The 144179-nt window shown below is 37.1% G+C and overlaps 8 protein-coding genes and 1 long non-coding RNA gene across 18 annotated transcripts; 2 read left to right on the top strand and 7 right to left on the bottom strand.

Moving 5' to 3' along the window:
* The first annotated feature begins 4332 nt into the window (after positions 1-4332).
* LOC127423443 (cytohesin-3-like) lies at positions 4333-36765 on the top strand. 2 transcript variants are annotated; one of them, XM_051667742.1, is made up of 13 exons: positions 4333-4596; positions 24024-24106; positions 24332-24396; positions 25302-25368; positions 25537-25655; positions 26653-26733; positions 27946-28058; positions 28975-29123; positions 29232-29343; positions 29807-29883; positions 30471-30542; positions 30753-30907; positions 35702-36765. In XM_051667742.1, the coding sequence occupies exons 1-13, from the start codon at positions 4572-4574 to the stop codon at positions 35772-35774; spliced, it is 1191 nt and encodes a 396-aa protein (XP_051523702.1). In that variant the 5' UTR covers positions 4333-4571; the 3' UTR covers positions 35775-36765. The 2 variants fall into 2 exon arrangements, with proteins under 2 accessions (XP_051523702.1, XP_051523701.1); XM_051667741.1 differs by lacking the exon at positions 35702-36765 and adding an exon at positions 33668-35684.
* Positions 36766-38421: 1656 nt separating this feature from the next.
* Positions 38422-67899, bottom strand: LOC127423436 (ubiquitin carboxyl-terminal hydrolase 42-like). 2 transcript variants are annotated; one of them, XM_051667732.1, is made up of 19 exons: positions 66176-67899; positions 59480-59724; positions 59145-59354; positions 58878-58988; positions 57790-57889; positions 57496-57563; positions 57219-57289; positions 56998-57080; positions 56677-56788; positions 52885-53025; positions 52698-52798; positions 52437-52590; positions 51679-52317; positions 51420-51514; positions 50379-51332; positions 46914-47155; positions 41445-41620; positions 40430-40477; positions 38422-40330 (listed from the first exon to the last, which is right to left on the bottom strand). In XM_051667732.1, the coding sequence occupies exons 2-19, from the start codon at positions 59712-59714 to the stop codon at positions 40301-40303; spliced, it is 3570 nt and encodes a 1189-aa protein (XP_051523692.1). In that variant the 5' UTR covers positions 59715-59724; positions 66176-67899; the 3' UTR covers positions 38422-40300. The 2 variants fall into 2 exon arrangements, with proteins under 2 accessions (XP_051523692.1, XP_051523690.1); XM_051667730.1 differs by having other exon boundaries at positions 50379-51335.
* A 237-nt stretch (positions 67900-68136) lies between these two features.
* Positions 68137-77220, bottom strand: LOC127423438 (eukaryotic translation initiation factor 2-alpha kinase 1-like). Of its 3 annotated transcripts, none has more exons than XM_051667734.1 (15): positions 76904-77220; positions 76047-76214; positions 73648-73784; positions 73493-73530; positions 73315-73414; positions 73148-73228; positions 72782-72878; positions 72576-72636; positions 72132-72498; positions 70557-70668; positions 70151-70257; positions 69696-69813; positions 69352-69431; positions 68945-69178; positions 68137-68383 (listed from the first exon to the last, which is right to left on the bottom strand). In XM_051667734.1, the coding sequence occupies exons 1-15, from the start codon at positions 77043-77045 to the stop codon at positions 68264-68266; spliced, it is 1962 nt and encodes a 653-aa protein (XP_051523694.1). In that variant the 5' UTR covers positions 77046-77220; the 3' UTR covers positions 68137-68263. The 3 variants fall into 3 exon arrangements, with proteins under 3 accessions (XP_051523694.1, XP_051523695.1, XP_051523696.1); XM_051667735.1 differs by having other exon boundaries at positions 72132-72486; positions 76904-77219; XM_051667736.1 differs by lacking the exon at positions 76904-77220 and adding an exon at positions 76401-76782.
* On the top strand, positions 72429-84939 carry LOC127423451 (uncharacterized). Of its 3 annotated transcripts, XR_007894317.1 has the most exons (8): positions 72434-72492; positions 81898-82039; positions 82119-82226; positions 82348-82467; positions 82556-82624; positions 82709-82787; positions 84518-84697; positions 84801-84939. It is a non-coding gene; the product is annotated as an uncharacterized LOC127423451 (long non-coding RNA). The 3 variants fall into 3 exon arrangements; XR_007894319.1 differs by lacking the exon at positions 81898-82039 and having other exon boundaries at positions 72429-72492; XR_007894318.1 differs by lacking the exons at positions 72434-72492; positions 81898-82039 and adding an exon at positions 77404-77561.
* LOC127423437 (disks large-associated protein 5-like) lies at positions 84755-101332 on the bottom strand. Its single transcript, XM_051667733.1, has 20 exons — positions 101183-101332; positions 99575-99795; positions 99301-99482; positions 99139-99195; positions 98933-98966; positions 98640-98720; positions 96408-96485; positions 96162-96239; positions 95682-95710; positions 95404-95582; positions 93566-93847; positions 91532-91620; positions 90645-90805; positions 90457-90558; positions 90081-90330; positions 87154-87868; positions 87015-87063; positions 85834-86008; positions 85702-85739; positions 84755-85321 (listed from the first exon to the last, which is right to left on the bottom strand). Exons 2-20 carry the CDS (start codon positions 99792-99794, stop codon positions 85220-85222), a joined length of 2901 nt encoding a protein of 966 aa, XP_051523693.1. The 5' UTR covers position 99795; positions 101183-101332; the 3' UTR covers positions 84755-85219.
* Positions 101333-103504: 2172 nt separating this feature from the next.
* Positions 103505-117772, bottom strand: LOC127423440 (vacuolar fusion protein CCZ1 homolog). Its single transcript, XM_051667738.1, has 17 exons — positions 117638-117772; positions 116672-116747; positions 116460-116556; positions 115210-115307; positions 114987-115080; positions 112887-112967; positions 112751-112798; positions 112539-112622; positions 111465-111640; positions 109881-109962; positions 108136-108197; positions 106528-106639; positions 105994-106027; positions 105750-105867; positions 104685-104843; positions 104185-104312; positions 103505-104028 (listed from the first exon to the last, which is right to left on the bottom strand). The coding sequence occupies exons 2-17, from the start codon at positions 116683-116685 to the stop codon at positions 103973-103975; spliced, it is 1443 nt and encodes a 480-aa protein (XP_051523698.1). The 5' UTR covers positions 116686-116747; positions 117638-117772; the 3' UTR covers positions 103505-103972.
* A 9059-nt stretch (positions 117773-126831) lies between these two features.
* LOC127423448 (parvalbumin, thymic CPV3-like) lies at positions 126832-129576 on the bottom strand. 4 transcript variants are annotated; one of them, XM_051667748.1, is made up of 5 exons: positions 129349-129576; positions 128839-128929; positions 128499-128665; positions 127710-127819; positions 126832-127070 (listed from the first exon to the last, which is right to left on the bottom strand). In XM_051667748.1, exons 1-5 carry the CDS (start codon positions 129411-129413, stop codon positions 127045-127047), a joined length of 459 nt encoding a protein of 152 aa, XP_051523708.1. In that variant the 5' UTR covers positions 129414-129576; the 3' UTR covers positions 126832-127044. The 4 variants fall into 4 exon arrangements, with proteins under 4 accessions (XP_051523708.1, XP_051523709.1, XP_051523711.1 ...); XM_051667749.1 differs by having other exon boundaries at positions 128839-128926; positions 129349-129575; XM_051667751.1 differs by having other exon boundaries at positions 128499-128631; positions 128859-128926; positions 129349-129570.
* A 2444-nt stretch (positions 129577-132020) lies between these two features.
* Positions 132021-133775, bottom strand: LOC127423450 (parvalbumin alpha-like). Its single transcript, XM_051667754.1, has 5 exons — positions 133676-133775; positions 133058-133125; positions 132662-132794; positions 132375-132484; positions 132021-132288 (listed from the first exon to the last, which is right to left on the bottom strand). The coding sequence occupies exons 2-5, from the start codon at positions 133116-133118 to the stop codon at positions 132263-132265; spliced, it is 330 nt and encodes a 109-aa protein (XP_051523714.1). The 5' UTR covers positions 133119-133125; positions 133676-133775; the 3' UTR covers positions 132021-132262.
* Positions 133776-138713: 4938 nt separating this feature from the next.
* LOC127423449 (parvalbumin-2-like) lies at positions 138714-140778 on the bottom strand. Its single transcript, XM_051667753.1, has 5 exons — positions 140683-140778; positions 140053-140123; positions 139782-139914; positions 139573-139682; positions 138714-138975 (listed from the first exon to the last, which is right to left on the bottom strand). Exons 2-5 carry the CDS (start codon positions 140111-140113, stop codon positions 138950-138952), a joined length of 330 nt encoding a protein of 109 aa, XP_051523713.1. The 5' UTR covers positions 140114-140123; positions 140683-140778; the 3' UTR covers positions 138714-138949.
* Positions 140779-144179: the final 3401 nt, after the last annotated feature.

The following is a 144179-nucleotide window of genomic DNA, read 5'->3' on the forward strand; positions in this document are numbered from 1 at the left end:
ATAATCACCTTCTTGAGTTAGTCCTGAAACATTTTATGCACTGAACTACACTAAAAAAGTGGTAACCTGCAATTGTTTCTATTTCTACTTGATCTAACCCATAAATATAAGGGTACAATGGAGCTAAAGACACACTTTAAGGACAATTTTCTTTTTCTGGTAACAAAGTGTATCAAGATTGAAAAAATACATTTATTTTTATTGATTGAGCAACATCATTTGTGTGAAAAGAAATAATAACTAGAGTTTTTATTATTATTATTATTATTAAAGTTGCGAAGGAGACTTTTACCTCACATTTGGGTAAAGCCTCACTCATTTGGGGTAAAAGGCCCCAGGGGGGTTATAGTGATATCGTGTAGATATAGGGGCAAAAGTTATAGTGCAAAATTTGTCAATTAATGCAAATAATTTTGAGACAGCAAGATTTTAATAACAAATTAAGACAAAACAACTACTTCAGAAAAAGGTTAAAGGGATTAGTTCACCCAAAAATGAAAATTCAGTCATTGTTTACTCCCCCTTGTGTTGTTATAATCCTATATGACTTTCTTTCTTTTCTTATCACAAAGGGAGAAATTGTGAAAAATGTTGTGCTCAGTGATGTCATACAATGGCAGTTTAATGTGTCCACCTCTTCAAGCTTCAAAAGAATGCAGAACTATAATTCAGAAGTCTAATAAATTATTCCATGAGACTCATGACTGTTATGAGAGCATACGATAAGGTTTTGTGTGAAACAAACCGAAATCGAATGTATTATTTAGTGAAACTGTTGACCGATCATTAATCCTGTGCATGTTCATGATAGGGCACGAGAGCAACAGTTCACACAGCGGCCTCACAACATTGGGGCGTTCAGCAAAAACTCATTTGTTTATCTAAAAACAGGTCCGTGATAGCAATAACAGAACATAACATAGCTGCACACAAAACAGAGAACAGAACTTACTAAATATGTCAGAAGAGTTCGTAGTCAAATAATTGATGCATTTCTATGCCCAGCCTTATTTATTTATTTATTTAAATTTTTTGATTGGTGCCAGTTCACAGTGGATGGAGTTACCCGTGCAATGCAGAAAATAGAAAACAAGTTATCAATAGAATGTACCGTCGCTCATCACTGCTGGTTAGGACAAAAACTCTGAATACCATAGAAAATATACCTTTTATTACATGTCGTTTGCAGTCAGTTTAGGACAAGGTATGACTGTGGCTGCCTGTAGCCTCCTCTATGTTTGATTTCTGAGTATTCCATTCAAACAAATATGGCTGGACATAGAAATGTATCAATTCTTCGACTTCAAACTCCTTAGACATGTTTATTAAGTTCTGTTCTCTGTTTTGTGTGCAGCTGTATTGTGTTCTATTGTTGCTCTTGCTGTGGAGGACCTGTTTTAGATAAACAAACAAGTTTTTGCTTGAACGCCCCAATGTCGCTAGGGGGCTGAGTGAACTGTTACTGTCGTGTCCTATCATGAACGCGCACAGGATCAACGGTCGGACAACAGTTTCACTAAATAATACATTAGATTTCGGTTTGTTTCTCACAAAACCTTATCGTATGCTCTCATAACAGTCATGAGTCTCATGGAATAATTTATTAGACTTCTGAATTATAGTTCTGCATTCTTTTGAAGCTTGAAGAGGTGGACACATTAAACTGCCATTATATGACATCACTGAGCACATTTTTTTTTTTTCACAATTTCTCCCTTTGTGTCAGGAAAAAGAAAGAAAGTCATATAGGGTTATAAAAACACAGGGGTGAGTAATCAATGACTGAATTTTTATTTTTGGGTGAACTAATCCCTTTAACCTTTTTCTGTTAATTTCAGTCACATTTGGCATTTCATTACATCTCAAGTATTTTATAAACAAATTAATCTCCATTGTTGGATCAGTCAATGTGAGCCCACTTAGTACATTTTTCAGAACAAATCTATTTGCCCCACTTAAAAAACTATGTGTTTTATTGGGGTCTTTAGCCCATGCAACAGGGGGGCTTTATACCCCAAATATTATCATTTCACTTATTGGACAATTCAAAAAAAATAAAAACATCTTGAACAAAACTGAATATGACAAATAAGTATTTTTTTCTCAAAATAAATATGATAATTTCAATAAATCTCATTAGCTACATACACTACCGGTCTAAAGATTTGAAACACTTGACTGAAATGTTTCTCATGATCTTAAAAATCTTTTGATCTGAAGGCGTATGCTTAAATATTTGAAATTAGTTTTGTCGACAAAAATATAATTGTGCCACCATATTAATTTATTTCATTATAAAACTAAAATGTAATAATAAAAAAAAAACATTTTTGAAATTGATGACTTGGACCAAATAATAAAGAAAAGCAGCCAATAAGTGCCCAACATAGATGGGAACTCCTTCAATACTGTTTAAAAAGCATCCCAGTGTGATACCTCAAGAAGTTGGTTGAGAAAATGTCAAGAGTACATGTCTGCAAATTCTAGGCAAAGGGTAACTACTTTGAAGATGCTAAAATAAAACACAGTTTTGATTTATTTTGGGTTTTGTTTAGTCACAACATAATTCCCATATTTCAATTTATGTTATTCCATAGTTTTGATGACTTTACTATTATTCTAAAATGTGAAAAAAAATTATAATAAAGAATGAGTAAGTGTTTCAAAACTTTTGACCGGTAGTGTATATTTGCAACATTTAAATTTTTTTTAAATTAAATATTAGATAAAATTACTTAAAAATCAAACTTTAGACATTGCATGCAAAGATTTCATGGATCAGGAATATTTTGCAGTGTTTAGTGACAAACAGGTGTTAAGGAAAGCACTGTGTTGCCATTTAGTGTTTTGGTAGAAAATAAAATCAAAAGTTCCTTTTACCCCGGGGGACCTTTAGCCCCATTGTACCCTACTTTTGTTAAAGCAACCGAATTTATCAGGTACATTTGGTCAGATTAAATAACATTGTTTGAATTTAATAAAACCAGCTAATATAGACCACATGAAGCACATTTTTAGGTTACCTGACCAAAATAGGTGTGGTTGCGGGGGCATGATTGTTTGAACAGCTTCACTTGGAACTTAAAGGAATATTACGCTTTCAATACAAGTTAAGCTCAATCGACAGCGTTTGTGGCCTAATGTTGATTACCACAAAAATAATTTTTTTATTAAAAAAAAAAAAAAAAAGAAAAAAAAAATCTGGGTTACAGTGAGGGACTTACAATGGAAGTGAATGGCCAATCTGTAAACATTAAAATACTCCCTGTTTCAAAAGTATAGTCACAAGACGTAAACAATATACGTGTTAACATGATTTTAGTGTGATAAAATAACTTACTAACTCTTCTGCGTAAAGTTATAGCCAATTTTACATCTTCATTGCCATGTAATGTCAACAAACCCTAAAACAACTATAAATATTACAATTTAAACAACTTTACAGCTCAAATAATAAATGAGTTTTAACACAAGAATTAAAGTGCTTTTATAAAATTATAAGCTTCACATTTCTGCCTTACAACTCTCCAAAAATTGTCCCCATTCACTTCCATTGTAAGTGCCTCATTGCAACATTGATTTTTTATTAAAGAAAAGGAGGGACGAGTCGAAATTATTTTTTGTGGTAATCAACATTATGCCACAAATGCTGTCGATTGAGCTTAACTTGTGTTGATCCCGGAATATTCATGACTCAAAATGTCAGACAGAAATTTGGGAAAGATCACAATTTTAGCTTACCTGGGAAGTTGTGTGACTCATTTAGGCTGACATGTGATGTCCGGAAAACAGGCAGGTTCCTGTACACTGTGAGAATATAGGACTCTCCACCTCATCCTGACATCTCTCTCGCATATAAAGTTCAGGATATTGCATATTTTCAGCAATACTTCGAATTCAGACTTCAAATTGCTATTACACTTGGGTCAAGGGACATTGTTCACTGAAAAAAAAAAAAGGTGTGTTACCTCAGCGAGCTATTTCTACCTGATCTAACCCTTAAAATTAGTTTATTTGGTGTAACCTAATGTATCCAGATTGATTCATTGACTTGAATAAAAACAGTTAATTTAGATGTTACCACAAGAAGCACATTTTTAGGTTACTATATTTTTAAGTGTAGGCTACTAACCACGTGGTTTAAAAATGTCTTTTACCTACTCTACTTTGAAACATTTTACACGATGGAGCTTAAGAAGGGTATGAGTACAGAACCAATGTACATACAAATCATCAGTACTTTGATTACTCATTGGATTATGGTGATGGGCGGAGCCTCTGCTCGTTTCTAAATGAAGCGGGTTCTGCACTGTCCTCTTATGGACGAAGGCTAATGAGAGCAGGCGTAGTGCTGTCTGCACATTCATTGTTTTCACAGGGACTTATGTCCACCTATGGAGCTATTTATGTGTTAAACCAATGACATGTACAACAGCCCACACACTGGGTTACAAATGAGCTCAGTCTGTATCGTAGCGCGATTTAATTTTGTGTTACATACCAACGTTATATTTTTATTTGTAAACAACCTTTTACTATAGGAGTTCATTTACACCACGTCGCTTCAAAGCATGAACATGGATGAAGATAATCGAGGTAAGGTTTCTGTTATATTCGCAAGCATCTGTCAGTCTCTGTCTGTGGCTCGAAACCTAGTGTGCTGCCTACCTAGAGACCGTTTGTGAGCATGAATGCAGACTAGGCAGGGAGCGCACTATGTTTCTAAACACAGTGCTGTGAAGGATATTTAATCATACATCACAACTGAGAAAGAGAAAATAAGTGATTTTCAATTATGGATGGATCAGAATTTAGACATTGTTATAGGATAACAGTTGTTTATTTTTATGGTTTCGTTTTATTACATGGAGATTTGAGAAATGCCAAGAAGTAACCCTTTTTCTCTCTCGATATGACAGTGTTGTTGTTGTGTTTTAGTAAGAATTTGTACGAACATCACTTCAGTGTCATCGTATGGCAATGTAGGTCGTCAGTTTGTTTGATGTGGAGGAAGGAGCTGGCAAGATGTTTATGAGTACAGTGGTGGTGCCAAGAGGGATCATGAGGCATTTAATTACTCAAGTGCTCCTGTCTTTATAGAGCAAACTATAATTTACCAATTTATTAATTAGAAAATTAAAGGGTACAACAGGGATAAAGGCACACCTTAAGAAAATGTGAATAAAGATGTAAAAAATACATTTCTTCTTACTGAATATTGATGGAGCAACATAATTTGTGTGAAAATAAATAATAAAAGAAGGTTGCTTTGATTAAACGTCATTCAAATAAATAATTTGGGGTAAATTTAAAGTGATATAGTGCAAATTAAGGGACAATAGTTAAAACGGCAAAATTTGTTAACATATACAAATACTTTTAAGACAGTAAGATTTTTATTTATTTTTTTGTTTTAAAATAACCACTTCAGAAAAGGGTTAACTGTTTCCTATCAATTTCAGTCACATTTGGCATTTCATAACATCTCAAGTATTAAACAAATTGCCTGCTGAGTGACTCCAGTCAGGAGTCAAGCAACCAAATTGGTCCGGTTGCTAGGGTGGGTAGAGTCACATGGGTTATCCTCCTCGTGGTCGCTATAATGTGGTTCTCACTCTCGGTGGGGCACGTGGCGAGTTGTGCGTGGATGCCGCTGAGAATAGCGTGAAGCCTCCACACGCGCTATATCTCCACGGTAACATGCTCAACAAGCCACGTGATAAGATGCGCGGATTGACGGTCTCAGACGTGGAGGCAACTGAGATTCGTCCTCCGCCAGCCGGATTGAGGCGAGTCACTGTACCACCACGAGGACTTAGAGCGCATTGGGCATTCCAAATTGGGGAGAAAAAAAAAGTATTAAACAAATGAATCTCCTTTGTGATTGGATCAGTCAATGTGAGCCCACTTTTGATTTTTTTTTTTTTATAGCAAATCTATTTGCCCCACATAAGAAAAACAATGTGTTTTATGGTGGGCCATTAGCCCCTGCAACAGGGAGGCTTTTTACCCCAAATTAAATATTAGATAAAAAAAACCTTGAAATCAAACTTTGGACACTGCACGCAATGATCTCATGGATCCGAAATATTTTGCAGAGTTTAGTGACAAACATGTTAAAGAAAGTACTGTGTTAGTCTCTACTGCTGTTTAGTGTTTTGGGAGAAAATAAAATCAAAAGTACCTTTTACCCCAAGCGGCTGTATTTACACCAGAAAAGGGTCAGTAAGCTCCATAAAGTAAACTCATAAACTCTATGTCTCCATTGAATACCTTAACTATAGTGTTTGTTTGCTATTTCAATGCAACTAACTATGGTGTTAGCCACTACAGTCATAAAAAAGAAATTAAACAAAACAGAAAGATTAAGAAAGCTTCTTAAACCCCTGCTGGGGAAAAACAGCTAAAACCAGCCATAGCTGGTTGGCTGGTCATAGCTGGTTTCCCAGTCTGGTTTGGCTGGTCAGGGCACTTTTTAGGTGATGAGGCTGGTAGACCAACCTAAACCAAATATACCAGCTAACTAAACTAGCTGTTGAAGAAGATTCTGATTGAAGAATAGTTTAAATAACTCTAATATCTATGGCATTTTGGCGCATGCCATGGTTACCATTGTACAGTTTTATAAGGAACTCAGAGTGATCTGAACATGACACCTTTAAAGATGCACTTTCATGTGTTACAGTAGGCCCACATGCACACATTTATGATGTACCCAGACTTGGTGGTCAAATGAAAATGATTTTGTGGCCATAAAAGCCATCTGGTTCATGAAATAGTGTTGATGACCATAGTGGAAAATAGGGGTAGGTAAAAATATAGATTTTCCGATGCATCGCAGTCTTCATTTGAACAACTCGATATCAATTCTTAAATCCCAAGATCTATCTTTTAATCTATGCACAACCCTCCACTACAACGAGAGGAAATCACTCACATTAGCAACCAAATTTCACACTATGTGACTATTTGGCAAATAGCTGGTAAACGTTTACATTTCACTCAACAGTAATTGTGTAGTATAGTGGTGGAGTATTCAGCAGCGAGATCCTTTCACTGTGTATTGAGAGTAAATGCTGTGTCCGAAACCATGTACTGTCACAGTATGTACTGTATTTGTTGAAGGACGCACTTATCTGCTGGCCAAACAGTACGTTCTTTTAGGTATGCATGCGAGTAGTATGAATAGATTTTGGACATACTTCATCTGGGGACGTGGGCATTGTCTCGTGACCCGAATATATGATGTAAGGACAACAACCGTGAAAACTATCTGCTCAGGTTTTGTTAAACAAGCACCATTTAAGCACAGGGAACAATTATCTTGGTATATATAGCACTTACAGTTGAGAAGAGCCGTCCGACTCGCGATTCACGGTGCTCTTTTAAATCCAATGTTTTGAACATGACGTCGCCTCAGCTCCTGAGGGATTATGGGATCGTAAAGTGTCCAGTCGATCCGCACTTCTGAATCTCACCGGAAATAGTAGATCATCCGGGTACTTCTCGCTTACTGCTTCATGAATACTGTGGATTCAGGCATATTGCACCATTGGCATACTGTTTTTGGCATACTATATAGTAGGGATGTATGGCTATTCACAGCACAAAAGTTGTTCCAAAGACAAGATCCACGCGACCCATTTGTCCTTGAATAATGTCTCTTTTAAAACCCTTTCTGTTCTTTATAGTCAGTCAAAAACAAACACAAAAGTAAACATTTATTTCTAGTCATGCAAAGGACAGATGAGATAAAGCCATTCGAGTTTCTCTCATTAATATGCGCTCATCTTCAGACGCTCTTTACAGAAATACCGTGTTTTTTAAAGAGACAGTACTGGTTTTAGCATGTGTAAATAAAAAGTAAATACTTGTAAATAGTACAAAAATTATACAATTAAACAATAAACATGTAACAAAAAATAATATATGAAATATAATACTGTATCTTATTTACTGATTGAATACATGGATTTGTTCATTGTTTGTTCATTTGGCCAAAGTGTGACCAAATGATGAAAAACTAATATAATATAATTAGTAAAATTAATATTTTTATAATGTACCTAGTTAGAAGTTTCTCTGTATAATTAACATCATTAGTTTGGAGAGAATTCCTTTCATATGTAAGCAAAAGGGACATTATATATGAATCGATATCGAATTGAAATCAGAATCGAATCAAGGGCTTGGGAATCGGAATCAAATTGAATCGGGAAATCTGTATCATTACCCAGTCCTAGTGAAAAGTTCTCAAAACTTGGTGTAACACATTTTGTACAGGGCAGATTTGTCAAGTAGACAAACACCAATAGGCTTGACTCAGATAGTTCTGCATCTGGTTGCTATGTATTAGATCATCTAAATATACAGTGGAGATAGTTATATATAGCAGAAACAGAAACCAGACCTAAAAGCCAGGTGACTCAGACACCTTTAAGTAGCTGAATTCATTGCTTTGCTGCTTCACAACACTAGTCACTTTATCTGACCTAGACCAATTGTAAATATCTACAAGGACAAGCGAGCAAAGAGATGTAGAGGTACCATTAAGCTCAAAAGGTCTTTCCAGTTCCTCTGGTATCTTGATCCTGTCAACTTCAAAGCTTTGGACTCAGCTGCTAGTTTGCCTTATCTTACCGTGGGAAGAGCCAAATGGAAAACCATTTTCCCTCCTTTTTCTGTGACTGATTGAGTAAAAAGATAGAGTGCTAGGATGTCAAGGACAGTCCTCTTATCAGACTTTGTATCTTTATCAGTACCTCAAATTTTACCATTGCTACATTTACCATTGCTTTGTCCTGAGCTACAGACTTACAAAGAGCAGGGATTTTCTCAGCGATAGTGAGGCCTGGCACTCATTAACACTGTCTATGTCTGATGCCACCGGTGTCTGGTGCAGCCTCTCCTGAGGTGCCGTCTGGCACCAGGAATGACACAGGCAGTGGTCAACTCAAAACCTCATCAATGGTGTGACTGCCCCAGCAGAAATCTGAAGGATACTATGCCTGAAAAGCTGCCTAATGTCAAGACAATGTCAGGCTTGTTATTATGGCAAAAAACAGTGTTTTTTTTATTTTTTTAACTGCTGTATAAATATCCTTTCTGATTAGTGATAGAGCTGATTGAGACATCATGTTGCACGAGTACATAAGTGAATCTCACAAAGAGGAATCCAGGTCACATTTTACGCACCCCCTATGAGGACCCTCAAGATTTTTTGCATTGTGAAATTATTTTCAGGGAAATTAAGCCCCCTTATTCTCATTACTGTTACATGAAAACAAGATCAATACAATCATTTTTGTATTTATACATGGTTGTCTCGCCTTTAATAATACAATTATTATTATTATTATTATTTTTTTTTTTTATTTAAAAAAAAAAAAAGAAAAAAAACACCAGACACACAACAATAATGAAATTCGGGTGTAAAATGTGTTTAATTTTCCTAAAAATGTAAAAAAAATAAAATAAATAAATCTCAATGCAAATTGTTACAATGCCAAAAATCCTAAAGTTCTAATAGTAGACAACATTTTCTTGATGCAAAATATGATTTTCTTAAAAAAACATTCTTGACTGTTTGGGGTGAAATGTGACCTGTCCTGGACATTTCTAGACAAAAGCTTTATGTTTGGCAGTGAATAGGATTTAATCAACAGAATATTTTGGTATGATTGTGACTAGTTTATCTTGCCTTAGTAACCTTATTGTCAAAGGATGTAGCTCCAGAGAGAACTGACAATGTTCATAGTGTCTGTTGTGCTGTTAGTACCACATATGGAATTGATTTTAAGAGAGTCTGGAGGGGCTTCCAAGATTTTTTTATTAGCTATTACATCAGTTGAACCCGTGTTGGAATTTGGAATGAGTGGATGGTGAATTACTGTCATGGAACACAAATATTTTCATTTTTGAAACAAAAAGGAGAGAGGGGAAAGTGAAAAACCAAAATAGCTATTTGATGGGGGTTGTCGAAAACCTTTTGTCTCAGCAGGAAGTTTAAAAACAAACATCCACTAGTACAAGGGATCCTTGTCCACTTTTTCACCCACTGAGTCAGGACTGTCCCTGAGAACCGTCTCTTTTATGCCAGGAATGCAGGCTTGCATTCTTAGGCATTACTGCTTTATCCTTTGCAGGTTTTCTAAATGCAAGAAGGGTAATTGAAAAAGATTTGGATACCATTTTTACAAAAGACATCATGGGCCCTATTTTAAGAATGTGAGCACTAAGCGCTATTCCATAAGTCATACACGCAGTTAATTGGCATGGCCATGAAGTTTTGGTATTTTTGTACAAGCATACACTAGGTCTAGGCACAAGTGGGTTTGGTGAAATTGCGAGCGCAAAGCGCTGCTGGGCTGGGTACAATTTAATTTGGAGGTTCTTCTTCTGCACCGTCTGCGTCCTATTATATATATGGCGAGCAGGGCTCTCTCCCTGTCTGCTGCTGTCTCCTCTCCTCAAATACTCCCACCCCTCACTGGAATGCAAGACTGGTGTGGCACACAGGTGTAACTCATTCGCCACTTATCTTCCCTGCCTCGATGCCCCACCCTGCTCGCCACATTAGTCCATTCCTTGTCAAGCACCGATGTTATAAATAAAGACAGCACATTTATAAGAAGTTGGTAGTATAAATGGACTATATGCAATGAATTAGAAGAATAAAAATATGGATTTACATTCTTTTGTGAATTTACTGTGTCATTGTTGAATGTCAGTCATATTTCTATGACAGTGACACACTCCTTGGAAAATGTGGTTCTCGTCAGGATTTGGATTTACGCTCTGTTAAATGAAATAGAATGTAAGTATTATTTATCATTTTCATCTACTGGCACACAAATCATGGCTAGAATTAACAGTGATTGTATTACACATCAAACGAAACGAAAATATAATCAAAATAACGAATTGGTCAAAAAAATCATACCAAATCTAAACATTTTACTCTCTCCAACTTCTTCCACTGGCCCCTTTTGCAGTGACTTAAACATCACTCTATATAAAATACCAATATAAATTAGATCAAAAGTACAATTGTAAATATATTATTATTTTTTTATATATTTATCCCCATTTCTTCCAATTTGGAATGCCCAATTCCAACTACTTACTAGGTCCTCGTGGTGGTGCGGTTACTCACCTCAATACTGGTGATGGAGGACAAGTCTCAGTTGCCTCTGCTTCTGAGACCGTCAGTCTGCATCTTATCACGTGGCTCGTTGTGCATGACACCACGGAGACTCCGCATGTGGAGGCTCATGCTACTCTTCACGATCCACGCACAACTTACCACGCTCTCCATTGAGAGCGAGAACCACTAATGCGACCACGAGGAGGTTACCCCATGTGACTCTACCCTCCCTAGCAACCGGGCCAATTTGCTTAGGAGACCTGGCTGGAGTCACTCAGCACACCCTGGATTCGAACTGGCGACTCCAGGGGTGGTAGTCAGTGTCAGTACTCTCTGAGCTACCCAGGCCCCCAAAGTTGTAAATATAAACATAATAATAATAATAATAATAATAATTGAAAAATAAACCAAGACCTAAAGATATTTAACGCAAATCTCATAAATATTTGTTTCATAAAACGGCTACAGTAGTGATCGTCATGAACAATATTTAATGTTCCACTATATTTTCAGAGTTTTGACATGAACTTAATTAACACCTGCTGGTGAAATCTTCAAACTGCAAATACAGGAACTGAATTTGGACTTTGCACTGAAAACAGACCTGCTTTTGAAATGTCTTGGAGCAATGACCTTTTCCTAGGAAAATAGCAAATTGCACTTTTAACCCACTTCATTTACAAACAATACACCCACAGTTTTCACGCATACACCCACAGATAGCGCAAATACTCCCATCCACAACCACTTGCGCTTTGCGCTGGCACGACAATTGCATTTAGAATTAGCGCTCTCATGGAAATTTGATAAGATGTTGCGAACTGTTGTAGTGTGTAGCGCTGCACTTTGCACACTCACGAAAATAGAACCTGTGCAGTAGTCTGATAGATTGTGTCATTGGTGTATACTGCCCTACAAAGGCTAGTAATTATACTAACACTGAAACAGAAAAATAGCTTCAAATTTAAGTTTGGTTTAAGTGTAGGTCTTGAAGGTACTGCAATTTTCACACTTTATTTTCTCTAAATTTGAGCATAGTTAAGTCAAATCTGTATGTCACAGGACAGGTCATGTCAATATCTAAATGAACTAGTTTTATTGAAGTCAAAAACTTGACTAAATTAATTTACACCAAGAATCAACGGTCAAGGAGAAAAATACCTTAAGATAACAAATGCAGGTTGACTGTTTCAGTATTTCAGTGTAGGACAAAATCATTATTCAGAATATAGAATATTCATCTATTTTTATTGTTACCTCCCATGTTTAAGTTCTAATGGAAAATTAAACAATTGCATTAGCATAATGTGGCAGGGAGGAGGGCGGGTAGCCTAATCAGGCTAATCAAGCCCTCGAGAGGGATAAAGGAACCTCATTATATTGGTGCCGCAACCCGGGAAGGAGGAGGCATGCACTGTCGTGGAGTCCTCGCTACTGCCATCCACCCAATGGAACAGCCGCGGCCATCCACCGGGGGACGGAGAAGTTGCTGGCGACCGCTTGGACGCGGAGGAACGGCTGCCATCCGTGAGGGGAGGAGAGGCTTGATGCCGGCTGCTTGGAGTGGTGGAGCCGCTGCCAGGGGCGGAGGAGTTCCCTATCGGCCGCCGAAACGCGGCAGGGCGTTCCATCCACCAGGGGTCGGAGGACTCGCTCCGGTCTGCCCGGGGAGGTGCGGCTGCCGTCCGCCAGAGGGTGGAGTGGTCGAGGACCGGACAACGGCATGTCAGAGAACCGGCGAATAATTTTTTTTTTTTCTCTCTCTCTCCTCTCTCTCTCCTGCTGTTGCTCTGTGTTGGCCTTTCCCTCTGTTTTTTTTTTTTTTTTTTTTCTCCCCTTGTCACCCTCCCAGGTCCGAAGAGGCGGGGATGACCTGCTGGCAGGTGGGGCCCGGAAGGCTCCTCGGCCTGAAGGAAAGGTGGGAGGAGTGTGGCAGGGAGGAGGGCGGGGCCAGGTCGTGATGCTGCACACCCGGCACCTAATCAGGCAATCAAGCCCTCGAGAGGGATAAAGGTGACCGGAGGCGGCAGTTCCAGAGAGAGAGAAAGAGTTACGGGCAGCTGCCCGGCATGCGTTTGTGTTTCTCTTTTTAAGTTTATTATTAAATTTGTATTTATATTGTCAAGTCGGTTCTCGCCTCCTCCTTTCCATTGAACTTCGTTACAGATAACTTTTAGTCTTTTTATAGATATTAAAAATGCATGAAAATATGCTACATTTGTACTAGTGTAAGATAGAGGTCCAGATTTGTTGGTTATATATTAGTAAATGGTTGCCTTTGTCTGATCAAGCCTCACTCCAAAACTAGGAATTTAGAGCAATCTGTGCAAAAAACAAAAACAAAATAATAATAGTAGTAATAATAATAATTGAGCAGATGTTGTAGTCAGTGTGTTGGTGTATATCCCCAGTATTCTTTGCTGATACTGTTGTTTGATAAATAAACACATTCAGTTGGAATCTATAAAGAGAATCACACACTGATCAGGAAGCAGGAACCTTTTTTCCTTTTGGACAGAGATAAGCTCTCTGACCATTCCATCTTTTTCTCTGGTTTATGAGATATGGTGGTGTATGTCCCTATTCTGTAAAATGTAGTGTATGCACCCTTGAAAAGAAGAGTTGAGCCACATAAATAAACTCCAGTATGACCTTCACCAATAAAATATATATCATCTCTTTAGTTTATGTATAATCTCTTTAGCATAACATATTTGCCCCGAAATTATCCTTGCATGGATCATTATGATTGACAGATGCATTAGCTCAGCATTGAAAATGCACGACGAAACAATATTTAACCTCCACAGATGTCTTATGCCATTTTATTTTGTTTTAAATGGTTATGTGGGCAGCACAATTCCTGTGCTGTGGTCCTTGGGTTGTGTATGGTTAATATCAGCGGGAAAGCCTGAGGAATTAAAGTAGCTGGCAGCTTGTGCTGCTATTGAGAATAGGGATGAGATAAAGTTAGAGGGATTGAGGCCAGAGCGTAGATTAAAGAGGGTGTTAAGGAGCAGGATGCACAGCTTTTTGCGAGCCCATAATATGCACGTTCACATCCCACATCATCAACATCCTTTTCCACAATCACATTTATACTGTGTGTCTGATTTAGGCCATCCTGAATTTAGAATCAGCAGTGTTTTCTCTTTCATAAGCAGATATAATTGTTTCCAAGCAAAGTGTCACTCATGCTGATGGAATGAAGCTTTCAAGTTGACAGTTTGCATACCGTGTCTCCACATTCCTGCTTTTCCCAATAGGCAAGGTGCAAAGTGGTGAAGTCATCACTAGTCATGGATGTTTTAGTCTGTCTCATTTTTTAATTTTTCTTAAATGGGAGATTTCAGTCCTAGTATTAGGCCTATTGCTCCAACATTAGATTTGAGCTAAACCTTGGTAAATAATTGTTTCCTGTATTGAATATATCTCTGCTAATGATTTCTATGTTTTTTAATGAAGACAAACTGATTCTCCAGGGTGATTTCATTCTTATTCGTAGGCATTTGTATGAAGAGAGTAAACATACATTTCTGTAGGTTTAGATAGAAACTGCATTATAAACAAATTGACAGCATTTAAAATGTTTCATTTAAGTACAATAAAATCCACCTAATGACCTATTACTTCAAAAGGTAATTTCAATCAACATGATCACACAGGAAATCTACATGCTGATTCCAAATGTTCATGTATCCTGATATCGAACCCATTCTGATGAATTACTAGGGATGTGTGCTACGACTAATTTGACTGTCGTTTAAACGGAAGTTTTGTAACCGACTAGTCGACTAGTCTAAAGAGAAACAACCTTCAGAAAACAGTAAAAAAAATAATAATTATGCGACCCATTTAAAATACTTAATCTATTCCAAATCCAATGCTAAATTCTACTGAAAAGGGGCATTTATCTGCGACATGCTCGCCTGGAATTATGATCATTGTACATTAAATATAGAACATGACACGCATTCAATGAATCAACATTAGCGAATATTTAATAGACATATTTATTGAAAACAATTGAATGAATAGTGCAGGATCAATGGAACAAACCTAAAAGCCTGTTCTAAATGGAAATTACCAAGTAAAAGTTACTTAACATATTAAAACAGTCAGGACATTGTTGAAAATAATTAACAGGTAGACTAAGCCAAATCTATGAGAGAGAAAAAAAATGCGCTGAAAAGCATATTTCACGCATATTTCATGACGTGCAGTCGTGCGTTAACCATTGATCTAATATGACAGCTGTTCGGTAAAGAACGTCAACCAATAGCAGTTACGATGTAAAAAATAAATAAATAAAAAAAGTAGCTATAGGATAGAAAAATAGGCCTGTGATGTAGCCTGCAATAAACCTAATGTATTCTAAACACGACGTGCACACAGAATCAAAGATAGTTTAACCCGTTAAGCAGTCGGCACCTCGTTGAAAATAGCCTTCTTAATCAGCAGATTAAAAAAATTGCATACCTAGTCTAAAACAGTTATTTTCTAGGATACTTACTCAAAAGCATAAATGTTTTGATGAGTAAAATTAACCCGTCGACATGGTCTGGTGAAAGACAGGACTTGACTCACCTGAGGTGACTATCCTGCACTTGAAAAAACCTGCTCAGTGGAAAAATAACATCAAGCATGCACAGATGTAAAGAAGACTCAAATGTGAAAACATCCATAGGGACTTTCAAACATTTGGAAAGCCGATTCCCGCACCACCACCGAAGTGATTTCCTAACTACTTCGCTGAGTTTGCTTCTCTAGCAAGAGGACATTTTCCTGCGTATGCCACGAGTGAGAGAGGGAAGAAGCACGCACAGCCTGAGGTGAAATTAAACTCTGTATGTGCTCCAGATATCCTCTTTTTTTAAATAATATTTGTATTATTAATTCTATTTAAAATATATAACATTAATATGACAGTAATTTAAGTGCAGCCTCTGTAAAAAATATAAAGCCAAACGTAAATGTGTAAAAATTATTATCAGTTTAATGGGGGGAAATATTAACCGACTAGTAATTCCAGTGTCGACTAGCAGCATCAGAACCGTTTAGTCAACTAGTCTCGCACATCCCTACGAATTACTGACAAGTGCCATCCCCAACAGAAATGTTTGCATTAATTCAAATTAGCGTTGTCAATCGACACATTTTTTGAATCACGATTAATTGCAGATTTTGAAAGTGCTGTAATTTGACACTATATAATTATTTTCTTGTGAAAATGCATTTCCATCTTAGAAAAGAAAACAGTATGCAACAATATAATGCTTTATTAACATTTTCCAAACAAAGCCTTCCACAGTATAAAGATAGAAATGCACTAATATGTCACCAATTCAAATAACATTAAACATTTCCCAAAGTCTAAGTGGGTGTTTGACTAATTTAAAGAACTAGTCTTCCCATAGTTCACATATTCATTGCAATGGGCATTAAATCTCTTGAAATCTCATCCTCCACAATAGTAATCAGCCAGTAGACTGTGGATATTTGCTTTCCAGGCAGTCATGAAGCTGTGTTCATGATTTGTGTCAGAGTGTCAACTTGCATTCTCTCCAAGACATGGGTTCAGGTCCTGTGGAAACCAGGAAGTAATCACGTTCACATAAACAATGATGAGAGTGATTCGGAGGTTGAATTTTTGCTCTAAAATTAAAGTCGGCATGAAACGGAAGTTGCGACTGACTTTACTTCTGTATTGTGTTGTATATCTGAGTGAAAAGGCTTATCGAACAAGAAAAAAATGTTGGGTGGAGACTTGATTTTATCCATCGGTTGTTGATTGGATTGTGAAAAGTGAGCGTTGAATACCTAAATGGTGGCAGATCTGAATGCGAGTTTGCAGTCGACACAAACACACACCCTTTTCCACCGTGCTGCTCCAGCCAGAGCTGGTTACTGGGAAAATTGAGCAGCTATCTTAAGACACACATAATCTAACTGACAACAAAAACACACAAGCACATTGCGGTCTTTGCTTACGACGAGGCTATAACCATTGAGAAACTATATTTCAACATTTTGAATCACAGTACACTAAATATAAAGGGGAAAAACACTAACTTGTGCTATACATCCCAAGATATCTACTTTCAAAAATATGAATAAACTCCAGAGGCATCCGAGTCATGTTGTATTCAGAAGTGATCACCTCAGGAATTCAGGCATGAAATGTTTCAAACACATTTGCGAATTCGCCTTTATTCCTCCTTCTTCGAAATGTACTTTCAAGCCAGCTGGCCCATAACCAAGGAAGTTTATATATATAAACTCAGCAAAAAAAGAAACGTCCCTTTTTCAGGACACTGTATTTTAAAGATAATTTTGTAAAAATCAAAATAACTTTACAGATCTTTATTGTAAAGGATTTAAACAAAGTTTTCCATGCTTGTTCAATGAACTATAAACAATTAATGATCATGCACCTGTGGAACGGTCGTTAAGACACTACCAGCTTACAGAGAGTAGGCAATTAAGGTCACAGTTATAAAAACCTAGGACACTAAAGAGACCTTTCTACTGACTCTGAAAAACATCAAAAGAAAGATGCCCAGGGTCCCTGCTCATCTGCGTGAACGTGCCTTAGGCATGCTGCATTGAGGCATGAGGACTGCAGATGTGGCCAGGGCAATACATTGCAATGTCCACACTGGGAGACGCCTAAGACAGCGCTACAGGGAGACAGGAAGGACAGCTGATCGTCCTCGCAGTGGCAGACCACCTGTAACAACACCTGCACAGGATCGGTACATCCGAATATCACACCTGCGGGACAGGTACAGGATGGCAACAACAATTGCCTGAGTTACACCAGGAATGCACAATCCCTCCATCAGTGCTCAGACTGTCCGTAATAGGCTGAGAGAGGCTGGACTGAGGGCTTGTAGGCCTGTTGTAAGGCAGGTCCTTACCAGACACCACAGGCAACAACGTCGCCTATGGGCACAAACCCAACTTCGCTGGACCAGACAGGACTGGCAAAAAGTGCTCTTTACTGACAAGTCGCGGTTTCGTCTCACCAGGGGTGATGGTTGGACTCGCGTTTATCGTCGAAGGAATGGATGCCATACTGCTCGTTCTGTGCGTGATTTCCTGCAAGACAGGAATGTCAGTGTTCTGCCATGGCCAGCGAAAAGCCCGGATCTCAATCCCATTGAGCACGTCTGGGACCTGTTGGATCGGAGGGTGAGGGCTAGGGCCATTCCCCCCAGAAATGTCCGGGAACTTGCAAGTGCCTTGGTGGAAGAGTGGGGTAACATCTCACCGCAAGAAATGGTAAATCTGGTGCAGTCCATGAGGAGGAGATGCACTGCAATACTTAATGCAGCTGGTGGCCACACCAGATACTTGTAACGTTGGTGTCTAGGAGTGGAATAGGAGGAGAGGAGATGCAGGAGTGGAATCTTTAAGTCCTTTAATTGCAATCGTTGGAGTAGAACAAACGCTGGAGTGGAAACAAACATAAAGCTCATCAATAGTAATCGCTGGAGTGGAACAAACGGTGGAGTGGAACTAACAATAAATCTTAACATAACACTTCACTAACTCAGCGTAACATTTCAAGGACTGACAAAGGAGTGGGTAAAACTAGAGGATATTTAAACAAAAGGAACTAATGAAAGAATGGAATACAGGTGAGGATAATAAGAAACAGATGGAAGTGATGAGGGCAGTGCACTATGGGAAAAGAAGTCCGGGGGAAAACTTCAAAATAAGGGTCCTTGAAGAAGATGATGGAGACAGACTGTGACAACACTGACTGTTACTTTTGATTTTGACCCCCCCCCCCCCCTTTGTTCAGGGGACACATTATTCCATTTCTGTTAGTCACATGTCTGTGAATCTTGTTCAGTTTATGTCTTAGTTGTTGAATCTTTTTATGTTCATACAAATATTTACACGTTACGTTTGCTGAAAATAAAAGCAGTTGAAAATGAGAGGACGTTTCTTTTTTTGTTGAGTTTATATACACACAAACACACATACATATATATACAGTTGTGCTCAAAAGTTTGCATACCCTGGCAGAAATTGTAAAATTTTGACATTGATTTTGAAAATATGACTGATCATGCAAAAAAACTGTCTTTTATTTAAGGATGGTGATCATATGAAGCCATTTATCATCACATAGTTATTTGGCTCCTTTTTAAATCATAATGGTAACAGAAATCACCCAAATGGCCTTGATCAAAAGTTTACATACCCTTGAATGTTTGCCCTTGTTACAGACACACAAGGTGACACACACAGGTTTAAATGGCAATTAAAGGTTAATTTCCCACACCTGTGGCTTTTTAAATTGCAATTAGTGTCTGTGTATATATAGTCAATGAGTTTGTTAGCTCTTACATGGATGCACTGAGCAGGCTAGATACTGAGCCATGGGGAGCAGAAAAGAACTGTCAAAAGACTTGTGTAACAAGGTAATGGAACTTTATAAAGAAGGAAAAGGATATAAAAAGATATCCAAAGCCTTGAAAATGCCAGTCAGTACTGTTCAATCACTTATTAAGAAGTGGAAAATTTGGGGATCTCTTGATACCAAGCCAAGGTCAGGTAGACCAAGAAAGATTTCAGCCACAACTGCCAGAAGAATTGTTTGGGATACAAAGAAAAACCCACAGGTAACCTCAAGAGAAATACAGGCTGCTCTGTAAAAAGACGGTGTGGTTGTTTCAAGGAGCACAATACGATGATACTGGAACAAAAATGAGCTGCATGGTCGAGTTGCCAGAAAGAAGCCAATGCCACAAAAAAGCCTGGTTACAATATGCCCGACAACAGCCTTGACACGCCTCGCAGCTTCTGGCACACTGTAATTTGGAGTGACGAGACCAAAATAGAGCTTTATGGTCACAAGCATAAGCGATATGTTTGGAGAGGGGTCAACAAGGCCTATAGTGAAAAGAATACCATCCCCAATGTGAAGCATGTTGGTGGCTCACTGATGTTTTGGGGGTGTGTGAGCTCTAAAGGCACGGGGAATCTTGTGAAAATTGATGGCAAGATGAATGCACCATGTTATCAGAAAATACTGGCAGACAAATTGCATTCTTCTGCACGAAAGCTGCGCATGGGACGCTCTTGGACTTTCCAGCATGACAGTGACCCTAAACACAAGGCCAAGTTGACCCTCCAGTGGTTACAGCAGAAAAAGGTGAAGGTTCTGGAGTGGCCATCACAGTCTCCTGACCTTAATATCATCGAGCCACTCTGGAGAGATCTCAAACTTGCGGTCCATGCAAGACGACCAAAGACTTTGCATGACCTGGAGGCATTTTGCCAAACGAATGGGCAGCTATACCACCTGCAAGAATTTGGGGGCTCATAGACAACTATTACAAAAGACTTCACGCTGTCATTGATGCTAAAGTGGGCAATACACAGTATTAAGAACTAAGGGTATGCAGACTTTTGAACAGGGGTCATTTAGTTTTTTTCTTTGTTGCCATGTTTTGTTTTATGATTGTGCCATTCTGTTATAACCTACAGCTGAATATGAATCCCATAAGAAATAAAAGAAATGTGTTTTGCCTGCTCAATTGTTTTCTTTAAAAATGGTACATATATTACCAATTCTCCAAGGGTATGCAAACTTTTGAGCACAACTGTATATGAGATCAAGCTTTTGACACTTAGGACAATTGAGGGACTTGTTCACAACTATTACACAAGGTGAAAACATTCATTGATGCTCAAGAAGACAACAAACTGGGGGCCTGGGTAGCTCAGCGAGTAAAGACGCTGACTACCATCTCTGGAGAAAAAAAAAGATGACAACAAACTACTATGCATACTATACTTTATGTAATTATCTGTAATGTAGATGTGAAGAGCAGTATTAAATAAAAAAAATATTTTATCTCTTATATTTGTATAAATTATGAAAGGGGTGTGAACATTTATGAGACAAAAGGGAATGCAATCTTCTCAACTATATACTGTATACTGTTTATTAAACCTCAGATTAATGGGTTATCAGCTGTCTTCCTTTTCTTCTGCTTTCTATTTTTTTCTGAACAGAAATCTAAATTGAGCAATTCTGTGATTTGGTGACTAAAAACAGCCATTTGGCTCCTTAATGTTTCAGTTTAGGAGCCAATGGCTCCTTAGTAATTTTTTTAGTCTGGAGCCCAGTATCTGGACTCTAGACGTAATATTACATTTTTACGCCAAGTCATTTTCTTTTATAATAGTCACAGTTGACTTTATCCAGACCCTGTTATGTAATAAACAAATGGTTCCTTATTAAGATATAGTGTGGCCTTTATAAAAGAATAAAATAATGAAAAATGCACTGAATTTCAAAGCTCTGGGTGACTGCCAACCCTATAATGTTATTGTTAAGGTTGAACCCTGATTCATGCACTCATTCTCAACTTCCCCTCCATTGTCACAAGGCAGAACCAGACAACCACAGGAAATTACCCCCTGTCCCTCTTATTAACCCGTCTCTTGTCTAATCCTGCTACGCCTGAGGTATTATTACATAATGTGCTCTTTTTTTTCCAAATTGACAGGGATTGAGCCACAAGTCCCCATCCAAAAGTCTCTCCTATTTGTGACAGTTTATTAAAACCGTTGCAGTCGGATGCAGTCAGTCAAAGAGTGTAGGGCCTAATAAAGAATGTCCTTTGTGGCTTAATAAAGCATTTGAAGCAATCTAAAACCTTCACAAATTAATTATGTAACACACAGAAAGAAGGATATGATGCGCGATATAAAGGGTACATGTTTTATAGTGTTGCTTTCTTGAATGTAGCCTTCTGTTTCAGTAGGAACTGTTAATCTTTTTTTTCTTAATTTACTCTTGCATTTAAATGTTGGATGACTTTCATCATGTATGTCTAGAATAGAAAGTTGGGTATAGAACATTTAGAGTGGTACTATGGGAGTCCGGAAGAAGAGAAATGCTCTTTTATTTTTAAGTGAAATACTTCAATATCAGTTTTCCCAACACAAAAGTCTTTTTCATTGTTAATATAATATGTTTTGGGTTTCCAAGGCTAGGTTAATTAACATTATTTGTACTCTCTATATATACAGTGCATTCAGAAAGTATTCAGACCCCTTCATTCTTTTCACATTTTGTTATGGTGCAGCCTTATGCTAAAATGCTTTAAATTATTATTTTTTTCCACATCAATCTACACTCCATACCCCATAATGACAAAACAAAAACCAGATTTTTGATAACTTTTCAAATTTATTAAAAATAAAAAATAAAAATATCACATTGACATAAGTATTCAGACTCTTTGCTATGACACTTGAAATTTAGCTCAGGTGCATCCCATTTCTCTGGATCATCTTTAAGATGATTCTACACTTTGATTGGAGTCCACCTGTGGCAAATTCAGTTGACTGGACATGATTTGGAAAGGTACACACCTGTCTATATAAAGTCTCACAGCTGAAAACGCATATCAGAGGAAAACCAAGCCATGAGGTCAAAGGAACTGCCTGCAGAGCTCAGAGATAGGATTGTGTCGAGGCACAGATCTGGGGAAGGCTACAAAAAAAAAAACAAAAAAAAAGAAATTGGCTGCATTCAAGGTTCTCAAGAGCACAGTGGCCTTCATAATTCTTAAATGGAAGAAATTTGGAACAACCAGGACTCTTCCTAGAGCTGGCAGCCCAGTCAAACTGAGCAATCGGGGAAGAAGGACCTTGGTAAGAGAGGTGAACAAGAACCCAGTGGTCACTCTGGTTGAGCTCCAGAGATCATGTGGAGATGGGAGAAACTTGCAGAAGGACAACCATCACTGCAACACTCCACCAATCTGGGCTTTATGGCACCAGTGGCCAGACGGAAGTCTCTCCTCAGTGCAAGACACATAAAAAAGCACCTAAAGGACTCTCAGACTGTGAGAAACAAGATTCTCTGGTCTGATGAAACGAAGATGGAACTGTTTGGCCTCAATTCCAAGAATCATGTCTGGGGGAAATCAGGCACCGCTCATCACCTGCACAATACCATCTCAGCGGTGAAGCATGGTGGTGGTAGCATCATGCTGTGTGGGTGTTTTTCAGCGGCAGGGACTGGGGGACTGGTGAGGGTTGAAGGAAAGCTGAACGCAGCAAAATACAGAGATATCCTTAATGAAAACCTGGTCCAGAGCGCTCAGCACCTCAGACTGGGCCGAAGGTTCACCTTCCAACAGGACAATGACCCTAAGCACACAGCCAAGACAACACAAGAGTGACTTAGGGACAACTCTGTGAATGTCCATAAGTGGCCCAGCCAGAGCCCGGATTTGAACCCAATCGAACATCTCTGGAGAGACTTGAAATTAGCTGTCCACCAACGGTCCCCATCCAACCTGACAGAGCTTGAGAGGATCTGCAGAGAAGAATGGCATAAAATTCCCAAATCCAGGTGTGCAAAGCTTGTCATATCATACCCAAAAAGACTTGAGGCTATAATCGCTCCCAAAGGTGCTTCAACTAAGTACTGAGTTAAGGGTCTGAATACTTAAGTCAATGTGATATTTCAGTTTTTTAAAAGTTATCAAAAATCTGTTTTTTGCTTTGTCATTATGGGGTATGGAGTGTAGATTGATGTGAATTTTTTTTTTTTATTTAAAGCATTTTAGAATAAGGCTGCAATATAGCAAAATGTGAAGAAATGAAGGGGTCTGAATACATTCTGGATGCACTGTTTATGTGCACTCTGGATTTTCATGTCTGACTCAGAACTTTAAGGTCAATTATATAGCTGTTTAAAGATTATGGTTATGTATAGAGATTCTTTGGCTCTCACTTAAAATAACTTTTTGGGGGTTAATTACCTGCCACCTGATGATATTAATAATTATTTTATCCAATGAGTCATTTTAGCATAATCTCAATTTGCTCTCCACAGTGCCTGAAGATCTTTCACTTGAAGAGAGAGATGAACTGTCAAACATCAGACAGAGGAAAAAGGAACTTCTAGATGACATTGAGGTATATAGTGATAGTGAAATCTTCATATTTTTGTTTAGTCATAAAAATATCTCAGTGATTGACAATTAAACATATCAGCCTCATGTAGTGTAGAATGCATCTTATTTATGAGATTAATAAGAAACATTTGTATAAATTTTATAAACTTTAGAACCAGTGTTATAACCATTATAACCATTTGTTTGCTGCATACCTAAAGTTTACATTTTTTTTTTTTTTTTGCAGCGGTTAAAGTTTGAGATCTCTGAAGTAATGACAGAGATTGAGCATTTAATGTGTGTCAGAGAGACGTAAGTATTCCTACATTTATTTTTTGCCCCAGTGGTCGCAGCTTCTCGTTTTTAGAGGTTACATTTTTAGTTTTAAAGAAAAGAGTTGTTTTCATCTTAAGACTAGTATAATATTAATGTACTTTTAAAGGTATAGTTTTGCCAAAAACATTAATTCTCTTATAATTTACCCTCATGTTGTTCCAAACCCATATGACTTTCTTTCTTCTATGGAACACAAAAGGAAATGTTAGGCAGAATTACAGCCTCAGGCACCATTCACATTCATTGTATGAGGAAAAAATGCAATGAAAGTGAATGGTGACTGAGGTTAACATTTTGCCTAACATTTGCTTTTGTGTTCAAAGGAAGAAACAAAGGTCATACAGCTATAGAACAAACATGATAGTTCACCCAAAAATGCTAATTCTCTCATCATTTACTCACCCTTATGCCAACCCAGATGTGCATGACTTTCTTTCTTCTGCTGAATTCAAACAAAGATTTTTTGAAAAATATCCTAGCTCTGTAGGTTCATACTATGCAAGGTCCAACGCAGATAAATACAGCATGTCTTCAGAAGTGATATGATAGGTTTGGGTGAGAAACAGATGTGAAAGTGAAAGTGGAAATTTATAGTAAAAAAGGTCTTAAATATTGATCTGTTTCACACCCACACCTATCATATCACTTCAGAAGACATGGATTTAACCACTGGAGCTTTTTGGACCCAATTCACATGCATTGTATGGATCTACAAAGCTGAAATATTTTTCTAAAAACCTCCATCTGTGTTCTGCAGAAGAAAAAAAAGTCACATCTGGGATGGCATGAGGGTGAGTAAATGATAAGAGAATTTTTATTTTTGGATGAACTACCTTTTTTTTTCAGTTCCATTTGACTGTTTTTATATTGTTACATTACAGTAAAAGCATTCAGAGAAACAAGCAGATTGCTGTTGGAAGAAAGAAATTCAATATGGATCCTAAAAAGGTGAATTCTATGTATCACTCTTCTATGATGTCCTTACCAGTTGCCAGTCACTGACAAACACTGTATCACATAGGCTGTGATTAAATGTTGTTCAGAGTCATCTATTAGTTTGAGCTTGAGCAAACATCATGAAGTGGCAACTGGTTAACCTCTCAAACACGCTTGCAGGGAATTCAGTTTCTTTTGGAGAATAATCTTCTGCAATACACACCTGAGGACATCGCTCAGTTCCTCTATAAAGGCGAAGGCTTAAACAAAACTGTCATAGGAGATTATTTAGGGGAAAGGTAAGTCACGTCTTTTACACATAGCAAGATCAGTCTTTGTGAAAGATATGTGTATTGTTAGATAAGATCTTTCCATAAAAGAAGACCCTGTTCTCTCAGGAAATTACTTCCCTATTTGTAACAGATGGAAATGACCGTAGGTTATTTGTCTAAAACAATATTAAGCACATCACCCAGACAGCATGTACAGTTCTGTGAAGAAATCAGGATGGGGGCAAATACTTTTCCACAGCACTGTAGGTGTCTTATCTCACCCTTACCAACACATCTCCCAACACGTGATTAGCTATGAAACATTGCTCTAAAACAGCCACCCAGTACTACAACTGTTCATGTAAATTCTGAGGCTGAGGAAAATGTTTCTTGCATCTAGGCAGCTGGACCAATCATTCAGGATGAAACAACATTTGTGATTGTTGCAAAAAAGGAGAGCGTAAGCTTAATATACAGTGAAATAGTTGTTAGATATAAAAATAGCCTTGTCTACGTAGGCATCCTGTCCAATTTGATAATAGTTGAATTGCTGTCTTGACTATACACTAGCCTGCAGCTCAGTTGTACAAGAGTCCTCCTTTTCCTTTGGTACTAGAAAGTGTGGTGCAAGAACTATATATAGCAATTACTGCTAATTGTATTAAGAGTGGAGCTGGAACCAGTAATTATTGTGGTTCTGATTAGAGGAGTGTGGAGACTTGGCCCAATGAAGCAACTTGTGTAATCAAGCATATACTGTGGTAAATTGGTTTATAATTCTTTATGTTTCAATTGCTGCCTATTTAAGACCCTTGCATGTGTCTAAATAAACAAACATAAACCTATATGAACGCTCTGGTTTAGGTGTGTTTTTAACTGGTCTGAAACCCGAGCAAACTGAGTTTAACAGAGTTATATACAGTACAATCCATTGTTTTTTTTACATCAGTGGAGAAGCTAAGCCAATGTATTTTTTATTGACCCCAATTATAAAATTATTACATGCATCTCTCATCATTTCCAGGGACGACTTCAACATTAAGGTTTTGCAGGCTTTTGTGGAGCTTCATGAGTTTGCTGACCTAAACCTGGTGCAAGCTTTGAGGTGAGACAGTTGTTTCCTCCACCATGATACACAGTCATAGTTGTATTTGTAAATCAATTACTTAAGCAAGCCACTCTATTGTCCTTATTTTATTCAAACTTAAGAAGCATTCATACTGTGGAGTCCATATTGAAATTCTGGAATTCAAAATGTAATCTGAACCTGTAAATAAACATTTTAAACAAAGAAACATTATGACAAAATTATTCAGATATATTTGAAATATGCTACACTATTTCTAGGTCACTAATCAAATAAGCACAATTGTCAGTTGTGACATTAATCCATTTAATTGACATATCATTGATTTGTACAAAAGATTGATATGTCAGATTTTCTTGCTTCCATTAGAGCACAAAAGATGCTCTTTGGAACATTTTCAAATCATGCTGGATAACATGGATCATCAGGTTTTGCACAAAATGCTGTCATTAAAGGGATAGTTCACCCAAAAATGAAAATTCTTTCATGATTTACTCAATTTTTTCTTCTGCGTGACACAATGTCACAGCTTTGTAGGTCCATGCAATGCAAGTGAATGGTGCCCAGAACTTTGAAGGTCCAAAAAGCACATAAAGGCAGCATAAAAGTAATCCATAAGACTCCAGAGGTTAAATGTATATCTTCAGAAGCGATATGATAGGTGTGGATGACAAACAGATCAGTATTATATAGAAATCTTCACTTTCACTTTCACATGCTTCCTTTGATTTTGGTGATTCGCATTAGTGCGTGTCACCACCTCTTGGGCAGGGAGAATTTATAAAAAAAAAATGTCTTAAATATTGATCTGTTTGATTGATCTGAGTCATATGGATTACTTTTGTGCTGCGTTTATGTGCTTTTTGGAGCTTCACAGTTTTGGCCACCATTCACTTGCATTGTATGGACATACAGAGCTGAGATATTTTTCTAAAAATCTCCATTTGTGTACAGCAGAAGAAAGAAGGTCATTCACATCTGGAATGGCACGAGGGTGAGTAAATGATGAAAGAATTTTCATTTTTGGGTGAACTATCCCTTCAAAGCAAATTGTCAAATTTAGAGTTTAATTTGTAATAAATGAAAAAAAAAAATATGCAAATAAGAAGCATTTTCATAAGTGGTCTCTGAATTTTTGGATTCCACTGTACTTTCATTTAATTTCCTGAGACAGAGGACAATCAGATGTCCATTGTAATTTGAAGTGTCATTGCCATTTCTCCCTGGCAGGCAGTTTTTGTGGAGTTTCAGACTTCCGGGTGAAGCACAGAAGATTGATCGTATGATGGAGGCCTTTGCTGCTCGATATTGCCAATGTAACCCAGGTGTCTTTCAGTCCACAGGTAAGACTTCTATCAGTAGTGAATCTAAATTCAACCTGAAACCTATTAAAACATTGCTCCATTTGTTTGAGCATCCCGAACAGCTCAACACAGCAACTTTGGCTCAACCGATGGTGTTAGTTTAGGGCAGGTCTATCTGTTTGTTCAGCCAATACAAGACATGGGGAGAGTTAGAATAAACCGGTTTGAAAAAATACATTATTTTTGCAATTTCATTTAAAAATGATCACTTTTAAAGTCCTCATTTCCTAAATACTTTGCCATCTCAAACATGAAATTAAAATTGTATAGTCTGCATACTAGGTCCACTCCTTTCTCTGTGAAATGAGCTTGAATTACAGATTAGTAAAGATTCTGAATCTCTGTAGAGAATGTGGTCTGCAGGAATAAATAGTGCAGATATTGACATATAAACTGTTGAGATGGTATAAAATGCAGTGCCCAAAAATGGGCTAAAGACACTGTGCTAAAATGAGGCGTAGGGAAGTGATTATTTATTCATAAAATTTTAGAATATTAAAATGAGAAAAAGGGTTGCATGTTCTTCATATGCATGCTCTATTTAATTTACTACTACATTTTAACTTTGCCATTTAAAGGTATAGTTAAATTCTGTTATCATTTACTTACCCTTCCAAACCCGAATAACAAAGGAAGATGTTGTGTCAGTCACCATTTACTTTCACTGCATCTTTATTTACATACAGTGAAAGTGAATGGTAACTGAGGCTGCCATTATGCCTAACATCTCCTTTTGTGTTCCACGGAAGAAAAAAGTAATTCAGGTTTGGAACAACATAAGGGTGAGTAAAAAAATGACAGAATTTTCATTTTTGGGTGTACTACCCCTTTACTCTCTGTGCAACCTCTGGACCTACAGAGCTGACCAACTGATGTGTGTTTCCTCTCTTGACAGACACATGCTACATTCTCTCGTTCTCTGTCATCATGCTCAACACCAGCCTACACAACCCTAATGTCAGAGACAAGCCCACAATGGAAAGGTTTATCATAATGAACCAGGGAATCAATGAGGGAGGTGACCTGCCTGTGGAGCTGCTCAGAGTGAGTCTTACTGTCTACTGTGGTGGAGCAAGTTTCATAAAATATATTCCGCACCGAATTATGTAACGATAGATCACTCGTTTACATAATCTTTTTTTCCTCCCACAGAATTTATATGAGAGCATTAAGAATGAGCCTTTCAAAATTCCTGAAGACGATGGGAATGATCTTACTCATACATTCTTTAATCCAGACAGAGAGGGATGGCTGCTAAAGCTAGGTCTATCTATCTATCTGTCTATCTATCTATCTGTCTGTCTGTCTGTCTGTCTGTCTGTCTTTTTAGATAGATATAATAGCACTGGTATTAAGAATTATCTCACTCAGTACCTATATTACATGATGACTCATGCAGCAGATTTGTTTCACTCTGACATCATTCAGAGTAATTAATGAGCTTTAAGGACCTTTTCAAAGAGTTAATCAAGATTGCATAGATAATGCTGTTGTTGTTGTAAGGCCATTAAAGCTTTTATTGTACATCAGCTGTATTTATGAGTTCAGTGATCCTTTTAATGTCCAGTTAATCTCTTGGCAAATGTTAGATATTGTGAGACAGAAACTACACTAATTCAGTGTGCAATAATTTATTTATAAAGGCAAATATGTAACCATGTATTGCAGCACTTTTCAATTATTTATTTATTAAGTTATTACACAGCTATTTGTATTTAAACTTGTAGGAGGAAGAGTGAAGACCTGGAAGAGGAGGTGGTTCATTTTGACGGATAATTGTCTTTATTACTTTGAATACACAACAGTAAGTAGAACTGCTCAAATGTGTCCTGTATTGAAAATTATTCGACTCGATCATATGATGTATGAATGTGAAAGACAGTATGATAAATGTTAAACCACCAGGTGAGGACAAGAGAAAGGATGACAAATATAGAAAGTCAGAGAGAGAAGTGGTTTGCTCAGAGTTTTTTTTTTTGAAGACACCAGCGCTCCTTACAACTTTATTTTCACAATTAAGACAAAAAAAGCACAACATCTGGGGTTTAGAACTGATCATGTGGCCAGTCTAAAGCCAGACCAGTTCACAGAACAGAAAGGCAATCACCTCCCCTCTCTGTCAGCATCACATCAGCAAAGTGGAAGGAAATAGTGCATTTTTTCCCTTGGTGGTGTGCCAGATTTAGACCAAGAGACAGACAGAAGTTGCTTAATGTGCATGCAGTCAGTTCCCTCTCTTTTCTAATTGTGCTTTTCCATAAGTCCCCATCCTCCTCATCATATTTGTGGAAACATATTGCAGATTAAGACCTTGAACTAATTGTTTTAATAACAATACAAATAAACTAACTTTAAATGAGGATTAAGGGAACATCCTTCTTGTGTTCACAGGACAAGGAGCCACGGGGGATCATTCCACTGGAGAATCTTAGCATACGAGAGGTAGAGGAACCAAGGAAACCAGTGAGTTCCTCTTACAACTTAAAATACGATATTGAAGTTCCCTTCTTAACTATCATATTTGATCTTTTTTAACTATCATATATATCATATTTTATTTACTTTTTCTACAATAAACCATTTTGGTACTGTGTTGGGTCGCCACTGAATCTGGGTCATGAAGCAACACCAGTTGAGAATTAAGAGTGACCATTTCATGCTTTAACCTTTCAGAACTGCTTTGAGCTGTACAACCCTAGTCACAAGGGGCAGGTAATAAAAGCATGCAAGACAGAGGCAGACGGAAAGGTGGTGGAGGGGAATCACGTGGTGTACAGAATATCAGCACCCACGCCAGAGGAGAAGGAAGAGTGGATCAAATCCATCAAGTAAGGCTTCATCGTGTCAGCCTTTGTTATTTTCCTCTCAGCTAACCGATGTGTGTCGGCTGTAAGTCATTTTAAACACACACACACCAGCATTGAGTTAACTTATCATAGAAGATCGCCATTGCGATGATAAGATGTGTTCAAGTGTTTCAGACCTTGACTGTAGTGCATACACAAAGCGACTAAGAATCACTCACTCACACTGAAGAGCTGACAAGACTAAAGCCCTGTACACACATGCAGTGACTTTATCGCTTGATGTCGCTAGTCTCTGTACTGTGAAGTCACTAGTGGGCGTTCCTACTGCTGTCGCTCTAACGTTATTGGTGGACTGCACGTCTGGCCATATCTTTTTAAAATATGATCATAGATGAGGCAGTTTGCTAGTAAAACTACGATTTCATTCTAATTGAACAAGGAATCCATTTTCGTGTCCCTAAAACGGCACATGCAGGGGAGAGTGTTTTTATATGAACTGCAGCAGTGCTCACAGCATCATAACATTAATAAGATAAATTAACTATTAGTGTACAAATCAAACTCACTCAGACTGACGACAATTTCTTTTCCACGCATCATTTTTTATTATATCCGTGTGTGGTTACAGACGAATAATATAGAACAGTGAAATCGCTCACAGAAACTTCTCTGTCTTCCCTGCACTCGACTCCATTATCTCAAAGGAGACGGATGACGTGAACGCCACTGACAGAGTCTTCACTCCTATTAGTTGTCGCTTCCGAAAGTCGCTCTTCGTTTGCATCGAGTTAAACTTTTCTCAACTTTGTTGTGTCGCTCGCCACGGCCACATCTAGATGCCAAAAGCTGCGTTCACACCGCCAGCGACTTTGCCGCTGCATGTCGCCAGTGGCTGGTGGTTAAGTCGCTAGTGGTGTGTATGGAGAGTCCTTTCCTCCATCTTTCTGTCACTGCAGGAGCTGAGAGAGAGAAGGATCACGTGAGCTCTACCGTCTTCTCTCGTATTGGCTGTCGCTCCTGAAAGTCGCTCTTGATTTGCATAAAGGTAAACATTTCTCAACTTTGTCGCATCGCTGGCACGCCCACATCCGGTCGCCAACAGTCGGCGGAAGTCACCAGCTCTCATTGAAAATGAATGAGATGAGATCGTTTTGTCGCTGCATGTCGCTGGCAGTGTGAACGCAGCTAAAGGTCGCTGTTGCTGGAAGTCGCGAGAAGGGTATAGCTCAGCGTTACTCAACACTCAACATCGAGCGATCTTTTGCAGCCCGCGTTGTGATATCATCATCAGAAATACATTTATCAGCAACCTATCAAATCTGAATGAATTGTGAGGTTTCCATTTTCATGAGGATTTACGCTAGTTCTCTACATTGCTAAATCACGTTCGAAAGGGAATTCAATGGCAATAGGACGTTACAAATAAAAAAAACAACAACATATATTATAATATCTGAGCATTGCTGATGTTATGAGAGTGGCGGTCAGTCTGTGTGCACATTCATACACAGTACATGTGCGCTCACGCGCGCTCTGTCAATCAAACATGCGTGCTCGCACTCTCACTTCACGGCTCTAATCTGTCCAATCTCTTGAATAGCTCATCAGAGATATGTACTCGTCATGACAACAGTAATTACAGGAAAAAAAAATATGTTTTTCCTGCAGTTTTTTTCGCGCAAATGCTATTTAGTGACCTATTTCGGCGCAAAAAGCTGAGGGGGGTGAACAAATCTTTATTGTCACTGAAGGACTTTTGCTGCAAATCATGGACATATTGCTCATTTTCAAACATATCTTTGGTGAAGGCTATGTGATGACAAACACTCTTAAACAACAGAACTGATCTATCTACATATATCACAAAATCGAACTGTTACACCCCCTATGTTTAAAATAATTACTAAAAGGGGTAGTTGACCCCAAAAATGAAAATTCTCTCATTTTCTCACCCTCATGCCATCCCAGATGTGTACGACTTTCTTTCTTTTGCTGAACACAAATGAAGATTTTTAGAAGAATATTTCAGCTCTGTAGGTCCATACAATGCAAGTGAATGGTGGCCAGAACTTTGAAGCTCCAAAAAGCACATAAAGGCAGCATAAAATGTATCCATATGACTCCAGTGGTTAAATCTATGTCTTTAAAGTGATATGATAGGTGTGGGTGTGAAACAGATCAATATTTAAGTCCTTTTTTACTGTAAATCTCCACTTTCACTTTGTCATCTGTAAGTCACACGTGGCACCTGTTTAGTTTAACTTTCACATCTATAAGTGAAAGTGGAGATTTATAGTAAAAAAGCCAAGGACTTTCTGTCTCTCATCCATAGAGCTGAGATATTTTTTCTGTCTTCAGTAGAAAAAAAGAAAGTTATACACATCTGGGATGGCATGAGGGTGAGTAAATGATGAGAGAATTTTAATTTTTAGGTGAACTATCCTGTTAACTAACATTCCAACATTCTTACTATGAAAATGTTAACTTATATATACTGTGTATATACAGTGTATACACACATATATATAAACATAAAAATTAAGAGTGCTGCCCTCAAGGTTTCAGGGATCCATCTTTGCGGCCCCTGACCTTTCCAAAGTTGAGTAGCCCTATAGCTGCAGGCATTTCTCCAAAAAGGGCCAGTATACTCCAAATCGCCATTACAGATATAGGAAGCCCCTAACCTAACCCTTTCCGTAACCTTAACTGTGAGTGGAAGTGGGCCCCTTCTTTTGGAGTTGGTGCAACCCCATTTTGGAGTAACTTTGCCCTCTTTTGAAGGTTCTGCCCCCATTTGGAGGTCTCCGGCCTGCAGCTATACCTACTTGGAAGTCGCCAGCTCTCATTGAAAATGAATGAGATGAGGTCACCTTGTTGCTGGAAGTTGCTGCATGTGTGAACGGGGCTTAATGAATATGGAATGATCCAAGTGCACTCAAGGTTAAATGGGCTTTCATTAAGATAAATCAGCATTTATCACTGGATAAAGGGTAACATAAACCACTTATTCTTTCACTGTTTGGCCATGGCTTTGTTTCTTGCTCTGTTTTCTTGCATGGCCTAAAACAGACTTTTTTTGGTTCATAAATACAGTATTTCTCATCATGTTATTGAAATGACATAAGAACTCCCAAATCTTCCATAGTATAGTACCATAGAGGTAAGCGTCTAGTTAACACATGTCCTCTGACTCAACTGGAATAGTGTCAGTCTGTTCTGTGGTCAGTGAAGACCGGTGTTTTTGTAGCAAAAGCTGCCTCAGCATGTCCCATGCAACTGCCGGGAACTCTGGGCCACCCCCACACTTAATAGTAAAACCATGTAACTCTTTATTTACAGGTTTTTAGAATCCTAAAATTCCTTAATGCTCATTAATTAAAAACAATACTGTTACTGTTTTTGGAAATAAGGGTCATTCTATGAAAACTGATTTTTAAAGAACATTTTTTGTAATATTTTAAACATTTTATGAGGTATACAATGTGTTTAAGGGTTAATAAATTGCATTGTGCCATCTGAAACTAAATTAAGGTGCTTCTTAAAAAGACAATTTAATACTAATATTTCTACAAATATCCACTTTGAAATGATCTATTGCTGACTGTACAAAATCATAATAACAGAGTTGGCATTTGAAGATCCTATTTTCCTATTAACAAAGATAATAAAATATGAGATAAAGTGATAAAGATAAAATAGAAAATACTTTATAGCTTGTACTTGAAAAATACACTTCTTGAAAGGATGATGATGTCATTATGACAAGTTTTTATGTATGAAATAGTTGATCTTTTTTAAAATGGGAAAGATATTATGGTAAGACGGTTGACTCATAATGTTTTTTGAATTAGTCATTAGTCTTTTTAGTAATACATTAGGTCAAATAAAATCTATATAAATATATAGAGAGAGAATAAAATCAAAATGCTAGCTTTTATTTCCATGTTGGCCTATTTTGTATTCACAGCAATTTGCATATTTGTTAATATAGTCGGAAAGACATGCCAAAAATATATCCTCATCATGAAAAAAAAAAAAAAAAGAAACAACATGGATATAAAAGCTAGCATTTTAGATGTAATAAAGATGGATTTTTGTTGATTCATTTAGAAAAAATTTGTTTATTAAAGGAATATTCCGGGATCAACACAAGTTAAGCTCAATTGACAGCATTTGTGGCATAATATTGATTACCATAAAAAATTATTTTGACTTGCCCCTCCTTTTCTTTATAAAACAAAAAAACTAAAATTATAACCACAAGACAATGTGTGTTAACATGATTTCAGTGTGATAAAATCGCTTATTAACCTTTTCTGTGTAAAGTTATAGCCAATTTTACAACTTCGTTGCCAGGACAGTGTAGTGTCAACAAACCCTAAAACGACTGTAAAAATGACTTTACAGCTTAAATAACACATGAGTTTTAACAGAAGAATTAACGTAAGAGCTTTTGTAAAATTATAAGCTTCACATTTCTGCCTTTCAACTCTCCAAAAATGGTCCCCATTCACTTCCATTGTAAGTGTCTCACTGTAACCTCAATTTTTCCTTTTTTTTTTTTTTTAAAGAAAAGGAGGAACAAATTGAAATAATTTCTTGTGGTAATCAACATTATGCCAGAAATGCTGTCGAATGAGCTTAACTTGTATTGCTGTAAATCTGGCATCAGATATCCAAGTTATTTTTACACATACTGTATATGAAGGGCTCAAATGGCACCCGTTTTATAGAAAGATCATAACATTCTTCTAGATACGTATTGTTTTTTTCAGTGGGAATTTACAGTTCATTTTCACTTTTGCTGCCCTACAGGGCAAGCATCAGCAGGGACCCTTTCTACGACATGCTGGCTACAAGGAAGCGACGAATGGCCACTAAAAAATGAGATCTGTCTGGACCTGCAAGTCCTGTAACTTGGGTTCTGCAGATCACTCTTCGAATGAAAACTCCCACAGAATCTCTGCAGCCTGCAGGAGATGTCTGCAAAGACCAGATCTCTCAGAGTAAAGGGTAAAGGACAAGATTTTCAAAATCAAAGGGATATTATGGTCTTTGAAAATATTTCACTCTCCATTAAAAAAAAACTGTGGACTGTGTGGAGAGTACAGTGACGTTGATGGTGCAATTATATTTGGATTTTGTCTTTCTCAAAAAAGAACTTTGCTTTGCCGAATTTCATGTGTGGATCCAATATATAGTGATTAGCGCCCCCCACTGTCTACAGTAGGAACTTTGAGACATTTGTTTCAACAGTCACTAAAGTTCAGGGTTAGTCATATGGAGATGTTCTCAAATCCTTTTGGTTTAGTTTAAGTCTAGATATAAGCTCTGACAATGATTACATGAGACTCAAGGTTGAAATGTATATAAAATATTATGTAAAATATACCAGACTGCTGGTGATGTTATTTGCATTCACATGTTGTTTATTTATTTTAATTCAGATGTGGCAAAAGGCAATCTCAGTGCTATTAAAATACTGTTGAATGTAATAATTACATCGGTAGTTTTATTTTCAGTTATGTCATGTCATAGTCATCTAAATCAGCCAGACAGGTTGCATTACAGTAATTGGAAGACAGAAAATAATTACAAAGTAAAAAAACAAAACAAAACAAAACAAAAAAAATTATATTTTCTTTGTTTTTAAGGTCCTTAATAAAAAATTTACAAATATACATTTCTTATGTTCCCTCACTATGCTATTATTATGTAATGCCTTTTAAATATAATACAAACTCTGCATCCTTTTGTATAATTTTTTTAAATTGTTGTTGGTATAATGTATTTTGTTGTATTTATGTAGTATTGCAATTCTGTTCAGTGAACCCATTGTTTGTTTGTTTTTACTGAATAACAAAAAATATCACTAAAGCCATTGCTTTTATATATATATATTCTTTTGAAACTCCATAGACAGAAAATACACTCACTGAGCACTTTATTAGTTACACCTGTACACCTACTTATCTAATCAGCCAGTCATGTGGCAGCAATGTAGTGCATAAAATCATGAAGATACGGGTCAGGAGCTTCAGTTAATGTTCACATCAACCATCAGAATGGGGAAAAAATTTCGACCGTGATTTTCGACATGATTGTTGGTGCCAGATGGGCTGGTTTGAGTATTTCTGTAACTGAAGATCTCCTGGGATTTTCACACACAACAGTCTCTAGAGTTTACTCAGAATGGTGCCAAAAACAAAAAACATCCAGTGAGCGGCAGTTCTACTGAAGAAAATACCTTGTTGACGAGAGAGGTCAACAGAGAATGGCCAGATTGGTTTGAGCTGACAAACTACGGTAACTCAGATAACCGCTCTGTACAATTGTAGTGAGAAGAATAGCATCTAAAAATGCACAACACGTCGAACTTTGAGGCGGCTGGACTACAACAGCAGAAGACCACGTCGGGCACTTTATTAGGACCATAGTGTTTCTAATAAAGTGCCCAGTGACTGTAGAAGTACACTGTACAGTATGTTTCCTTTCGTAAGGAGCTGATCAGCTGAGAGCTTTTCAGTAGATTTTATGGCAATGTAAAAATGAAACATTTATCATGGTTAAATGCAGATAGTAAAAGAAAGTACTCATTATGATATCAAACCTTTTTTTACTGTTAAAAATAAATTGATCAATAAAATTCAAATTCAGTTAACCATAAGTTTTTAGAAATAAGTTCTCTATAACTTCAGCTAGTTTAAGGGGACCACAGCCTCTGATCATGTAATTCTGACTGTGGTGATAATTAAATTGATCACATGGAAATATTGAGAATATAATAACTTCATAAACTGGGTTAACTAAATCTAACTAAATTCTACAAACAATGTAGCCCTTTTCTTATTTTACAAACGACGAAAGTCCTGTGTTTACATTAATTATATAAAGAGATATACAACAAAACCAACCTGAATACAAGTTTATTATTTTGTGGAAATAAAATCTCTACTTATATTCTTCAATAGAGAAAAAAACAAAAAAAACATTTATGGGTGAAAATGCTATTCAAGCAACATTTTAGAGAGGAATCTGTATCTGGTAGTGAGAACTATCATCGCTGTCTGATGAAAAACACGAATCTCCAAAAAAAAACAATAAAACATTCAAGAGCATGGAAAAACTTTTTTTCTCATAAACAATCTTACAAGATACTTTTAAACAGACAACCTGATTAAACATCTTTTCATTGGTCATTTCGATGCACAATTCAAACAAGTAGGAAGAGGTCATTTAGCACATTTCATCTTTGGTAAAAAAATCTAAAATGCCAAAAGTCAAGATACGTGTTTTTCACCAGACAGCGATGATATGGTGCTTTAATTCTGTCAGTCAACTTATGACCTCAAGCACTGACCTATTAAAATTCTTAAAACGTGTACCTTGAATGCAATGCAAGTCATTTTGGATAATGTATGCCAAATGCATAAATGTAAGTACTTGAGTGCTATCGGCTTCCTGTGCTGCACGCACCAGCTGAGCAACTGACACTGAGATGAATGGGAATACTAACAGAAATTTCTCTCCAGGTATATCAGAACTCCTTAATTTTGTTTATTATTATATTTTATAAAAGAACAATGCTGGTAAAAAAAAAAAAATGAAAAAGTGAAATCTTCCATGGTGAAGCATCTTGATCTGCGTACATGGAGGACTGTTTTGAGGGGACCTTAGAGCAGGAGACATGGTCTCATAATTAGCTCTGTGATTTAACGGGTAGCCAGTGTAAACTTCCCAGGTCCAGAGTGATGTACTGGGGCAGAACTGTATTGAAGTACATGAAGCTTGCTCAAGTTTCTCCCAATCAGGCCACTCGGGAGAGCGTTTGAGGTCTTTGATCAGGCCTCCTGAGTTTGACCAGACCCAATTGTCTAACTATGAACCTAATTCAAACCGACCTTCCTTTTGTCTCCAAGGCCCTTGAGATACATATGGTCAAATACTTGCATCATTTATCAACCCCTTTCAACCTATGTCACTTTTAAATCTGGTGACTCGAATAAAAGTGCTCTCGTTGCTGTAACTGAAGTGCTCAAGTCAAGCAGAGCATCCTCCCATAAATCAGTACTATCATTCTGGTTCTTGCAACATTGTCCACTGTTAACCACTGACTTCTTACCGTCAGGTTGGACATTGACATGGGCGGTTATAATCGAGCTATTGCAGGTTTCTTCATAGTCGAGCTACAGTGTTCATTACACTGCGTTTTGACTCTCCATTTTCGATCAAGGGTTTTAACGTCTTTCATGGATATAAAAATAGATGGCTAATCATCACCAAAATCTAAAACAGTTGGCTGTTTCAGCAACATAACCTTCCATGATTTTTTCGTACCTTAATCTCAAATAACTGGATAACATTTTTCACACAAAACAGAAATCTCACAAGTCATTCTATAGATGTAAAAAGGAAACCCCACCCTTTACAAAACCAAACACTTCCCATTATCACATACATGTTCATTCATTCCAACAAATGTTGTAAACAAAGTGAGAGAAAACAGTACAATTTCAGACATTAAGGCCGTTTCCTCTCACTCAACATATTATATACACTGTATACATTGACATGCTACACTAAAATGAATAAGTTGAATATAACCATTTATAACCATGTATTTTAGTTTTTTTACTGGGGTAAAAAAAAAGTTAACGCATGTCCAGAAAACATGGTCTATGGGTGGCTTTACAGAAAGTGTCTATTGAACTCCTGATACAGGACCAAAAAACAACCAACTGATAGTACAGTTCAACTTAAATTCACAGTATTATCTTGACTAAAATCAAAGTGGATTCAAGAAAACATAACAGAAGATGCAATGAACTTGCATTCTAAAAAGGTTGGATTGAGGAATTTCAGAAAGAGAATAATACAGTGAGATGCTAAAAAGGGGTACAAGAGACAGCAAAGCAAATATCTTATGTCCTCAAGTGTGTCCAGGTTAACTGTGATGTAAGTGCACAAGTAGCAATAACAAAGTCTGCTCCTTTTGAGACAGTACTCTCAACCGATATGTGAAAATGGTGACATCATAACTTGAAGCCAAGAGACAAGCAGTCTTTCTCCGCCAATGCAGCATATAAATGTTCTTCTCATTCCAAAGTTTGTATCCTTAAAGGGAGAACTTGTCTCATCTTCGCAAGTGAGAAAATCCTGAGTCTATGTATGAGCAGCAATTCTGATGTTAAGCTCCAGGCTTTTTTTTAAGTCGCATATATTAATTTTATATACAATTTCTTTAAATGATCAAAGTTCATTTCTGTACAGTGTACTAAAAAATTCCATTGCTTTAAAAAAAAAAATGCAATTTTAAAATGTATTTTGTGGTAAAAACACAGTATGTTCTAAATGTTAAGCACCATGTCAGGTCTCTGTATCTGTAGATTTTTTTTTTGTTTTTTTTGTTATCTTTCACATGCTTGCATGGGTGGTTTTCAGAGTCTTGAAAGAAAGGGAGAGGACACAAGGGAATTAGAGGTGAGCTTGCTTTGTAGAGTGTACACCAATAAATTCTTGCATATTTTGTACAAGCTTTCTTACCTTGGGAAGGGAAAAATCACTTTCCCTTTTGTGAGGATTTGTGACTGCCTGTAAAAAAATAAATAAATAAATAAATAAAAAACAAAAAATCACAATTTTACAACTATTACAACTTTTCTGAATTATATGAGACTATTTTACATTTTGCTTTACACACAGGAAACAACCTTGGTGCAGTTTCCTTCCTGTGGTGTTATACAGACTTAAAAACACATTTAATTTAATAATTTAAAAAAAAACTTAAAAGGGATAGTTCATCCAAAAATAAAACATTCTCAGCTCTGTAGGTCCATACAATGCAAGTGAATGGTGACCAGAAATTTGAAGCTCCAAAAAGCACAAAGTCAGCATAAAAGTAATCCATATGACTCCAGTGGGTAAATCTACGTTTTCAGAAGCGATTTAAGTGTGGGTGAGAAACAGATCAATATTTAAGTTCTTTTTTACTGTAAATCTCCACTATCACATTCTGAAAGTGAAAGTGGAGTAAAAACTGATTTAGTAAAAATAAGTAAAAACCGATTTAAATATTGATCTGTTTCTCACCCAAAGTGATTGCATCGCTTCAGAAGACATATTAAAACGCTGGAGTTGCATGGATTACTTTTTATACTACCTTTATGAGATTGTTGGAGCTTGAAAAGGTCTGGTCACCATTCACTTGCATTGTATGGACCTACAGAGCTGAAATATTCTTCTAAACATCTTCATTTGTGTTCAGCAGAAAGAAAGAAAGAAAGACCCATCTGGGATGGCATGAAAGTGAGTTAATGAGATAATTTTCATTTTTTGCATGTATGTTACATGTATGCAATATAGCTACATTCATTTATTGGCATTTTTTAGTATATTTCTCTTGTTTTCTAGCCTTTATATACTCAGAGCCCCTTTGAACGATTAACTGATACATTAAGATTGGCAAAAATTTGAATACTTGTAATACTGCATTTTTGTCAAACTTAGCTGTACAGATTCATCACATTACATTTCTTAAAATGTAGAGGAGTCCACTCACTTCAGCATCTGAAAGGATCCTGTGGTTGACATTGTCCATGTCTCTATCTCTATTTGAGAGTGCTTTTGTGCTGTTGATTCTGGTAGCGTGTTCGCAGCCTTTGTATTTCACATCTTTCTCCACCCCAGTATGACAGAGGTCAAGTTCACTTCCACTGTAACTTCTCAGGCCATTAGCTGAAAAGTAGAGCAAATTTCACCCACATTAGTTAAATTTATTTTCAAATGACATCTATGTCTGGGTGTGAATGTAGTAAAGCCCACTTTTGGATGTCTGGGGAGGGTTTTGAAGCAACTTCCAAGCAATTTGTGGTCAACCACTCCCACTGTCTAAAATCTCATTTCTAAATGGAAACTTTTCCAGTCACTAACAATCTATCCATACCAGGTTTTTGCACCAGCACAACCAAAGAGATATTGCAAGTTTTTTTTAAATGATGGAAAATGTCTCGGTTACGTACGTAACCTCGGTTCCCTGAGACGAAGGGAACAAGACACAGCATTGATTAATGCATATGGGGATTGCCTTCTTACAAAACCTAGCTGAAACCTCTTTACAATAACGTCATTTACGTCCTTAAAGGAGGAGCATAAGTATATATTTCGCCAACAAAATAAAGCGTTCTAAACAGAGAGGACTTGTGAAGAGAGAGACATTACGTCTAGGTTGTAAAACTTTGCGAATGTGTTTTGAGAAGACCATCCTGCTGCAAAACATATGTCTTATAAGGACACACCATTTGTCCATGCCCATGAGGAGGCCATGCCTCTAGTTGAGTGTGCTTTAACACCAATTGGGCAAGTCTTACCTAGCGACTCATAAGCCATGGCAATTGCATTGACAATCCAGTGAGAAAGTCTTTGCTTGGAGACGAACATTCCTTTTGTGCATCCTCCATAGCATACAAAGAGCTGATCAGACAGTCTGAACTGGCGGGTATGCTAAACGTATGCGTGTAGCGCCCGCACTGGGCATAACAAATGCAATGATTATACCTCATCTGAATTAAATGGAGGAGGGAAGGCCTGAAGGTGAAGCACCTGCGCTCTGAAGGGCGTGGTTAGGACCTTAGGTACACAGCCTTTTCTGGGTTTGACAGTGGCTTTTGAAAGACCAGGGCCAAACTCCAGACAAGAATTTTCGATTGATAGTGTATGCAGGTCACCGACCCTTTTTGCTGAGGCCAGAGCCAGCAGTAGTGTGGTCTTAAGGGAGAGCATGCGCAAATCAACAGAGTCCAAAGGTTCGAAGGGGGGCCCTGCGTGAGCTTTTAGGACTAAAATTAAGTCCCAAGTCGGGACTGTAGCCAGCCAAGGTGGGTTTAATCATCTTGCTCCTTTAAGGAACTTTGAGTAATAAATCATGCTTGCCTATGGTGGCGCCGGCTGCATGTGCGTGATACGCAGATATAGTCGCCACATGCAGTTTGAGCATTGACGGAGTGAGTCCTGTGTCTAATCGCTCTTGAAGAAATATGAGAATTTCATGTATGGGGCAGCTTATTGGGTCTTTGCCATGTGAGAGACACCAATCAGTGAACACATTCCATTTTAGCGCGTAGAGGCATCTCATGGACATTGCTCTGGCCTGTAAAATGGTGTTCATGACTGAATGCATCAGTTCTTGTGTGTTTAGCATGCTCCATTCAGGTGCCACACATGCAGGTTCCACAACTTGGGTTGGGGATGCCAGATTGTGCATTGCGCCTGAGAGACAAGATCCCACCTCAGCGGTATTTCCCATGGCGAGCTGTACAGCATCTATATCATTTCCGGAAACCATGGCTGGTTGGGCCATTTTGGCACAACCAATAGAATTATTTCCTTGTCCTCTCTGACTTTGCATATGACAGAGTGAATCAGGCACACCAGGGGAAAACGCATATGTGTGTTTCGCCGGCCATTTGTGGGCCATTGCGTCCGCAATGTCTCCCGGGACAGTGGGAGTTCCCCACTGAGGCAAACAGATCTCTGCTTTGCCAAATATTTCACAAATCCTCAATACAGTTTGAGGATGAAGTCTCCATTCGCCCGGTATCACCCCTTGGTGTGACAATAGGTCCGCACCACAATTCAGGCAGCCTGGGACATATGTTGCTCTCAGGGAGAGCAGATGACGCTCGCTAAATAGGAGGAGGTGAAGCATCAGCCTCAACAGTGGTGGTAAATGAATTCCGCCTTGGCGGTTTATATATGCCACAACTGTCATGTTGTCTGAGCGAACCAGGACATGACAGTTCGCTATTTCTGACTGAAAAACCTTTAAGGCTAGGAATACAGCTGATAGCTCTAGGTGGTTGATGTGCCACCCTTTCTTCGCACCTGTTCAGGTGCCAAAAGTCAGATGTCCATCGCACACCGCCCCCCAACCTGTGTTGGACGCATCCGTAGTCACCACTTTCCACCTGACAATCTGCCCCAGTGCGACACCTCACTGGTAAAAGGCAGGACCTGTCCAAGGTGCTAAAGCAGCTATACTGCGGCAGGATATAGTGATGCGCATGCGCCTATGGTGCCAAGCATGTCGTGGTACACGGCGCTTGAGCCATCACTGAAGAGGTCTCATGTGTAAGAGATGCCACTGCCATAAACCCCAATGCTTTTTGAAACAGCTTTGGTGGAAGTGTTCACCCCAGTTTGAACTGAGACAGACAGAGGGGCAAGAATCGCATCAATGCACTTTGTGAATGTGTGAGGAGCCAGAGACAGTCCGAAGGGTAGGACTTTGAACTGATACACTATTCCCTCGAACGGGAATCTCAAAAACATCCTGTGATGTTGTACAATTTGGATATGAAAGTAAGCATCCTTCAGATCTATCGATGCAAACCAATCATGTGGGCATACATACGATAAGATCCACTTCTGGTAATCATTTTGAACGGGCACTTTGTGAGTGCGTGATTCAAATGTCTCAGATACAGGATTGGCCGAAGCCCGCTGTCTTTCTTTAGGACAAGAAAATAACAGCTGTAAAACCCTTTTTGCCTTGACAATTTGGCACAATAATAAGGCTGCTTCCATCTGGGCCATGGCTTGCGTGGCCTCACTGGTTGCTCGGTGGCAGCAGGTGCCAGTGCTGAGGCAGCAGGTATGGGGTTTTTAGTCGGGCGCTGGCTTGAAACAGAGCGAGGGTTAACCGGCTGTGATGTACTCCGTTTTGGCATAAAGTGTTTCATAGCCTATGATTGCTGTTGAGTTGCAACGTAACGCTCAGCAAATTTATTCACAGAGCTGCCAAAGAGGCCGGCTGGAGACACTGGAGCATTCAAACAGAGTGGCTTTTTCCTCATCACTCATTTCTGTGAGGGTCAGCCATACATGTCGATCCAGAACTACCAGGTTGCCCATGGACTTGCCGATGGCCAGTGCAGTGACTTTCGTGGCACGCAGTGCTAAGTCTGTAGCGGTGCGGAGCTCTTTGAATGTCTCTGGATCTAAACCTTGTCCATTTGCTTGAGGAGCCTGGCTTGAAATACCTAGAGCACCGCCATTGCGTGGAGTGCTGATCCAGCTTGTCCTGCCGCTGAGTATGCTTTTCCAGCCAGTGCGGACGTTTGTCAATATGGCTTGGAAGGATGTATGGGGTGTGATTACCACGCCCTGTTACTCTCTGTGCAGAGGTGTGCCGCTACCGCTCCTCCACAGAGGGTAGTTGGGCATAACCGTTTTCTTCCACGTGATCCACAATAGAGAGGATGGCGTCATTGCACGAGTGTGCCGAGAAGGGCACTTGCCAGGACTTAGACAGTTCATTATGAATGGGGCAGATTTGCGGAACGCAGCCGCTTGACAGCGTCCAGACTGCAGGAACCATTCATCGAGGCGAGACTGTTCAGGTTTTTTGGGGGAGACCACTCGAGGTTGAGCTCTTCGACCGCCCTTGTAAGGATGCGGAGCATCTTCCTGTCAGTGGCACGTGCACGCTCCTCACCCTCGCTGGGGTAAGGGGCGGCAGCATCATCCACTGACCACTCGTCTGATGCAGCAAGAGACATGGCATCGTCATTAGCATCTCCATCATCCCCAGTAGAGGGCCAGAGCTCGTCTCGCACAAAACGTATCGGCAAAGATGCGTCACATGGAGATTGAGGGGCTCGCAGGGCGTGTGCCGGCACGCGGTCCACCTCCAATTCATCCTGCTCGACCTCGTAGCCCCGTCGTGCCTCCTCGTGTGAATCCTCGGGTATCACAGAAGAGGTGGGTGGGAGGGCGCGTGAGGCTGAATCATCCCACAGAACGAGGGCGAAGAGCGAGCGAAGAGTCTTGAGACTCATGTCCTCACATTGAGGACAGTCTGTCTCCATGAGAGCTGTCTCTGCGTAGGCGCGGCCCAGACCGTGAATGCAGCTCTCATGCTGGTCTGATGGCAGAATGTGCCTCTCGCACAAGGAACACTTACGGAACAAAATCTTTAAAAAGATACGAAAACGTAAGCAACTCTTTCAGATATATATATATATATATATATATATATTCACCAAAGTGGTGAAGAGCATAAGAGCAAAATCTGTACATTATTCCAAACTTTTGGCCGCCAGTGTATATGAATATATATATATATATATATATATATATATATATATATATATATATATATATATATATATATATATATATATATATATTTTGCAACACAATATATAATTGCTTATAAGGATACACAAGTCTTGGTGAAGCGCTGCGGGGAATCAGGATGCTGAGGCCCCTTCACCAGCGAAGCATCAAGTGGCGAGGCGGAGTGATGTTCGCCGGAGCACTGAAGGGGAGCGGAGAGTCTTCTTGTTGCCGTGAAGATTCCACCCACTGACTAATGTAGTCGACAGCGAAGGTTAGAGGGCTTCTAGACAAGAGATGAATCGCTGTCTTGAAGGTAGAAATTCTGAGGACCTGCGCACCTGCTTTTATAGCAGACAGCTTCACGCCAAAACAGGCGGTGCTCAAACACCATAGCAATATAAGAATATCGGTGTTATTGTAGAGAGATTTCAACTAGGTTGTGTATGAAGGCACTCCCCATATACGTTAATCAACGCAATGGCAAGTGTACTGAGTCATAAGGGAACAACAACAGCATGTGCCATTTTTAATATTACTCTTGATTATTATGCTTGGTTTTTCAGAATTTTAACTATTTTGTAGGTTTAAAACTGTATTGACTGAACTTGGAAGTGCATGATTCACATAATGTGTGACTGTTTGTTGATGTCAGGCAAACTGAAGACATCCTGTGAAGTCTTGTGCATGTATCAGTTTTTTCAAAATTTTCTGTGAGACATTTACTTTTAAACCATTTAACCAACGATTTAAATGCTTGTTCTGACACAATGCCTCTGTTACACGAGTAGGCGTTCGTTCACTGTTGTGTGTTAAGACAACAAATACTTTGTGGTTACATGAATCTCTGGATGTGGTTTGAAGTATTGGATCACATTTATGTTAATACCAGATGTAAACTGGGTCTATGTACCTTTATGTCCATTGAATTGCTGGTCCTCCATATGATCTCGGTTGACACTCTGAAGAGACTCATAGCTGTGGTGGTGACTTCCTCTCTCTGTACCATTCCTAGCTCTAGAATCATGCTCTTCACGCCTCTGAGTGAAGTCTCTCTCAGACCTCTCCTCGTCCCACCTCTTCTTTTTCTTCTTCTTCTTATGTTTTTTCGAAATGCTTTCATAGCTCCACTCTAATGGGTCCTTCTCAGAGTGTCTACAGGTGGAAAGTCACAATGTTCAATTAGGCCACTGGTAACATCTTGCCACAGACACACTTCAAAGATATGTGCATATTTAAAGCTAGGGCTGGGTAAAAACATAGTTTTTCAAATAATAATCCCAAGACAGATCTTTAACTTGATGCACAACCCTATACAATACAGGTAAATTACTCACATATCTGACCAAATTTTACACTATTCAACTAAAATTGTCTGACTAGCAAATGGCAGGTAAATGTTCAGATTTCACCAGTGACTGAGCATTATAGTGGTGAAGAAGTTCAGCACCAAGATTTTTCACTGAATGTTGAGAGTAAAAGTTTAGTTTGACTTGTCCATGTAATGTGTGTTCATAGACAAAATCGATGAGATACATGTAACTCCTTTTTCACTCTAAATCTTGACATCTGCAGTCTCCTTGGCGATCATGATTTCAAGGTTGATAACACTTCTTAGAGACTGTAAATGTCAAAAGTTAGAAAGAAGTTATATTTTGGTCTGTTCTCACCCAAAAATTATCAGATCTCTTCAGAAGGAATGGATTAAACCACTGGAGCCTTACGGATTACCATGATGCTGCCTTTATGTCCTTTTAGGAGTTTGAAAGTTTGGACCCCATTGACTTGCATTGTATGATTAATTCACATCATATCTACATCAAAATATCTTCTTTTGTGTTCCGCAGAAGAAATAAAGTCATACAAATTTGAGACAACATGAGGGCGAGTAAATGATGTGTATTTTCATTTTTGGGTGAACCATTCCTTTAATTCCATACCTTAAATATACACACCGATCAGCCACAACATTAAAACCACCTGCATAATATTGTGTAGGTCCCCCTCGTGCCACCTAAAGAGCACCAACCCGCATCTCAGAATAGCATTCTGAGATGATATTCTTCTCACCACAATTGTACAGAGCGGTTATCTGAGTCACCGTAGACTTTGTCAGTTCTAACCAGTCTTGCCATTCTTTGTTGACCTCTCTCATCAACAAGGAGTTTTCATCCACAGAACTGCTGCTCACTGGATGTTTTTTGTTTTTGGCAACATTCTGAATAAATTCTAGAGACCCAAGGAGTCCCAGGAGATCAGCAATTACAGAAATACTCAAACCAGCCCATCTGGCACCAACAATCATGCCACAGTCCAAATCATTGAGATCATATTTTCCCCATTCTGATGATTGATGTGAACATTAACTGAAGCTCCTGTCCCGTATCTGCATGATTTTATGCACTGCAGCTACATGATTGGCTGATTAGATAATCGCATGGATGATTGTTGGTGCCAAATGGGCTGGTTTGAGTATTTCTGTAATTGCTGATCTCCTGGGATTTTCACATACAACAGTCTCTAGAATTTACTCTGAATGGTGCCAAAAACAAAAAACATCCAGTGAGCGGCTGTTCTGTGGACGGAAATGTCTTGTTGATGAGAGAGGTCAACAGAGAATGGCCAGACTGGTTCGAACTGACAAAGTCTACGGTAACTCAGATAACCGCTCTGCACAATTGTGGTGAGAAGAATATCACCCCAGAATGCTATTCTGAGATGCGGGTTGGCGCTGTTTTGGCGGCACGTGGGGGACCTACACAATATTAGGCAGGTGGTTTTAATGTTGTGGCTGATCAGTGTAACATGCAATTTCAAGAAGTAAATTCAATCATATTTATTGATGGAATACATGGGATTTGTGGATTTTTAAAAAGCTAAATTAACCAAATTGATGAAAAACTGAAAATACAATTTGTAAAATTCATATACCATGAAAATTTACCATGTTAGAAGGTCCCCTGTATAAACAATAGCATTAGCGGAGAGAGTTTCTTTAATATGCAATCAGAATGTACATTATACACTCAAATATAACCAAATGAATTAGAATCAAAATCTGAATTCATTTGAGAGCTTGTAAATTGGAATCGAATCAGGAATTCGTAATCAATATGCAGCCCTATTTAAATTAATCAACACCAATGATCCAAACATACAGTCCAAAAGTACATACCACACCACTCAAAAGAGTCAATTTATATAATACAAAGGCAACCGATCTACAGTGTTCGGCTTACTGTAAATTAAAGAACTACAAAGCATAATACTTTACATTACAATGTCCATGTTACATTTATAACTGTTAATATAACAATATTATTGCAGCTCATTACAAGTTGATTATGTTGGCTTGAAAAAGTTAACATCCTGTTATTTTATAGACATGGTTTAGGATTTTTCCCAAAATCCCTAAACCAAGAGCTTCCTAGAGCTTTCAAACTACATCCACCACACTTGGCATAGACCTTAAGACTGTTGTGACTCTGGCTTCTATGACTTTTCTAACTTATCGTAATTCCATATACTTACATTGATGGAATGTTCAAATGGGCCAAGATTATTCAAAGTTTCAAAACCACACACACAAGGCCTTTAACATGCTTTATACCGTGGTCTGTTCGAATACTCGATTCTGATTGGCTGGAATGCATGCGGTTCAAACCGTTGAATGCACAGGTAGTTCTGGTCAGTTTTAATCACCGTTCGATATTAATGCGCTGTTTGTAACCCTAGTCACATAACATTACAGAGCAAGCAGAGTGAGCTATAGTAACTGAAAACATTCCCTAAACACTTTCATCAGCATAGCTAATATAATGGAATTCAGCTTGTTTTACACGGAGGTTCTTCGCCTCCACGTCGGCATTTAAAATAATTTAAAGCACACCTAGCCGTGGATTAACCCTTAAAGCCCAGAAATCCTTTCAAACGGATGCTGAGTTGGCTAATTTGCATGTCAACATTCTGGCAACCCGCATGAGCTTCAAGTCTGGGGCGGGGCAGACAACTCTCCAATATTTTGAATTTGGACTGCAGTACCCATTTCAAACGCTTGTTGTGAATCTTTAATATAGCACCTTTAAGTAAATGCACAGAAAGTGTTTCATACATAATTCTGCTTTTTTATCTTTCATTAAAAGAACTGGCTCCTAAGCATCATTTGTTTTATGAAAAGACAATGCAATATAAAGACATAATGCAATCGAAAAATCATTGTGAAATCTCTGCAAATGCTAGTACATACAGACTGAAGATGTATCTCTCACAAGTTATAAAAATTAACCTTTTTTTCAACAAAGCCTTTCATGTGGGCAAGCTTCCATCAAAGATCCTATGGTTTTTGTCTATAAACCTCAAATAAAACATATTTACTCACCTGTGTTTTTCTTTGTTTTTCTTTTTCTTCTTGGGTTTCTTGGCCCGGCACTCATCTGAGCTTTCTTTCGAGCCAACCGACAGGCTGCGTTTCCTCTTGTAACGTTCAGGCAACATTGGAAATGAGGATTTACCTCTCGAGCTTTTCTCATGAACAGTATGAAGTTCTCTTCCACGCCCATTTTCCACCCCACGATGGCAGTGGTTGGAGAAGCCATTCCTGTTATGGTGTCCAGAGGGACGATGAGTGTCATATCCACTTGCAAATCTCCTATCCCACTCTCTACTCCAATCACGTTCCTCTTTGGACCTTCTTTGGGAGTGGTGGTGCTCTCGACGGTGATGCGTGAATCGGTCCCAGTGTCGCTCACCATCACGATCTCGGTGATAACGATCTCTACTAGTGGAGCACTCCCTGGCGGGACGACACCCTCCTTCCAGTCGATGGCTGTGTCCACTGTTACCATAGCGGTGCCTGTTTCTTTCACCATTTTCCCTTTGGTGTCTGTACCGGTCCCTGTCCTTCAGGGTAGAAGAAAAGTGTGGTCGTTCTAAAGGCCTATTCCGGTCCTCAGCTTGTCTCCTTCCATCCCCAGAGTCAAACTTGCATGTGTGTGATGGTTTTGAGTCTTTGCCTTCCCCTTCATTGCACCAGAGTGTCTCCTTTAACCTATGTGGACTTGTGTGACCATCACCTACATAGAGGCTCAGACTATGGTTGGCTTGAAAGTCTGACTTGCCAACCTCTGCATGGGAGGCATGGCACTGAGTCGTCTCAACCTTTGAGGCTGCAAGGACATGAAGGTCACTGTCGGTAGTCTTAGCGACCAAAGAGGCATTAGATGAAGGTGCAGACTGTACATGTGTAGCAGACTTGGCTAAAGAGTCCGCAAGATGGTTTGTCTTTTTGCTTGGGGGTGAAGAACGTTGGCCATCTGTACTTGGTGGTTTGGAGCTGCTAGATGAATGAACATAATCAGAGAAATTTTATTTTATCTGAAACCTGAAAAAGTTGCAAGAATATGGTTATTGAGCATCTAACCTTGATTCACTGAATCCAGGCTTGAGGCTGAACTCCACGTCCAAACTATTAGACAGATTAGTAGTTTGAGATGAAAAATGTGGTGCACCTGTAACCTGATGAAAAGCAGAACAAATCTAAATTTACTTGACAAAACAATTACCAGTACAAACAATCTAACTGATTCAGTCTCGAATCAGTCTAACAAAATTAAACATCTTTATACATGACAAGAAGATACCACCAACTAAATGAAAGGTCTGTCTTTAAAATTATGCACCTTATCAGTGTGATTAAAACCATTGGCTTTGGTATGGCCATTCTGAGATTTTTGGGGAGATCCTGATCCATTTTCACGCACATGCAGCTCTGGAAAGCCATTTGATCCGTTTGTTTTAGAGGTAGGAGGAGGCAGTGAAGTGGAAATGTGGGATTGCATCTTGGGAGCAAGATAAAGTTTAGCAGTTCCATTTTCCAAGGTTCCAGCCTCTTGGTCAGATTCCTCAGAAGATTCCTGACCATAAGGAACCAGGAAAGCAGCTGCAGTATGATTGATGGGAGTTCCATTGAGCTGCTTGGCCTGTGGGAAACCTGAGGTATTTGTTGAGGTGCTGGAGGAGGTGGGTTGAGAGTGAAAGGCTGAAGATGAAGAACAATTAGGGCTTGACTGGTTCTGAGTAGATCTCACAGGCTTGCCCTGACCAATGAGAAATGTCAACTTCGGCCTCTTGGATGAGTCAGGAATGCCCATGGGTCGAACAAGCTGGTTGGACAGAGATGTGGAAGAGGATGAGGATGCAGAAGAGGATGGATGGGACAGGGCAGAGCCTGCTTTGGTCACACCACAAAAGCTTCTGTTGGGCTTTGAGCCACTATGGTATTCTTTTGAAGAACCATTCCCGTTGATGTATGACGAGTTCTGCAAAGTAGAGTGAACATATGAAGAAAATCCCTTACCCAAATAGTTGTAACACATACAGAGAAGAAATTAACTTATTCTACAGTGATATGTGAAAATGTGTTGTTCTTTTGCAGTACCTTCATCATATGAGGTGGTAGTTGTGGGCCAATGAAGGATGTCGAGGTGTACTGAGGCCCATTCATCTTGAGTGGAATGGATGGTCGTGGAGATGACTGGCCAGGAGTATGGTTCATCTGGTAAAAGTCACTTCCATTTTTCAAATCAGGTGAACTATATAAAAATGGGCAAATTATGATGAGACTTTTCAGAAACATTTAGGTTTAGTGCCAGCAATACAGTCTTCATTCATGTCTTGAGAATTGAATTTAGACCTTTACCTGATGTAGAACAGCAAGTATGCTTGCTGATTAAGCACTGTTCTTATATCGCTGAGAGATACAGATGAATCGTTCATCTGATACCACTGCCCGTTGCTTGCCTAAAATACAGGATTGTGGCATTCACACATAATCAGGTTGCAACCTTATGATAAAACAGGCTGCAGGTCTGTACAAGATGACTTACCTTTACATAGCAGTAGTAGTGCCCAGCATGGCAACTGAAGCCAGAATGAACCAGCACAGCATACAGAGTATAGATTTTCGGCTCCCCATGAGACTGGGACATGAACGGGCGCAAATCTAAATACTCGGTATATCTTACATCCTGTGAAAAAGAAAAGCCAAAGCTGAAAATTTCTATTTCAAATACTTGCAATAAAGAGTCATGAACCCCCCCCCCCAACCACCAGAAAAAAGTCTCATGAAATGAGCGTGAAAACATGTAGAAAGGTGATAGGGTTGTGGGGGGGGGGGGGGGGGTCAAGCACAACAACTCACTTTCTAAGCTCACAATACACTCTCGACAGAGATGGCTGAACATCAACATGTGAATGGAAACAAAAGCAAAACAAATTTGGGTGTGAACAAAACTAAGAACAAAAGTGTGATCGTGTTAAGAGTAAAGACGATAGAACAGTTTGCAAATCAAATATTTGGATATGTTAAAACTTTTATGAATGAAATGAGAACAGAACTCAGAGCAGATTGCCACCAAAACAAGGACTGCTTTGAGGTTTAACAAATTAATTGATATTTATTTTTACAAGGAATGTTTAGTCTTTAATACAAGTTAAACTCTATAGACAGCATTTGTGGCATAATGTTGATTACCACAGAAAATACTTACGACTGCGTTCAGTAAGGCACATATAATCAAAGTAAATGGGTCAAATACACAAAATGTTTAATTACACAGTTTCAAAGGCATAGTCACAATACTTAAAGGGAAGGTTCACACAAAGATGACAATTCTCTCATCATTTACTCATTTCATCCCAGAAGTGAAATACTTTTTTTATTCTGCAGAACACAAATAAAGATGTTTAGAAGAATAACTTAGCTCTGTAAGTCCATACAATGCAAGTGAATGGTGACCAGAACTTTGAATATCCAAATCACATAAAGGCAGCATAAAAGTAATCCATATGACTCCTGTGGTTAAATCCATATCTTCAGAAGCAATATGAAAAGTGTGAGTGGGAAACAGATAAATATTTAAGTCCTTTTTTTACTATCAATCTCAACTTTCACTTTCTTCTTCTTTTGTTTTTTTGGCAATTCGCATTCTGAGTGCATATCGCCACTTACTGGTCGGGCTGGTCAAAGGTGGAGATTTATAGAAAAAAAAAAAAAAGAACTTAAATATTGATCTGTTTCTCACTCACAACTATCATATTGCTTAAGAAGACATGGATTAAACCACTGGAGTTTTATAGATTACTTTTATGCTACCTTTATGTGCTTTTTGAAGATTCAAAGTTCTGGTCACCATTCACCTGCATTGTATTGACCTACAGAGCTGAGATATTCTTCTAAAAATCTTCATTTGTGTTCTGCAGAATAGAAAGTCATACACATCTGGGATGGCATGGATGAGTAAATGAGAGAATTTTCATTTTGGGGTGAACAATCCCTTTAAACATACTATGTGTTTACATGACTCTTGTGTGACTAAATCACTTGCTAACCTTGTCTGTGTAAAGTTATCCAGTATTTTAACTTTATTGTCTTGACAACAGAATGCCGGTAAACCCTGTAGGCCTAAATCACAGTAACCTTCGCACAATACCCAAAAAGAATGACAAGACTTTGAGTTTTCGGTTTTCATCACTGACATCTGTTTTTGAACAAGCTGTCGTGTTATCCTGTCCATGATCAGACATATGTAGAAGAGGCGATGAAATATGTGCATCTTAACAAACAGCTGCTTCATTGTTTGGAGCACTAGAGTAGCAGAACTGCAGCCAAGAAACATACTGGCTCTGTTCCGGTTATGGCCTGCAGTCCCTTCTGACAAGTGATTTCGATCTTACCACGGTGTTTAGTGTAAAAGCCCCTCTCATATCTGTTCCGCAAGTGCTGTTGAACTTTCACCGGCCGGAAACGCTGTCTTGTCCGTGAGTGAATTCTCCACTGTAATGCAATGTCATGCATAAGGCAGAAAAGTGATTGGATGGAAGCATTCCTTCCCATGAATAATGTGGAGAAACGCCCAGAATCTAATGACGTAAATGCGTACTCTAACCAATCACATCTCAGATTTTACAAATATACCTCACATTTTGAGACATTGCTTCATCTTTCGTTTTATAAACCGGAAGAACGAAATGGCTTAAGAAAATGAAAAATTAACCCCTTGGTATTACCTAAGTGATATAATTGTTTTCAGTGATGTGCAATGTGTACATAACTCTTAACATCTCAAAACATACACTGGCGGCCAAAAGTTTGGAATAATGTACAGATTTTGCTCTTATGGAAAGAAATTGGTACTTTTATTCACCAAAGTGGCATTCAGCTGATCACAATGTATAGTCAGGACATTAATAACGTGAAAATTACAATTACAATTTGAAAAACAATGTTCATAACTTCTTAAACTACTTCAAAGAGTTCTCATCAAAAAATCCTCCACGTGCAGCAATGACAGCTTTGCAGATTCTTGGCATTCTAGCTGTCAGTTTGTCCAGATACTCAGGTGACATTTCACCCCACACTTCCTGTATCAGTTGCCATAGATGTTGCTGTCTTGTCGGGCACTTCTCACGCACCTTACAGTCTATCTGATCCCACAAAAGCTCAATGGGGTTAAGATCCATAACACTCTTTTCCAATTATCTGTTGTCTAATGTCTGTGTTTCTTTGTCCACTCTAACCTTTTCTTTTTGTTTTCTGTTTCAAAAGTGGCTTTTTCTTTGCAATTCTTCCCATAAGTCCTGCACCCCTGAGTCTTCTCTTTACTGTTGTACATGAAACTGGTGTTGAGCGGGTAGAATTCAATGAAGCTGTCAGCTGAGGACATGCGAGGCGTCTATTTCTCAAACTAGAGACTCTGATGTACTTATCCTCTTGATTAGTTGTACATCTGGCCTTCCACATCTCTTTCTGTCCTTGTTAGAGCCAGTTGTCCTTTGTCTTTGAGGACTGTAGTGTACACCTTTGTATCAAATCTTTCAGTTTCAATCATTGTATAGCCTTCATTCCTCAAAACAATGATTGACTGTCGAGTTTCTAGAGAAAGCGTTTCTTTTTTGCCATTTTTGATCTAATATTGACCTTAAGACATGCCGGTCTATTGCATACTGTGGCAACTCAAAAACAAACACAATGTTAAGCTTCATTTAATGAACCAAATAGCTTTCAACTGTGTTTGATATAATGGCAAGTGATTTTCTAGTACCAAATTAGCAATTTATCATGATTACTCAAGGATAAAGTGTTAGAGTGATGGCTGCTGGAAATGGGGCCTATCTAGATTTGATCAAAAATGACTTTTTTCAAATAGTGATGGTGGTTTTTTTTTTTTTTTTACATCAGTAATGTCCTGACTATACTTTATGATCAGCTGAATGCCACTTTGTATTAAAGTACCAATTTCCTTCCAAAACAGCAAAATCTGTACATTATTCCAAACTTTTGGCCACCAGTGTATGTTTTGGGGTTTCTTGACCTTTTAAAACTGAATGCTCTGCATTTTGAAAAGAAACATCTGAGGAAATTATACATTTATAAATTATTTTAAAAATTATATATATATATATATATATATATATATATATATATATATATATATATATATATATATATAAATGAAATTATTCAATTATTTTAACCTGTTACAAGCCTTAGTTTTAATAAATATCCTGCATTAAGGTAACATCTCATTGTGATGGATTATGGATGTGGTTACACAAGTTTGTCCAGGTTCAAAGCAAGCGATTACAGAATTAACTGCTAAACATTTATGACACACTACCTTTGTAATTTTTCCTCCGTTGAAGTTGGCGAACCGCTTTAGTGAGACAGTGAGAACATTAGAACTGCGATGTATGGTGAATCTCTTTGAGGCGGTAACCATTTTCTTACATCTGCCAAGACAAAAGGATAACTATAAGTTTAAAGGAAAGTGAAAGTGTAATAGAGGGTACAAAACCTGTCATCCCACAAAGTCAAATTCTTTGGTGCATTATTCCACTGATTAAAAAAAGTTTTAAGACAGGTTACAACTGTAAAAAGGCCCTCTTTTCAAGAGTGGGCAATGCAGGAGAATGGTGTTAATATGCAGAGAAAAACTTACTTAGAGCATTTGTAAGCATTATCGCCATCAAGTTGCTCAGGCTTAACAAATTGCTCAAACGCCTTTGTAAGTGTCTGAGCGGTCTGCAAATATACATACAAATACAACAATGGTTAAATTTAATGATAAAAACAGTCTAAACCATTCTATGATCTCTGAACTTGTTTATTGCTTCATCCTTTAAGGCAATTTATTTATGTCAAGAGAGAAGTTTCCATTACCTTAATCTCCAGTGAAATGTCCAGATAAGGGTCAAATGTGTCAGAGACTGCTTTGCAATTCAAACATTTGACTGTAAAAAAAGACATGTACATTAACAACTGTACCAACAGCAGAAATCTGACACACAGATTTAGCATTTAATCACATTCAAACAAATTCTACAAAAACATACATGTAATAGTATAGCAGAGCTTTAGACACCAAAATTAACATATAAGTGTCTATTGTTAGAATATGCAGAATTCAGAAAGAACAGATGAGAAAATTATGACCAACCTCTGGATCTCAGATAACCTCCAAATATCTGATGTACAAAAGTGGTTGCTTGCGTTTGCCTGTCCAGTCTAACAAAATAAAAATATTAAAGTATTAACCTGGATACAATTATGCAGACAACAGAGTGTTTGATTTTAACTGCCTCTGTCATGCATATTAGTCGTGTTCTTAAAAGAATGAGTAAACATTTTTAAAACACTGAATATTTCAAAAGTCAATGCACAGATGAATCAGGGAATCTTTTGCCTTATTTTGCTTATAAACTGGCAAACATTTATGAACTGTTAGACTCACTTGTTTCCAGGCAGGCAGGACTTTTGCATAGCATCCACTGTGTACCTCAAAAATTCATGGGCATCTTCTTGACTTCCAAATCTGAAATGCTTTCCAATGCCTGGGGAAAAGAACAAAAAATAAATAAAAACCATCAGTGGACCATGTAATAAATTACTGTCACCCCATACCATTCCTTATCACTTAAAGGGGTCATGACATGAGGAATCAAATTTTCCTTGATCTTTTGACATATAAGATGTCATTGTACTATAAAAACATACTGTAAGTTTCAGAACTGAAAACTTCCTCCATAAAAGAAAAAGCATTTATTTAAACCAAGCTACAAAAACAGCTCATCTGGAATTTGTGGGACTTGTGACATCACAAGGACCAAATACATCTGTATATGACTGCCTCTTGAGCAAGACATCAATGCCTGTTTTTCGTCATTGCACCCTTGGCCCCGTCCACTGGTGCTCAGTCAGTCCCACAGGTGAAGAGGAGAGAGATGGGGCCTTTCATGGGGATTCATCCAAAGTCGACTTACACAGGACAACTTCATGTGCTTATCTGGATTTAAATGTTTTTCTACATACAAATTTCAGCTGTATTGGAAGGGCTGCACAATGTTAGCCAATCACAACAGTGGGTGTTTACATTGAAGTCTTAAAGGGCCAGACAGCTTAAAACCAAGCATTTCAGACAGAGGGCCAGAGACTGGGTGGAAAATTATTATATATGACTAAATTATAACTGTTCTGGTGCAAAAAAAAAAAAAAAAAAAAAAACTTTTTAAGTGGACCTTAGGGAAGATAATAAATATTTAAAAAAAAAAAGAAGAAAGAGAGTATGTCATGACCCCTTTAACTCCAGTGGCTTTATCAGAACCTCAAGGTTTAACCTTAATAATATCTCGTCTTAACCCTCAACTCATATCTAGCACTGATAGGTACCATGTTTTGAATTGTACCAGCATTCTTACAAACCCTTGAGGCTTACCTTATTACTCAAGCACATATTTTGCACTCTTTTAAGTCAGTCTGGCTGGGAAGCATCTGTCAACTACATAAAATGTAGAGAAAAATGGCCTTAAATTTCACACTCACGTTTCAGTTCATTAAGCACACCAATGGGCTTGATGGCGTTTCCAGAGTTGGCGAACACCTGAGTGATGTGATTCTGCATGGTACACATCATGCAAAATCCAGGCTCATGACCTTCATGGGAAAAGGAAACACACACAAAATGCATACAACATCAGAACCAAATTATGCCAAACACTGGGCTGATACACAAGAACAAATGTTTCATGAATAAGGCCCATAATATATAACCATGTGTAAGCACACAACACATATGTACAGCACACTTACATGTTTTGGAATGCTCTCTAGTAAGCATGTAGCTGGCAAGGGGAGCAGTATATGTCAGACACTGGAGGGTAGAATTTAGAAAACATGTATTGCCCAGGTTCTGGAGGCCTGCTCCAATGCGGTGACCCTGGTTCCATTTCAAGCAGAGTCGCTCTGGGGGAAAGAGGACCTTTTGAGGAAGAGCGATGCCATCTCCACTGGTCATAACCACTATATGGTAGAAAAGACGAATGACACACAAACAATATAAGCATAATGTACTTACATTGAGTGCAGCACATTAAATATGGTGCTATGGCAACCTTTTAACATTGACAATAATGAAAAGCACTTGCCTTGCTCCCGGGGCCTGTCGAGAGCTGTAGCATTACTACCGTTCACAGTCACTCCAATGGTTGGAGCCATGCAGGCAGTCTTGGCCCTTGAAAGCTCAGGGGCAGAAGGGCTAACACTCCAGTCTGAATTGCTACTCTCCATGTCTCTGGTGAAAAAAGGTGTCAGGGAGCTGGAGTGCTTGCACCGCACTGACTCTGGGTCAGGTTTTTCCGGAGGCTTGTCAACTATGGTCATTATTCATTTTCTGTGGAAAAACAGGTATGTATGTCAATGCAAGTCAATCACCCTTGGCACAAATGCAGCTTTTTTTATTTGTCTATGTGGGGTCGATTCATCAGGTGTTGCGTTTTAAATAGCGGTTGATCAATATATCGGTTTTACGGATTAACTGGTGCCAAAACTGATATTTCCAGAAAGCAAGTAATCTACACAAATCTATGCCGATAGTTTTTTGTATTATTATAATAATTCCTACATGTTCCTCAGTAGCTCACGCTGATGGGTTTCTACAATTGGCTCTACAGTATAATATAATTATATGAGTAAAATAAAAACAATCACTGACACCTCTTTGTTGAATCTAAATCTTCCATCATTGACAATATTCATCCATATTTTTATCTTCAATGAATATTTTGTTATTTTGATTTCATAATCAAGTGTTCTACATTGAAGCGAGGGCATGCAAAGAAAAATTTGACTAAATAGAAATGTGCCCTGTCACCACATACATGGTATCTCCAACTTCATATCTTGTGAATAAAGATAAACCTTATTCCTCATTAAACAATATCTGATTAAATATATAGGGTATTCAAAGCTTAATTTGGTTAATACATAATATAGAGCATTGTAATGGGGCAAAATTTCTGTCATTATAAAATAAGAGTCCTCATTAAACCCTTCCTTGTTTCTGGTTATTATTGAATTTTGGTTAAACAAACTACATTTGGGATTTAATTCAATTTAGACGTTTGCAGCCTATATGTCTGTGCACGTCATACTAATGAACGAATAATATATAGTTTTTAAAGGAATATTCCATGATCAACACAAGTTAAGCTCAATCGACAGCTTTTGTGGTATAATGTTGATTACCACAAAAATTTATTTTTACTTGTTCCTCCTTTTCTTTAAAAAAAAAAAAAAAAGCAAAAATCTGGGTTCTAGTGAGGCACTTATAATGGAATTAAACGGGGCCAATCTGTAAATGTTAAAATACTCACTGTTTAAAAAAAATACAAAATAGCCACAAGACATTAAACATTTCTTGAGTTAAAGGGATTGTTCACTCATAAATGAAAATTCATCATTTACTCACCCTTGTGCCATCCCGGATGTGTATGACTTTCTTTCTTCAGCAGAACAAAAAACGATTTTTAGAAGAATATTTCAGCTCTTTTTATCCTCACAATGCAAGTGAATGGGTGCCAACATTTTGAAGTTCCAAAAATCACATAGGTCAGCATAAAAGTAATCCATATGACTCCAGTGGTCAAATCTATGTCTTCAGAAGCGATCTGATAGGTGTGGGTGAGAAACAGATCAATATTTAAGTCAATTTCTACTAAAAATTCTCCTCCCTGCCCAGTCAAGCTCCACTTTAACTTTCATTTTCATTCTTCTTCTTGTGTTTTTGGTGAGTCACATTCTTCATGTATACGCCCCCTACTGGGCAGGGAGAAGAATTTCTAGCAAAAATTGACTTAAATGGACTTATACACTACCGTTCAAAAGTTTAGGGTCACTTAATTTTTTTTTTTTTTCACATTTTAGAATAATAGTAAAGTCATCACAACTATCGAATAATAGAAACTGAAATATGGGAATTATGTTGTGACAAAAACAATCCAAAATAAATCAAAACTGTGTTATATTTTAGCATCTTCAAAGTAGTCACCCTTTGTCTAGAATTTTCAGAAATGTACTCTTAGCATTTTCTCAACCAACTTCTTGAGGTTTCACCCTGGGATGCTTTTTAAACAGTATTGAAGGAGTTCCCATCTATATACTGGGCACTTAGTGGCTGCTTTTCTTAATTATTTGACCCAAGTCATCCATTTAAAAAAAAAATTTTTTTTAAATAACATTTTAGTTTTGTAATTAAATATATTCATATTTTGGCACAATTATATTTTTGTCTACAAAACTAATTTCAAATATTTAAGCATACGCCTTCAGATCAAAAGGTTTTTAAGATCATGAGAAACTTTTCAGGCAAGTGACCCCAAACTTTTGAACGGTAGTGTATATTGATCTGTTTCTCACCCACACTTATCACTTCTGAAGATACAGATTTAACCACTGGAGTTTTATGGATTACTTTTATGCTGCCTTTATGTGCTTTTTGGAGATTCTAAGTTCTGGCACCCATTCACTTGCATTGTATGGACCTACAGAGCTGAAATATTCTTCTAAAAATCTGAATTTGTGTTCTGCAGAAGAAAGAAAGTCATACACATCTGGGATAGCATGAGGGTGAGTAAATTATGAGAATTTTTATTTTGGGGTGAACAATCCCTTTAATATGATTTTAGTGTGATAAAATCGCTAAATAACCTTTTCTGTCTAAAGTTATAGCCAATTTTACCACTTTGTTGCCATGATGATGTTATGCTAACAAACCCTAAAACAACTGTAAAAATGATGTTTTAAACAACTTTTCAGCTCAAATAATACACAAGTTTTAACAGAAGAATTAATGTAAGTGCTTTTTTATTTATCCCTTTTCTCCCCAATTTGGAATGCCCAATTCCCACTACTTAGTAGGTCCTCGTGGTGGCAGGGTTACTCACCTCAATCCGGGTCGCGGAAGACAAGTCTCAGTTGCCTCCGCTTCTGAAACAGTCAATCCACGCATCTTATCAAGTGGCTCGTTGTGCATGACACCTCGGGAGACTCACAGCATGTGGAGACACATGCTATTCTCGGCGATACACACACAACTTACCACGTGCCCCATTGAGAGCGGGAACCACTAATCACGACCACAAGGAGGTTACCCCATGTGACTCTACCCTCCCTAGCAACTGGGCCAATTTGTTTGCTTAGGAGACCTGGCTGGAGTCACTCAGTACACCCTGGATTCAAACTCGCAACTCCAGGGGTGGTAGTCAGCGTTAATACTCGCTGAGCTACCCAGGCCCCAATGTAAGTGCTTTTATAAAATTATAAGCTTCATATTTCGGTCTTTAAACCCTCCAAAAATTGGCCCCCTTCACTTCCATTGTAAGTGCCTCACTGCAACTTAGTTTTTGCTTTTTTTGAAAAGGAGGGATGAGTCATAATTAATATTTGCACTATGTAACACAATTTTTGTTCCTGGGTATTAAGTGTTATTTCCTAATTTCTTATGCCTCAAAAGTATAGAAAATGGCTATTATTCCCCACAAACTTTGCTTTTGTGACCACGACAGTGATATTTTTAAATTTACCTATTTCCAATGAGAAAACAGGCAAATTTGTGTCTTTTCGTTCACAAAGTCAGAAAAAAACAACATATGAATCCAAATTCACATGTATTTATACTAAAGTAATACAAAAATGACTACAAAAGATTTAGAAGTGAGTAGTTTTTCGAGATTTACGATTATATTGTAAATCACTTTCACGAATCAGCCCCCAAATGTAGTCTCCCATCATGTTCTCGTTATACTGTCCTTGGTAGCAGCGTTCAAAGTCCAGTATATATGGAAGCACTCGCCTTGCTCCTCCGAGTACGCTCCCATGTTCTCCTTGAATTTATCAGGATGAGCATCAAGGAAATGGACTTTGAGGGACATCCTACAGCCCATTGTGCCATAGTTCTTCAGAGTCTCAACCAGCTCCACATAGTTTTCGGCCTTGTGATTGCCCAGGAAGCCCCTAACCACTGCGACAAAACTGTTCCAAGCCGCTTTCTCCTTACTAGGGAGCTTCCTGGGGAATTCATTGCACTCCAGGATCTTTTTTATCTGTGGTCTGATGAAGACACCAGCTTTGACCTTTGCCTCAGTCAGCTTAGGGAAGAAGTCTTGAAGGTACTTGAAGGCTGCCGACTCCTTATCTAAAGCTCTGACAAATTGTTTCATAAGGCCCAATTTGATGTGCAGTGGTGGCATCAGTACCTTCCGGGGGTCCACCAGTGGCTCCCACTTGACGTTGCTCCTCCCCACAGACAACTCGGTCCGATGTGGCCAGTCCCACCTGTGGTAGTGCGCCTTGGTGTCCCTGCTGTCCCAAAGGCAAAGATGGCAGGAAAACTTGGTAAAACCGCCTTGGCGACCCATCAGGAATGCCACCATTTTGAAAACTCCTATAACCTCCCAGCCATACTCATCATACTTCAAGGCATCCAGCAAGGTCTTGATGCTGTTGTATCCTCTTTGAGGTGCACCGAGTGAGCCAGGGGAAGAGACGGGTACTGTTACCATTATGGAGCAGCACGGCTTTGAGGCTCCTGGATGAGCTGTCAACGAAAAGGCGCCACTCATTCTGGTTACAGGCGATTCCGATTGCCTCGAACAGACTGGTTACATTGTAGCAGAAGCAGAGCCCATCTTGATAGGTGAAGAAGCTGGAAAAAGGTTGGTGACGCTTCCTCTGATCTGCATCTTGCACACTTTCATCCAACAAATTCAACTGCTTGAGCCAAGATGTCAAAAGTTCGGCATTGGACTTGGTGAGACCAAGATCTCTAATCAAGTCATTGAGATGTTTTTGGTTGGGGTAGTATGGGTTTCTCTCCTCAGCTCCACCTCTGAAATACTTCAAAGTCCATATCCTTGATGCTCATCTTGATAAATTCAAGGAGAACATGGGAGCGTATTCGGAGGAGAAAGACAAGCGCGTCCATCAGGATATACTTTACTTTGAACGCCGCTACCAAGGACAGTTTAACAAGAACATGATGGGAGACTACATTTGGGGGCTGATTTGTGAAAGTGATTTACAGTATAATCGTAAATCTTGAAAAACTACTCACTTCTAATTCTTTTGTAGTCATCTTTGTATTACTTTAGTATAAATACATGTTAATTTGGATTCATGTTTTTTTTTTTTTTTGGCTTTATGTGAACGAAAAGACACAAATTTGCCTGTTTTCTCATTGGAAATAGGTACATTTCAAAATATCACTGTCCTGGTCACAAAAGCAAAGTTTGTGGGAAATAACAGCCATTTTCTATACTTTTGAGGCATAAGCAATTAGGAAATAACACTTACTACCCAGGAACCAAAAATATCATAATAAAAAATAAATAAAAAGTTACACAGTGTAATCAATACTATGCCACAAATGGTGTTGATTACGTTTAACTTTTATTAAACAAGGAATATTCCTTTAACATTCTATAAATTTTAAAAACTTTCAGCCGATTAATCTGTTATCGGCCTTTCCCACCACCTTAGTTATTGTATCGGCAAAATCCACTATCGGCCGACCTCTAGTAAATACAAGAAATATCATCAAACAATATCAATAACCTTCAGAGGGAATGTGACCCTTATTCCAGTTATACTTTTGTGAACATACAAAACTAAATTCAACTTTAATATGAAATCATACTCTTAAGACTATAAGAGCGCTTTTGTTTCTACTCAGTGACATTCAAGGAATGAAATACACCCCCCCCCAAAAGGCTTAAAATTATAGGTAAATCGTAGAACAACATAACTTGAGTGAAATGATTCTGTACAAAAACAGACGTCGCGCCAAACTGAAAGTGTCTGAACACGGAATTTAACTCCACACGAGTCGACCCGCATTATGTAAAGCACGTTACATGACATAATCAATGTTATTGATTTGACAGTACATAAAGACATATTACCAGCCAACCAAGCATTAATAACAGAAGCTGGATCGTTTGTGTTGGTGTAACTAGTGGGGGTTGATCAATTGATCAGAGCGTCAGAATGGGCCGTGGCTAATTCATGATAGCTAGTTTACGGTAAACTCTGATATCAATACAGTCCACTATCACACAATTGAACTGTCGGTTAGTTCTATAATCTCTTTAACACCAAAAATCCAGTTTAAAATCTACGGAGGAGTTTTCCGTGTATGATTTAGCGTGAGGAAATTATCGTGTAATACACACGCTCTCCGCACGTACGCCAACTGTAATCTGGCGCGCTCTGCTAAAGGCTTCACGGGCGAGATAGGCCTCTGTTGAAAGATTTAAATACAAAATACTAATAATAAATGTATGTGGTTTCATTTAACGTTTGCATAATAAATGTCAGAGAATGTGAGCGGTTACAGGCCTTTCTTGTCGGCGCGAAGGTGTTTACTTAATTAAAGCCCGCGCGTTTGTGTAGCTATAAACGCCATGGTAACGGTGGAACGTAACAATACAGATGGAACACGGCGTGAACATGGTCACGCACTTCCACAAGCCCGTCTAACAGTTAAGTTGACGTTGATATGTATTGTGATCTTTCATAAACACGAACAAAACAACGGCAGTAAATGTAATTAGGTGAAATTAGATTTTAATCGGGAATGGGTAGGGAAAAAAAGGGGCTCGGCATTTAAAATCCACCGGTGCTTTGGCCGAGAAGGCAACGCCACCGAAAGCTCCTCCAGTAGACTCATTGCGAAACCCGGTGTTTTCAATTTCGTGCCACGCAACTAAATCCACCACACAGCGTACAGTGATCAAAAATCACCTTAAGTCATCATAAGTCACATGTAAACCGAATAATGCACATACCTGCGAATTTATGATTAATTTAAATGTGTTCATCCATTCTAAAATCCAAAGAGCGCCCGGCGGTGAACAATGACGTAGTTTCCCCACGGGTCCATCCGGGTAATTTCATAATGTCAGCCAACCCAGATTCGTGTGGATCTGGCCTTCTTGAAGATCTATCAAGGTAGCCGAATGTCTTATGTCTTTGTTGCTGTTAACTCGTCTATCAAAAAAGCAGTTCCACGTTTTAAACGATTAAAACAGTTAATACATGGGTCATTTTTGCATTATTGTAGAGCCATAACTCAAACGTCTAATAAAGGAAAAATGGGTATTGGTGGATCGTACGGTAGGTCGTGGCCTCTATAAACTTTGAAAATTATTATTATTATTATTATTTGGTCTTTTGGAAATGTATTTGTATGTCACTCCTATTTTAAATTATAAGTTATATAATGAAATGGTTGAAAGAGTATGTATGTGTGTGTGTGTGTGTGTGTGTATATATATATATATTACACACATACATACACTGGCGGCCAAAGGTTTGGAATAATGTACAGATTTTGCTGTTTCGGAAGGAAATTGGTACTTTAATTCAAAAAGTGTCATTCAACTGATCACAAAGTATAGTCAGGACATTACTGATGTAAAAAACAGCATCATCACTATTTGAAAAAAGTCATTTTTGATCAAATCTAGACAAGCCCCATTTCCAGCAGCCATCATTCCAACGCCTTATCCTTGAGTAATCATGATAAATTGCTAATTTGGTACTAGAAAATCACTTGCCATTATATACAAACACAGTTGAAAGCTATTTGGTTCATTAAAAGAAGCTTAACATTGTCTTTGTTTTTGAGTTGCCACAGTATGCAATAGACCGGCATGTCTTAAGGTCAATATTAGGTCAAAAAAAGAAACAGCTTTCTCTAGAAACTTAAGTCAATCATTGTTTTGAGGAATGAAGGCTATACAATGATTGAAATTGCCAAAAAACTGAAGATTTCATACAAAGGTGTACACTACAGTCTTCAAAGACAAAAGGACAACTGGCTCTAACAAGGACAGAGAGAGATGTGGAAGGCCCAGATGTACAACTAAACAAGAGGATAAGTACATCAGAGACTCTAGTTTGAGAAATAGATGCCTCACATGTCCTCAGCTGACAGCTTCATTAAATTCAACCCACTCAACACCAGTTTCATGTACAACAGTAAAGACTCTGGGGTGCAGGTCTTATGGGAAGAATTGCAAATAAAAGCCACTCTAAAGAAAAGGTTAGAGTGGGCAAAGAAACACAGACATTAGACAACAGATAATTGGAAAAGAGTGTTATGGATCTTAACCCCATTGAGCTTTTGTGGGATCAGCTAGACCGTAAGGTGTGTGAGAAGTGCCGGACAAGACAGCCACATCTATGGCAAGTGCTACAGGAAGTGTGGGGTGAAATGTCACCTGAGTATCTGGACAAACTGACAGCTAGAATGCCAAGAATCTGCAAAGCTGTCATTGCTGCAAGTGGAGGATTTTTTGATGAGAACTCTTTTAAGTAGTTTAAGAATTTTTTTTTCTAATTGTTATTTTTCACATGATTCATGTCCTGACTATACATTGTGATCAGCTGAATGCCACTTTGGTGAATAAAAGTAACAATTTCTTTCCATAAGAACAAAATCTGTACATTATTCCAAACTTTTGGCCGCCTGTGTGTGTGTGTGTGTGTATGTATGTGTATATTATTATGCATTAACTGATGTTGCAACATGAATATATATTCAATAAATAGTTTCATTTACCATAGCTAACATATACAATTTCTAACTAACTATTAACGTATTACATGTATTGCAATGTTATGGCATCAATAAAAGTTACTTTGTCAGCCCTCAAGTATTATAAATATTCATGATTATTATTGTAAGTTTTCCATTTCATCAACTTTCAAAAGTTGGACAATTGAAGACAAATGCATCATTGGTATGGTTCATCAAATTAAATATGGCACTCATTTATATAGATACAAGCAGAGCTGCATTCACACATACAACCATTTACAAACAATTCCCATAATGTACAAGTATTAATGAGGGTACAAAAGAGCCAGTTTTATGTCTTTTCTGGATTGTGTATTGCATTTTGAGAGATCTGTAGCTCACTGATCTTTCTCCTGAGCTGAAAAATTTCTTCTTCTTGCTCCTCAATCTTGCACTTTAAACTGTGGATAACCTACAACAGAGTATGCAAACAACCTTGTTTTTACAATGTTCAAGGTCAAGTATGTTTCTTCAAAACATGAAGATAACTGAAAATTAGATCATGCATGAATTAAAGTTACACTCAGTAACTTTTGTCTTTGTGTCACCTTGGATTTACACAGACACCTAGCGGCTTGGATGCAGCATAATTTAAAATCAATAGTATTCAGTTTCATAATCCATTGTAGAAATGTAGTATTCACAGTTAGCCATGATTACTTTAATCAGTGAGTGAAAGTGTCAAAATATCAGAACAGTTACTGAGATTAAGCGTGTAGTATTTATCGGGTCGTGATTCTAAAATGGTAGCCCCATGTGCGGACCCTCTCCATGTAGAATAAAACAGATTTTTATAAGGTTACAGATATGAGTCTTTATTTCAATAAGAGTGGTCATGATTAACTACATATATTGCAAAATTACAATTAATGTCTTTAGGGGTTTAACTTATTAATGAGGAAAAAATTACTGAGTGCACCTTTGAAATTGATTGTTTTATTTTATGAAAAACATTGGTTAGAGCCACACATACCATGTCATTGGTGCTAAAGATGTCACTCTGTAGTAACTGAGATGCACTTGGTCGCATAGAAGGATCAGAGCTGGTCAGCAGTCTGATATACTTGGTTAAAACTGGCCCGTTTTTGGATAGCGTATTAGGGACTTGGCCTTTTCTCAGTTCTTCAAGTGTGTGTACACGCTCCATTTCAGTCCCAAATGGCTGGAATAACTCAAAAGCAATCACTCCTATACTATACATATCTGACTGTAAAAAAGAAACAAACAATGAGAAATATTCGACTTGTTTATTCTATACTTGCCAAATAATTATTACGTGTATTAGGGTAAAAGTCAGATACAGCACTTTTAAATATCAGTGGTAACTGTATAGACTAGCAATACAAGTTTACTTTTAACTTTACACTCTCTGGACTCTACCTTTGAATCATAGCGAGAACCCTTAAGTTGTTCAGGTGCAGCGTAAACAAATGTTCCCACTCCACTGGTGTGAGTTGAGTCTGAAAAAAACAATTAGAAATTGTTTTGGACTGACTTTTGAAAAGAGGCACTCTTAAACATTCATACCGAAGGTTTGCATGTATTTACTGGCGCCATCTACTGTTACCTTCCATTAAATCATTAGGAATTGTTTTGTAACAAACAGGAAATGAGTATTCTAAGTAAAACTGTAGGTGTTCTAGTTGTAATAACAGCTAAAATAATCCCAATCTTCTCAATGTAAATAAAGAAGAGGTTTCAAGGCCCCTGATCTGTGTTCACACCTGTTTGAGAGTTGGAGGGCAGCTGCTCGTGCTCGTCCATTACAATGTTTTTGCACGCCAATCCGAAGTCCCCTATCTTCACATGGCATTCAGGTCCATGAAGGAAAATGTTTCTAGGCTGTAAATAAATAAATAAATATACACATAAAATATATATTTTTAAAGCAAATCTACAATACGACAAAACTGCATTTTTTGCAAACTTGCAAAAAAGCTCACTACATTGACGAAAGCTATAGATTGTTTTAGTAGATTGAAAGTCCAACCTCAAAAGCACCAGTTTGCTTTGCAAATTGTTGTGCCACAGCAGTCCAATATCTGTTATCAAAATATCAGGCCTCCTCCCATACATAGTCATGCTTTTACATTACTCTTGACAAAAATTCCAGATATAAGAATAATATTTATGATGAATGATACTAAGTTATTTAAGACAACAACAGAAGTAGACCTACCTTTAGGTCTCTGTGCATGATTCCACGGGAATGAATGTATTCCACTCCTTCAAGTATTTTCTTTAAAATTTTCAATACTTGTTCACACTCAACTGAGTCACAAGGATCTGTGAATTAAACTTTAGGTTTAAAAATACGTAAACCCAACAATATAATTATATGATAAAAATTTTTTTAAATAAATAAAAAATCTTGGCTCTGCAAATAAGCTTTTCTTGTCTTTCCTGTTCAGGCATATGTCAGCCAGTGCAAAAACAGGAAAAGGGTGTATAATGACTTATGCGCAGTAAAATGCATGAAAAAAGGTGTACTGCCAATCCTAATACATGGCACTGAAATAAAGAGGTTTGTGAATATTCCTGTAATTTCTAGAAACACCTGTTTTATATGAAAACAGTGGTCTTACCTACAGATACTGACAGTTCTTCCATGATTCTTGAGTTCCTCTCCTGAATCCAGTCTTTCAGGGATCGCTCACACAGCTGCATTTGTATATAAAGCATTAAGTGGAACTGAACCTGTCCATAGCAACAAGAACACAAAAAAAAAACACTATTAAAGATTACAGGCCCTTGGTAAAAATACACGTATGCTTTTAAATACACTCTTAAAGACTCCATGAAATCAAAATTGGGAGTTTTGTCAATGTCTGTTAGCTTTGAATCTATCTAAATGCTAGTGTACTCTTTAAAGTTTACAAAATTAAACTTTAGCAGATATATGCATTAAAAATGTACAGTCTTTCTCATCTGGGAAAACGAACCAAAAATATTGATGACTCAACTAGCATTAGGGGTGGGCAATATGACCAAAAACTTCTCATGTTATGATTATTTTTATATCACGATAATGATATATATCACAATATAGTTAAATAAAAAATTGATTTATATATGAAATAACAATATTGTAATGCCTATTTTTGAATAATCCAGTCAATGAATTAAATACTTTATGAAAACTTATATCATTTTCTCTTTATTTGGAACTTGACAGACATAGCCAAAGTAAAAAACTAAAAAACAAAATTTTAAATCAACCTTACCATAAAATTTTTATTAAGGTGATGATGTATAGTTTAAAAAACCTGCACGACACATAATTGTTGGCGCATAACATGTTGTTTTAGCTGTTTTCCTCATCAGTGTTGGTTAGAATGTCGGGCTGTCTAGCGGTTTCCTGCATAGCGGTTTAAGGTAAAAAACTATGTTTCATGGTTTGTGCTGCAATATCGAGAGAAACCGGATTGAGTAGCGCGATTGATCCCGCTCTGCTGTCTCTGGAGCACAGACGGGAAGGCTGCTGAACTCGTGCGCACTTGCATGCTCCGCGTGATAGCGTGCATGACAATCGGGTGAAGCAAAGCTGCCTGTGTCAGAGGAGACACATATGTAGAACGTGAGATTAATGTCACTGAATTTGCGTCAGTGGATGAATGTCATTGAAATTGAGTCTCCTCCTGTCCACAGGGATTTGAGGAACCAGCAGCCTTCCTCTATTTCTCTGACAGAATGTGTACCGCGTATGTGTAACATGAATAGAATGCACATTTCTTGCAACACGATAACGTTTTTGCATAACCATGACAGAGACGATAGTACAAAATTTATTCCGATTGTCAGATTTTTACTGGTTTATCGTGTGTATCGCCCACCCCTAACAAACAATACACAAATGCTCTCTAGAATGAGAATGTCCCTCCCCCCCATACCATCCGAAACCAACTAGCAAGTAGAAAATCATGGTTCATGGCTGTGATGTAACTAAAGCCATTAAAAAAGGGACAAGACCTTCGATATATCCCACACTAAAGTCCTTTTTCAATAGGAATTATGAGAGCACAGGAAAGGAAACTGCTCGTCAAGTGATTTCATGAGGTCTTTTTAAAAAAATATCACATATGTCTTTCTTCAAGAAGAAAAGTATTATTCCTTATTTCAATTAAATTATTAGTAACATTCTACATTAATGAACTTCATACCTCATGTGCCTGCTTTTTGGACCATTCAGGACTGTCCATTTCTAAGTAAGAGTTATTGTTTAATTCCAGTCTGTTTTGACTAAGGTCATCCTCTGAGAGAGTTGAGCTGTCCCACTTAGCTGCCGGGCATTTGTTCACCGTGGTGCGAGGCTTTCCCAGGAACACACATGGAACAAAATTCTGTGGGCTACGGATATTTTTTGGACACACAGCATGACCCATCTCCTCTTTTGATGTTGAGGGTTTCACTGAGATGCTTTCTAATATAACTTGATTTTCTTTGTCTTTTTGTTGGTCAGAATGTTCAAAAACAATGGACGATCCACTACTGCCATCAGTGATTTCCTGTGTGCATCTGGAAGTAAGACTGATTTACATTATGCTATTGTAATGCCACTAAGCTAAATGTTTGGGGGGGTGGGGGGGGGGATCTAGTCATCTTACCCTTCTTTCTGCGAAGGTTTCTCTAAGGCTGGAAACGTTTGTGAAACAAGAGATTTGGGATCTGGAAGGAAACAGAATATTGTTACCAATTTGTACCATTTTGAATGATGCATGCTTTCTTTATAAACAAAAAACATAGAATAGATGCAAATATATGAATTGTTTGGAACAATCTTATCCGAGATCACATCAATAGAGCTACTTACTTCTCACAACAGGCTGAATGTGCTCCATCCATGCTGTGTGATAGCCAACGATATTTTGATGCTGAAGGCTGGAGAGCACTTTCACCTCTCTAAGAACCTGCGAGAAAGAAAAAACAGCACCAATATGGCTATTTACTGCTAAATCATTTGGAATTTTGAGGTGAATAACCGTTGGTCAATGTAAACATGCACTAGATGGATGTCGTTGGCACAATAAGTGCAGCGTTTTTAAGAGACACCATGTAAAATTATAAAAAGAAAATAAACTTAAAAATGTGTCTCAAGACCATTCGATTTCCTTCCGATGCATTGTATGTGATAACAACCCACGTCACTAATGCAAGCGCAGTCTGTGCCATACTTTACCTTCATGCAGTCATCTCTTGTTACTTTCTTGATGAGGATTTTTTTCACTGCGTATTCCTGACCATCCAGCTTGTTTGTAACCTAAAATAGTATGAGTGGTTTAGGCTGCAACTTTGTGGTTTATAACTTTTGAATATAATACAATCGACACGAAGAAATATCTTTACCTTAAACACTTTGCCATAAGATCCTTTACCCAGCGTTGTGATTTCTTCAAATTCACTAAGGTAACGGGATGTTTGGGCTTGGAAAAGACCATCTTTGGTTCTAGGATAGATAAGTGTATATTAATTAATTGAACTGTCATTGTGTATTACAAAGCACTGCAAGTGTAACTGTTTTCACCTTAGGGTCTGGCCTTCTGTACTCAAGTATCTATGATCCTGCAGAAAGCCAAAAGATAAACAGAGAGCACAAAGTTATTCTATATAATATATTAGAAAAGTTAATGGACTCATAACAGAACGAAATGACATTGATGATTAAATATGTGGGATTACCTGCGGAAAAAGTGATGAGCTGGTCGCGTGCAGGAGCTCTGTGAATGCCCGGTTATGCTGCAGACGAACTGTGCTAAACTCATCACCGATGGCCAGCGGAGAGAGGAGGTTCATGGCTGCTAAACGCTGGCCTATCACTAAAACAGGTGAGATTTTTGAGAGATTGCTGCTTTTATCAAGTAGGTTTCCAAAAGGGAAAGAAACTAGAGAAAAATAGTAAACAAACAAAACTAGAGATGCACCGAGGCTGCCAATATTTATCGGCCAATTATTGACCAAATTAACCATCAGCATTTCGGCCGATAAGCATGAAAACGGCAAAATGAAAAACCAATGGTTTATTTATAAATAATTAGTAACACACTTTGTAAAAACTCAAATGCACAATCCAGAAATAATAATAGCAACAATATCTAGAAGGGTTGGCACTCCTAAGAACATATAATATATAATTTTTATTCCATCTCGTTCTCACGATAATGCAGAAAAAACACCATAAATGGACGTGACCATTGTGAAAGTGGCACTTACCTATAGGCTACATGATGAGGGAAACCATCCAAAACGCTTTGAAACCAGCAGACTTTGACTTTTGAGATATCGGTATGATATCCATTAATGCTGCATGATTGATTGAATTAAGATTGAAATCACAATATGGCTTTGTGCGATTACTAAACCTTAAAAGAATAGTTCACTCAAAAATTTAAATTCTCTCATGATTTACTTACCTTTAAGCCATCCCAGATGTGTATGTCTTTTCATTTCGGTTCTGCTGAAGAAGGAGATTTTTATAAGCACATTTCAGCTTTGTATGTCCATACAATGCAAGTGAATGGGTGCCATCAGGCTGCTGGCTGTTTGACAGTCCAAAAGTCATATTTATGCAGCATAAAAGTAATCCACACGACTCCAGTCGATCAATGAATGTCTTCTGAAGAAAATCGATAGGTTTGTGTAAGAAACAAATTGATAATTAAAACGTTTTTAACTTCAAATCGTTACTTCCGGTCACATGACCTAACTCTCGCATGACGTTTGTTCCTCTGTTGTAAACAAAGTGCACACTTCGACTTATCGCATGAACGCGTCATGGCACTTACGTCACACGACAGCTCCGTGATGTCGACTGCTAGCAGGAAGCGTTTTTTTAAAGTTAATAAAGTTTTAAAAATAGATTTATTTTTTACACAAACCTATCGATTTGCTTCAGAAGACATTAACTGATCAACTGGCGTCATGTGGATTACTTTTATGCTGCATAAATATGACTTTTGGACTGTCAAACAGCTGGCACCAATTCAATTGATTGTATGGACATACAGAGCTGAAATGTGCTTATAAAAATCTTCATTTCGGTTCTGCTGAAGAAGGAAAGACATACACATCTGGGATGGCTTGAAGGTAAGTAAATCATGAAAGAATTTTTATTTTTGGGTGAACTCCTTTAAAAGACTGCATTATAAAACCGAAGTGCAAAAAATGTTTTGGAAGTACAAAAGAACCTTTTTTCATATCAATCATCATGTTATCATATTTAGTCATTTTTTTGTATCTGTTTATCATTTTATCTTGTATGTATCTTTCACTGTGGCTCTCTTTTTTTTGGCCCGTCATGTGTTCAACAGATCTAGTGTTTAATGAAAATGATTTATTGTTAGAACAGTGAAAAGGGTTTTGTAACTCTTTTGAAGCATTCCTAAGTGAAACAGTGATCTGATGACAAAATAAGGCAAGTTGTAAAATATCGGTATTGTTTTCGGCCTATAGTTTTTTGTTAAAATCGGTATAGGCCAAACTATTTCATATCGGTGCATCCCTAAACATTCTGACATACAGTACTGTGCAAAAGTTTTAGGCACTTGTGAAAAATTTTGCATAGAAAGGATGTCTTCAAAAATAATGACATAAATAGTTTTCATTTATCACTTAATGTCATGCAAAGTCCAGTAAACAAAAAAAAAGCTAAATCAATATTCGGTGTGACCACCTTTGCCTTTAAAACAGCACTAATTCTCCTAGGTACACCTGGACACAGTTTTTCTTGGTTGTTGGCAGGTAGGATGTTCCAAGCTTCTTGGAGAATTCGCCACAGTTCTTCTATCTGTTTAGGCTGTCTCAATTGCTTCTGTCTCTTTATGTAATCCCAGACTGACACAATGTGCAGTGAGGGGTTTTGTGGGGCATCTGTTGTAGGGCTCCCTGTTCTTCTATTCTATTTACATATAATGTTTGGGAGTCTAAAATGTATATTTCCTATTGACACACTAAAGCTGAAGATATACATAACTATCTTAAGATAAATGTTTTTGTGAAACATCTTATGTGCCTAAGACTTTTGCACAGTACTGTAGTTCACTGTTACATTTTTGAGGCGGTGTTGATAACAGGCGGCTCACCCTTGAACAGCATGTGTGAGCGTGTAGGGTCACTCTCGTAAACAAAGCACAAGTGTTCCAGGAGAGATCCCAGCAGCAGTTGGTTGGGAATGGCAGAAGCAAATTCCTGGATCGATGGGTACTTTTTCCCAGCCAGCAACACCTCACAGTTATTGTCGGAGTCTGAGGCTGCATATATACAAGAAAAAGAGAATAGTTTATATGACTAAGGAAAAATCACATTATCAAAAGAATAAGCAGGCTACTTGTTAGATAAACAAAGTGTCCAAATGTCTGTATATTTGTTTGATCAGTGAAAACAAACTAAATGTAGTCTAACAAAATGACACACCATGTGAATTGGAGATTTCTTACCTTCAGCAATAACTTTGGCAATTAAGGCCATAATGTCGTATTCCTCTGAATCCATTTAGACATTAAAAGAGCAAACATTTACAGTACACTCTCAACAGCTAAACAAATAAAGTCCTGCTGCATCTTGTCTGTACAACAGGGGGTGGGTAAGGTCTAAGTAACTTATCAGCTTGAAACATGTTCAAGTTACCCCCCACACCCCTAAGTAGTCCCACAGATCAAATATTAAGTAGGAAGGAAGTTTTAAAACTACATTAGTACAGTTTACTAATTTGTCAGCTGTACATCAAAGGGTTGCTGTTAAGGGTTCCCATAATTACAGTAACCCTAAAACTCACACAAAAAGCTCTTAACAATTGCTTTGCTTCCAATTTGCTTAAGACTTTTATTACCATATTACAGTAGTGAACTTTAGCCACTACTGCACCAACAACATGCATAAAAAGGGCTGCACATAATTTGGTGTTACTGTTTCTCAGCACTCACAACTTTATTGGACTCACTGTCAAATTGGACGTCATCTTCCGTATCTGTCAGGCTGAACATGCCTCCTCTAGATCCCCTGTCTTGGGTGAAAAGACCCCTCTGGATCTGAAGGCTGCGACTTTTCACAACTACACTGCTACTCGAACTTTCCTCTGCCATGAGTCTCTGTTGTGTAAAACATTGGCGTTTGGGGCTAAATTAAAAAACACTCCTGTGTAACTCATTCACTGGTTCCATTCAGAAGAGCCACCGTTCAAGGAACCCTGTCCTTTTAAGTCCGGAAATCCCACTCACAAATTTTAAATCCAGCCGAGCAAAAATATCTATGTAAACTGACAGTCAACTGCCATGTTCTTCAGGGAAGGAGTAAGGAAGTGTCTCAAAAGTGTTGCCATAAATGATGCACAAAACATGACATAACGCCTTAATTGTTAAATAATGTAACATTCTGTATATTGATTAAAGTCTACACTTACATGTATCATCACAAAAATGCCAAAATAACAACATTTGCTTTGCTTTTATGTCAGTTTCGTCTAATATCTGATCACAACTTTGCACACAATCCCTAGTCTGAGAGACGCACGCTGGGTGATGAAACCTTTCAAAATAAAATGGCACAAAGTTTCATTGGTAATATTTTTATTTTTCACAAACCATCATGATCTGATACAGGTAAATACACATATAATTCACTGCTTAAACTAAAAATGTTAAGTATTTTTTTTTTTTTTTTTTACATTTAGGAAATGTAGTTTCAAGCAGACAGCACAGAAAAAAAAGCATACGCATGATTTTAAAGATGACCTTAATATTAAGTCCAAAAAATAAATAAAATAAAGAGAGAGAGAGAGAGATAAAGGAAAGAAGATACAGTAGTCCTTGTAAAATTGGAACACATTAGCATGTAACGAAAACATGTTGCAATACATGTGGTGACGTAACGTCTTTAGAGCATGAGAGGATGCAGTTACACCCCTGAAGAAATCGGCACATGTAGTAACGTAAATGTGTGGTCATTTTTAATTTAAAAGTGCTGTTTCCTTGTTGTTCAGATTAGTGATGAGAAATTCTTTTTTTTTTTTTTTCTCCGCGAAACGGTTCTTTCAGTGAACCGGTTCAAAAAACAGATTCACCAGTTCAATTACATCATTGCGTAATGACGTCACTGTACATAATGCTAATACCTCGGCTGGAATACATGCTCAAACACATTCAATAAAGCCATATGTTAAGCGCATATTGCTGATTATTACATTTTATTCAGTGAAGTTAAAATAATAAGAGTGTTTATTGTCATCAGTGTTTCATTCAGTGATCTTACATCTTGGATAAGCTTCCTACATTTAAATTTTGCACCTAAAGCACACAATCCTTACACTGATATACATACGCGGATGTTCTGTGTGTCTTAATCAACTCACCCTTTTTATAGAAACCATGATCCAGCTCATAACAACTTCAAATATAATCTGCATGCACAATACTCAATTGTAAAATTAATTTACATCTCTCGACTGTGGCTGTGTCTCGTTTCGACGGCTGCGTGCTAGGTAGGATGTGTCCTTTGAAGGCTGCAGTATACCGAGTGTACTCCTTTAAACAAGTCTTGTTTAAACGAGACGACCTTCGTAGGACAAACGGAAACGGAATGTAACATGGTTGCTATGACAGCACGCCACTTTTTAACAAGGGCGAGCGCTTTGAGTGAAAAGGGAACAAATTCCCGTTAGAAGGGAATTTATGAGGTACATTTTAGGAGAGTTATAATGATGTAGAGAGAAAAGAAAATAGATTTTACAGTTGTACTTTTAGTTTAATACTTTATTTTAATTATATATTAATATAATTATACATATTATATACTCTGCACCCATCTACTGAGGTACTTCAAGGGAATTAACATTACTTGCGTTTGAACATCGAATTTATGGGCAAATTGGCATCATTGTTTTTTTAGACATTTCCGTTGAAGCAAAGAATTGTGGGTTGTGAGTTCCCATGAAGGATACACCTCATGCATCCTCCGAATTCCCGTGAAAGTAGGTCACATTAGAGGGCTGCATTCGAAGTGTCCTACTCGCTTTTCTGAAACAAGACAGCCTCGATGACGTATGCGGCCAACAAATGCAACCTCCGGAGGACGCAGCCTTCCCAACGAGACACAGCCTGAAGCGTTTTGCCCCCTTCATTCAAGTCCTCGATTCACACATACTCATAAACAGCCCACTCATCGGTTCTCAGTATTTCGAACCGAAAGGGGCGATTCTCAGTCCAGTGTACTGTTCACTCGAGAACTGCTGCGAGCGACTCATTGTACTGTTGACTTGAGAATGGTTGCGACCGGAGCGTTCAGTCCGATTTAGTTGAGCAGTTTGTTGTAAAGAAGAGTTAGGAAAGGCAGATATCACCAGTTCTAGGATCATATTGCTCTCGGTTATCAGCTCATTTTGAGTCAGAGTATCAGGCACATCCGAGAGACAGGTTAGAGTAACTTGTGGATCAGTGTTGACTCAAGATGCAAACTATTTCAAACAATTCAGTCCAATTTGGTGAACTGCTTCAACTCCTTCACTGTAAAGAGCCGCAAAGATTTGTTGACGAACTGGACATCACTTGTTCAGATTTCACTCGCCAGTGATTGAGTTGTGTAGTGGTGAAGGACTTAAGTACAGTGATCATTTTACTGAATAAAAAGCTGCCGTTTAAGAAGCAGGATTCAGCCTAATTTTTTACTGTGTGCTGTGTCTTGTGAGCACACACTCTGATGGAAAACTACCTTATTTGGCTGCAGTGGGTCCTGAAGTGCCGAGAATGCGCTGTCACCATCGCTTAGTTGAGCTGTGATATGACATAGTTACGTTTTCATTGCATTTTACGACATCAACTCTGATTTTGCTTAAACTTTCCATGGAATGTTTTCTCAACATTCTCCATTTTACAGCATGGCAACAGACCAGAGCAGTACTGCCGCTCCCTGTGTGCATATTAGGAAGTCTGCGTAGGGCACCAGCTCCCTAGGTGGGCACCATCTTACCCTAGGGGGGCACCAGAAACTCCATTGTTATTCAAGGACCCGATAGCAGTTGTGGAACACAGACGATCACCTCGCAGCTCACACCACACCTGAATTTTCAGTTGCATTACGCTTAATGTCCTCAAAATCTGGCGAGTAAAAGCTAAAATTTACTAGCCAGTGGTGATTCTTTCTCCAGCTTGTCCATACAGGGTTGTACTGCTTCTTTAAATTGGGTTGTCTGCACTGCAGTTACCTTGTTGTGTCTGTCTGCAGTGACATTAGTGTTGTGACCTGTCAAGTGAATGTGAGATTGGTGCTCAGCTGGTGTTTGACCATGATGGTCGTCTCACCCAGCATGTGCCACATGCCTGCCAGCATGGCACCACGTCACTCTTCAGAAGCTCTTCTCCATGCTGCCTGTTCAACACAAGGAGCGCAGCATCAAAAAGTTCTTAAAGGAGATACTTGCCGTACATATTTTTTATCCATGATGTTAAAAGAGAAAGGAGAAAGATTTAAAGGGTTAGAAAATTCTGTTGTCATTTACATACTCTCTTTCTTTCTTGCATGGACCATCTTTTTTTTCTTTTTCTATTCCATATACAATAAAAATGAATGGTGACTGATTCTTACACTTTGCCTTACATTTTCTTTTGTGTTCTACGGTGATGGTTGTCACTGCCCTAGAGCACCAGTGAAATTAAGAAACTTGTGGTTCACATGGGGGAGATTGAACAGCCCTGGATCTGTCCCCATGGACGACCCACCATGAGACACCTTGCTAATCTGGATATGATTGCTCATGACCATTAATGGGTTTTTTTTTTTTTTGGTTTTTTGGGGGTTTTTTTTTTCACGGTTTGTTTGTAAATGACATGTTTTAAAAAAAGGATTTTATTATTATTTTTTATAATAAAGGAAGTTTTTCATGGTAAGTGTTTTTTTGTTGTTGTTGCATTGTCTTCTAACTGTAATGTCACAGATTGTTTTTATGGATCTATGTTCCATGAAAGAAAAGTTGATAATGATCTTCTTAAAGGAATATTCTGGGTTCAATACAAGTTAAGCTATATTAAGTTATAGTGAGGCACTTATAATGGAAGTGAATGGGGCCAGTTTTTGGAGGGTGTAAATGCAGAAATGTGAAGCTTATAATTTTTTTAAAGCACTTACGTTAATTCTTCTGTTAAAATTCATGTATTATTTGAGCTGTAAAGTTGTTTAAATCATAATATTTACAGTTGTTTTGGGGTTTACAGCGTTACGTTGTCTTGGCAAGCAAATTGTAAAATTTGAATTTATTTATTGTCATTATAACCTGTACAATTAAATTTTGCTACCATCTAGTGGTATATATATATATATATATTATTCAATTCATAAGATCGTAATCACATTCAATATTATTTATGAGTCTTTTATTAATTGAGAGGGGGTTCTGAAAAAACTAGACCAATTTTTGGCAATGAGTCTACATTATGTGTAAATGGTGAGCTTTTAAATTTGAGATTGAAAAACTTTTTTTTTTTTTTTTGTAATTACGTTTAGTGACTCTAGTAGTGCAGAAATTACACACTATACCTGTTTAGTGATAATGTTTTGTCTTTTTATTACAAACTGTAAACATAACCTAAAATTAGTTTGTTATCATTGTCTGACGCAGAGGATATTCAACCAGATGAGGTTCATTTTCCTTTTACTACCATTCTACCGAGAGAGTGTGTCAGCTACAGTATCATTACATAATATAATATTTATTACCAAGATATTGAGTGAGTCCTCAGATAATGTCCTTGCAGCATGTTTTTTAAAGCTCATGAACAAAACATCATTCCCAATGCAAAGAATGTGAAAGGTACAGAAATATAGAGTGTAGTATAATATACTGTATGTCTCTGTGTTATAGACACAGCTAAAGGTCCTTTATTATTAAACTCAATAACTTCATTGTTAATGTATCAGATGCCTAACTGTGTTGATTTCTAAACGTAGGGCTTCTGTTCTGCCATTCTGTCCATGCTGCAGTTGCATGTAACTACACAGGCAGATGCTGGCACATTTAGCAGGCTTTAATGAAAATTATTTCCACCCTGGTCAAAGTTTGACTGTAAGGCATTTCATCTGGAAGCTGAAGGTAACAGCCTTCTAATCTCATTAGGTTCAATTTACCAAAAATTCTGCATATAGAAATCTTATATTATTTGTATTAACAGGACCTCTGTCTATATGACAGTGAGCTGAGCGTCTCTAAAGTACTAGAGATCCTCTTGGTGGAAAGTCCTGCCATCTACAACGTCACCCATAGCAACCTGGAACTGGAGGTCAATACAAAGACTCACATAGCCACATTACTTTAAAGTCCCTTGTCATGAAATGGTTTAATATCATTGTAATTACTTGTGTTGGGAAAACATCTTTTGGCTGATATTATTTTGGTTGTAGATTACTTTTCCAGAGTTCTTTGAGGCATTGCTGGGCTGTGCCAAGGTGAAAGGCAAGACATTCCAAGATATAGGTCATCGGGAAGACACTGTGTAGGATGCAGAGCCGAGTTTACTTCAGGTTCGTGCTGCCTTTCCTACTTATAGAATATTACATTTCTATAGGAATATACTTTGTGTGAAGGACTACCTTGTCATATTTTTTGTAGAATGAATCAAGAATGAAATCCCCCCTCCCCGTTATTTCCTCTTGTGCTGGCAGTACAAAGTCTCTTGAGGTTTGAAGATGTTACTTAATATCACATTTGAGTTTATCATTATCTCTGCCTGGGGTGAAAGCTAACCAAATTTTCTCCACTAAGACTGTTCCATCTCATGAAATCCATCAGTTATCCCTATATGAAGAATTGGAAATACAAAGTCCTGCACTTACTTCTAAAGGTTTGAGTTAACAAATGCATGATGAATTGAAGAGGTTTTTAGTCAGTCTAGCATTATTTTGATTCACTTATTTGACTTCATAAAGCATGTGTTAAGGTAACTACGATGTACTTGTCTGGCATTACTTTAGTACATATAGTGGCAAGAAAAAGTATGTGAACCCTTTGGAATTAGCTTGTTTTCTGCATTAATTGGTCATAAAATGTGATCTCATCTTCATCAAAGTCACAAATATAGACAAACAGAATATGCTTCAGCTAACAACACACAAACAATTATAAACTTTCATGTCTTTATTGAACACATCCCATTAAACATTCATAAGTGCTGTGGAAAAAAGTGAGTAAACCCTTGGATTTAATAACTGGTCGATCCTCCTTTGGCAGCAATAATCTCAACCAAGTGTTTCTGTTAGCTGCAGATTAGATCTGCACAATGTTCAGAAGGAATTCTGGAAAATTCTTCCTAACAGAACTGCTTCAGCTCGGCCATATTCTTAGGATGTCTGGTGTGAACGGCTCTCTTGAGATCATTCCACAGCATCTCTATTGGGTTAAGGTCTGGACACTGACTGGGTGACTCCAAAAGATGGATTTTCTTTTTTTAAGCCATTCTGTAGTGGATTTACTTCGATGTTTATGATCATTGTCCTGCTGCATCACTCAACTTCTACTGAGCTTCAGCTGGTGCACAGCCACCCTGACATTATCCTGTAGGATGTCTTGATAAACTTGGGAATTCTTTTTTCCCTCGATGATGGCAAGCGGTCCAGGTCCAGAAGCAGCCCCAAATCATGATGCCCCCTATTTATGCCATACGTAGTGCTGCACGTTCTTCCCAAACAATTCAACCTTAATTTCATCAGTCCACAAATCATTTTCCCAGTAGCGTTGTGGAGTGTCAAGGTGGTCTTTGGCAAACTTCAGGCACGCAGCAATGCTTTTGTTGGAAAGCGGTGGCTTCCTTCGTGGTGTACTACCATGCCTGTTTAATGCTTTCCATATAGTAGACTCATGAACAGAGATGTTAACCAGTTCCAATGATTCCTTCAAGTCTTTAGCTGTCACTCAAGGGTTCTTTCTTTTTTTATTTTATTTTTTTTATCTCATTGAGCATTCTGCTGTGTGCCCTTTGAGTCATCTTGGCTGGACGGCCACTTCTAGAGTAATCACATTTGTCTAACAGTATACAGATGAATATCTAAGCTCTTAAAGATAACTTTGTAACCCTTTCCGGCTTTATGCAAAGCAACAATTCTTGATCGTAGGTCTTCTAAAATGTCTTTTTTTGTAAGGCACGGTCCACGTCAGCAGGTGCTTCTTGTGAATAGCAAACTCAGAATGTTTAAAAGTAGCTCTAACCCACTCCTTCAATTCCATTTCATTAATTGAATGTTATGTTTGCCAACTCCTGACTCCAATTAGTTTTACTGACATCATTAGCCTAGGGGTTCACATACTTTTCCCCAATATACACTGTGAATGATGTATTCAATATGTACAAGAATAATACAATCATCTGTGTTATTAGATAAAACAGATTGTGTTAGTTCATTATTGTAACTTAAATATCAAATTTTTTATACAAATTAAATATTAATTTTATAAATTATAGATAAATGCAGGTAATTCCAAAGGGTTCACATACTTCTTACCACTGTATTTGTCATACAATACATTGGTCCACCTTAACTTTATTCCTAATAATGACCTTATTTCATATCTTCATAGGTTGCTGAAATCAGTGGAACTGAGGCACAGCTAGAGGACTGGACTCAGAAAACAGCAGTTCTTCACTAGGATCTTCTTCCATACATATGTGCACAGTGTGAAGGAGCTGGTGGAGGAGAAACTTTATAAGATTATAGAAAAGAATATAACTACTCTTGCAGAAGCAAAGGACAAGCCAAGGTATTAAAAACAGTTTTTAAGAAAGTTTAATCTTTGATTCCAAGAGAAAAACATTAGTTGAGTCCAGTGTTTTTATTTACAAGATAACTTGAACTGGTTTCAGACATATTAAGCAATTGGAGGCTGTGGAAAAAAAGGGACAAGGAAAAGGAAGATGGAAACAGACAGGGGCAGAGTTCCAGACAATGATCTTAATCACTCGCCTCTTTCTGCCATGACCCCTGTGACCTCCACCACATCTGTTGCTTCAAAGAACTCATCCAATAGCAAGAGTAAGAAAAAGAATTAAATTCACAGAATACAATTATGTTGTATTTTCCTATGATTTAATTGACAACAATTCTCAATTGTTTAAAAGACTTAAGATACAATATTTTCTTGGGCCAAAACTGCTTATCTAAACATGCTCAATATAAAGTACAAAAAATAAGTATCAAAACAACAAGTATTAAAGGCATCTAATCCAACAAAAAAGAAATAAAATAAAAAATATCCACATTCAAACAGTAAATGGATGTGCTCTTATTTATTTGTGGGAGGTGTGAATGTGATCAGGTCGCGTTCACACACCGACTGTCTCACTCTCTCCTGCTCCTGGGTGAACAGAAACAGATTGTCTGACATCTGAAAAAAAAAAAATTGAGCCAAAACGTCAGGGAAAGAAACTTGAATGATCAAAACACTGAATTCCTGGTTTCCGAATTTTTTTATATAATAGTGTTTGAAACAGGGTTCCTACAGTCATTGAAAACCTGAAAAATATCAGGGCTGGAAATAAAATATTTACAAGTCACAGAAATATCCATAGTAAATATACATTTTTCTATTTTATATCAGCACCAACAATGGCTTTATTTGCTCTTTCCGAGTGCAATCTCTATTAAATTATTTATAAAAAAATATTAATCCAGTAACCATAAAAAAAAGTAATTGGTCAAAAAGTGTGGGAACCCTGTTAAAAATAGGAGAGAATGATAGTGTAGAAAGAAAAAACTTAAATCCACCTGATATGTCTGGGGTGTGAACACCATTCTGGGAAGTGCTGAGACAGAAGTGCAAGAAAGAGAATGTGTGAGTCCCTGTGTGCTGCCAAACTGTGACCATATGTGAACATTGTTGTTGGGTAAATAAACTACCTGTAGGTGTTGCCAAAATATCCAGAGTGTGCTCTTCTGCTTGAGATACAGGGCTCTCCATCTCAGCATCTACTATCCCTAGAGAGAGCCTCTCTTCTGCATGACTCTGTACTGGAGACATGCTGTATCCAACTGTGGGCTGCAGGTAACGCTCGATGTCCAAACCAACAGCACCCTTAGAGATAGGAAAAGAAAAACAAAATAGTCGTATGACAGGATCCTCAAACTTTAATTTAAAAGTAACACTTTATTAAAGGGATAGTTCACCTAAAAATGAAAATTCTGCCATCATTTACTCCCCTAATTTTTTTCAAACCTGTATGTCTTTCATCGGTGGAACACAAAAGGAGATAAGCCCAAAGCATACTTCGGTTTTGACGCGAATGCCTGGTGTCTGCATACAGTCGAACGCTAGCCTTTCAAAGTATACTTCATTTGACTGTGCGCACATACACAGAATACCGGACTATTTCTCCTTAGTAATTTATACCATTAAGTTGTCTTTATATTCCTTCAGACTCAAGTTATCCAAATATAGATATTTTCTGACCTCCTCACACACCCGCTCTTGACATGCACATCCATTGTTGTTGTTTCCACCTTCATCTCCTGATGTTTAGCGAGTAGCGATGATTACATCTTCTAAAGCTTCTTCGTAAAAGTACGGCTCAATTGTGAGTGTTGCCACCTTGTGGACCCACTAATTGGTGCAAGTAATTCCAGGCGCATTCAGTGTACACGCTGTTAGAAAAAAAAAAAGAAAAAAGGGTTGCACGCATTTAGTGCTCAAGCACTCTGCCGATTACAAAACTAGCGTTCGCGTACAATTAAGACGAAGATGGAAACAACAACAGTGAATGTGCACTTCAAGAGCATGTGTGTAAGGAGGTCAGGAGATACCTGCATTTGTATAACTCTAGTCTGAAGGAATATAAAGACATCTTTTTGTCTCTAAACTCTTGAAGATAAAACTGAAGTATACTTTGGGCTTGAGGCATCATGTTCGTTTCAGTCATCATTCACTTTCATTTCGTTTTACACCCCCCCCCCCCCCCCCCCCAAACAATGAAGGTGAACGGTGACTGAGGCTTTCATTTTGCCTAACATCTCCTTTTGTGTTCAGTGGTAGAAAGTCACTGGAGTTTGGGACAACATGAGGGTGAGCTGACTTAGATAATCACCTCAGCATCTTGATTTCCAGTCATTTCAACATCTGTACTGGTTGGAGAGCTGTATGGACAATGAACAAAAAGAGTATAGGATTGTAAACCAAAAACTATGCTTGTTATTTCAGGCCACATTGGTTTTAAAAAGGCTTACCCATCACAAGCAACATCATTACTAAATGCTGTAGAAATGGGGAGATCTTTGGTTGGTGTGGAGGGCATCAGGGTAGGGAAGGAAGGGGCACAAACACTGAGCTCTGCATCCACTGCTTCGGAGTCGTGGGATGAGCACGGGGGAAGAGCACCTGGACAGGCATCTGCTCCAGCTGGGATAGGCAAACCATCTTCAGAAATCATGTTCTCATCTGTTTTCTCTTTGGAGGAAGGGCTAAACAACTTAGATTCTGGAATACAGTCCTCAATCTGAGGGCAAGGTTCTGAAGAATCAACAGCTGGATCTGTTTCAGATTGGCTGGCTGAGTCATGGGACTTTACTGTAACATGTGATTGGTCCGCTGGACTGTTAGCTGGTCCACTGATGTGTAAGGCATGGATGGTGTGCAAATCAAAATGAGGTTGGTTGCTGGCGCAGGGCTCGGTGTCTGGCAAAACGTGTGCGGTTTGTTTGTGTTCAGGGCTGATCTGAGGGGCTTTGGGCGACTGTGGCTGGAGCTCAGCAGAATGTTGAGGGGTGGAGACGGGTAATACATCGGGTTGAAGGTTTAGAGTAGTTGTGGTGGGTAGAGATATGCAGGGTATAGGAGAGCCACGAAAGACTGCATTAGATCTGCACTGTCTGCCTGGTGTGTTGAACTTAGAACCATGGGGTGAAGGAACTGCACTGATTCGAGACGATCTTCTAACAGTCCCTGAAAAGAAAATTATCCAAAAAAAAAAACAAAAAACAAAAAAAACACAAAGATAATATTTTAAAATTAGTGCCGTCAGTTGATTAAATTTTTTACAATTACATCATTTTTCATAGTTAATCGGGATTAATCGCAGATTTTGAAAGTACTGAAATTTGACTCTATATATACTTATTTTCTTGTCAAAATGCATTTATTTCCTTCTTAGAAAAGAAAATTGGAGGTTGACTAATTGAGAAAACTGGTCCCCATTCATTGCAATGCTCATTAAATCTCTTAAAGTCTCATCCTCAACAATATTATTATTATATTATACTTATAATCGTCAAGCGCTGCTTTTCACTATAATTGTTTACGCCAGGTCGCTCTCCCAAGCACGTCCACCAGGGGACTCGGTTCATGCTGCCTCTTGCGTGACGTAAGCAAGCTGGCATGTTCAAATGAAAGCAAAACTAATTAAGCTTGTGAACAGCATTCTTTTTGTAAACAAATCGAGCTGCCTTTTGTATCGCATCAGTTCTCGCAAGAACATGCCAATGCGCTTATGTCACGCGAGAGGCGGCATCAACGGATTCCCCTCATGGATGTGCATCGGAAAGCGACCGAAAGCAAACAATTATAGTGAAAAGGACTTTCTCACCCAAAGCAATCATTTTGCTTTAGAAGACATTCAATTAACTACTGGAGTCGTATGGATTACTTTTACTCTGATTGTGCTTTTTGGAGCTTTAAAGTGCTGATCAGCATTCACTTGCATTGCATGGACCTACAGAGCTGACATATTCTTCTGAAAATCTTTGTTTGTGTTCTGCTGAAGAAAGAAATTCATACACATCTGGGATGGCATGAGGGCGAGTAAATTAGAGAATTTAAATTTTTAGGTGAACCATCGCTAAGCCTAACTTAAGGCTGTCACTTTCGATTGTTTTTGTAATCAAGTAATCTGACGATTACACTGATGATTAATCAGTTTTATTCGGAAATTATCATCAGAATTAATCAGAAAAATTATTTAATAACTCAATTTGCATAATGTTGTTGAGGTGGTCACATCTGGCTAAAATGCGTTCACTAGCCTACGTTTTGATTGTACTCTACATTTGAATTATAACGACAACAAAACGATTGTACAAACAATAACTAAGCAAACAGACACCCCAAACAGATCTGTAAAATAAAATTATTCATAATTCCAGCTGACAGACATCGGCTACTCCAGGTGTGCCCAACTTATTTTTTAATGCAATCTACTTTTTATCAGCTACTTCAACACAATCTAAACATTTCAGTTTAGAACTCTAATACCATTGCAAAACCATACTGTTCCGTAATGATCCAGGCAAGTTGGCATGGTTATAGTTACTTTTTCCACTGTGGTGCAGCGAAATCAGGAGAATGTACGTAACTGATCTGTCTGTGCCTATGGTGTGAAAGGTAAACATTGGAGCGAGTGTGCTACGTTCCTGTTTTTAGGTCTGCTTTCCCCCCTGGTTTTACTCTGATCAGATTAGCAAAAAAGGATATTTATTGACAAAATATTTTATAAGTATTATATGAAAATAGTACATGAGAGTATATTGATATATTTTGAGTTTTAATGAGCTCATAATCTGCTTCCCTGACGAAAAAGTTGTGTAAAAAATAAATGTTGGCTACAACACTAGTTTAACCATCATCATAATATCATGAAGATACACAAAACAAACTATTTTTATTAACTTCAGCAAAATTACCAAGCTAGAAACAACTAAAAGCACCAAAAGTTACCTTTGTGTTGGCAAATTGACAATCGTGTCACACCACGTACTAAAGCCATTCAACCAGCACGGTTGAGTATGTTTAGCTAACCATGTCGAGAATTCAGGGCAAAGAACGGTTTATAATTGTGCTTAAGTGGAAATGCTACTGTAACCGTTCTATACCATGCTCAGAACCGTTTGGCCTAATGGTTGAAAAGTGGCTAATGTCTGCCCACCAATCATGTTTATTGAGGATGAGTTATATTCATGGTTTAACTTCAAAGAAGTTTACATGACTTCTAAAGATTTTAATAATTTCCATGACTTTCAGTTGTTTGTGATAACTAATATAGGAGGTTGCACTCAAAATTTCCTGATATTTCTAGGTTTTTCATGAATGTGGGAACCCAGAACAAATCAAATTATTATCATGCTAAAAATTCCTAAGGTGCAGTAATGCGTTACATTCTTACCTAATGGTTTGACTGGGCTTTCCACCTGGAAGAAGCCTCCATGAAACACCACAGACTGTGCAGGAAGTGTATTGGCAGGGGCCGCAGTGACAGCGCTCGAGTCATCCTGATTGTTGCCTGAAGTTTCAGTAGCTTTCTGTTCAGCAGCTTGCTTGGCTCTCATGGCAGCCTTTACAGCAGCCAGTCGACTCTTAGCTGCAGTGCTGGCACCTCCACCTGCTCCAGCCTTCCCTCTTGCAACAGGAGGCTTCTGTAGGATACACCACCACATAGGCAGACTTATCACTTCAACATAACTCTTTCCTGAAGACAAAAATGACACATTTCAACTTTAAAATGCAACATTATTATAAAGCTGATAATCTGTTAGGTTTACTTTGACCACTCTTTTTCTGGGGGCAAGCTTGTCTTCTGCCTCTTTCCAGTCCCTTGCTTCTGCCTCTTTCAAAGCATTAAATTTCTTGTTAACATCTTCCACCTATAACAATTTTAAAGTTTAGGAAAAGCATCTAAAAGCATTAATCATATATAATTGAGCAGATATTTGAGTGAACTACAATCTACCTGAAAGTAAACCATGTCCCAGAAGCCCTGCAAGTCAGTGCAGGTGGTTATTTTCTCTCCGCGACCCAAGTCACAGTCATCCACCAGCCCACTGAACTGTCCAAAACGCTCCTTAATCAACAGTCTGGCCTGACCCACTGCTGTGCGCATCAGATCTCTTACTGCAGGAACAGGGAGAAATACACTTACTGTAGATGGGGTTGTTAATTTAAAGGAATAGTTCATCCAAAAATGTAAATTATCTCATTTACTTGACCTCATGCCATTCCAGATGTGTATGACTTACTTTCTTCTGCAGAACACAAAGATTTTAGAAGAATATTTCAGCTCTGTAGGTCCATACAATGCAAGTGAATGGGGACCAGACCTTTTAAGCTCCAAAAATCACAAAGGCAGCATAAAAGTAATCCATAAGTGGTTTAATATATGTCTTCAGAAGTGATATGATAGGTGTGGATGAGAGACGGATTAATATTAAAGTCTTTTTTACTATCAATCTCCACTTTCACATTATTTCTCATTTTGAAAGTGAAAGTGGAGATTTATGCTAAAAAAGGATGTAAATATTTATCTGTTTCTCACCCCCACATGATCATATCATGTCTGAAGACATATATTAAACCACTGGAGTCTTATGGATTACTTTTATGCTGCCTTTATGTGATTTTTGGAGTTAAAAATGTCTGGTCACCATTCACTTGCATTGTATGGACCTACAGAGCTGAGATATTCTTCTAAAAATCTTTGTTTGTGTTCTGCATAAGAAAGAAAGTCATAAACATCTGGAATGGCATGAGGGTGAGAAAATAATGAGAGTTTTCCTTTTTGGGTGAACTATCCTTTTAAGATGGGTTTGAATTAAACGTTGATTCGAACTGAACACTTACTCTCCTCTGGGATAGAAGTATCATCAAATCGTGACTCCCAAAACTCGGAGAGCTCAGTCAAGCGGTCCGTCTCAGTGGCCATCACTGCCCTATTAAGATGACAAACACAATGATACACAAATATGTCAGGGATAAATGTACAGTCAGCCAGTCTTTATTGCAAATTAAACCCAGGGTATTGTACCACCCAGAAAGGTTGACCGCAGATTATCCCTTTGATCCCTATTGATTTTTAAATAATTTTATTAGCCATCATTACATTATAAAATATTAACCACAGAATGCTGTGACTGACCATTCAGAATTAAGTATTACAGAGAGCCATGTAATAAATGCAGACTTGGGGGCCATTCACACAGAATGAAAAACAACTAGATGCAGCAAAACAGAACAGAAAAAGGCAGGGGTTTTGTGAAGACTTTTCAAAAGTTTAACATATTCAACTTGACACAGAGTCTTAAAGCACAGCGTTCATGGCGTGAGATGCTGAAAAAAAAAAAAAAAAAAAATGTATAGCGCAGATTGTAAACAAAAACATGTCCTGTATGAATGGCCCTTAATTCATTTCTAAAACAATACTAGTGTAGTTTACAAAATTTACTAGCTACTCTTAAAGGGGTCATGACATACTCTTTTTTTATTATTATTTATTTAATTATCTTCCCTGAGGTCCACTTAGAATATTAGTAAAATTTTTTGCACCAAACAGTCATTGGTCATTTAGTCATATATAATAATTTCCCACCCTGTCTCTGGCTCTCCGTCTGAAAGACTCGGTTTTAAGCTGCCTGGCCCTTTAAGACTTCAATGTAAACGCCCACTTTTGTGATTGACTAACATTGTGCGGCCCTTCCAATACAGGCATATTTGAAATGTAATCCGAAGAAAATCTTCCAACTCCACACAACATTAAAACTACATTTCAGGGTTAACACATAACATACACCCAACATATTTCATCTGAATGTATTAAACTGTTAACTCAAGAAGCACCATAAACTAATCAAACAGTCATGACATATGAAATATTAATGAATTAAATTAGTTACTTACAGTTTTTTGTCCAATAGTCCAATTGTAACTGCCCCATCTTTCAATAACAGTTCCTTTGCAAACCTTTAATCATATTGTGACTGTTTCACAAGCAATTCACAAGGAAACCTTCTGAATACACAAACATAATTCAATCCCAGGTGATGCTGTGTGCTTCAACCGGCTTCAATAGGCCAAAGCAGAGACACTGGTCTTAACAGCTCACATTTTCCCTGTTTGTTTACACACAGAACGTCATGCGTTTCTCCCAGTCAGTGGTAGTAGCAGAATGAGACACGTTTTTTTTGCCACTTTTAAAATGCGGCGCATATCGCTGAAAACACTTAAAAACCATCAAAGACGTCCATCGAGAGCATGTTTACAAAAGACCAACAATTAAAAATAGCACAGATGGGTGCAAAAACGGTCCAGGACACCTTCCAAACAGCACAACAGCGCAGCTGAATGAAACACAATGGGGGATCTCCATTTTAGAGTTATAACTTGACATTGCATCTTTTAAAATTGGCGCAAGATGTATGATAACGGTCAAAGCCATTCATTTAGTGCATATTTGTGTAGAAAAGCATTTAAATCCAGTAAGGCACATGAAGGTGTCCTGTGTAAGTACACTTTGGATGAATCTCCCATGACAGGCCCATCTCCTCTTCATCTGTGTGACTGACTGAGCACCAGCGGGCGGGGCCAAGGGCATAATGACCAAAAACTAGGCGTTGCATATGCAGATGTATTTGGTTCTTGTGACATCACAAGTTCCACGAATCCCAAACGAGCCATTTCTGCAGCTTGGTTTAAATAAATGCTCTTTTTTTCAGTTCTGAACAGAACTGAACTCGTACTATAAAAACAGAATGTTATAGTACAATGACCTCTTATATGTCAGAAGATCAAGGAAAATTTGATTCCTCATGTCATGCCCTCTTTAAAAGTCAATACAAATGAATGAGAGTTGGTTCTATAAAAGATACAATTCTGGCTCACCTGAAATAGGCAACATCATGCTGAGGCTCCAAGGGGACCAAGGGTGGCGATGGTGAAGTAGAAGTGGATAGCTGAGGGGAGGAGGGAGCAGAAGGGGGAGAGGACAGAGAGGGAGGACAGGAGGATATGTAGGGAGCACAGAGAACATGTTTTTGGGGAGAGGAGGAATGATCTAGTGGAGGAGTACATAGAGAAGGTGGAGGAGAGGAGAGGGAAGGAGCAGAAAGAGCAGGTTTTGGGGGAGGGGGGAAGATGGGCTCCATGCTAGGCTCAGAAGTAAAGCTACAGAAAAGAAAGACAACTGTATTATTTTGAGTGTAGCCACAATTAGGGATGTCAAAAGCACTGGTACTTTGGTACCAAATCGATACAATTTTTTTTTATGTGATACCACTCTTTCAAAAGTGTTGGTAGAACAGACTCAATTTCTGTACATGAGTGCTGTTACAAGGGTCAAACCAGCCGCAGTTTATGCATGGTCTAGACCTGGCAAAAATACTGATGTGCGCTTATGGTGAAAATTGTGGTAATCTCCAAGAAGAGCTGAATGATTGAGCTTATTTGTGTCTTTGTTATATTGCTTTGTTTCTTTGTACTTTATTTTTGACTGCATACTTGAAAAATTGAAAAAACCTGAAGCAGTACATAGATCGAGAAAGACCTGAAGGCTACATGGCATTGTTTTAATTTAATCTCAATATTGGTTCAAATTTATATTCATATTTAACAATTAAAAACAGGAGTGTCCAACTGCACATTTATTTATTTTTTTTGTGATATTAAATCTAGTTTTGAGAATTGTGAAGCTTCTCTGGCATTTGTATCGACTATTAAAATTTTGGTTAGGGCTGGGTATCGATACAGATTTCTCAATTCGATTCCGATTCACAAGCTCTCGATTCGATTTGGTATCGATTCATTTGGGTATATTTCAGTTATAATGTACCTTTTGCTTACATATTCTCTCCCAGCTAATGATGTAAAATAATATACAGGGGACCATCTAACTAGGTATGATATGACAATATTGATTTAGTTTTTCATCATTTTGGTTACAATTTAGCTTTTTAAAAATGAATAAATATGATATTATATTGCATATATTATATTTAGTTAAATTTGTATTGTTTAATTGCATAATTTGTACTATCTACAGGTATTTACATTGATTTGTTTAACACCTGCTAAAAAATGGTACTGTCTCTTTAAGGAAATTCTGCATTTCTGTAAATAATATCCTTAAAAGAGCATGTTTACGAGAGAGACTCGAATGGCTTTATCTCATCTGTGCTATGCCTGATTAGAATTAAATGTTCCTTTTTGATCAGCAACTGACTGTAAAGAACAGAAAGGGTATTAAGAGAGACATTATTCAATGACAAATGGGTCGTGCGGATCTCGTCTTTGGAACAACTTTTACTCTCAATACACAGTGAAAGGATCTCACTGATGAAAACTTGACCACTATACTACACAATCACTGTTGAGTGAAACTGAAACATTTACCATCCAATTGCAAAATTTAGAGATTTTTAGTCGCATAGTGTGAAATTTGGTTGCAAATGCGAGTGATTTCCTCTCATTGTAGTGAAGGGTGCGCATAGGGTAAAAGATCAATCCATGGCCTTTGAGAATCGATATCGATTTGACCAAATTTATAAAACAATTAATCGAAAAATCTGTTTTTTTTTTTGGTTGGTATTGTTAGAACCCTAGCCACAATCATACAAACGGTGCTGAAAAAAACATTCCAACATGTGTGTGAAGAACTATGAAAAACTAAAAAGTTAGCAAGACCGTTGGCAATGCTTCAGTTCATAAATATTAATCCTGTGTACCTCGGTGAGAGGAAAGCACTGGCTGTGCGTGGAGAGAGGGGTGCAGGCTGGAAGGACCTCAGACCAACAGGAGCTTGGAACACAAAGCCCTGAGGGGCAAATGAGGAGGGAGCCACTTTTGGTTCCTCCTTGTCCTCAGGATATATGGAATCAACTGCAGTGTCCTTTTTCTCAGCAGGCTAAAAATATACATTTTCCAATTACAACCATTGTTTACAAAAATTATAAAGAAGAAAAGAGCCAAAATACAAAAACAAAACAAGATATAATTGTCTCACTTCATTTCCAGCATTTGCCTTGGTGTTTCCTGTGGAAGATAATGTACTTATTAATAATGACCCATGCACATCAAGATTACTGCCTATTGAGCAACACTATGGCAACTACCAATGTACAGTCAGGTGGTCATTTTCAAAAAACAAACCTCGATAGTGTGATCAGGTCTTGTGAGCGGCTAGCTATAAAGTATCCAGCTTATTACTTGACTACTTTCCAGATAAATTAATTAATTAATGGAATATTGAAATATTGAAAGTATAAAGAGTTTTTATTATGTGAGAAGAATTGACTACTGAGTGATACAAGACGGAGAGAATTATACAGTTTAGCAGTCAATATAAAGATCGCAGGATGCCACGACCAACCATAGTGGTCCGGATAGCCATATTATAATAATAATAATAATAAGTAATATTGTACAGTATCAAGTATTATGTCAAAAGATATGCCAGAAAAACAGAACCGCAATGCCTCATTACCTTGTATGGCTTTCCCTCTGCCTGAAGAGAGCGCTGCAGGACACTTGACAGTTGATCTTGTTTTTGGCACCCTAGAATCTAGGAGTACACACACACACACACACACACACACACACACACACACACACACACACACACACACACACACACACACACACACTTAGCACCAGTAGAACACTAGATAGGTTATAAGAGAAATTAAACTCTCTCTCATGAAAAGAGAAAGACTGTTATGATAAAACTCACCAGCAACTGGTTTAGCCACAGCTGCCAGTGTTGTTTTAGAAGATGATCTGGTGGTTGGAGCTCTCAGGTGTGGTTCAACTGTAAAAAAAAATAAATAAATAATAAATACGTTTTAAAGGAATATTCTGTGTTCAATACAAGTTGAGCTCACTCGACAGCATTTGTTGCTTAATGTTGATAAAAATAATTGACACATGCCTCCTTTTCTTTAAAAAGAGCTAAATTTGAGGTTACAATGCAGCACTTACAATGCAAGTGAATGGGGCCAATTTTTGGAGGTTTTAAAGGCAGAAATGTGAAGCTTATGATTTTATAAAAGCACTTATAATTTGTATGTCTTCTGTTAAAACTCCTGTATTATTTCAGCTTTAAAGTTGTTTAAATTGTCATTTTTACAGTTGTTATAGGGTTTGTTGACATTACATCGTCATGGCAACAAAGTTGTAAAATTGGCTATAACTTTACACAGAAAAGTTTATTAAGTGATTTTATCACTTAAGATCGTTAACATGCATATTGTTTATTTCTTGTGGCTATACTTTTGAAACAGAGTATTTTAACTTTTATGGATTGGCCCCCATTCACTTCCATTGCAAGTGCCTCATTGTAACCCAGATTGTAGCTTTTTTTAAAGAAAAGGAGGGATGAGTCAAAATTAGTTTTTGTGGTTTTTAACATTATGCCACCAATGTTTTCAATTGAGCTTAAAGGAATATTTTGTGTTCAATACAAGTTAAGACTTTTTAAGATCTGAAAAAATAAAATTAATACCATATATGTCTATTCAGAACAATCCCACACAATCTCAAAATACATGATCTCAGATTCTTTTACTTGGACACATTCAAAAAGGCCTTAGAACTTATAACATTGCTTATCAGCAAAACAGGGTATCTGCAAGATTAAAGAAATGTTTCTGCTTATACAGTACATACACATCATATTAAAATTGTTTTTTTGTACCAATACATCAAAACATATGAATTAGAGGCCAACCAATATTTGATTTAGCTGATACAATAATAATGTGTTGAAAGGCAATAACAGATTAATCTGCCTATTTCTAATTTCAATGCTCAAGTTTCTACCATGTGTGATCTGTGCAAATGACAGTAAAATGACTATAGTTTTTAAAATCGATATATTGAATGTGTTAAAAAAAAAATCTTAGTCTTTCCTTCCGGTGACAGGGCGGGCTAGACAGAGGCTACAAAAGTCAAAATTGAATTAAATCCCAGAGAAGATTATTGTGCAACCAAAATGCCAATAATAACCAGAAAAGAAAAAAAAAAAAGATTTGGTGCATAACGCAGGACTTTTAACAATAAACAAGCCTGAATACATCAGGGACTCTTATTTGAAATGTCTGTGCTTCACTGTTTCCAGCTGCTCATTTAAACTAGGGATGGGCATTTAGAATAGTTTTGTAGTTGAGTACACTAACACATAAAAAACGAGTAATCGATTACTGGAAATTTAGAATTTAAATTAAACCAACTTTTGAACCTGTTTTTCTTATGAAAAATTAGCACTGAGTAAACAACAAGATCTAGATTAAAAAAATCAAAAACATTTGCATACAGAAACATACATTCCAAGTCTTCTGAAGTGATACAAGCACTTTAAATAATAGTGTCATTTTCATTTTGGGAGAACTAACAACAAGATTTAGGTGAGAGGAGGAGTTTTAATGTTGCCCACGGCAGGCAAAGGAACAACAAAAAAAATGTTTTACTAGTCGAATATTTCAAGTTGAACGAGTACTTGATTAATCGAGAATTCAAACAGATAAAGGAAATAAAATATGCACCCATACATTCATCTACAAGGTATTCCAATATAAACACTTTGAAGTAAACATTGTCATAATTTATCAACAGTAGATCATCATTGATCGCTTGACATAATGTTCAGTATTCATTGATTGCGAAATGCTCTGAAGACACTGGAAACACTGAATCTTGAGTTCCCAGAGTGCTTTTTACTTTAAAGCCCGCAACGCACACAAACGATAAGTTTATTAAATTAAATCATAGACTTTTAAAGTTTGATAAACACATTAGGCTATATTGGTCTTTACGTCCCCAAATTTCAGACCTCTTTAAATTATATTTAAAGCTTTTTATGACCTAAAATTTTAGAAACTTAATTTAAGACATTTTAAGGACCCGATAAAGGAAAAAAACCCTATTACAATTACATTTATTTGAGTAATTTGAGTGAGGGGGTCACCTGTGGCTACTCTGCCTTTTGTAGCGTTTGAAGCTTTCGGGTTGTTCTTGATTGGAGCTCTTGTGGTTGGTGCTGTCTCCACTGTACAAATACAAAGATTATTCTTCAACAGCATGAAGGCATTTCAGTTTGTTTGAAGGCTGAACAACTGAACTTTCAATTTCATTGATAATAATTGCTGCCATTTAGTAGAATAAAATAAGACTTTTTGGAGGGCAATGGCGTGAACAGAACCAGAATTACATGCTTACAAAGTTAGGACAACATAATTAAGTTAAACATGCAGGACAAACCTTTCTTTGGAACAGCTTGTCTTTCAGTTGTTGGCTGTAATAACAACAGAAGTACAGAATAAACAATAACATCAGATTTTCAATTGTCCCAGAAGAAATCCATGATAGATAAAAATTCATTATTTTAACATACTTAACACCACTATACGAAGATTTGTTTACATGAAGGCAAGACAACATATAATGTAACAAGGAAGCAACTGTACCTTTTGATTGTGCATCATTGAGCGGGTCACTCTTGTGGACTGGTTAGGCTCTGTGATCTGACATGTAGGGAAATGAAAAAATAAATAAATATTAAATACAGTTTGAGACTGTTGACTGACACGAACACAAGACCATCACTGACTATTATTCACATAACTCACCTTTGCTCTGCCTGGTGCAGCAGAGTTTAACGGCAGATACCCAAGTGGCTGTGGCTTATACAGGCCCACCTTAAACACACCTTTCTTCTCTTTCTCCCTCTTTTCCTTCTCTTTCTGCAATATCTTGTTTTCTTTGTAGCGAGCGAGCATCTTCTTTCGCTCCTCAGCCGCAGAATTCACATCTATTATGAAATGTACAAACGTACCAACTACTTTACAAAGGAAAATCAAATCACACCAAAACAAAGTCAGACTAAGTAATTATCATATTTACCTTTAGCCGTCTTTGTTTTGGGTTCATTCTCTTGTGTGGCCATGATGCTGGATGCATCCATTGAGAGCTCCATTTCCGGAAGCTGGTCGAGGTGTCTGCGAAGGTTCTGTATCTTCTCTCGATTCTCTTTCTGAGACTGAGACCTGCGTCTGGACATCTTCAGCCTGATCAAAGAGACACTGCTGTCCCGCTTGTACATGTGAGCAAAGCGAGTGTCCATCCTACAAGAGTTACCACATCAAGAGTCAATCATCTAAAGTACATTCATTTATTTGATAGAAATGTTGTGAAAACTTAACAGATTTAATAAAACTGAGGCTAGTAGGCATCAAGTTTATTTCTTCTATATGTTGTAACTTTGTCCATACCTTGGACAAAACCTTTAAACAGTCAATATTAAACTAAATATGTTAACCCTCCTAGATTAAAGGACTAGTTCACCCAAAAATTAAAATTCTCTCATGACTTAATAACCCTCATGCCATTCCAGATGTGTATGACTTTTTTCTTCTGCTGAACGCAAATTAAGATTTTTAGAAGAATATTTCAGCTCTGTAGGTCCATACAATGCAAGTGAATGGTGACCAGACATTTGAAGCTCCAAAAATCACATAAATTCAGCATAAAAGTAATCCTTAAGACTCCAGTGGTTTAATATATGTCTTTAGAATATGATAGGTATGGGTGAGAAACAGATCAATATTTAAGTCAACTATACACATTTATAGTAAAAAAGTATTTAAATATTGATCCGTTTCTCACCCAAAGTGATTGCATCGCTTCTGAAGATATGGATTAAATCACTGGAGTCTTATGGATTACTTTTATGCTGCCTTTATGTGCTTTTTAGAGCTTCAAAGTTCTGGCCACCATTCACTTGCATTGTATGGACCTACAGAGCTGAAATATTCTTCTAAACATATATTTTTGTGTGTGTTCTGCAGAAAAAAAGAAAGTCATACACATCTGGGATGCATTAGGGTGAGGAAATTATGAGAGAGTTTTCCTTTTTAGATGAACACTCTCTCTCTTTAAAAGGATAGTTCATCCAAAAATGAAAGTCCTGTCACCATTTACTCACACTCCCTTTCTTCTGTGGAACACATAAGGATATGTTTGGCAGTATTAAGTCTCAGTCACCATTCACTAATATTGTATCTTTTTACATTCAATGAAAGTGAATGGTGACTGAGGCTGCCAGTCTCTAACATTCTGCCTAACATCACTTTTTGAGTTCTACAGGAAGTAAAAGATAATAATACAGGTTTGGAACAACACGAGGGTGAGTGAATGACATACAATTTGTTATTTTGGGTGAACTATCCCTTTTAATTTAGGCTAAAACAGCAGCAACAACACGTTAGGGCACAAAATCAGACGTTACAACTTTTGAGTGGCCTAAACGCAGATACTATTAAATAAAACTAGGTAATCTACTTTCTAAGAAAGGATCTGTTGATTTTGTAAATGATTTGTTGAACTATCTAATTGGAGTTTCTTATAACAGTTTTGCATAAATTCACACTTTCAATATTGCTTTCGTTATACTAAGCGAATTATGCAACTTTTATTAAATCTATTACTTCGCATTAAAGTCAGAGATTTTACCTTTATATTTTTGGGTTCCCAGGAGTCACAAAAAGTTATATCCAGACGAAATAATTTCAAATGTCGTTCCTAAGCTGTTCAATAAACAAACGTTTACCTGCCTGAAGTGTACGGCATACGCAAGATGGCGGGCAGGTTTTGAAAAGTGAAAAAAGCTTTTCTGATAGGCTGCACGCTACACAGAAACCTTTGTTGATTGGTTCGATCTGGATGACGAATTATGCACCGCTTGTTGATTGGTTCGATGCGGATGAAGACGTATGCACCGCCCATTTACAGTCTTGCTGTTATGCGAGTATCATGTGCTATGTATATGTATGTATATCTATGCTATGTATATAACTATAATTTTAATAGACTCATCAGCTGTCTGAGATATGATTTCAAAGATGATGTGTCTATTTTTGTGACTACTACAAACAATTATTGCGTTATATTTCAAAATAAATAAATAAAGCACAAATATCCTGCATCCTTATATATGTTTGAATGATTGTATTCAGAAAGATATGCCTCTTGCTGAAGATAAACGTTTAGGTAAATCACTCGAGCCAGATGTCCAACGGTTATAATAATACATCCTGGCCTTTTTTTTTTTCAGTTAACATTTTTTATTGACTCATAAACATATAACAAAGTAAAAACACAACAAATATACACTGTCAACATTTAACATGTAACCCCCACTATTACCCCTCCCCAATCACCAACCCCACCCTGACCCCCAACGAACACCCCTGTGGTCACAAATAGAATACACAGCCAGACGCACGCGCACACAAATAAAACAATACACAACAAAATGTCCGTAGTCAAAAAACAAGGGCAAAGTAAGGGTGTATCGTGACCGTCTTTTATTAGAACTGGATTAGGCAAGTAAAAAGTGATCTCAAACATCACCACTGATGTGAAGGCAAACATTTTATAAAGAAATAAAAAAAATAAAAATAAAAAATTTGCAAAATGCAGCTCAGTTCAGAGCCATGAACATAACTTTGGTTAACGTAATCAACATTTATGCTATATTAAATCACATTTACTCAAGATTCCAACTTCCCTCCAGAAGTTCACAGTTGGTCTATTCCATCTATCCTTACAATTTCCTATAGAACTGTTCCATTTCCTGTTTGAAACTCTTTGCTGTTGACCATCCATCCAAATATAATGAAATAACCACAACAAGTACCAAACATTTTAAATCAAGAGATAACAGATTTAGAGCCTTTCCTATAGTTATTTTAGTCAATATAAATTAAAGTGTGTTAATCAGGTTTTAGTAACATTTTAGTCTAAAGGAATTTTAACTGGTTTTAATATTGTTTTCTTTTAAGCTAAATAACTAAGCCAGTGCACTGACTCAGTATAATGACAAATAAAGATGGTAAACCAAACCAATGGTGTAGTGTCCTTTCATTTATTGACAACTCCAGGTATAAAAGTATAGAACCAATGTGCGGTCTAAATCATGGCCGTCACACTCTTAAATGTGTGTTTTCCCTAACATTTTTACATACTCTTGTCTTTAGAGGCCTGGCACATATTACAAATGGATCTACAAAATGCCCAGATAGTGTTTTGTTTTATTTTTCATATATCTAATAGAGGACGCAACAAATCTACTACAGGATTCATTACTGCCACACTGAAATTTCATAAGACGCATGACACATAAACTACACATATGTATTTTCTCATGCAATTTTTGAGTCTAAATAGCATATTTATGTTCAGCACAACTTACTTAATTTCAGTAAACACCCAGGTGACATTAGCCAAGTCACAGTGTTCATGTGTTACACTTGCTATAGTTTACTTCCATGTTGCTACTTGAAATAACAATGTTAAATGTAAATCAAGTCAATCACTGACACAACAGTGGCACGGCAAGTAAGAAATAGCATGTATGTATTTCACACATATGTAATACTGATAATTCAGCATTGTCACACAGAAAATTTACGTGACATAGTATTTATTTGTATGAATATAGTACTTATTTGTTTTGTACTGAACAAAGAAATGTATATCCTGTGATAGTAAACTTATATTGATATAAAATAACCATAAAAATATGATTTATGGTTAAACCAAAACTATTACATGTCTAGACATACACTTTTGGTAATTAAGCAGTTATAAAAATATATTGTATATATTAATATAAATATATTTTGTTACACTATTCAGAAGAGAAAGGTTGAGGAATACTAAAGAGATGTGGGCATAAATCCAAAAACTAGATTAGGGACAGTGGGTGGAATGATAGGTATCGTAATTGTTAAATATCACTAAATGTCCATTCCACATGACAGACAAGTTCACTGTAGTGAGGAGTACTGGAAGAAGAACAGCAACTTAAATTTAACAAAAATGTACATTTATTTGTCATGGATGTTAACAAAGCATGATAAGTATGACATTTAAAATAAGACCCAAATATAGCTTTAACAATCAAAATGTTTTAAAGTCAACTTAATTGTTTCTGTGAGTGATAAAACTAATCTAAACAACGAGAATGAAATGAGATAACTGATGGATACTTTAACATGATAATATGTACAAACAAACACAGAAAGAAGTCATTCACTCTCAGTAACATTCAGATTTTACAATCAATTACAAAGAAGCCAGCACATTTTTGTATAGATTAAATAAAAATCTAAAAAACTGCATGGTGAAAAATAATTTTTTACAATGCAATTATTGCATTACACTGGTGCAATCAGTAAAACCTGAACAGTTGACAGTTTTAGTGTAGTGATTGAAGTAGTCCATGCCCATCCTTTCTCTTCAGTCCAAGAAAAAAATATTATTAAATTGTGTTGCACACAGCCTTTTCACTTCCTCTGTAAAACAAACAGAAGCTTAGTGAGAATTCAGGTCTAAAGGAATGGTTTCACATTTTTAAACTAACCAAGTAATATGATGATTAACTGCCAACTAGTGAACTTTAACAGTCTCACACCATTATAGCACTTAATGTTTGTCAATAAACAGCATACCATTCACTTCAATTAGGTTGGCATTCTTGTGGTTCAAGATGACGTATAGCTCCCTCTGATCAGACCTCTTGCCAACGACCCAATAATCCGTCATCGCTTTAACAATGATTTCCTCATCCTCATCAACCCTACAAAAGTATGCACAGACGATCTTAATACACAATGTGTCACCAGAGAAAAAAATGCCACATTTCCTAAATCAATGAGTATTTGTTTACATCTATAACAGAACACTGATCAAAAATCTCTAATTTTGGAAGCGATGGCGTTTCCATGCACACACTAAATAAGTCGCCAGAACGCCAGTGAAGGCGTTTACATGCAGAATGAAATCGGGGTAAATGGGTGAAAATCTAGATGTGCCGACTACTTGAAAATGTTATGACCAATCCCTGATAATAAAACACAGTTTAGTCGACAAGTTGTGGGGTTGTTAAATCAGGTTGATAGTTAAGCATAGCCGGAGCAAGACTGTGCATGTCAATAGTAGCACCGCTCACCGTGCAAAATCGCAGTTGATGTCTCCGAGGATCTTCATGAGGTCTGGGTGGACAGAGGTGAGGGACACGCTGGCCGTCTTGCGCATGTGGATGGTGCTTTTCTCAGCCAAGTTCATGTGGTTGAAGTAGATGAACTTAAACTGAGGCTCCTTCTCTGGCCTACCACAACAAATTTAAAATGATTATTTAAAGAGGAAATATTCCCTCCCTGTGCTACATGCATGGAAGAAAATAACAGCACAATTGTGTCCTAAAAGTGTGATAAGCAGACTGTAAACTGATATGAGGGACTCTCTACCATACAAAACAATACTGTGCACCATGCAGGGCTCAGGTAAAATAAGGACACACTGTTTAGATATGCTTAATGGATGAGATCCGGTAACTGCAACTGGATGAGAGATGATACAGTGGGCTCTAGTATGAACCATACAAGCGAGTGAAGTTCTTGTCTATATTTCTGAATGGTTACCTGGGTCACAGGATGACCCAGTCATTTAAGACATGAATGTGTGAGCAATGAAGCAAGACTAATAATTTTAAGGAATTGGTTAGAGGTAGTGACAGCCAAACGTACACATCAATAGTTGTGAATAGCACAAATAAATGCCCCTACTACCTGACAGATATCGCACAATCACACATATCTTTGTGACAGCTAACATAATTACCAGTTCAGAGTAGCAAACTACCAACTAACTAAATAGCAGGGACTAAAAACATTTCAAGGAATGAAAATGGAAACTGAATTTTTTTTTTTTTTTTAGAAGAATGTAACTGAAAACAGGAACAAAGTGATTTTCAATTGTTCTGGAGTGAAAACTTGATTTTTAAATGCTGGTAATGGGTTATAACCGGTTAATTGTGTTCCGATAATTTTTTCTATAGTATATAGATGTGAGAGCAAAAAAAAAAAAAATCATGGGTTCTGCTCACTTACTGGCACCTTTTACATCGTCGCACTAAATATAGTTAACACTTGAATTTATTTTATTTATGCAAACATTAAAGCTAGATTTTTTTATTCTTATAGCCATTGAAGTGAAGCTTTTGATAATTACTGACCCTGATATTCTCCGGTTGATGTTGTACTGTTCACATATGTCAGAGGCCAGCAGGGTGAGTTGGGGACCAACTAGGCTGTCCAGTTGCTCACAAAACTCACAACTTAAATCCACTGTTGCTAAGGACAGAGGAAAGCAGGGTGTGAGAGTTAACATTGGGTGATCTCCTTAAAATATATTCTCTCAATTAATTGAGAGTATCAAAAAATAAATCTTTAAAAAAGAATGAACAAACAGGCACTAACCATTTACCATGAAGCACACAGCTGCACTCATTGCCTGGATAAGAAATGACATACATGAATATTGTGCAGAAGTTCAAGAATGAGCAATTGTGAGTAGATATGATGTCGTCTCTAATTTCAATCGTGTCAGCTTGCCCAGGAATAAAGGTTATTTAAAGGTTTGCCAAAACATGGGGGTTAGGTTGCAAGGCAAGAAAAGTTTATTTATATAGCACATTTCATACACAATGGTAATTCAAAGTGCTTTGCGTAGAAATGCTAAAGAGAAGGAAAATAAAGACACATAAAAGTCCATTTTAAAATTAATTTAAAAACATGATATACAAATAAGATTAAATTAAAAACTAGTCAATATCATGTAAATTATTATTATTTATGTTGACAAATTAACAGTTTCAATTATCATGAATTATGTATCACTTTATTGATTAATTTACATTAATAAATAAATAAATTTGATTAATTAACATGCATAAATAACATTTTATAAACAACTGAAAGTTCCCTAAATGACAGTTTGACTGCTTCTCTCACCTTGTAAACAATTAAATGTAGCTCCTCATAACTGTCCTCTGTGTTCACAAATATCCTGGGAAATCTGAATTTTGCATCTGGGTCTTTAAGATTTGTGGGTCCTGTTAAAAATCTGTAATATAGATGACAAAAGAGTGATTAAGACCAACTGCCAAATTTAAATTAATATAACAGTAAACAGACACAGTGTTAGCAGAGTTATATTTAAAAAACTGCAGCATATAGTGCAAGTTATAGTGTTAGATTAACCCTTAACTGCATACCTTGGGTCTTTAGTGACCCGGGACCTCATTCCACCTGCATTCCTTTTTTTGGAGATGTGCCCACATCTCTTTTGTAGACTTTTTATTTTTTTATAATAGCTTAAGTACCAAACGTGTACAGGGTCATTAGAGACCCTAGGTATTTAAGAGTGTCATGTGCTTTTTTTTTTGTTTTTATGCAAGTGCCAAAAATTATATTTTTTATGATTATTTCATATCTATAAAAGTTTACAGTCACAGAATATCTATTTCTTTGTTTATTACAAGACAAATAAGTACTTTATTTATATACAAATAAATACTATATCATGTTGAATTTCTGTGCAACAACAGTGAATTATCAGTATTCCATATGCGTGTACATATTATACATGCTATTTCTTACTCAATGTGGCGCTGTTGTTTCAGTGATCGACTTGATTTACATTTGACTTTGCTATTTGATGAAGAAACAACATGGAAGTAAACTATAGCAAGTGTAACACATAAACAATATGATATGACTATTGTCATTTGGGTGTACTACTGAAATGATGTAAGTTGTGCATCTATTTAGACTCAATAATTGCCAGAGAAAATACTTACTTGTGTAGCTTGTGTTTTTGTTCAATATGTGTTTGACAGCCAGATGCATGTCATGAAATTTCAGTATGAAAGTAATGAATCCTGTTCTAGATTTGTTGCATTATCTATTTAATATATAAAAATAAAACTTTAAAATATATTGTATTCTATTATTTTCATATTGTCTTGAAAATATTTGAAAATGCTACAATATCTGGGCATTCTGTAGATCCATTTGTGATAGAAATAAGTGCCAGGTCTCTAAAAACCTGAATATGTAAGAGTGTTTGGTGAAATTCCCATGTGGTTCTGCTATATACTTGCAGGGGGTGGCCCTGTTCTACAGAGCCTGGATGTCATGAGTCACAGCTGACACTCCTTCTACCCACATTACGCACTCAAGACATACCAGCAAAGAAGATTTGCCAATAATTCATCAGCCTATCTCATTGGAATAATCTGTACATCTTATTAATATCAGTCAAATGCAACCCCGATATGTGTTGCCACACTGACTGGTTGGGCTATCACCCACAACTCATCGAACAATCAGATTGGCTATTGTGAAGTCTGTTGGGCTCATTGTATTCTCTTTGCCACCAAAGCAATTCAATTACCCTTGTGCAATCTGATATTTGGCAGTGCTGGTTGATCTGTGTTGTCTTAGTGCTGCGGTTGACTGCTTGTGTCCCAAAAGCCTCAAGCCCAAGCAGACAGGCAGAGGGCCAAGAATCTGCTGTTCTAACCCTGAGTTCAAAGCAGGAAATATTTGGATACTTGCCTCCCGTAGTGCAACAGATTCCCAGCCACCTCTGGCCTGAGAGGAGAGTCCCTTCCTGCAAGCTGCCGAATGTTTGCAGACACACACACAAAAACAGAGCATTCATTAACACAGCAGAACTGTTACAGAGATGGCACATGACTTTGGAATACATTGCAAAAATCGTAGACTGTGTGATTACTCCATAAAATCAGTTCCAGTGTGTCTACACTGGAAGAGATCGACAACATAAAGTTGTATCCTACTTTATGAAATTCATTGTTGGCATGAAAATGTTAAGTTGCATGGGCTATGTTAGAATTGAGAAATAATTTCGCTGTGCAAAAGTTTTAGGCACATTAGATGTTTCACAAAAACATTTGCCTTAAGATGGTTGTTTTATACAGTATCTTCTGCTTTAGTGTGTCAATAGGAAATAGAAATTTAAGATTGCCAAACATTTCTTTTGGAAATAAAACAGAAGTAGAACAAGGAATCCTGCAACAGATGGTATGTCCCCCACAGAGCCAGAATCTCAACATCGAGTCAGTCTAGGATTACATGAAGAGACAGAAGCCGTTGAGACAGCCTGAATACATAGAACTGTGGCAAGATCTCCAAGATGCTTGAAACATCCTATCTGCCAACAACCTTGAAAAACTGTGCGCAAGCGTACCTAGGAGAATTGATGTTTTAAAGGCAAAGGGTGGTCACACCACATATTGATTTACTTTTTTTATGTTTACATACCTGGATGTGTATGACTTTCTTTCTTCTGCAGAACACAAACCAAGATATTTAAAATAATTGTTCAGCTCCCTAGATCCTTACAAAGCAAGTTAATGGTGGCCAGAAATTTGAAAGTAAAAAAATAAATAAAAAAAATAAAAGTAATCCATAAGACTCTAATTGTTAAATCTATATCTTCAGAAGTGATATTATAGGTGTGGGTGAGAAACAGATCAACATTTAAGTCCTTTTTTAATATAAATTCTCCTCCCTGCCCAGTAGGTGGCGATATGCACTAATGCGAATCACCAAAAGCAAAAGAAGAATACTGATTTAAATATTGATCTGTTTCTCACCCACACCTATCATATCACTTCTGAAGATATAGATTTAACCACTAGAGTCTTATGGATTACTTTTATGCTGCCTTTATATGCTTTTTGGACCTTCAAAGTTCTGGACATCATTCACTTGCATTGTATGGATCTACAGAGCTGAAATATTCCTCTAAAAATCTTCCTTTGTGTTCAGCAGAAGAAAGTCATACACATCAGGGATGGCATTAGGATGAGTAAATGTTGAAGGAATTTTCATTTTTTGGGTGAACTTTCTTTAATTGATAAATAAAAATGACTCATGGCATTATTTTTGAAAACATCCTCGCTATACAACATGTTTCACAACTGCCTAAAACTGCTGCACAGTAGTGTAGATATGGTTAGAAAGAAGATTATATATATCAATCAGAAGTTCATAGCAATCAATTCACACATATGGTATTTGTGAACAAAATAAATTGAATTCAGACTGAAGGGGGAAAAAAAGTGCTGAAGTAACTGTGGTTATTATAACAGGGTAATATGGTTTAGACGTGTCGTGTAGCAACACAGCATTAGACTTGTAGGGTAAAAAAGTAAAATCATTCAAATGGCCAGTCTAACAGACCTTTAAATGTGTCTAGGGCCAGAGATTTGTAATGATCTATGATCACGTGGACAATGTAAATGCTCCTCAATCGAGTACTCTCTCTCTCTCACCTCAGGTTCAGTGTGCCGTGGGAACAGTGAGGTTGTCAGGTATTTGTACAGAATACGCATGTCATCCTGCTCAAGACCACTCCTACAAAACACAGGACAGAACATACAGCAATTTTAAACTAACTGCTTATTAGTCAATAAGACTCACTTTTGCAAGTCTGTGTACTTGCAATACCAGTCAAAAGTTTAGAAACAACAACTCATTCTTTAGTATTACTATTTTCCACATTTTAGAATAATAGTGAAGACAAAAATGTTAAACAAATAAACACTATCTTATATTTTATCTTCTTAAATGTAGCCACCAAATGCATTGATTACAATTTTGCACACTCTGGGCTGCTTGTTGGCTGCTCTTCCTTACTGTCAGATCCAACCTATCCACAAAATAAATATATTCATATATATAGGCACAAGTAAAATGTGTCTGCTAAATTAATTTCAAGCATTTAAAGGGATAGTTCACCCAAAAATAAAAATGATCTCATCATTTAGTCACCCTCATGCCATCACAGATGTGTGACTTTCTTTTTTCTGTTGAACACAAAGATTTTTAGAAGAATTGTTCAGCTCTGTAGGTCCAAACAATTTGAAGCTCCAGAATGGGCATAAAGGCAGCATAAAAGTAATACATATGACTTCAGTGGTTTAATCCATGTCTTCTGAAGCGATATGATGGGTGTGGGTGAGAAAAAGATCAATATTTAAGTTGTTTTGAAGTTTTTAACAAAGAACTCTCCTTCCTGCCCAGTAGGTGGCGATATGCACAAGGAATGCGTGTCGCCAAAAACAAAAGAAGAATGTGTAAGTGAAAGTGGAGATTTATAATACAAAATGACTTAAATATTCATCTGTTTCTCACCCACACCTATCATATCATTTCAGAAGACATGGATTTAACAACTGGAATCTTACGGATTACTTTTATTCTACCTTTATGTCCTTTTTGGACCTTCAAAGTTCTGGCCACCATTCACTTGCTTTGTAAGGATATAGAGAGCTGAACAATTCTTCTAAATATCTTTGTTTGTGTTCTGCAGAAGAAAGAAAGTCATACACATCTCATCTGGGATGGCATAAGGGAATTCTGGTGAACTATCCCTTTCAGCATTAGCCTTAAGATAAATTTTATATAATAAAAATAAAAAACTGTGTCCAAAACTTGTGGAACATAGTAGTATGGTAGTTGGTATATGTATTAAAAGAGACATTATTACAAAAAGTAATAAAAACAATATTCAAAAGGCATAAACACAAACACCTCTGTGAAAGTGATTTTTGAAAAAAAGATGTGAAAGTCATAAAGTGAATTCTATAAAGAGGATTAAAAGGACTGTATTTAGTCTATCTGGATCCCTGTGCCAGACAGTTTGTGATTAAGCTTTGGCAGTGCTGCGACAGCCCTGTCTCTTAGCTAATCTGCACTCTCCGAGACTTTATGTCCTCTACATCGCTCAGAGATCCAACTTAACCCCTCCTTCATGTCATGCATTTGCAGTAGGACTGATGTTTCAATCAACTATTGCATTTTTCATTTCAACCTGCAATGAGGAAACTGTGAGAGGTGTATAGCTTGACATTCACCAGATCAGCTGGTCGTTGTAGAGAAAGGCAGTGTATTTGACCAGACTCAGGCTCTCCTCTGTTTTATTAACAAAAGACTGGATCTTCAGGTAGGTCATCTTGTCCAAGGGGAAAAAGCTGATTCCCCCAAACACATCCAGCAGGTCACATGACTGGAGGTGAAGCGTCTGCAGGTACTAAGTGAGAGCAGACACGTATAAATGTGTTAAATTTAATATGTTACTACCCTTTAGTGTGGTAACAACAGATACTTCAAAACAAAATGAACAATTCTGCAGGAATCAGAGAAAAATAAAAACAGCATAGATATGTATGGTATATACACTATTAGGGTTGAAAATCTAAAGAAAGATCCAGAACTAACTGTACGACAACACTACGACCGCAAACATGGATGAAATTACCAAAGCTTCCCAGATAAGGCTGACGTAATGTGATTTGACATCTAGATGTGCTAAGATGCAGCAGTGGTGTGACTTTGCACAGCAGTCAGTGACATTTAACCTAAGGCACAAATTGCACTTTCACTGAGAGCTCCAGGGCACAGCTCAGGTTAGGGTGGGGGTGACGAGGAGGGTTTCCCTTAACCCAAGCTGAATTATTCAGACAGGTGTGTAAGCAGGATGCCTTCAGCAAAGAAATTTGAACCAAAGAACCAATGAGGCAAACATGGCAGTTCTGAACAAATGAGATTGTCGGGCCTCTCCAGAAGTAGAAGATGCAAATTAAGGCAAAGGAAACCACAAATTGCGTAAACACATCACTGAATAAATATGGATTTGAGCTCTTTTCCATAACTGCCAATGTTCAAACATAATATGTCTCATGCTGTTCAATTGCTCATGTTCAAGGTATGTTGACTTTGAACGTAATATAAAGACTTCATAGATAAGGAACATCACATATTTCCACAAAAAACTGGCTACTTTTCTCTTTGTCTCAGAGGAAACTTGAAAACCGATGGTTGTCCCTTTTAAGACATACATATGCATGCAGCGTGCAGACCAAAGGTATACACTGTCTACCTTTAATCTGATTGAAGAATTGAGTTCTCTTAATTAATACTTTATTTACCCTGTAAAAGAACTTTTCAAGCTTTTGAGTGAGCAGTTCCACGCCACCAGCCTCAAATGCCCTGCTGAATGTGCCGTTGAAGAGCTAGAAATCATCAACAACAGAAAAATACCTGTTAGAGACATGAGCTGTTGCCTTTGTGGAAAAAGAAATAGAGAAAATTAGTAAAATAGTGCAATTTTCAATTAGATTGTTGAAAAAAAAGTGTTTGCCTTATACATGCTGTAGCACTGCTGTAATACCGACCCATAAACTGAATCCTAAAACACAAAGAGGGGAAAAACATGTCTAAATAAGCCTGAAGATTTTATTTAAATATTCACAACTAATATTCAACACATTACTTACAATAATTTCTTCCTCTTGGTATTCGACAGTTGGTGGTTTACCATCTTTGCTGGGTTTTTCTACCATTGGATTCTGTACAACCTTGAAAGAAAAATGCAAAAGGTACTTATTACATACAGTGGCAAGAAAAAGTATGTGAACCCTTTGGAATTAGCTTGTTTTCTGCATTAATTGGTAATGAAATGTGATCTCATCTTCATCAAAGTCACAAGTATAGACAAACAGAATGTGCTTAACACACAAACAATTATAAACTTTCATGTCTTTATTGAACACATCCCATTAAACATTCATAAGTGCTGTGGAAAAAGTAAGTGAACCCTTGAATGTAATAACTGTTTGATCCTCCTTTGGCAGTAATAATCTCAACCAAGTGTTTCTGTTAGCTGCAGATTAGATCTGCACAATGTTCAGAAGGAATTCTGGAAAATTCTTCCTAACAGAACTGCTTCAGCTCAGCCATATTCTTAGGATGTCTAGTGTGAACGGCTCTCTTGAGGTCATTCCACAGCATCTCTATTGGGTTAAGGTCTGGACACTGACTGGGCGACTCCAAAAGATGGATTTTCTTTTTTTAAGCCATTCTGTAGTGGATTTACTTTGATGTTTATGATCATTGTCCTGCTGCATCACTCAACTTCTACTGAGCTTCAGCTGGTGCACAACCACCCTGACATTATCCTGTAGGATATCTTGGGAATTAATTTTTCCCCTCGATAGTGGCAAGTGGTCCAGGCCCCAAATCATGATGCTCCCTCCACCATACTTCACCATTGGGATGATGTTTTCATGTTGGTATGTGTAGCCCTTTTTATGCCATACGTAGTGCTGTGTGTTCTTCCCAAACAATTCAACCTTAGTTTCATCAGTCCACAAAACATCTTCCAAGTAGCTTTGTGGAGTGTCAAGGGGATCTTTGGCAAACTTCAGACACACAGAAATGTTGTAGTTGGAAAGCAGCAGCTTCCTGCCTTCCATGGCAGGACACCATGCCTGTTTAATGTTTTCCATATAGTAGACTCATGAACAGAGATGTTAACCAGTTTCAATGATTCCTTCAATTCTTTAGCTGTCACTCTAGGGTTCTTTTTTTACCTCACTGAGCATTCTGTACCCTTTGAGTCCTGGATGTCCACTTTTAGAGAGAGTAGCCACAGTACTAAATCGTCTCCATTTAAAGACAATTTGTCTAACTGTATACAGATGAATATCTAAGCTCTTAAAGATAACTTTGTAACCCTTTCCAGCTTTATGCAAAGCAACAATTCTTGATCGTAGGTCTTCTAAAATCTCTTTTTTTGTGAGGCATGGTCCACGTCAGCAGGTGCTTCTTGTGAATAGCAAACTCAAAATGTTTTAATGTTTTTTTATAAGTCAAAGTAGCTCTAACCCACACCTCCAATCTCGTTTCATTAATTGAATGCTAAGTTTGCCAACTCCTGACTCTAATTAGCTTTTGTTGACGTCATTAGCCTAGGAATTAACATACTTTTCCCAACCTACACTGTGAATGTTTGAATGATGTATTAAACATGTACATGAACAATACAATAATTTGTATTTTATTAGTTAAAACAGATTGTGTTTGTTCATAATTGTAACTTAGATGAAGATCAAATCAGATTTGAAGACAAATTTAATTTACCTGCATTTTTGTATAATTCACATACTTTTTCTTGCCACTGTAGTTCAGCTGCACTTCAGTGTCAGACTACACTGAAAACCCTAATAAGTTGACTTTACTCAATTGATTGAGTAACCTTAAATTGAATAATGGTGTGTCCAAAACTAGTGTAATTAAGTTCACTTAACTTGGTGATCATATAGAATGAAATTAACTATTGAAGTTAAGGTAACTAGATGCAAGTAGACTTAACTCAGATTTGCTATTTAAATGTTGTTGTTTCTACTTAATTTTAATTGAATGGACTCAAATTTAGGTCATACAATAACAAGGCTTAAATAAAGAAGATTATAACTGATTCTAGGTCAGTCATTAAATTAACGTATTTCTCCGCAGAAATGCATACACAACGGTACCAGACTTTTACATTGAAAAGGTTCAAATGTTTACAAAACATCACTGATGTATAGACGTACCATGACCATCCAGAAATTCTCCTCTGGCTCATAGAAAAACTGTCTGTTCTTCTGAGTGTGGAGTGATTTAGCAGGTTTGGTTGGGCAGAAGGTTCTGTAAATAAGGAAAGACAGAATCACCAATTGCACTTTATGTAAATGCTGTCTGTGTGTATCATAAACTACTTGAAACCATTTTAAAACAGCTGTTCATCTCTCTTTATCCCGTCATTAGAGCGCTTACCTGGTGAACTGAACGATGGCCTCACAGAGTCCAACATTACGAATCTTTTCATTCTTCTCTATTTCTATGGGGTGGTAAAACAAGATTTTCTTTTCCTCCTACAGAGCAAAATAACAGCTTTATAAACATATGACAAACATGTAATAACCCAAACATGTCCTCTACCTGCATTTGTCCATTTTGCAGATTATGAGCAGGCAGCCAGACGGTATCTTCTTAATTTTGCGGAATGGATTTAAAGCTGAAGTATGTCATTTCTGCGACACTAGCACCACTGAATGGAATTGCAAAAATAAACAATGTTTTCAAAACAGCTTCCTGAATATGCCTCTCATTTGCTGTTGTTCAAAACGTCAGAAAGTCCTGCCCCCAACGCCATTTGTTGAGTAACATTGTTGGGGCAGGTCTAAGCGGGTCACTTAAAACAAACACAGGAATTTTATAGTGCCACAGCAACATAGTGTTTACGGTTTTCAAAAAATTAACCTATTAATGGCTTACTTGTAGATGTCTCTGCATATTAATCTGGGATAGAAGGAAGTATTTTAACACTGAAAGTTACAAACTTCAGCTTTAAACCTTGTAAAATATGTTAAAGGGATAGTTCACCCCAAAATTAAAATCTTCTCATGATTTACTTACCTTCAAGCCATCCCAGATGTGTATGACTTTCCTTCTTCAGCAGAACCGAAGTGAAGATTTTTATAAGCACATTTCAGCTCTGTTTATCCATACAATGCATGAGAATAGGTGCCATCAGGCTGCTGGCTGTTTGACGGTCCAAAAGGCATATTTATGCAGCCTAAAAGTAATCCACATGACTCCAGTCGATCATTTAATGTCTTCAGAAGCACTGAAATGTGCTTGTTAAAATCTTCATTTCGGTTCTGCTGAAGAGGGAAAGTCAGACACATCTGGAATGGCTTAAAGGTTAGTAAATTCCATTTTTAGGTGAACTAACCCTTTAAGCTGAGAGTATTGCACTCTTACTGGCAGCAGAAAGCATAATCAGATAAGCCTAAATATTTCATAAATATCTTTATTAAATATGTTGGCTAATCTGATTATACTTTCAGCTACCAGTAAAAGTGAAGGGGTTGGGAATGTGCAGAACTTTGGGAATTATCTTTCTGCAGGCAAAGATTTTGTGTGGGCCTGATTATTAGGAATAAACAATACTACACAAAACAGCTCTGCAAAAACAATGTTTAGATTATTCTTTAAAAGTTCTACAAGTAAACAGGACTTACCTCCCCCTCACGTGGTCCAAACTTCGGGTTATAGATGAAAAAACTAAGCAAAGATGGCGTGTGCTGTTTCTCTTGCATACCAGAGGCCATTCTTGGGCTTATGAGAAGAAGATATATGGTGGGGAATTAGAAAGCAGATCATTAACACACTAGGCCTGATAGAAAACCTCCCTAAATGTAGAGCCTAATGACAGCATCGTACATAACATTACCTGATCATCAGCATTAATATGGTCTGTGTCTATGGTTCCCTCTTTTCTCATTTAGTTTAGCATGCATGCCTTTGACCTGTAAACATAGAACAAACTTTATTCGCCCACATCTTCAAAAGTAGGTTTCAATGAAAACAACTATGACTAGACAGGTTTAGATGATGAAAATGTGCCTGAAACAGACACAACTGATGAATAATCAAAGTGGAGAGCAGAACATAACCTGAGGTGCACAGACCATGCGTTCAAAAATGTTTTGGCCAAAGACTTTTCCAAGACCTTTAAATGTAATTAATTTCATTACATTTCCTGAATGTGAATTTTTACAAATCAATTTATAGAGATTGTTGGGTAAGATTCCAATTTGCAGGTTCCAAGCTCATAAATTAAGAGATGTAAGTGATTCTCACATGTCCTTTTTACTCTAAGCAAACGGATTAGAAAATTCTAAAGTATAACTTATTTTAGATCATGTGCTCGACTGCACACTGAAGCTGCAATGTGACTGTTCGTATGAGGCAATTTCAGCCTGATGATGAGTGATGATAACAGACTCTAAAAATACAGTTTATTACAATGTGAAAAATGATAGCACCTGGAACATAAAAACAGCACACACAAAACAAAAAAACTAGCTGATAAACAAGTTCTGTGCTTCTATGACTAATGAATAACGACAAAAAATCAAACAAACACACGTTTTTAAGTAACCAATGCAGCTAGGAACACGAATAATTCTAACTAAGGGCAAATAACCAAAAGCAAACCAAAAGCAAACCAAAAGCAAACCAAAAGCAAACCAAAGACAACACTCTTTCCATGGAGAGACTGACGTTGATTGTACAAATTAGCTTACCACTCACAAGCTAGCTGGTCAGCAGCAGCAATAATCCGATTGTTTCATGCCGCGTTTGAAAAGCGACAACTACCCAACCATAAAGAGATACTAAACACAGTGGCGCTTACCTTCAAACTGCATGTCAACAGAAACAAACAGCTGAAAATCTGTTATCTCATGGGGAAAAATCAGAACGGAGATCAATGGAAATTATGCACTTCCAGCTCTTGACAGTCGCCTGTGTGTTACAGTTGGAACCACTCGGGTTGATTACATCTGTGATACAAACACAGTTCCGTTTCACAAGTAGCCCGGGCACTTAAAGGGATAGTTCAGCCAAAAACGAAAATTGCCTCATCATTTAGTCATTCCCATGCCATCCCAGATATGACTTTCTTTCTTCTGCAGAACACAAACGAAAACTTTTAGAAGAACATCCACACAATACAAGTGAATGGTGACCAAATCTTTGAAGCTCCAAAAAGCACATAATGGCAGCATAAAATTAATCAATAAGACTCCAGTGGTTTAATCCATGTCTTCTGAATAGATACAATCGGTTTTGGCTGAGGACGGACCAAAATGTAAATCTTGACATCAGTAGTCTTCTTGGTGATCATGATTTCAAGCTCAATTACACTTCCTAGCGCCTTCTTGCGATCTGCGCATGCGTCAAGCACTAGAAAGTGTAATCGAGCTTGAAATCATGATCATGCCAAGAGAACGCAATGGCAAGATGTACAGTGTAAAACTGGCTATATTTTGATCTGTTCTCACCCACACCTATCATATCGCTTCAGAAGACATGGACTGAACCATTGGAGTAATATGGATTACTTTTATGCTGCTTTTATATGTTTTTTGGAGCTTCAAAGTTCTGGTCACCATTCAGTTGCATTGTATGGACCTACAGAGCTGAGATAGTCTTCTAAATGTTTTCATCTGTATTCTGCAAGAAGAAATAAAGTCAAACACATCTGGGATGATAATATCATTTTTGTTTTTGGATGAACTATTCCTTTAACTTTTTATGTGTTCCCGTGTGAAATTATGATCTGAGATTTTTCTGTAGAAGTGTTCTGTCATACAGCGCACCATATAGACCTTTATCACACTCCAGGTTTTGGAACGCGGAAGTAAACGATTGCAGGGTAAACTTCAACAGCGGTGAATGGGAGATCACAGCAAATGTTATCTTCACTTACCCATTTGCTCCAAGACCAAAAGAAAAAATCCACTATTACATCTGAATGACTTTCCAGATGAGAGAAAAATCAGAGAGCGGTGGATTAAGACAGTAAAGTGTGAGAAGATGCCAAATTTACTGTCACTCTCCCCGCAGATGTAATAGAAACCCCCTCGCAGCTGTGGTAATTCATTTTTCAAAACGAATTCAAGGGTAATATAACACAAAGCATAATGTTATAAATTTACACTCAATATTTAAAAAATTATCATATAAAAAAAATTGTGAGATATACATAAGGCGGAAACGCATCATCACAGTCTGTGAAAAAGGTCTATTATGTGTATGTTGGGGAATATGCAGGGCAGCCTCAGTAGGAGTCAAGCACCAAAGGTGGTTCTTCTTCCGTCATAAAGGAAATTAATTTTAGGACACTTACGCATATTTTACCTCGCAATACTCATTACCGTAACGCATCAGGGCATTTTACTTTTACTGTTCCTACTGTTGATTCTCATTACTGGAACACTCTAATACATTTATTTATTTATTGTTTGTAAAATGGTTTTATAAATTAAAATGAAATTCAAGTTATAAATGGAGTACTACTATTGTGAATAAAAAGTTAATAATTTATTGATATTCTATATATAATTAAAATAACGAATAATTTTTCACGTTGCGCAAATGAAAATATCATAACGACCATCTTTTTTGAATTGCGGTATGGAATATTTGGGTGTTAAATGTGATATAATAATTTGTTTATATATATATATATATATATAAGCTTAATTTCTAAATGCAAATATGATTTCTTTTTTGTTCCTTTTGATTTTGAAGTAAAATAGTGCCAGGGAATTTTCTTGACAGGTTTTGTTAGAATCACTTGGGTGTGTCTGAATAGCTCTCTGAACAACTTCAAACTCTCTAATGTCACCATCCGCACACATTACCACACACATTACATCTTTACATCCTTTGATTTCATGCCTCATTTAGAGTTCAGCAAAGTCATTGATCTGAATCTTCGGCTATACTAGTTTGTCTGTCATTCTTCATTATGAAAAAAAAAAAAAAAATTCAATTCAATTTGGCTCAACTGATGCCGAACAAAGATGATCAAACTAATATTTTCTTCAACACCATTTGCTTGTAAGAGTAGCAGCAGTAACTCAATGCTTTTGTGTGCTGATTCTCACCTTGTTTTGCCTGTTTGGTAACAGTGCTGTGGATGGTATGTCTCAGTAGTTACACATCTTGGCTTGGCTTGTAATTTAATCCTTGTGCGTCAATAAAAAAGTTACTCAGAGGTCCTTAGAGGACAAAAAATGTCCGCATCAAAAAACTGCCATAGCAATATTATATATTAATATTATTTTCCACTTTCAATTAGTTAATTTTCTTAACCAACATCAGTCCTGATCATAACTACCAAATATTAATTAATTTTCAGGATTTGTAATGCCAGTTTGTTTATATAATGCCACTGTCAGGGTTGGGGAGTAATTTAAATTCTAAACATTAGTAGCTGTATTCCACTACAGTTACAGTTTAAATAATTGGCAATAATTGGTTAGAATACAGTTACATTCAAAAAGTATTTTGATTACTGAAGAGATTACTTTGCATTTTATTGTCATTTGTTTCATTTAATATTTAGTCCTTTCAGGATGGAAAACATTTATACATATAAATGATGTGATCCAAAGTGCATTTGAACAGCAGTGAAACACTTTCTTATTTGAGTTACATTCATATGAGCAGACAGAGAAGTAAGTTTGAAGTAAGTTTGGAGCAGAAGAAATAGAAATAAACCTTGTGTAAATTGTCAGCTTTATGCTAAGCTAAAATGCTATTTCTACCCATTTTACATGCACATGATACCAGGCACAATCATATTTTTAATCAAGAAAGTTCACTTTGGATCATAATTTCTTTTTTCTTGTAAGACCTTTGATATTAGGGCAAAAATCGTATTCTTGATCATTTTTGTATTGTTTTCCTGTAAAAATATCTAAAAATCCTTAAAATAAGATCAATTTGATTTATCTTGTTTTAGAAACAACACTGCATAAGATATTTAGGTTTTTCAGAGAATGTATTTTTAACATGTATATTTTGTCTTACTGTACTGGCAGAGTTTTTATTGTCAAAACAAGTGAAAAAATCTACCAGTGCTGAAGAAGTAATCCAAAGTATTTAGGTTACGTTACTGACTTTGAGTAATCTAACGAAATATGTTACAAATTACATTTTACAGCATGTATTCTGTAATCTGTAGTGGAATACATTTCAAAAGTAACCCTCCCAACCCTGGCCACTGTTGTTTTTTATGAGAAAAAAAACAAAAACACACACACAAAAAAAAAAAAAAATACAAAAAATGAATTATTTTCCAGATACTAAATGCTAAGGGGATTTTTTTATTATTATTATTTTGTATTTTTTTTGGGATTATCACAGTCTGGGATATGTCAACGAATAGCAAAAAAAAAAAAAAAAAACTCACACTCAGGACCTTAGAGGACAAAAATGTCCACTTCAAAAAACTGCCATAAAAATATTATATATATATGAATATTATTTTCCACTTTCACTGACTTAGATTTTTTAACCAACATCAGTCCTGATCTTAACTACCAAATATTCATTCATTTTCAGGATTGTAACCCTATAAATGCCAGTTTGTTTACATAATGCCACTGTTGTTTTTCACACACACACACACACACACACACACACACACACACACACACACATACACAAACACATTTCTCAATACACACATACAAAACACACTCTGACACCCATACCAACACACCCACACAATTTTAGCTGCATCATTTATTCAGTTGACCTGCAGTGCTCTATAATACAGCAAACAGAAAATAGGGGGAAAGAATGTATATGCTCCATAGTCTAAACATGAGAAAAATGGCGCCATCTGGTGGAAAATATTACAAATTAAAATTTTGAAGTCAGGGCTCCGGAATGAAAGCATAATATCATAGAATTCATGATTTTATGCTTTATTGGCACAGGGATCAAATATAGCAGTTTTAATGGGTTTCAGTGGGGACATTTTTGTCCTGAAGGTCCTGAGTGTAACTATTTTGTGTACACAGTGTATTAGATGTATTATAGGAACTGTGGTTGAAATATCAAAATTCCCCCAAAAATACACACTTTTGGCAAAATTTATGCCGTTGGCATCAACACAGCCAAAATGATAGAAAAAACAAAAATGGAAAAGACAAAAATGTCCCGAAGGTCGCACAAGGGTTAAAGGTTATGAGTTTGAATCCAGAGCTGGTGTACGAGACCGAGTCACGAGTCCAATTTTAATGGACTTGGACTTGTCACGGACTTGGATGCATTTTTACTCGGACTTGACTTGGACTTGAGCCTTTGGGACTCTGGAGTCCATGACATTTGTGATGCAATGAAAAAAATAAAATAACAGAAATTAATAAGCACATCTCTGTCTGCATGCAGCTGTATTAGACTCTGAAGTCATAGAGTAGCCAGATTTGTTTCACTGTGTTTAAGCAAACACACACACATATGCACTGTTTGCACAGTCACACTCATCAGTCAGCCAATATGCTTGAATGTTATTACAGAGACTATTGTATAACATTGACTACTGAGGTGGCTGGCACGACGAAAACATAAAGACGGGTATGTATCCAATGTAATAATAGAATACTAAGAGAATCTAAACAAGGCATTTCACAGGACACAGGACCTGACAACTGGTAAAATTGTGTGTGGCATTTGTGCAGCCAAGACGGTGCTCGCATTGCGGTTTCATCATGGTTTAAAACTTAACTTAAAATCAAGAACTTCATTGAGTCAAGTCACCCACATCATGTCTCTCACAGTTTAATAAAAACAGCATATCGAAATAAAAATACATAAAAATAACATTAATATTGGATATTAAGTCTTTTTATGCGTAATGTATCTACACATGTAGGCTTCTGTAGTATCTTGTGGTCCACACAGAGTTGTCAGCTTGAACTGGTCCATAATAGCTTGATGAATTAACTGTGTAACTTTTTAAATAGTTGGCGGAAAAAAGCGTTATTGCTAAAGCAGACAGCAACTCTAAACAGATAAACAGCACCAATTTATTATTGATGGACTATTTTCAAAGCATTGATGAGCTGCTTAAAATACATTCTTTTACAGCATTTGTCCACCATTCACAACATTCAACCATGCACAATAAAATATTAGGATATTTTGGGCAGTGAAATGTTTTGTTTATAATTTAATTATAGACTATAAAATAAATGTATTATTTGATGACAGAGTTTGTGTATGAAGGTAAACTTCATGTTACGAGATGAATTTAGTTGGTTATGACGTTTTTATTTTAAATGTTTATTTTATTTTATTTCTATTGTAAACCACAAGGTAACTTATACATGTCTTTTTTTAGCCTATATCTCTGACATTTTTGAAGGACAATTCTGTTAAATTTATGACTCAAATTATTATTCTCCATGTTTTTGCAGTTAAAGAAGAGCTCAATTAAATTTCCTTTGGTTGGTATTTAAAGATTTCAGACTGATTGCAGACCAATGCGGCTGCCGCTCAAGCAAATATCAATTATTATTATATTTCTATCTTCTGCAGCAGCTGCTGCAAGGCGCACACGGACACGTCAGGGTTTTAGGTAAACGAGCAGCACGCAGAACTGCCCTGCATTGTGCGGATTCCCGCAAATTAACTAGAAAATCATGTCCGTGACAACATGGCCCTAATATTATCAGTGAGCTTTTCAAGTGTTTTTGGATGTACACCTACTGTCTAATTTGTAATATTGGGGAAAATGTATCTAAAAAAAACATTAATGAACACCATTGCTGAACAGATATTAGGCTACTCATGCCTAACATTTTATTTTATGTTATATTTTTGGTAATCGTTTTAAAACCAAAGTTCAACCATCTCTAAATCCAAGACCACTGTCTCCGTCATACTTAAAAAAGGTGATCTCTGACTGAATAATATGGAGGATAAGCTTAATTTTATAACTGCTGTTCAATCTCCCCCACACAGGGATTATCTCAGTGGAGCTATCGTCATTTAGACACATGTTTGCCTGGCTTATTTAGTTCTCTGGCTTTAGTGCAGAAAGGGGATAATCAGAAGCTAGGATTGATGTGGCATTTTCAATTCCATTGTTCTAATGGGCTAAGCAGTAACCTGAGTGGGATATCCTTACCATTCAGTATTAAGAGGCCCTCTTCACTGAAACTTACACCTGCTCTCACTGTCTGTCCCTTTTGTGCCTCCTTAGTTTGCTTTACATTTAACTCTCTTGTTCTATGTAAGGCTATGATTAGATCCAGGATGAAAGTAAACCACCTTTCAAGTTTTTTTGTATTATTTTTCCATGAGCTATGTTGTATGTATTAATTAGAGAATATGAATGCAAATGTAAACAAAGGACACAATAAAATAGCCTGAGTAAAGGCTATATAAGATGCTCTGACATCTTCAGCAGTCCCTTCTGTAGAGCCAAATTCATGAAACATTGTATGTAATAAGTCGGTAACACTTTACGGTAAGGTTCCATTTGTTAACATAAATTAACAACATTAGTTAACATTAGTTAACAATGAACAATACTTATTAAGCATTTATTAATCTCAGTTAATGTTAATTTAAATGTATACTAATACACATTTAAAATTAAAGATTGTATTAATTAACATTAGCTAATGCACTATGAACTAACATGAACTAACAATGAACAATTGTATTATGATGTAACAAATATATTGTTAATTGTTTGTTCATGTTACCTAATGCAATTACTAATGTTAAAAAATGGAACCTTATTATAAAGTGTTACCAATAATTCTTAAATAATTATTTTTATTTGGAAATTAGAAATTAGAACGGTTTCATTCTCATCATTTGCACATTTGTAATCACAGCAATTATATTCAGAGTTGGCAAAAAATCTGATGATAACAAAAAGATGAAATGCCATGTGTTATATCATTGGAAAGGTCTTAATTAGTAAAATGCAATGAGCAAATTTGTTTCATTCAGAGGCCAAACTGCAGTGAGTATTAGTGTGTGAAATTCCCACTAACACACATAAACATAAACCTGAGTGACGTTTTGTCACATTTTTCCCTATTACTTCCTAAAACATACAGTACATGTAACATAGACAATGACATATCGTAACTTATAGCAGACTATCCCGATTCAAATGAGCCCAAACACAACATAATATGATAAGAAGATCTTGAAATATTCCTCAAAGATTGTACATGGAAAGATGATGCACAAAAGGGCGCTCAGCACACATTGGGTGTGTGTGTGTACAGGTTTAACCTCCATTGTGGGGACCAAATGTCCCCACAAGGATAGTAAAACCTGAGATCACCTACACGAGGGAAATGGCTTAGTAAACATACTAAACGATAGTTTTATTTATCTATTTTTTTTATGTAAAAATGCAAAAAGGTTTCTGTGAGGGTTAGGTTTAGGAGTAAGGTTAGGGTTAGGGGATAAAACTTATCATTAGATCCGTATAAAATCCATAGAAGTCTATGAAAAATCCCCATGATGATATAAAACAAAATGCGCACGCGTGTGTGTGTTTGTGTATGTATATGTGTATGTGTGCACATGTCTGAGGACTTTGTGTGTGCAAACACACATCCACATATGTGCTTATCTAAAGAATTGGGATGCTACTGAACACTTCATATTTCTGTATTTTGTAATCTAATCCATTCATTTCCAATGGCTGGTCACTTTAGACTGGGAACACAACAAGTGTAACAAAGTGAAATAAAATTAATACAATTTTATGAAAATTAATTTTATTAGTCATTTGAACAGAATTTTATTCCAACTGATTGAAATAAACTACAGTTTTCAGAAAAAAAGTTAATCGGTCAGTTTGGACCAGAACAAAATATAAGAGTAAAAGAATAATGCACTTAGCTGTTTATTCCATTTTTGCCATAGTTTGGAGAAGTTTAGGTAAATGCTGTTCTCAAACTTTTGCTAGGGATGCCATTTTATGTAATTTACCTCAGAGTTCACAGTCACGTTTCAGTGTAAATCATTAAAGTAATAGTAGAGTAGAGTTCATTTTCTAAGTGAATACAGCATGGCCGAACGTTAAGAAGCAGGAATAATGTCACACATAGTTCAAAGTACATGCTAAATTCATGTCACATGCTGGTGTTTATCATGTACAGAATACCGCTTATTTTCTTTAATATGACAACAAGTGCTATTAAGGCAAATATTACAGATGCCAGTATCAATATCAATATACCTCTAAGTGTTTCTATTTTCTGAGGATAATTACAGATGGGTAATTACAGCAATTTTCATAAAAAGACTTTTTTTTTTTTTTCTATCTCTCTATTTTTCCTCTTTTGGAAAGTCATTGAAATGTAATGGTTGATTTTTTTATTTTGCTGTTGGAGCAACTGGGAATACAAAGATAATTTTTGATATGGTCTCCCAAGTACTGCTATAGAAGTTTATCCCACTATAGTTTACTTCTGCGTTCCAAACCCGGAAATGTGAAAAGGGTCCATTACAGAACATGATTTTTTTGTTTTTTCTCCCATTTTTCTCCCCAATTTGGAATGCCCAATTCCCAATGTGCTTTAGGTCCACGTGGTGGCGCAGTGACTCGCCTCAATCCGGGTGACTGAGGATGAATCTCAGTTGTCTCTGCGTCTGAGACCGTCAATCCACACATCTTATCACGTGGCTTGTTGAGAGCGATACCGCGGAGACATAGTGCATGTGGAGGCTTCACACTATTCTCCACGCACAACTCACCACGTGCCCCACTGAGAGCGAGAACCACATTATAGTGATCACAAGGAGGTTACCCTTTGTGACTCTACCCTCCCTAGCAACTGGGCCAATTTGGTTGCATAGGAGACCTGGCTGGAGTCACTCAGCATGCCCTGGATTCGACTCCAGGGGTGGTAGTCAACATCTTTAATTGCTAAGCTACCCAGGCCCCCCCACAGAACTTGATTAAACACCACAAAATCCTATTAGCCAAAGTGTCATATTTAAATTGGTCATTCTTCTAAAGCAGATTTAAAAGACAGTAAACCAAATGCATCAGTTTTAGTGACTTTATTTTATTTTCCCTGAACAGTTTTTCATTGGTCATTTGAAATAATTGTGGAACAATAAAACAGACATGTATGTTCAAAAGACAAATTCATGTGCTGATGCTTATTGTGAAATGAAATCCTATGTAAAAAGGGAAAGATGAAGCCACAGCACTCATGGCTGTAGGCCGCAGACTGAGTGTGACCGAGGCTTATTCTTTCAGGATAACACCATTGTTTGGAACTCTGCAGAGGAAGAGGAACATTAGATATCATAATTAGTGTTACATTCTCAAATATTTGCATGCTGCTGAAAGACTTTGCATCATCTAAGAGCGTGGGGATTGAAACAATTGTTGTCCTGTTCTTTGATCCTCTTATGCAGTGCAGTACAGTTTTTATCTTAAATAAATAATGAGTTTCAGTGAATATTGAGTAAACTATTAAATCTTAGCACTTGATGTCAGAGTATTGTTCAGTCTCACTTTCTCACAGTCTGTCTAAGAATGGGCTAAACTAATTTGCAAAAACCTACCACAAGTCATTTAGCCAATACAGTCTGCAAGACACTAAAAGTAACTTCTTTATTAACAAACGAATATTGAAGTCTGATCTGATACATGGTATGCTGCATGCATAATGTGATAGTAAATTATGAATAATAAATTAACAGACAAGAAAACAGAATAAAATGACAGAAACACACTTGTCTAATATAAATACTCCTATTTTTTTCACTTTGGAGGAATATTTCCAAATAAAATAGTTGTGAACTGAGCATGATAAGTTTGAGAACAGCATACTTAAAAAAAAACAAAACAAGTAGATGCATAAACACAATAAATGAAAACCACACTATTACAAGACTGTGAGAGAAAACATTACCTTCTGCTCCAATCTTTCCATCGCTATCATCATCTGCAGCTGTAAGGAGGCTCTTAATCTCCTTTTCTGTCAGAGTTCGTGCCCCCGGGAAAAACCGCTGGAGAAAGAACCTGATTCACACAAAACCATTGATGAGAAGAATGAACTATGCATTTTAGCAGATCTTCTTCTATGCATACACATACTATACTTCTGATCTTACCAAACAATTCAATATAAATGATCAAAAATGATCTCTTTCACCTGAAGAGTCCTGGATGTGAGCTAAAAATTAAATACTAGTGACCCTCAACGCACAGTGAATGTCATGGGTTAGATCAGCTGATGTCATTACATAATGCAGATAAATCACATAACAGGGACAGACAAAAACATAATGAAAGCATCTCCATCGATTACATCTAAAAAGGACTTAGTTTAAATAGAACACACTGGTAGTACCAGGTAAGACATGAGAATTTAACGTAAAGCTTAAACAAAAGCAATACTCTATGTGCAGGATTTTATTATGCATGTCTGAAAAGCATAAGCATATTATGATTAAAAGTAGGGCTGTTTTCTCTGATCGCATTGAACAACAGGCAGTATATTTAAGCCATTCAACTTTTATGAACTGTGCATTAGCGTTTTATAACACACAAAAAGATATTTTAAAGCATAAAATCAAATAAATTAATTACTTAAATAAAAATTATAAAACAATCAAATAAAATAACATAGCGCTGACTATTATTTTAGTGTCACAGATTGATGAATTCAATATCACCCAAAGAAGTTACGGTGACATACTTGAGCTCAGCCTCCTCAATAAATCCACTGTTGTCTTCATCTATAATGCGGAAGACATCCTTCACCTCTTGGGGACTTTTCTGACTCAGACCACAAAGTTGGAAAAACTTTTTATAACAAAAGGAGTCTGGAGCTGTTGGAGAAATGTTCATGAGAGTCCAATGATGCTGCAGACCAAACATCCAGATCCATCTCAACATGAAACATAGCTACTAAGTGTTACAATCAAAATATTCCTCTTATATATATATATATATATATATATATATATATATATATATATATATATATATATATATATATATATATATATATTTATATATATATATTAGTACTACACCTGGTTAATCTTTGCTATACCTTGGCAGTCTTTAACAGCATTCTCAATGGCTTCAGCGGAGAGGATGGAAGTAAGTGACATATTCAACCTGCTGGAAGATAAATGTCTTATTTTTTTCTTTAAATCTTTTAACTTTGATAGGCCTACATTTGTGCATCACCCCCCCCCCCCCCCCCCACCCCCCCACCCCCACCCCCACCCCCAAAGTTGTCAAATAAATTGTTGGCTACAACAACATCTAAATGACAGAAACATGACAGGCAATGTGCAAACACTATGACATTACCAAATCATCATCATCATACACTTGCTACAATTTTATCGACTACATTCCATTACTATAAAATCTTTCTCTCAAAATTGTGTTAAACATTAAAATAGACCACTTCAAACGAACAGTAAACGCATTTATGGTTAGCCTACATATGTGACGTTGATCGGTATTATTGTTATTATTATTATTATTATTATTATGTACTAATTGATGTGAAGCGGACAACAGCATCTCACCGCTTTGAAGTTTCTCGTCCCGGTGATCCAGAGCAGATGTAAGTCTGTGTGATAGTGCCTCTCATCCACTGCCAACTTTATATATATATATTTATATGCTAGTGGGACGGACAATGAGCGACGCTTGGGTTACCTGTCCGTGGATCAAATTCTTGTCTACTTGAATTTCTTGCCTAACTAATTATCCTTTACTCTTTAAATGAGGCTCAGACTGAATGAACAGACAGGCACCTGTACTCCGCCCAGTGCGTGCTTGATAGGAAAGAATCTCTCTCTCTCTCTTTCACACACACACACACACACACACACACACACACACACACACACACACACACACACACACACACACACCGAAAAGTTTGGTGTTAGATATTACATTTGTATTTCTTTGAAATCGTTGACCATTGTTCTTGCACCACCTTTGAGCTGTTTCACATGATTTAGTTGTGAAACACTATCACGTATTTGGTGGCCTGGACCAGTTAATTAATGTCAATACAGTTGATGTTGATATTTAAGTTTGCTGTTTCAAAGTTATGCATGCTGACTTACTTTAAAGGGATAGTTCACCCAAAAACTCTCTCATCCTCCAAAAGTGTATGAATTTCTTTCTTCTACAGAGCACAAACAAAGATTTTTAGAAGAATATTTCAGATCTGTAGGTCCTAAAAGTAATCTATAAGACTCCAGTGGTTTAGTCCATGTCTTCAGAAGCAATATGAAAAGTGTGGGTGAGAATCAGATCAATATTTAAGTAATTTTTGCTGTCAGTTCTCCTCTCTGCCCAGTAGGTGGCGATATGCACGTAGAATGTGAATCGCAAAAAAAGAAGAATGTGAAAGTACAAGTGGAGATTTATAGTAAAAAAGGATTAAAAGATGGAATAGAAAACATGGATTAAACCACTGTAGTCATATGGATTTCTTTTATGCTGCCTTTATGAGCTTTTTGGAGCTTCAATTTTTTTAAACATTTACTTGCATTGTATGGACTTACAGAGCTGAAATGTTATTCTAAAAATCTTTGTTTGTGTTCAGCAGAAGAAAGAAAGTTATACACATCTGGTTTGGCATGAGGTTGAGTATGATGAGAGAATTTTAATTTTTGGGTGAACTGTCCCTTTAAATTCTTAAAATTGATTTAATGCCACTGTTCATTTTGCATTTGCACCTTAACAAAATTTTGCTTTAGGCTAAAATAATTTTTTTTATTTGACTTTACTTTACAGTAAATGAGTAGTCAGGAGTCTAGTGCATTTAGTAAGACACAGACTAATCATCTACTAATGCAACACTGACTTTTCTCTTACTTTGTCAATAATCTGACCAACATCTTACAGAGTAATGACTGAACTCCCTGTAAATAAATTTTCCGAAGTCAGAATTCAAGGTAAAGTATACTTTACCTTAAATACATATGTATGTATGTATAAGATAATGGTCAACTTACTGAATGTTATTATGCAAGAACTAAATTAATGTTTAAAATGGTACTCAATGCCTCTATAAAGACACCTGTATCAAAATCAACATTATTTTCATATTGTAATTTCATGCATCAGACAAAAAAATAAAAATAAAAAAATAAATATTAAAAAAAAGCACGCAGAACTTTAAAGGTGCTCTGTGATAGGTAGATATGTAGTAGCCAACTAAAAAGTGATGGAGAACTGGCATTTCCAAGGGCCTTTGGCCTGTCATTGAAAGTGAAAGACAAGACACTAGAGCCTCCAGCTAACAAACCAATACACTCTAATGTCACTGAACTGACAGGTAGTGTTACGGTATAATGATCTATCCATTTACATTCTCTAATTTGTTAGTACAGTAGAGTCATCATGTCCTCTATTGCCTTTTTTAAGTCTGCAATTCACATTACTTTAATGATGAAAGAAATGAAATGAAATACGGATGTCAGAAATGGCTAAATATGCTGTACACTTCTAGTATACAAGCACTTTGGTCTTGAAAGTTTTTTAACGTGTAAGGTATGTAAAAGTTGTATGCAACATGTGTAATGTTATGCTTGTTTTACAGTAATGTGCAGTACAGACACCCTCTAGTGGTGGCCACATGCTACTTCAAGGTAGCTGATTGTGCTCAGTATCATCAGCATCCTCAGTTTGGTTCTCAGTCAGGATGACTTAAAATGATTTTAAATATGTTTATAAGTTAATAATAATTATAATGATCTAACTTAACAAAAATGCTACCAACATCTAAAAATCAAGATGTAAACTGACATGGGGGTTCGGGGGTGGGGGGGGGGGGGGGGTGTGTGTGGGGGTGGGGGGGGTGGGGTGGGGTGGGGGTGGGGGGGGTGCTTTGAATATTGTCTTTGGGCTTTGGATTCAAAAAGGTTGAGAACCACTGGTTCACATGAAGCACTACAATTCTGGCAGAATTGTTGTTCCAAGTCCCAGTTAGTGAAATGTTTAATAGTAACAGCGTTGTCTCAAGCGCATGTTCCTAAGATATGCAATACTATATTAAACTTTACTATTCTATTTAATACAATCATCTGTAAAGTATGTATCATACCAACAAGGCAAAAGGCACAGCATCCTCCTTATACTCAAAAATAGCTATGCTAAAGTTGGTGCAAATGAGTGAATTCAGAATGTCAAACACAATATAATCTGTTTATACAGTAAGAAGAGGAAAACTCAAAAATGAAAAATAGTATTTATTTCTTTTCTTACTGTCCTTTCCCCAAAACAGCATCAAAGATTTTACAGTAACCAACATTCATATCTACAACACGAAAGACCGTGTGAAATTTACAACCATTCTGGACGAAGTGCAGCATGGGAGTGGACAGTCAGAAATGTATAAAAATCAGCCACCCAGATAAAAATGTGGAGATCTCAGGCTTCGTTACTAGTTGAGAGCAAGAGTTGTTGGTCGGGCGCCATTTATGCCTTGACCAAGGCAGCAAACTCTGTAAATTGAAGGAGAAATAACTAGTCAGAAGACATTGTGAAACAATTGTAACGAGTGATATATTCAAGGGAGCAAGCTCCTCACCCTCAGCTCCAATCATGCCATCACCATCAGCATCCCCAGCTTTCAGGAAGGCCTTTGTCTCTGCATCAGTGAGTGCCCGGGCACCGGCAGAAAAGTTCTGCAGGAACAGTCTGAAGCACACAAGTAGACAATCAACCTCAAAGTATTTACTAACTAAAAGAGTCACCATTCCATGGCGTGAAACAGGAGACACCAGTAAGACACCCTATAGCCAATAAGTCATTACAAATGTCTCTTTTGTTTATTTAGTATGGAAGGCTTCTGGTTTGACCTAAATATTGACTTACTTAAGCTCATCCTCCTCAATGAAGCCGCTCTTGTCCTGGTCAATGACAGCAAAGGCCTTTTTGATGTCATCAGGAGTCTTGGCGGTCAGACCAACCTTGGCAAAGAAATCCTTGTAGTTGAAGGAGTCAGCAGCTGGAAGGTCATTTTGTCAGGTTGTTAGAATAATGATGGCACTGGTAAGTTTGAGTTTTAAGCAGATGCACTACACATTAGTGGAGCTAGAAGGTCCACAAAGAGAAATTTGGATTAAAGGATTGCAGGGAATTCTGACAGACTTTGAATTAAAATATGAAAAACTGGAAAAACTGAAACATATAAAGCCATAATATCTAACAAATCATGTTTACAATTTTGTTATAAAAATTTATCCTCTAGCTTTGGTCCAGAGACATTACCTTGACAGCCCTGCAGGGCTGCAGTGATGTCAGCCTCATTCAGAATGCCAGCGAATGCCATTTTTAGCCTACAAAAATTGCAGAGGTTACATAATTGAATAATTTCAGCTTCATCATTGGCCAGCCTGCAATAGTTATAAAAAAATAGCTATTTTTACCTGAACTATCTCGTAAAAATTAGTTTTGTTAGTGTATCCTAATGTATTCAGATTGATACAGACAAGTTAAATAACATTTTCTGACTTGAATCAACCTAGATGTTACCATTCGAAGCACATTTTACATTTTATACAATGGTATTTTAACTTGTCATATAAATTGCATATGTCTTTAACAACATAGTGCAACGTAGTGCTCGAAATTAATGTAAACCAAATGGTAAATCCCACCCAGTCCTCAGCGTAATAAAGAACGATATCCCCATGCCATGTACAATGAAGTCAAGTCCAAACTCGAGGTCACAAATTATTCCCAGGTCAGATGGCTGAGACTTAATAATGAAACACAATCCTCTCCGTATCAACCAAGAGTCAAAGTGCCATTGTTGCTTGTCGTTTCCCCCTTTTCGTTGCAAGATATTGTCAGCTGTCTACTTGTTTCATCTTTGAAGCCACTCACCTCTGGTTGTCTTTGGGGTTTGGGTTTGGATTCGCAGGGATGAAACTGGCTACTGCAGTGAGCGCCAACTCTGTGGCTTCCACTTTATATACCACGACTCAACAGAAATATAAGGCATAATGTAATGGACACCGCATGCAAGGCAGTTGGTTGAAAAACTTGTCCAGTAGTCAGGCCGTTCTATTTATATGCTCTTAAATGAAGATGCTTAAAAGGTACCTATGTATAAGTCCTTAATATCGTGGGACTAATAATATACAATGCTGATATGGATGAAAGTCTTGTCGTATGAAATTGGGAAGATGAAAAAGAAGAGTTAAGGTAATTTTGCCTTTGAGAAATTCAGTTCACTGTACAGTTACACAATTTACCTCGGTGCCTCAACAGGAAGCAAACTCACATTGTAGAGGTTGTAATGTGTGTGTTGAAATAAAAGGAACATTTAAACAATTAAACTTTTCGCACCTTCTTTTGCATCTACATATTGTTGTGTTACATATAGGCTACATTGCTTGCCAAAGTCACGTTTGATTTCAGTGAAGCTATGACCAATAGCTGGATGTTGCTTATAGGATTGTAAATTATTTTGATGATTTTAATTTGATGCTATCTGAAACTGTACATTTTTGTTGGTACATTACACACACTGAGCTCTTTATTAAGAACACTATGGTCCTAATAAAGTGCCAGACTGGTCTTCTGCTGTTGTGGCCCATCAGCCTCAAGGTTCAACGTGTTGTGCATTCTGAGATGCTATTCTGCTCACTACAATTTTACAGAGAGGTTTTACAATTTTAGCCTTTCTGTCGCTCGAACCAGTGTGGCCATTCTCCATTGACCTCTCTCATCAACAAGACATTTTCATCCGCAGAACTGACACTCACTGGATGTTTTTTGGTTTTGGCACCATTCTGAGTAAACTCTAGAGACTGTTGTGTGTGAAAATCCCAGGAGATCTTCAGTTACAGAAATACTCAAACCAGCCCGTCAGGCACCAACAATCATGCCACAATTGAAATCACTGAGATCACATTTTTTCTCCATTGTAATGGTTGGTGTGAACATTAACTGAAGCTTCTGACCCGTATCTGCATGATTTTATGCACTGAACTACTACCACACGATTGGCTGTTTAGATAATCGCATGAATATGTAGGTGTACAGGTGTTCCTAATAAAGTGCTCAGTGAGTGTATTATAAGTAGATGAATTATTAAAAAAAGTATTCCAATAAATTATTGAATAGTTAATAAAGTGATGTGATTTTAATATTTTTTTATTTGCACTGTAAAAAATCACCAGAATTTCACCAGATTTAACAGTAATTTTGTACAATAAAATACTGTATTCAGAATTTTACTGTAAAATCAATGCAGGCTAGGCAATTTTCTCTCATAACACAACAAATTACTGTAAAAAAATGAAATAAGAATATTGCACAGCACTGTGGGATAATTGTGTAAATAGTTGTTTAGTTTTTAGTCACCATTATGGTGTTTAGTATTCCCTTTGGACTTATTTATTTCGAAAACGTTTTTGGCAGGTGTAAATAGTGTTAGATGCTATCTGCACCACTAATTAAATACTAACATACAGTATAGTGGCATCACTGCAGCATGTTCGTAGTGTTTATTTAGAGTCCTATAGACACCCAACACCAACCCCTGCCCCTAAACCTAACCTTAACCTTACCTTACTAAGATTTACCATAGTTTTACTGCAGTAACCATAGTATCACCATGGTATTTGGTGGTAAAATCATAGTAAACCACAAAATTAAACATGGTTACTATATTAACACCATATAACTTTAGTAACACCATGGTTAATTGCATTAAAACTATAGCCAGCTGGTGCAGTTGTGTTTAAGGGCACAAGTTGTTGCATGGAGAAAATTAGTTCAATCAAATAACTGACTAAGTCTTATGATGTGTAGTCTACCCTGTATGGTGGATTTGAAAGTAAGGAAATATAATCATTTTAATTAAACAATGAGGGAGGGATGTTTACAACACAAGGAAGGCTATGATATGATTTACTTCTCATGAACATTTAGTATGAGCTGTCAATCAGGTACTCACATATATCATCATTTAGCATAAAATACTTATCAGTTGATACAATTAACAAACACTGTAGATTAAAAAAAAAATACAGATGATCATTGTGATTCTACAATGCAGCACTGCCACATTACAGTAATTTCCTTGCCCTGTTTACTGTGAAGTCAGTATAAAGTTGTCTTTTAATTGTAATAATTTATGAAAAATACTACTGTAAAATATACTGTGAAAGTCCTGCAACTACAGTAGTAGCCAAGAATATAATGTAAACTTATACTACATTGTATTTACAGTGTGCTTATGTATGGGTGGTTCTCCTATTAGAGGCACTTCTGACTATATGAAATCTTGAAAAATGTAATTTCATCAATTTTTTTATTTTATTTACAGTGGCAAGAAAAAATCTATTAACCTATTGGAATTAGCTGGTTTTCTTCATTAATTGGTCATAAAATGTGATATCATCTTCATCAAAGTCACAATTACTTTATAGACAAACACAATGTGCTTCAGCTAACAGCACACAAACAATTATAATCTTTGATGTCTTTATTGAACACATCCCATTAAACATTCAGATTGGAAAAAGTAAGTGAACCCTTGAATTTAATAACTGTTTGATCCTCCTTTGGCAGCAATAATCTCAACCAAGTGTTTCTGTTAGCTGCAGATTAGATCTGCACAATGTTCAGAAGGAATTCTGGAAAATTCTTCCTTACAGAACTGCTTCAGCTCAGCCATATTCTTAGGATGTCTGGTGTGAACGGCTCTCTTGAGGTCATTCCACAACATCTCTATTGGGTTAAGGATTTTCTTTTTTTAATCCATTCTGAAGTGGATTTAGATTCTGTAGCTGGCACATAGCCTCCCTGGCATTATCCTGTAGGATATCTTGATAAACTTGGGAATTCATTTTTCCCTTGATGATGGCAAGTGGTCCAGGTCCAGAAGCAGCAAAGCAGCCCCAAATTATGATGCTCCCTCCACCGTACTTCACCTTTGAGATGATGTTTTTATGTTGGTATGTGGTGCCCTTTTTATGCCATACGTAGTGCTGCACGTTCTTCCCAAACAATTCAATTCAGTCCACAAAATAGTTTTCCAGTAGCGTTGTGGAGTGTCAAGGTGGTCTTTGGCAAACTTCAGGCACACAGCAATGTTTTTGTTGGAAAGCAGCGGCTTCCTTCGTGGTGTACTGCCATGGACACCATGCCTGTTTAATGTTTTCCGTATAGTAGACTCATGAACAGAGATGTTAACCAGTTCCAATGATTCCTTCAAGTCTTTAGCTGTCACTCAAGGGTTCTTTTTTTACCTCATTGAGCATTGTGCTGTGTGCCCTTTGAGTCATCTTGGCTGGACGGCCACTTCTAGAGAGAGTAGCCACAGTACTAAATCGTCTCCATTTAAAGACAATTTGTCTAACTGTATACAGATGAATATCTAAGCTCTTAAAGATAATTTTGTAACCCTTTCCAGCTTTATGCAAAGCAACAATTCTTGATCGTAGGTTTTCTGAGATCTATTTTTCTTTTTTGTAAGGCATGGTCCACATCAGCAGGTGCTTCTTGTGAATAGCAAACTCAAAATGTTTTAGTGTTTTTTACAAGTCAAAGTAGCTCTAACCCACACCTCCAATCTCATTTCATTAATTGGTTGCCAGGTTTGTCAACTCCTGACTCTAATTAGCTATGGTTGATGTAATTAGCCTAGGGGTTTGCTTACTTTTTCCACCGCACTGTGAATGTTTAATGGCATGTGTTCAATAAAGACATAAATGTTTATAATTGTTTGTGTGTTGTTAGCTTACATTGTGTTTGTCTATACTTGTGACTTTGATGAAGATGAGATCACATTGTATGACCAATTAATGCAGAAACCCAGCTGATACCAAAGGGTTCACATACATCTTGCCACTGTAAATTATTTTATTTTTTTTGAAGAAATTAAATTTTTCAAGATTTTATATAGTCACATTTACTCACCCTCATGCCATCACAGATGTTTATGACTTTCTTCTGCTGAACACAAAGATTTTTAGAAGAATATTTCAGCTCTGTAGATCCACACAATGCAAGTGAATGGTGACAAACATTCTGAAGGTCCAAAAAGCACATAAAAGCAGCATAAAAGTAATCCATACCATTCCAGTGGTTAAATCCATGTCTTCAGAAGTGATATGATAGGAGTGGATGAGAAACAGATCAATATTAAAGTCCTTTTTCACTATAACATTTCCACTTTCACTTTCACATTCTTTTGTTTTTGGTGATTCGCATTCTTTGTGCATATCGCCAATTACTGGGCAGGGAGGATAATGCCTGCACAAGGCTCATTAGCTCACTTCCTGGTGATCATGAGGACATTAATTGAGCTTGTAAAGACATCCTCTTTAAATCCCTGTGGTGGACAGGGGACACACTAAGCACCTGACATTAATGCTTCCATTCACTGCTTTCCTCTGTTATCTGAACAATTGCTTTTAGAACAGTTGGCAGTATTGTAATGCCTGTGCATCATATGGTTGTCTGAAATGAATAGGGAAGACTAGGGCTAGTTTTCACATTGTAACAGTGGTTTTGTATGTTGGTTTCAAATACCAAGTTTGAAAAATTATCTTTAATTAGAATATTTTGGTGAACATATGTTTGTTTTCGCATTTAGGTAAACAAGTGAAAACAATAAAGCCACACTAGCATGCAAGGCGTCAGCTATTTCATGAAGGTACATTTTAATTGAAAGGTTTAACAGTGTTCTCAAGTCAACAGTATTTTTCAGATAGGTCAGGTCAGGGCACTTTACCATGTGTTTTAAATTTTACAAATTTATGTTAAATGCATGTGACAACTAGCTTCGGTCTACCCTATATGCTATGAGAGTTTATACATTCTATATATTTTTTTTCATTCATATCTTTTCAAACAGATTGAAGACTTGTTTTCACATTTCAAGGAAGTAATTTAGCAGAGGACGCTGTTTTACATCAAATGTTTGTTTATTTCCTTTTCCAAAGTGCAAAAGAGATTGTATGCTTGCACACAGAAGGTTTTCCACAAAACAATACAATTAAACAACATTAGTAATAAATAGCTTTTCAGGACATTGAGCATTTGTTCTTTGCAAGGAGGAGTTTGCAGGGCATTCATAAATAAATATAAAAAAGATGATAATTAAACAGAGCTCTGGTTCCAAAGATGAGAGTCCATGAATGCTTAAGCCTTAACAAGGAGAGCAAACTCTGTGAAAACAAATTGAAAAAGAAAAATATTACATTCTGAACTGTTAATTTAAACAATTCATATCAGTAAGAACAGGTTGATGCTTAGATGTTACAACGTGATATCCTGACTAACAAAATCCGGGCGTTTTTACTTGGATGTAATCATTTTCAGTCAGATTCCAAATCATTTATATGTAAGTTATTATTATGTAACTAAACAATTATTGATGCTTATGGATCGATGTAGCTCGCCTATGATCAGTTTTGTCTAACAATGCCCTTTTATATTGTCTCACTAGAGAATGTTTTTAAATTAGGTCAAGTATCGTTGGATTTGGGCCGCTGGTTTGTCACAAATTAGTGTGACATTTCTGTAATCAGATAGGCCTACTTCAAATCTAAAACACTTCCATTAGAAATGGAATGTTAGAGTTATAATAGTAAGATAAAAAGATCAATATCAAAATCAGTTCATTGTGGTATGAACTGAGAAAGTACTGAATGATGTATAACAGTGTGACAGTAAACAAGATTTTCCTTTTTTTTTTTTAAGTGCAGCTTCAAAACTCATAGTGTTCAATTAAGTTTAATTATGTTTCATCCTAAAACACATACCATCAACTCCGATTTTGCCGTCACCGTCGCTGTCACCAGCTGAGAGGAAGGCCTTGGTCTCAGCATCGGTCAATGCCCTGGCACCAGCGGAGAAGGTCTGCAGGAACAGTCTGGGAACATTTGCAAAGGATGCAAATTAATAAACATTCTGGAACACCATATTACATTTTAATTTAATCTTGAAAATGGTAAATCTGTTGCTTTCTTACTTCAGCTCATCCTCCTCAATGAAGCCGCTCTTGTCCTGGTCAATGACGAAGAAGGCCTTCTTGATGTCTTCAGGGGACTTGGCGGTCAGGCCTACCTTGGCAAAGAAGGTCTTGTAGTTGAAGGAGTCAGCAGCTGCAATTACACGCAAAGAGCATTATTTGTTAGGCTTTAAACATTTCACTGTAATCCATGTCTGCATATCAAGCAAGATGCACCTGTATAATTTTATCAGCATTATTTTTGTGGAAAATTAGAGCAGGTGTGCCTTACCAGAGCAATCCTTAAGGGCCGCAGCCACATCCTCATCCTTGAGAATTCCAGCAAATGCCATTTTGAGATATCTGGAAATTAGAGCCAAACTAGAGGATAAGCTTTCTGAATTAAAGATGCACAAAGGGTATTGTCAGTGAATACCACACATAATAGCCAACAAATATTACAAGCTTTTAAAGCAGATAATTTATAACTCTTCACATTTTTAACAAATCCCCCCAACCCCACCCAAAAGGGAATTAGTCTTTACTAATTCCTTAATTTAATAATTTAGCAGAAAATGGAAAGCAGGAATGAAGTTGATCCACCTCCAAACATAATGTTTAAAAATCAGTGTCAGTTGACTTATTAGATTAACCTTCCTCCTATAAATATGATGTTTGTCTCAGTGAGAATGGCAACTAATTCATCTTTAAAAAATGAAAATCATTACAAGTTCATCCAAAACTCAGAAAGTAGCAGATCCTTGGTGTAATTTTGTGTATTCAGTCCTGCTGCGAAATTTTAAGTCCGTTTCCATCCTCATTTTGTTCCTCCATTTCTTGTTAAACATATTCCATAGTGAAAAAGATTCGAGCCCTGATGCGTGAATCCACAGAGTGATTTGACCTCTCTTGGCAAACTCACCTTTGCGCTGCTCTTACAACAGTTCCACAGATGTGCGACGGCTACTCAAGCACCGATGGGCCTGACTTTTATACCCTTTACTCAGGGGCTGTAACAGACACCAGTTGCTTAGGTTGGGTATACATTCGAAAAAATGTGTCCACTTGTCAAATAGAGCTATTTTTATCTTTTCAACTGGGGATGCTCTAAGTCCATATGGGTAACACAAGAGGGAATTTCAGGTTGCCTGTGTACTGATATGTGCTGTGTGTTTGCAAGAAAACATGTGCAATGTAATGTATACATAGTGTGATTCTCTGAGATGTAAATCTTTTTTTTTAATTTGGAATTTGAATTACTTTTTTGCCCGTTTTACAGCCGTTAACCACTGCTGGGGGGGGGGGGGGGTGGTTGCAACCCATTTACAGTCTCTGGACTATATATAATCTATACATGCAGTAAGACGAAGCTAAGCAGACTCTGGGACAGCTGAGACAGAAGAGCAAAAGTTTTGAATAACTGGAAAACACTTAAGTTTTCTTCTCAGAAGAAGGCTATCACATGCCTTACTAAATATGTGTATTCAACACTGTAATCGCATACACAACATATAGCCATTACTAGTTTATAGATTGTTAAATAAACACTAATAGGTCTATAGAATTGTTTCTTCCATTATAGACAGTCTTTCTCAAGTATATTTTTCTTTTACGTTGTTTTTCTGAAAGTCTCTCAAAGGCAGAAACATACTGGGGGAGATTTGTGAGAAATTTAGAATTGCAGAGTTGTATATTTGAGCCATTTCAGATGGACTGGTCAAAGGTCACAGAACATTTCTGCAGGTTTTAGGCAGAGAGAGAGAGAGAGAGAGCGAGAGAGAGAGAGAGAGAGAGAGAGAGAGCAAAAATTAAACTAAGGATGTTTTATCAAATGCTTTGAATGGCTTAAAACCCTGCATCATTGGTTCTAGGTTATTAGGTCTTTATTTAACTTGGTCTGAAAATTATGTGGAAAAATACACTGAATAATGTTAAGACTCAACAAATTTGCCACAAGTTGAAATGGCTAACACAGCAGAATTTTTTGTGAGTGTGTGTTTGATGGTTAGTCATCATTATATGCAATTTTACATGCAACAAATATTATTTAATCAGCTTTATTTTATATATCACTTTCTCTTGTATTGAATCTGTGCACAATAACATACAGTAAAAAATCCTCAAAATCCAGCTTTGAAAAATACAACTGAAAAGACCCCAGTGGCAAAACTATGCTTTCTTTTCATTCAAAGTGTTTGACAGTCACAGGTTTCAGGAAGCATTAACATGGCTCAGAATTCTGAAGGAAATTATGAAACATACATTAATCTTTTATAATATATTTTATTACGATTTTATTACAATGAGCAAGTGTATTTGGTATTTGCTCTTTATGTGTGTTAAACATTTTAGATCTGAACTTCCCAGCCAATCTTCCCATCCCCAACCATATCTCCTGCCATGAGAAAGGCCTTGGTTTCAGCTGCTGTAAGAGTACGTGCTGCTTTAAAGTTCTGCAGAAACACCCTAGAAAATGATTGAAAATAGTACAAGTAAACATAGACCATATAGAGCTAAAAAATGACTAATCTATTGTATCTTGTGTATCTTGTGTAATATAGCATTAAATAGGTTACATTTATTTATCAAATAGCATTGTGCATTACTGTCAGCTGAAATTTGACAAATTTTTAAGACGCACATTTTTAAGCACATTAGGAGAAGCAATTTTAATTGTTACTAGAGTAAATCTGTGCCTCAACCTATAAACGAACAAACAAACAAAAAAATCTCATGATTTGTATTAAACCTTATGTGTTGCTAAGTAACAACAGGTTATATTTGGTTCAATTAAATGTTAAAGGGATAGTTCACTCTAAAATTTGGATTATGTCATCATTTACTCATCCTTATGTTGTTCCAAACCCATATGACTTTCTTATTTCCATAGAACCCTAAAGGAGATGTTAGGCAGAGTGTCTCAGTCACCATTCACTTTCATTGCATTTTTTCCATACAATAAAAATGAGTTGCCCTATTATTCTGTTCAGAGCTAGTAATGTAACACAGTAAAGCTTTGCCAAAATGTGCAATTATTTGATCTTTTTTCAGTCTTGAAATTTGATTGATTCACTTTTTCTACAGAAAAGGATCTAGCTCAAAGACGTTTCTTTGTTGTTTGTTTTGTTTTTTTTGTTTTGCTTTTTTTGTTTTGCTTTGCTTTTTTGTTTTTTGTTTTGTTTTGCTGTTTTGCTTTGCTTTGCTGCTTTGCTTTTTTGTTTTGTTTTGTTTTGTTTTGTTTGTTTTGTTTTGTTTTGCTGTTTTGCTTTGCTTTGCTTTGCTTTGCTTTGCTTTTTTGTTTTGTTTTGCTTTGCTTTGCTTTGCTTTGATTTTTTGTTTTGTTTTGCTTTGCTTTGCTTTGCTTTGCTTTGCTTTTTTGTTTTGTTTTGCTTTTTTGTTTTGTTTTGTTTTGCTTTGCTTTGCTTTGCTTTTTTGTTTTGTTTTGTTTTGTTTTCTTTAGCTGTTTTGCTTTGCTTTGCTTTTTTGTTTTGCTTTGCTTTGCTTTGCTTTGCTTTGATTTTTTGTTTTGTTTTGCTTTGCTTTGCTTTGCTTTGCTTTTTTGTTTTGTTTTGCTTTTTTGTTTTGTTTTGCTTTTTTGTTTTGCTTTGCTTTGCTTTGCTTTGCTTTTTTGTTTTGTTTTGTTTTGTTTTCTTTAGCTGTTTTGCTTTGCTTTGCTTTTTTGTTTTGTTTTGCTTTGCTTTGCTTTGCTTTGATTTTTTGTTTTGTTTTGCTTTGCTTTGCTTTGCTTTGCTTTTTTGTTTTGTTTTGCTTTTTTGTTTTGTTTTGTTTTGCTTTTTTGTTTTGTTTTGTTTTGCTTTGCTTTGCTTTTTTGTTTTGTTTTGTTTTGTTTTCTTTAGCTGTTTTGCTTTGCTTTGCTTTTTTGTTTTGTTTTGCTTTGCTTTGCTTTGCTTTTTTGTTTTGTTTTGCTTTGCTTTGCTTTGCTTTGATTTTTATTTTGTTTTGCTTTGCTTTGCTTTGCTTTGCTTTTTTGTTTTGTTTTGTTTTGTTTTGCTTTTTTGTTTTGTTTTGTTTTGCTTTTTTGTTTTGTTTTGTTTTGTTTTGCTTTGCTTTGCTTTGCTTTGCTTTTTTGTTTTGTTTTGTTTTGTTTTGTTTAGCTGTTTTGCTTTGCTTTGCTTTGCTTTGCTTTGCTTTGCTTTGCTTTGCTTTTTTGTTTTGTTTTGCTTTGCTTTGCTTTGATTTGCTTTGCTTTTTTGTTCTGTTTTGTTTTGCTTTTTTGTTTTGTTTTGCTTTTTTGTTTTGTTTTGCTTTGCTTTGCTTTTTTGTTTTGTTTCGTTTTGTTTTGTTTTGCTTTGCTTTGCTTTGCTTTGCTTTGCTTTGTTTTGTTTTGCTTTGCTTTGCTTTGCTTTGCTTTGTTTTGTTTTGCTTTGCTTTTTTTACTTGAATCAAACCAGTCACTTT

The sequence above is a fragment of the Myxocyprinus asiaticus genome, chromosome 32, assembly GCF_019703515.2.
Source record: "Myxocyprinus asiaticus isolate MX2 ecotype Aquarium Trade chromosome 32, UBuf_Myxa_2, whole genome shotgun sequence".
NCBI classification, from domain to species: Eukaryota; Metazoa; Chordata; class Actinopteri; order Cypriniformes; family Catostomidae; genus Myxocyprinus; species Myxocyprinus asiaticus.

Excerpts from the sequence above, each read along its gene's own strand:
- LOC127423440 (XM_051667738.1), bottom strand. Across the intron at positions 112,968-114,986 it reads AGAATTTCTGGATGGTCATG|GTTGTACAGAATCCAATGGT; the intron begins GTACGTCTATAC and ends TTTTCTTTCAAG. Across the intron at positions 112,799-112,886 it reads ACCAAGAGGAAGAAATTATT|GATTCAGTTTATGGGTCGGT; the intron begins GTAAGTAATGTG and ends TTTGTGTTTTAG.
- LOC127423437 (XM_051667733.1), bottom strand. The coding sequence starts at position 99,794 with ATGGACACTCGCTTTGCTCACATGTACAAGCGGGACAGCAGTGTCTCT. Across the intron at positions 98,967-99,138 it reads CAATGATGCACAATCAAAAG|CCAACAACTGAAAGACAAGC; the intron begins GTACAGTTGCTT and ends TTGTTATTACAG. Across the intron at positions 86,009-87,014 it reads CTGGAAATCAAGATGCTGAG|GGTGCTGTTGGTTTGGACAT; the intron begins GTGATTATCTAA and ends CCTATCTCTAAG.
- LOC127423438 (XM_051667734.1), bottom strand. The coding sequence starts at position 77,045 with ATGGCAGAGGAAAGTTCGAGTAGCAGTGTAGTTGTGAAAAGTCGCAGC. Across the intron at positions 72,637-72,781 it reads CATTCAGCCTGTTGTGAGAA|ATCCCAAATCTCTTGTTTCA; the intron begins GTAAGTAGCTCT and ends GTTTCCTTCCAG. Across the intron at positions 69,179-69,351 it reads GTTCTCGCTATGATTCAAAG|TCAGATATGTATAGTATAGG; the intron begins GTAGAGTCCAGA and ends TCTTTTTTACAG.
- LOC127423443 (XM_051667741.1), top strand. The coding sequence starts at position 4,572 with ATGAACATGGATGAAGATAATCGAG. Across the intron at positions 4,597-24,023 it reads CATGGATGAAGATAATCGAG|TGCCTGAAGATCTTTCACTT; the intron begins GTAAGGTTTCTG and ends TGCTCTCCACAG. Across the intron at positions 30,908-33,667 it reads GAGTGGATCAAATCCATCAA|GTTCTGCCCCCATTTGGAGG; the intron begins GTAAGGCTTCAT and ends CCTCTTTTGAAG.
- LOC127423449 (XM_051667753.1), bottom strand. The coding sequence starts at position 140,113 with ATGGCATTTGCTGGAATTCTCAAGGATGAGGATGTGGCTGCGGCCCTT. Across the intron at positions 139,683-139,781 it reads ATTGAGGAGGATGAGCTGAA|ACTGTTCCTGCAGACCTTCT; the intron begins GTAAGAAAGCAA and ends AAATGTTCCCAG. Across the intron at positions 138,976-139,572 it reads CGGCAAAATCGGAGTTGATG|AGTTTGCTCTCCTTGTTAAG; the intron begins GTATGTGTTTTA and ends TTGTTTTCACAG.
- LOC127423450 (XM_051667754.1), bottom strand. The coding sequence starts at position 133,118 with ATGGCATTCGCTGGCATTCTGAATGAGGCTGACATCACTGCAGCCCTG. Across the intron at positions 132,485-132,661 it reads ATTGAGGAGGATGAGCTTAA|ACTGTTCCTGCAGAACTTTT; the intron begins GTAAGTCAATAT and ends TGTGTGCTTCAG. Across the intron at positions 132,289-132,374 it reads TGGCATGATTGGAGCTGAGG|AGTTTGCTGCCTTGGTCAAG; the intron begins GTGAGGAGCTTG and ends TTCAATTTACAG.
- LOC127423448 (XM_051667748.1), bottom strand. The coding sequence starts at position 129,413 with ATGAGAGGCACTATCACACAGACTTACATCTGCTCTGGATCACCGGGA. Across the intron at positions 128,930-129,348 it reads GGACGAGAAACTTCAAAGCG|CAGGTTGAATATGTCACTTA; the intron begins GTGAGATGCTGT and ends TTTATCTTCCAG. Across the intron at positions 128,666-128,838 it reads GTATAGCAAAGATTAACCAG|CATCATTGGACTCTCATGAA; the intron begins GTGTAGTACTAA and ends TTTGGTCTGCAG.
- LOC127423436 (XM_051667730.1), bottom strand. The coding sequence starts at position 59,714 with ATGACCATAGTTGACAAGCCTCCGGAAAAACCTGACCCAGAGTCAGTG. Across the intron at positions 57,081-57,218 it reads ACATTTCACTGGAGATTAAG|ACCGCTCAGACACTTACAAA; the intron begins GTAATGGAAACT and ends GTATATTTGCAG. Across the intron at positions 53,026-56,676 it reads ACGGAGGAAAAATTACAAAG|GATGTAAGATATACCGAGTA; the intron begins GTAGTGTGTCAT and ends TCTTTTTCACAG.